The sequence below is a fragment of the Miniopterus natalensis genome, chromosome 6 (assembly GCF_054644295.1).
Source record: "Miniopterus natalensis isolate mMinNat1 chromosome 6, mMinNat1.hap1, whole genome shotgun sequence".
Lineage (NCBI taxonomy): Eukaryota > Metazoa > Chordata > Mammalia > Chiroptera > Miniopteridae > Miniopterus > Miniopterus natalensis.
Window position 1 is genome coordinate 85473546 of NC_142086.1, and position 141872 is coordinate 85615417.

Sequence of the window (141872 nt, forward strand, 5' to 3'; positions counted from 1 at the left end):
TACGGAGGGGAAAATCCACCAGGAACCCAGTTGTTGGAGGCTCTGAAAATCACTGGGGAGTTGCATCAGGCATTTATTGGGCAGTGTGTGCCAGGCACTGCATTAGCTTCTCAGGCCCTCTGAGAGAAGAAATGTCATTTCAGTGAAGCCCATTACCCATCTTTTGCCCCTTCCATTGCCGGGTCACATTTGTCTACAACCAAGGTCTGCTGTACCTGCCCCTAACTGGGTCTGCACTGGCACCACCCTGAGAGTACCTCTTGCATCTCTGAGCTGTGGCTTCCCTTCTCCCGATGCCTTTCTGTCATTTAATCACATCACTTTACATTTCCATGCCCTCAGAAAATTTCAAAACACCTGCTTACTTGGTTTTAATCAATGTCGAATCAGCATCTAAGAAAGTCGTATGTTGATTCTAAAGATGAAACTAGCCATACTGGATTTAAAAAAATTAGCTTCTTGTTAAATTGAATCTGCAACCAATCCTGACAAAATGTGTACAACTTCAAAGATAAACAGTTTTTACTACTAATATAAATATTTGCTTTATGTGCATTTTGTTCCCTTTTAACTTCATATATATGTATATATATAAAATTTAAAATATCCACCTTTATCTGCTTCAAAATAACATGGGCAATGGTTTGGTGGCTGGTGGGAGTGGTTGGTACATGGGGGTCAGTATGCTGTACTGCCTGACTCTGGGTAAAATTATTCCTAATTCCAAAAACAAATTCCTAACTGTAATAACCAAATTATGGCATAGTCACATGATTAACTATTAAGCAAGTATTAACACCTTTTACAAATAAAAACCCAAATATATATGAAGGAAATTCAACATGTTTAATTACTTTTAGCTTCTGGGGTTAAATGATTCTACCTTGTTTTTCAGGCCTTGCTTTTTAAATGAAATCTTACATATTACTGCTATAATGTGAACCAACTTGTTACTGAGCTGCTTCCCATCGTCTAAGACTCTTCCTCATCTACTCAAAGCTTAGGCTTTGAAACTTTCAGCTGTCTTGCAATTAAGTGTATTTACTACAGACTCATGGAACAACTGTGGACTGTGATAGGCAGATATATCTTTAGAATCTATCTGTAAAGATTAATAGAAATTATCCATATTTTCATTTCACCATGCTTGTTTTAATGGAGATGTCTAAATCTGACAAATTATGTTCTCAAAATACTATGTAGCATTTACAAAGACTAAAGAATATTCATTAACATAGAAGTATGAGAAAGGTTACAAAATACAATGTATAACACCAAATTTGTAAATTCACCTAAGCATAGAAAAAGACCTGAGAAAAATGTTTTAGTTGTCCAGCAAGTGAATTAAGGGTATTCTTGTCTGCATTACCTGATTCTTCCCAGGGAGTTGCTTGTGTACTTAAATTACGCTCACACACATATCTCCTCCCTGCACCTGCCAACCCCCTAACCCCTGTCCCCACCTCCGCAAACACTTTTACACACTTCTGAGCACTGACCGCTACAACTGAACCTTTTCCCTTGGGCCTCCACGAGGCCCAGGAATCTCAGTCCTGGGCACCAGGTCCCCTGCCTAAGACCTCTGATCAACCCTCAAGGAAAAGGACAAATTCAGCTTCTAACAAGCGAAGAGAAGGCAGGGTGCTTGGTAACTGGTTTTTCTAGTTAACAAATTACAGACTGACTTCTTTGCATCATTTTAAAAAGCTATCTTCTTTGTCCTTTAGGATACCTGAAATGATGTGAAGTCAACAACTGATGTCAGCCGACCTTTCTTATCACTCAGTGCTTTGTTCAGAACCAGTTGCTGAGCCCTGGCCAGGCAGCTCAGTTGGTTAGAGCGGCATCGCGATACACCAAGGCTGCAGGTTGCAGGTTTGATACCTGGTCAGGGCACATACGATCCTCAATCAATCAATGCATAACCAAGTGGAAGAAGTCCACGTCTCTCTCAAAACCACCACACACACACACACACACACACACAGAAAAAAACAAAACTGGCCCAGCTGGCGTGGCTCAGTGGTTGAGCATCGACCTAGGATCCAGGAGATCGCGGTTCGATTCCTGGTCAGGGCACATGCCCGGGTTGTGGGCTCGATCCCCAGCAGGGGGTGCACAGAAGGCAGCTGATCAATGACCCCCTCATCATTGATTTTTTCTCTCTCTCCCTCCCTCTCTGAAATCAATAGATATATTTAAAAAAACAAAACTGAAAGGGCAAGAGATTTTTAAGTACTGAGATCAGACCTCAAAATGGATCATTAAAAAAAAAACAACCTGCCCAACTGGCATGGGCCAGTGGTTGAGCATCGACCTAGGATCCAGATCGAGGTTCGATTCCCGGTCAGGGCACATGCCCGGGTTGCGGGCTCCATCCCCGGTGTGGGGCGTGCAGGAGGCAGCCGATCAATGATTCATTGTTGATGTTTCTCTCTCTCCTCCTTTCCTCTCTGAAATAAAAACAAAACAAAACACACAAAACTCTTTTTCCTTTGACAGCCGAGAACATCCAGTTGAGGGTGCATTTTCTTACAACAGAAGAATGCTCAGGGCAAGAAGGATCTGGAATTACTTTCATTCCAAGTTTCTATAGAGAAGACAATTTCTTTTGGTATCAATCTATATGAAATGTAAAAACCCTATTATACTTTTAAGGAAAAAATATATTAGCAATGAGTTCCAAACAACTGAGAAAATTTTCCTGATGGTACAATTTATCATCGTTCCTAGGGGTGAGGAAGGTTGGGTGGTACAAATGAACACTGCTGGATGGGTTAAAATTAGTTCGTTTTTAGGTGTCCTTTTAACTGGTACAAATAGGAGCTAGAGAAATTCTGGTACCAAAAAAATTGCATCAAGTGTGGGAGAAAATGTTTCAGTTTATTTAATTTACATATTGAGGAGCCTGGTCGAGTCCTCTCCCGTTCCCCAGGGGTTGCCAAAACTCTTCTTTGGGTGTTAGTTCTTCCTGTCAGTGTCCTTTTTGCATTTTTCTTCTGTGGTCTCACACTTTTTAAGATGCCACACCTCACCACTCCCCATGGGCTTCTCAAAATGGTCATTTGGGCATATAGTCCTTGCAGAGCTGACCACCCAGGAACCCTATTTTTGAGGCACGCTTGCCTCCTCCTCATCAGTCCACAGGCAGAGTAACATGTCAAGTGTACAGAACCTCTAAACTTTGTTCCAAGGTCTCCTTTAGTGGTAACCATGGCAAGGTGCTTTCCCTGGCCCAGCTGTTTTCGTATTTGCCAAATAGGTGCAAGTGTCCAACACCAACCACCTCTAAAGACTGTTTCCATGGCAGAACACCAAGTCCAATACACAAGAAAGCAAATCTCAAAAATATGCAAATACAAACCACACTAGGTCTAGTTATGGCTTAGTCAGTACTTACAAGCTTACTTCCTGCAGAGTGACAACTTATTTTGCTTCAAAGGACATTGGACTATTTCTCCATTATTAAACCAAGTTAGTCACACAAACATCTTCAAAGTAAAATGTAGATGTGTTCAAGTAATTTACAGAAAAATTAAATATTTCACACTTTAAATTTTAAGAAAACTTTTTAAAAAAAATATATCTTTACTGATTTCAGAGAGAGGAAGGGAGAGGGAGAGATAGAAACATCAATGATGAGAGAGTCATTGATCGGCTGCAGCCCGCAACCCAGGCATGTGCCGACCGGGAACCGAACCCCGATCTCCTGGATCCTAGGTCAACGCTCAACCGCTAAGCCATGCCCGGCTGGGCTAAATTTTAAGAAAACTTTGGAAGTGTATGTAAATTGTTAAATAAAATTTAAGCCAGAACTTCATTTGTGTGCTTCAAAGAATTCTTTCATAATTGAGATTTTATTGTTTGTTTTGAGAATAAGTACACAGACATTTCAATTTGTACACAATTCTTAACATAACGTACCAAAAATGCAAAGTCATGTAGTTGTAAGTCTTTTCTAAAGTTATTCCAGTGACTTTCCAGCTTAAAACTTGGAGGCTAATTTCCCTTAATAGAGTATCAAGTACCAGTATCTTCAAATGTTGATACGCTGTTACATCAAAGTCCCACTAATTCACAATTTAATATATATATACTACATAATCAAATTTTCAATCTTTCACAGCACATTAACAAAGTTACTAGGAAAACTGGACTACCACATCAAAGATGTTACAGAGTGCACGAAATTCTGACAGGGAGAGCCAAGACCAAGGAGTGGTTTTCTTTAGGAAACACTTCTACCAAAAACATGGGAATAGAAGTAATTTAAAATGTTCAAGACATATTAAATGCACGACTGACTCCAAGTTGTCATTTAGTATTTGTATTATAGGATATAAAAACGACCCCCATCTATGGAATGTTAAGCTGACACCCAGGACAATCATAGCCTCCTGTATCAATATCCCACGATTTTTCTGGTTGTACCAAAAAATAAACAACCAGCAAATGATTTCACCTCTTAAAAAAAAGCATTTACACTTAAAAAAATGGGATGAGGTGGAATTCCCTCCTTCTTAAAAATGTTTCTAGAGCTACTAAAAAACTTGCATTTACAAAATAGTTGATAAAAATATTCCTCTGGATTGTACAAGAAGGGAGACAGGGACACTCATCAGACAGGGTATGTGGTATCAGTCAGACTTGGCTTCCTTCTCTCCCGCTTCATCCGAGGCTGGGCTCTGCAGATCAAAGGAAAAATTACGATGAGACATTTGGTTTCTGTGTCATTGCTGAGCTTTGAGAGCTTTAGCATTTAACACAATATAAGTTTTACTTATATACATAGAACTAGTAGGTCTCAGAAACAGTCGGCCCTAGTCCTGGCCAGTGTCAGTTGGAGTCCTGACCTGTGGACCAAAGGCACTGGGTGGGATCCTTGGCCGGGGAGCATACAGGAGGCAACCAAATGATGTTTCTCTCCCCCCGCCCCCTCTAGAATCAATGAAAAACCTATCCTCAGCTGAGGATTAAGAAAAACACAGTCAATCCGCATCAGTAATTCACCCACTCACTAAAATTTATTTGTAATCCTAAAACCAATACTCATGGTGATTCCACAGTCGCGTGCAGACAAATAACACAAATACCTGAGTCGTTCAACACGCACACTCCCAGCTGAGGTGGTGCTGCCTTTTTGTTTCCTCTCTAATACTGTTCACAAGCATCTTTTTTATGCTCTAGTTAGTGCCAAATGTTGTTTTCTAGTATTGACAAGTGCAAGGATGTTGTGATGTGTCCTCTGGAGAAAACACACACGTGGAGGATAGCTTCACTTAGGCATGAGTTACGTTTCTATTGGCCCCGAGTTCAATGCTAATATACTGACAACACATATTACACAGAAACACACATAAAATAAGGTTTGCACTGATCAGTTAATGGAAGTGTGATCAGTATCGCAATCTAACCCTGTATTTCCCCTATTTACAACTTTTCAGTATTCACAGCAACCTTATAAAAACATAACCACCATGACTAACAATCAATTATGCTTTGCTAACATATAGTAGGTCAAATTCTCTCATAACTAGATTAGTAATGTCTTCTTATATTACATAATATTTCACATATGGTTAGAACTAAGAACTGAAAGTAAACTGTGATTACCTATTTCACAATTTAGAAATAAGCAGATTACATTAAAATTTGATCTATAAATAGAAAAGTTTGAAAGTAAATAACTAAATTATCTTTTCTAGTTTAGCCAATATAACATAAAAAAAGACGCTTGTGGTTGGCTTAAGAAGTTATTTATCAAAACCTTGCAGCCCACTTATTTTTTTAGAAACCTTCTCTTCATGCCCTGGCAGGGTGCCTCACTGACTGGAGCCCTGTCCTGTACACCAAGCAGGTTGTGGGTTCAATTTCTGGTCAGTGGACATACCTAGGTTATGGGCGTGATCCCTGGCTGGGGTGCCTAAGGGCAGCCACTAGCCAATGTTTCTCTGTCACATTATCATTTCATCCCTTCTCTCCCCCACCCCTTCATCTCTTCTAAAATCAATAAAAACATATCCTTGGGTGAGGATTAAAAAAAAGGCCTCTTTTCCTCAGAGCTTAAAAAATAAAGATTAAGGACATCGACTTAACATCACATACACTGTGCATTTGTTTATCTTAGTTACTTTTTATTTGCTTGATTAAGTTGTTACTCAGTCCTAGTCAGACAAATTTAAGAAAAATAAACAACCTTCATTAGAAATAAGTGGTAAAAATATGCCAAATGAAGGGAATGGATTAAAAAATTTATTTTTATTTTTAATGTATCTTTATTGATTTCAGAGAGAGGAAGGGGGAGGGGGAGAGAAAGAGAAACATCAATGATGAGGGAGTCGTCATTGATCGGCTGCCTCCTGCATGGATCCTAGATGGATGCTCAACTGCTGAGCCACGCCCGCCCAGGCAAAAAGAAAATTATAGACAGCAATTTGAAAAGGGATTATTTATTTAAATAAATTCCTGAGGTCATGTAAAAGAAAGAAAAATGAGTGCCATACCAGTTAGTAAATTAAATCTTTTTTATATTAACGAACCCCATATACAACATAGATAGTGCACATTACTGGTGAAATTCTGAGTGTATTAAAATTTCTCGTTTACTTGCTTGAAAAGAAACCATTTACATATATATTTACAAGTATGATCTAATTCATAAAAATAATCTGTCCATTCACATGGGGTTACCGTACAAAACTTTCAATATTATAAAAAATAGACTGTCTTATGGGCTACATAAAAGTATACAATTTATTATCTACTGTCAGTGTCAAAACCCAACCACACACACGCACACTCCCACCTCTTCATTTTTAGTTTCCCCATTTTCTGCAGGTAGGTCTTCTTTGGGCTCCTGGTCAGCCACTTCAGCCTGCTTCCCCTTTGCTCCCCTTTTCCCTTTCGTCTGCACTTTTTTGTCTGCAGATTTATCCTATGATAGAAACAGTAGCCACAATAGTTGAAATGTTAATGCTTTGTCACACGTCAGCCTGAGTTACATGACATACTTTTTTTTAAATTTATTTTTTATTTTTATTTATTTTTATTTTTCCATGACACACTTTCTATACAAGCCACCTTAGGGTCCACCCCCAGTCATCAGGACAACCAAATCTGCTAAGGAGAACTGTTCAGGACTTGCCCAGCAAGCCTCTTGTGTTGATTAAACCTAAAGCCTGAACTACACAACTTTCTCCAGTGCCTTCTCCGTCACCCAGTGTTCTCTAAATTTCCACGACAGAATAAATGAGGCGAAGAACAGTTGGAGGAACCTCTACCCCGGTAACTGTCAAACTTCTGGGAAACATGAACAATAGTCAAACAGTCACAAGTCCACTGTCCTGACAGACACTTACCCTCACAGTAAGCCCATTCACCTGAAAAAAGCACCATGCTGTATGGTCAGGTTGACTATCATATAATGAGTAGCTAAAAGGATCAATTTTGAGTTTATCGTTATCATTTAGGTGTTTGAAGAATCTGAAAGCACACATATTAATTAGTATGACGATAAAATAGGTTCAAAATTTAAGCCACCTTTAAAGCAATATAGAACAATATTTTTGGATACCATCCATCAATGGGGAAGAGTAACAAATACCTTAACATTTCCTGTAAATAAAGAATGTAGCAACATGGAAATTAAATTAAGCCAGGTCACCAGTAAGTTGTATAAAGACCCCTATCAATACTGACCAATACTTGAGTTAAATGGCAACAAAGACAGGCAGGTGGATCTCACAAACGTCAATGCTAAGAGGAGGAAAAAAATCAGTGCCATGTATCCTGTACCAGTTGTGGCATTCCATAAAGACAGCACGACAAACGCTAATAATTTCGTACCTTACGGATAAATAATAAATTATGTAAACAAACATACTTGGGATAACACTGCTATATATGTTGTTACCATGAAAGGTCACAATCACTCCTGTACTTAAAAACTATTCATTTGCGCCCAGCTGGTGTGGCTCAGTGGTTTAGCATTGGACGTATGATCCAGGAGATTTCGGTTCAATTCCTGATCAGGGCATGTGCCGGGATTGAGGATTCAATCCCCAGTGGGGGGCATGCAGAAGGAGGCCAACTGATGACTCTCTCTCATCATTGATGTTGCTATATCTCCCTCTCTCTGATATCAATAAAGACATTTAAAAAATAATAATAAAACAAAACAACTATTCGTTTGCAATCTGATTTCTTTAGCTTTCCCATTCATTTCACAACCACTACAATAACATAAAAATGTAAAACCTTAAAAGTGAAAATACAATACGCAGTAATAGCCTGGATTGAATTAATACCACTTTTAACTATTAATAGCTAGAAAGCTAGAGGAAACAAAATCAATCAACATGCTTTTTAAATGTACACTTCCAGTTTCAAAATGCTTCTAAAGAAATTCTCCGAGTCAGGAGCACACATTGGGATGCACATGCTTTGAAAACAGCATGTCTAACCGGCAGTATGGTGATCAACACATCAAAAGCTTTACAGGAAAAAAAGCCACTGCCCCCTTTCCTTTGGGCAAATTGAACTGACAGGTTTACTCCTTAAGGAACACTGACATGAAGACTTACCTGTTGACCTCTGAGAGGAAGAAAAATGTTTATTACATTTGATGTCCCAAACTGGAATTAAAATTTGAACTGTTTTCATTAAAATAACTTTAAGGCAGATAAAAATAGAGACAGAGGTAAATAAGGAAAGGAAGAATAACTTAAGAGGGAAATAGGCATAGTACTTCAGCCTATTAGTTTATTAGAAAAGCAAAGAATAAAAGATGGGTAATAACAGTATACTGTTCCTACTAACATTTTGGAGCAAAATCTGCTCCCCCATCCCCCCATCCTTCAAGAAAACTTCCTGGGGTCCTCTAACTTTGTATACAGAGAATTTCTGCATTATCTTCTGGTGTGAGAAATTCTAAACTAATGTACTATGTTTATACCTCCCTTGAACCCCTTTTTAAAAACATCAATCATCATCAAACAGAACTACCTACTGAAGAAAAGTTAAGATTTTTACACTCAACTCTGTACAATATTTAAATAAAGAAACAGGGTGGGGGGAGAGAATCTTTGTGCAGTGCTAAGATTCCACCTACGATTTTAGGACAGGATTTTCTTGGGGGGCAGGGAGAGATTGCAAATACCAAACTCTCACTTAAGTTCTGAGTGAACAGAAATTAATCACACCATAAGTTTCCCTTGAAGAACACAGAGCGCTTAGCAGCAGGCGGTTTCACTGCTATCTACCAAAGCAAAGCTACAAATGATTTGCATATATTCTGCTTTTCCAACTTAAGTTTTCAAATGTACATATCCCCAGGAACTTCACTCCAAAGACCTGCAATGTGAATAATGCAGCCATAAATCTATTCAGAGCAACAAGTGTCACGGAGAACTTGAGCATGTCAGGAAAAAAAGATTTCCTGAACTCCTTTACACATCACTGCGAATAAAACACTTTTAGAATTGTTACGTTCTCAGAGAACACAACTCTCGATGTACCCACACAGGTAAGATATGATCCCCTACCTTGGCCTGTGAGCTTGACATGCAAAAACTTACACATTCCCTTCCTCCTGGCCTCAGTCCCAGCTTGGCTATAATTGTCAAAAGAAACACAAGCATACAGCCATGGACAAGCACTGACTATACGTACACACGTACACAACACAAAGAATGGGTTTCCTTTATAAGCTCAAGTTAATATTTAATACTTTCAGTCATCAAGTTTCCTAAATTCTGCAGCAGCATTAATGAGACACATTATACCCCTGTCAGCCAGGACAATTATATCCATATTTTACCCAGACCAAAAAAAAAAATATTTATTAAAATACAAAACTTAAGAAAATGAGATAAAATTTCGACATTTCAGGAGACTGACATCCAACAACTACTCTGCGATATTCACAGTCACGGGGTTGGTCGCCGGCAACAGCGTTTTCTTAAGGGACAGTCCCGCGGGCAGGGGCACAGCGGCCCTTCGGAGACACGCGGGTCCACTAGGGCAAGTTTGACGCCTACCTTTCCCGCCGCCTTTTTGGGCTTCGTTTCCACTTTTGCGGGAGCAGGTTTCTGAAAGGCAAAGGTGGCACTGAGTACCTTCGCTGGGCACGATCCCACGAGAAAGAAACGGGTACGGGGCTCGCTGTACTTACGGCTGACAACCGCGCCGACCTCCTCTTGGGCTTCGGGAGAGGAAAGAGACACGAGTGAGGGCTGAAGGGTGCCGCGCGACCCGCCCCCTCCCCCAGGGCGAGGGCCAGGGCGCTCACCTCCTCCTTCGCCGCCCCCTCGGCGGAGCTCACCTGGGGAAGGAAGCGCACGGGCGAGTGGGAGCAGCCCGCGCGCAGAAGTGCCCGAGCCCCGCGCGCCCCCGCGCGCCCGCCCGCCCGCCAGAACAATGCCCGGCTGACGTCAGGGGCTTCCCGCCGCCGCGTTCGAATCTCCCACCCGGCTCTCCGGGCCACCGCACGCTCCCGGGCGCCGCTCACGACGCCGCCGCGCGCCCGCCGCCCGCCCGCCGCGGGTCCCGGGGCGCCTCCAGGGGCCCAGCACCGCCGCGGACGCGCCAGGCCTGGGCCGCGCGGGGCGCCGCAGCAGGCCCGGGCGGCGGAGGGGGCGTGTGCGGGCTGCGGTCCCCGCTCACCTTCCTCTTGGGCATCGTGGCGGCGGGGCGGGCGCGAGCTGGGTGCCAGAGGGCCGCGGCGCGCCTCGGGGCTTCGCGAACCTGGGCTGCCTGGCCGCTGCCGCGTCTCCCGCCGCCCAAGCTGCTCGGACCCGCGATGGGGGCAGTGGGAGAACCGGATGAAACCGGATTGGGAGCCCGCCTCCTCCTCCCCCCGCATCCCCCGGCCACTCGCTCCCCCTCCTCGCCCGCCGGGCCGCCCCCCGCCCCTTCCCATTGGCTGCGGGGCCCACCCCCCTGCGGTCCGCGCCCTGAATAGGTGAGGCGGGCCGTCACTCGACCACTGCGCCCCGCCCCCGCTCTGGGCGCCCCCACTCCCGCCTGCCATCTCGCGGGGCCCCAGACCCAGGCGAGCGGGGCGGGGCCTCAGAGGCCGCTCTCGCCTCACGGTAGTTTGAAGCGGAGCCGCAAAGTGCGGTCTGCATGCCGATTGGCGGACGCCCACCACGTGATCGGCGGGTGAGCCCGCCCACAGCTCTCCTGGATACCTGGGCGCGCGCCAGATCTCTGCAGGCCACGAGTGTCCAGTCCCTTCCATCCAGGGGGACTTGCGACGGAAACTTAAAGTTCGTCTCGTAGGCTGGGGAAGGGAGAGACAATGGAGTCGAGTACGAGCCCATTTCTCCCACGTCAGTCGGCAAGGAAGGGTATCTAGGGTCGCAAGCTTCGCAGCCTGCGGGAAGCGGGTTGTAATGCGCAGGCGCTGGAAGGGAGGTCGTGGGAAGGGAAGCGGGAGCTGGCGACTCCGGAGGCGCCGCGGCGCGCAGGCGCGGGTCTTTGCGACCTCCCGGGACTCAGTGCTGGCGCACCGCGATGTTCCCTTGCGTTGTTTGGAGTCGGCTGTTTCTGGGTAGCGTCCTTTTTTTTTTTTTTTTTTTTTTAAATATATTTTTATTGGTTTCAGAGAGAGGGAGAGGGAAAAACATCAATGATGAGAGTCATTGATCGGCTGCCTCCTGCACGCCCCCTGCTGGTGATGGAGGCAGAAACCAGGGTGTGTGCCCTGCCCGCAGCCGGATGGGAGGCCTGTCGGTACTGGACGGTGCTCAGCCAGCTGAGCCACACCAGCTCGGGCAGTACTTAAATATTTGCTTAGTCAAGTCTACCGGAGAATAAGGATTGTGGATGTTTTGTTCACCATCGTTTTACACCCTGGAGTTAGTAAAGTGTCTGATACACAGAAGGCTTTATTTAATACCTTAACAATTAAAAAAAATTAAAGTTGTAGTAGAAAACATTGCATAAAACTCGCTTTAAGCGTAAAATTCAGTGATTCCTAGTAAATCTACAGAATTGTGCAATCGTCACAACAATCTATTTACAGAACATATAAAACACCTATCAATCAATTCTGGTCACACCCTCAGGTCTCTAGGAAGTCACTGATATGGATAGGATTTTCAATCAATTCTGGCCACACCCCCAGGTCTCTAGGAAGTCACTGATATGCTTTCTGTCACTATAGTTTAAAATCTTCTTAAAGAACATTTTTTTTTTACAAGAATTACCCTCTCTCTTTTAAAAAATATGTCTTTATTGATTTCAGAGAGAGGAAGGGAGAGGGTGAGACAGAGAGAAACATCAATGATGAGTCATTGATGGGCTGCCTCCTGCATGCCCCTAACTGGGGATTGAGCCTGCAACCCAGGCATGTGCCCTGACTGGGAATCGAACTCCATCTTCTGAATCATAGGTTGATGCTCAACTGCTGAGCCATGAAGGCCGGGCTCAAAGAACATTTTTAGGAGAATGATAAGACAAGCCACAGACTGGGAGCAAATATTTGCAAAGCCTATACAGATAAAGGACTTGTATCGAGAATGAATTCAAAACTATCCAGTTCTAAGAAAATAAACAACTGAGTAAAAAGGGGGCAAGAGGTTTGAACAGATAATTCATCCAGAAAGATATAAGAATGACAAGCACATGAAAACCTGCTCAATATCAGTAGTCATCAGGGAACTACAAATACAGCAAAAGAGTCTAATGAGCTACCGCTACACACCTATTAGAAAGACTAAAATGTAAAAGACTGACATTGGATAGGATGTGGAGGAACTGGATTCAAACCTTGTTGGTCACAATGTAAAATGGTAAACCACTTTGTAAAACAGGTCAGCACTTTCTCAAAAAGTTTTGTTTTTTTTATTGCCCTAGCTGGTTTGCTCAGTGGTTAGAGCGCTGGACTGTGAACTGAAGGGTCCTGGTTCAATTCCCGCCAAGGGCACAAACCTCCGTTGCAGGCTCGATCCCTGGCCCTGGTAGGGGTGTCTGCGGGAGGCTACCAATCGATGCCTCTCTCTCACATCAATGCTTTTCTCTCCTTTCCACTCTCTCTGAAAAGCAATGGAAAAAGTATCCTCGAGTGAGGATTAAAAAAAAAAAAGTTATTTTTTTTTATTAGGGGAACTACATCTTAAAAAATGTCAATGTTATAAAAGACAAAAACTATGGAAATGTTCCAAATTAAAGGAGGCCAAAGAGACATGTCAATTAAATGCAGTACCTGACCCTGGACTGGATCTTGTAGTGGAGGGGAAAATGCTACAAAGGACAAAACTGAAACACAAATGGCAGTTAGATAAAAGCGTGATATCAATGTTAACTATACTGAAGTTAACACAGGTACTGTGATTATATAAGAGAAGGTTCTTAGTGATGTACTGAAAGATAGGGTGAGGAAACATGATAAAGCAAATGGGTAAAATGTTAAAGTAGGCGAATCTAAGGGTATTGGGTTCTTCACATCATTTTTATTTTTTGCAATTTCTCTGTATGTTTGAAATTATTTTTTTATTTTTTAAAACTAATGAAAGGTTTATTTAGAGATAAATTTCTGGACATAGCACACAGCTTTTGAAAATTTGAGGTTTAAATGAAGTCAACTGTACTCATATCAATAAGATTAATTTTTTAACCTGAATTTTGCATATTCAGAAGGCTTAGCATAACAGACTAAAATAAAAAACATTTTTAAAATCAATCCTCACCTGAGGACATACTTAGAGAAAGGAAGGGAGAGAGAGATCAATTGGTTGCCTTCCATAGGCTCCCCCACTGGGGATCAAATCTGCAACCCAGGTACATGCTCTGACCAGGAATCCAACCTGCAACCAAACTGGCAACCGAACCAGCAACCCTTCGGTGCACTGGAGGACACTCAGCCAACTGAGCCACTCCAGCCAGGATAAAATAAAATAAAATAAAATAAAATAAAATAAAATAAAATAAAATAAAATAAAGTTATTTAATTCTAGCATTTTTATTTATTTTTAATTGATTTTAGAGAGAGGAAGAATCATTGGTTGATTCTTATATGTGCCCTGACAGGGAATTGAACCTACAACTTTGGCATATGGGGACGATGCTCTAACCAACTGAGCTACACGGCCAGGACTGTTCTAGCAATTTTTAAACGTTGAGGTGAGCCCTAGCTGTTTTGCTCAGTGGTTAGAAAGTCGGCCTCCGAACTGAAGAGTCCTGGGTTCGATTTTGGCCAGTTGCAGGCTCAATCCCTGGCCCCAGTTGGGGCACATTCAGGAGGCAACCAATCGATGGGACTGTCTCATACTGATGTTTCTCTCTCTCTGTTTCTCCCCCTTCTACTCTCTCTGAAAAGCAATGGGAAAAATATCCTCAGGTGAGGATTAAAAAAAAAATTGAGGTTAAATTTACGTAACATGTGATTAACCATTTTAGGGGTACAGTCCTGGGGCATTTAGTATATTCACAATGTTGCTCAACAACTATCTAACAATATATATATATATTTTAAATATATCTTTATTGATTACAGAGAGAGGAAAGGAGAGGGAGAGAGAGAGGTAGAAACATCAATGATGAGAGAGTCACTGATCAAGCCCACAACCCTGGGCATGTGCCCTGACTGGGAATCGAACACCCGATCGCCTGGATCCTAGGTCAACGCTCAACCACTGAGCCATGCCTGGCCGGGCTATCTAGCAATATTAACAGTGCTGTCTTTACGTATACTTAAACATTTGCATTTAAAAATTTTGCATAAATTTAACAACTTAAAAAACACAGCAAAATAGCCCAAATTACAACACTTCATTTTTCTAATTAGCTCCTCACACACACATATACATATACAATGCACATATTTGTGAGCACACAGGGAACGCTTGAATATTCAGCTATGCTAGAAGGCAATTTTCCAAGAGATCCTCATACTTCATTTATCGTTAGCTATCCTGGATCCTAAAACATGTTGCCAACATATGGGACATGTCCAGGACGCTGACAGCTAATGAGCAATATAATGGTTGTAAAATGTGCATTCAAGATAACTTCCTGAGCTTATTTTGTGCCATCACCGAAATAAACACTGCAGATTTTACTTAATTTATTGTGGAAAGGTGGTCAGTCTGCTCTTTGACTCAACACTATGTCATCATCATCATCGTTTTCATTTAGTAAAACCAAGTGGGCAAAGCAAAGAATAGGTATATTCAGTTCCTACTAAATTGTTTCTTCTCTTTGTCCCGTTTTCACTCTTTTGGGAATAGTTGAAGCCATCTTGTTTCTTGTATTTCAGTGCCGCCTCTGGGCTTGGATCTCTCGAGAAGAATCCACTTTGTGTTGGCTGTCCTCAGTAACTGACTCGAGTCACTCAGCTCTGAGCACCTCTCTGGTTACGAGATCCAGACTGACTCCTATTGAGTTGTCTTGGCTTTCATGTTTTCTTTCCACATGTTAGTAGGAAAATTCAGCCTTCCGTTGTGAGTGCTCTTTTTGAGAGCTGTGCAAATGAAGCAGTGCGAGAGAGCTGAGTTATTTAAATTGGGTTGCTCCTGAAAGCCAGATCCTCTCCCATGCTGCTGCAGTCAAAGACATTTCTCTGGAGTTGTTTTTGGTCACATTGTCGCCTTACCAGGAATTGGTGGCCCTCTTCCTGGGTGTATGCACTAGTGGGGTGGGGTGTGTAGGGTGGGGAACAGCTGAAACGCTCATCTTCAGCTTGAAAGGCACAGGCGAAGGAGGGGCTGCCATCACTTTCCAGGGGTGGCTTCTCCCTGTGAATCCTTCTAAATCTCTAGTCTGTAGAGGAGCCAGGAGCCCGCCGCAGCTGGGGCTGGTCCAGCTGGAGGGGACGGCTGCGGAGGAGAGGCAGACTCCAGGCCTTTCTTTTGTTCTTGTCAGCTCCACATCGCTTACCCCCCCCCCCCAGCTGTGTTTCCAAGGAAAGAATTCACTCTACTGATATTAAATAGCTTTGCTCCATGTGTTTTCTTGAAACAGAAATTTGTAGGACCACAGCTCTGTGATCCATTTTAATTAGGTTTTAGTTTTCAGACTCCAGCCATGGCAGAAGAGGCAGCTAGACATCATTTACTGTACATAAAGGTGAACTGGGATTCTTTTGCTGTAATACCCCATTTTCACCTAAACGTAGGTTAACTAGTTTCTTACACGCTGATTGTAAAGTGTATTTTGTTTTGTTTTTTTAAAATCCTCACCCAAGGATACTTTTTCCATTGCATTTCAGGGAGAGTGGAGGGTGTAGAGAGAAACACCATGTGAGAGACGCATCAATCGGTTGCCTCCCCCTCGCCGGGCCAGGCCGGGGATCCACCCGCAGCCCAGGCGCGGCCCTCACGGGGACCCTCACGGGGCCCTCACCAGGACCCCCCGGTGGGCGGGGCAGCGCCCCAACCACGGAGCGCCGGCCAGGCCAAACCCTGCTTTCTAACTGGGGGTGCAGTTTGGGAAATCCTGTACATTTATTACAGTGTTTAGTTTAGACATGTAAAAATACATTTGACATATAACTGCTTACAAACATTTTTTTCTACAGATACCTGCTGCTATAATCAGGGCAGTTTTCTGTTTCTGGAAAGGTTTATTCTAAATAGAATAAAATAAAAGTGAGCCAACTTATAGAAAATATTACACGATCACACAAATGGCTTGTAGACACACCTAAACTGGAGACCGTGGTCGCCCAACCACCCGAAGTTGGGAAACCCGTCTCCCGGGAGTCGCGGCGGCGGCCCGAAGGCCAGGGGGCGCCGTCCGCCCGGACCGGGCGGAAAAGGCGGCCCAGCCTCCCGGCTGCGCGGCGCAGTGCGCAGGCGCGGCGGACCTGGCCGCACTGCGCAGGCGCGGGCGCGGGCGCCGGCGCGGTCCCGGGGCCTCGGCTTTAGCAGCGCGCAAGCCGCTGGGAGCGTCCGGGATGAGCGCGCTGGAGGCCGACCACTGGGCGTGGCTGCTGGTGCTCTGCTTCGTGTTTGGGTGCAATGTCCTCAGGATCCTCCTCCCGTCCTTCTCCTCCTTCGTAAGTGGCGTCCCGGCCTTCCAGGGGCCGGTGGGTCGCGACCTCCGTCCCCGCCGAGCCTGGCGTAGGCACAGGGGTCTCACGCCTGGCCGCCTGAGGGCCGCGCTCGGCCTGCAGAAGCGTCTTGGTTGGGCCCTTCTGCGTTTTAAGAAAGAAATACTCAAATAAATAAATAAAAGAAATACCTGGCAACTTTTGGCCACGCTGTCACGTGGCGGCGAGGTTCAGGCTGGGAATTGTTCGTGCCCGCTGGCATCCGCCCGCCTCTCCGTTGTTTCCTCGAGTCTGGAGGCTGCCGGCAGCCCTGGGCCGAGGGGACAGTGCCTGGCGCGCGCGGCGTCCGGGGTTTGCCGGAGGCCTCGGCCTTCCTCGCAGGTAGTGCCAGCTGTGCCAGGTCCCGGAGAGACGGAGCTCAGGGTGCAGGAGCACCCATTCTGGGGGGTGGGGTGGGGTGGTTGACAGCGTCGACTGAGAACCTCAGTACTGTGCGCTGCTTCCTTTGTTGGGGGAGCGCTGGGCGCCTGTCCCAGCCGGCGGCTTTGCCCAGGCGTGAGCGCATCACCTCGCGTCCCGCTGTCAGGACGTCTGGGACAGGACTGTCACCCCACCTTCCTTTACCTCCCAGAGGAGTCTGACCCAGAAAGTCGCCCAGCTAGTGACTCTCGGGTTGGCAGTTTGATCCTTGGTTTGTGATTCTCTGCCTACTGGAGCACGAATGGGGGGTTCCGCCGCGCATTTGGTGGGGCGAAGTGTGGGGGAAACACAGGGAGCTGTTCCCCGGGGAAGGGCGCCCTCTATTTGCACACAACGGGAGTGAGGGGCTGTCTGATCTAGACGGAGACCTCAAAGATCAGATGCTCGGGTTACGGCATTATTCTGGGACACTCAGCTCTCCCTGCTTTTCTCTCCTCATGTAAATTGCTGGTGGTGGTGGGGGGGGCGTTAAGACTAGGCAGGATTTCTACTTTACGTTTTGTTCTACAAGTATTTATTGAGTGCCTGTTTTGTGTAAAGCACTATTCTAGAGCCTTACTACACCTATTGTTCTCACGCTTAGAGACATCTCTCTTAGCCCCTGTCCACCCCCTTGAGAATCTTCCCTGATGCTGTTTAGTCTTTAAGATGATGTCCCAAGTTCTTAGAATTGCATGAAGGACTCTTGTAGAGCTGACCCCTGCCCATCTTTCTTCTTTGTAAAAAAATGTTGTATGATATATATGCATAAAATTTACCATTTTAACCCTTTTTAGGTGTACAGTTCAGTGGCATTAAGTACATTCACATTGTTGTGCAGCTAGCACCACCATCCATCTCCAGAAGTTTTTCATCTTCCTAAACTAAAACTGTACCCATTAAACACTAGCTCCCCATTTGCCCTCTCCCTGGCAGCTACCATTCTACTTTCTGTCTTTATGAATTTGACTACTCTAAGTACCTCATATAAGCAGAATCATACAGTATTTGTCATTTTGTGACTGGCTTATTTCACCTAGCGTAATGTGTTTAGGGTTCATCCTTGTAGTATGTGTTAGAATTGCATTCCTTTTTAAGGCTGAATATTAGTCCATTGTGTATATACGTACTACGTTTTGTTTATCTGTTCATCTTTTTTTTTTTTTTAAATATGTCTTTATTGATTTTAGAGAGAGGAAGGGAGAGGGAGAGAGAAAGAAACATCAATGATGAGAGAGTCATTGATTGGCTGCCTTCTGCACGCCCCCTGCTGGGAATCCAGCCTGCAACCTGGGCATGTGCCCTGACTGGGGATGGAACTGCAATCCCCTGGATCCTAGGTCGATGCTAAACTGCTGAGCCTTGCAGGCTGGGCTGTTCATCTTTCAATGGACATATGGATTGTTTCCACCTTTTGGCTGTTATGAGTAATGCTGGTGTTCAAACATCTGTGCAAGTCTCCGTTTTCAGTTATTTTGGGTAAATACCCAGAAGTGGAATTGCTGGATCATATGGTAATTCCATATTTAATTTTTTTGAGAAACTACCATTCTGTTTTTCACAGCAGCTGCACCATTTACATTCTCACCAGCATTGCACAAGAGATGCAATTTCTCCAGATTCTCCAATGCTTGTCATATTAGGTTGTTGCTTTGATAATAGCCATCCTAATAGGTGCAAGGTGGTACTATCATTATGGTTTTGATTTAAATTTTTCCTAATGATTCGTGGTGTTAAACATCATTTCATGTGCTTATTGGTCATTTGTATCTCATCTTTAGAAAAATGTCTCTTCAGGTCCTTTGGCCATTTTTAAATTGGGCACCAGGAGCTGTCCCCAGGGAAAAGGTACCCTCTGTAGGCCCATAGCAGGAGTGAGGGGCTGTTTGTTTTGTTGTTGTTGAGTTAGGAGTACTTTATATATTCTGGATACTAACTCCTTACTCGATATATGGTTTTCAGATGTTGTCTTCCATTTTGTGGGATTCTTGTCTATTTTTCTTGCAGATTCACTTCCATTCTTCCTTTGTACCCCATCCCATTTCACCTCATGTTGGAGCAACATGCAACTAATCTCAGTTGCTCAGAGGCTGTGTTTTATATTCCTCTATGAATTGTTTGTAATTTCTCCTTAGCTGAGGGGGAAGTTGAAATGTGTCTTTGGGGCATGCCAGCAGCTATAAATAAGACCTGTTATCTCAGGTTCCTTCACCAAGCCTACACCAAACACTGTCACAAGAAGTTATTGCTGCAGTCTAGACATGGGTGAACTTCTGCCCCATAAGGGTGGCTGTTCATTCAGGGGTGGGGAACCTTTTTTTGCCAAGCGCCATTTGGATATTTATAACATAATCTGTGGGCCATACAAAATTATCAACTTAAAAATTAGCCTGCTGTATTTGGTCAAACATTTAATGGGATGGCTGAAACTGCTTCTCTTTGGTGAGGCCTTGGCATGGCCAGACCAAATGATTTCACTGGCCATATGAGTCCTGTGGGCCTGACGTTCCCCGTCCCTGCTTATTGTAGATGAAAGAGGATTGGGTTTGACCTTGGACTTGTGACATATCCTGTGCTGCTGCTTACAGGCTGTATAATCTTTCTAAACGCAAGCCAGTTAGCTTTCTTAAACCTCTTTCCCCTTGGTTGTGGGGATTGTTAGCCAGGTTCAAATTATCTTAGCCGAGCACAGCCCCCGGCTCCGCCTGGTGTCTGGGCTTGTGCTGAAGGTAAGGAAGTGCTGGAAGGAAGTCCTGGTCTGTGTAGGCAAGGTGCTGCCACGACCGTTAGAGGCTGTGCCATCGGAAGCCCTGATTTGAGGACCTGAGTGGAGACTCCCGAGGAGAAAAGGAGTTTGATTAGGAGTGGGTCGCGCCACTGTACTTCAGATGATAACCATCTTGCAATGTTTCGGACGTTTCCGTCCAGCCAGAAGCAAGGGAGGGGTACACCATCCCACTAGCTGAGCAGCTGGCTGGTCCCCTGGGCACCTTGGCCTGAGGCCCTTGAGAAACCCTAATGTCAGGAATCCTCTAGCCAGCAAAGCCTTGGAAGGTCCTGGGAGGGGATCTCAGTCTAATACTAGGGTGGGGTGTGTGCTTGGGTAAGGACACCCCAGTCCCTGGTGTTGACTTACAATTTTCCTGAGAGTTCTTGCTTTTTTTCCCTTTAAGCTGGTCACAGGACACATGGAGGAGAGAATCTTGTTCATTTAGCATACAATCTAGGACTTTCTTTAGCCAAAGGTATCTGAGGAGGGGGGGCGCAAAGGCTCTCCGCCCCAGCACCCGCTCTGCGTGGGGTGCAGGAGGCGCACTGCGCAGGCGCCCCAGTACTGGCGCCGCCGAGGGCGCAGCCGGGTCTCCGCGGGCGGTGTGCACTGCGCAGGCGCCCCAGGACTGTCCGGGCGGAGGGCGGGGTGAGCGCCCCAGCGGGCCACGCTCTCTGCGCAGGCGCCTGAGGCCTGCCGCTGCGAAAACGGGCTCCGTTATCCTCAATAGGTTTACTTTATTTGATGAATACTTTGTAACTACTCTCCCACCGGCACCCCCTCTCCAGGGTTGATGCCCCTTGGGCGCTGATACCGTGTTTGGCTCTGTACCTTCCTTTTATAACATATGCACCCCTCTCCCTGCTCTGTCTCCTACTCCAAAGGCAGGCTGCCCTTTCTTGGGGACCCCCATATCACTAGGCTTGACTCTGACCCCCGTCCCCCGCCCCTTCCCTCCTTGCCAGGGTGTCCCTTTGCAGGAATGCCCTCCTCGCTGTGCTTGGGCTCGGAGTCCTCTGCGCTGGCACTCTGCCCCCCCATCCTGCTCTGCCTACCCAGTTTAGGACTGAATTCTCCAGGGAGGGAAGAGAACGGGTCCTTGTACCTGAATGACAGCTCTGGGGACAGGAATAGTTTTTATTTTATAATTACAATTTTACAGTTATAGTGCAAGATACATGTGTTTGTATCATAACAATTCATTGGCATGCCTTCAAAAGGAAAAATATAATGTGAATGGCGATTTAAACCGGAGAGAGGTTTTATTTTTGTGGTTGTGGGGAGCAGGACCAGGACAAGGCAGCAGAAGCTGGCTATCTAGGTAAAGGGCAGCCTGCCCAGGCGAGAGAGACAGCAGGTAGGATGGTGGAGGAGGTGAGGGAGAATTGTACCCCAGGTGGAAAGGCACTGACCCCAACTGTCCACTTTACCAGATGTCCAGGGTGCTGCAGAAGGATGCAGAGCAGGAGTCTCAGATGAGAGCAGAGATCCAGGACATGAAGCAAGAGCTCTCCACTGTCAACATGATGGACGAGTTCGCCAGATACGCCAGGCTGGAAAGAAAGATCAACAAGATGACAGATAAGCTCAAAACTCATGGTGCAGTTTTGTTTTTTTAATTTTTATAAGAGTTTATTTGAGCCAAACTGATGACATTGCTGGGAAGCAAGACCTCATATGCTTCCTTCATGGTACTGTTTTCATTTGTAGCTTGGAAAGCTTCATAAGAGCTGCTCATAGAGAAATCTTTATATAAAGATTATGGAATATATGTACTGATTCTTGGATGTTCTAAATGTTGATATAAACTTAAGTTGTCTAGAAGAAACCCAATAATAATTATTACTTTCTCATTATTTGCTGGTGAACCTTTGCTTTCTAAACACAGAAACATCCAGGCTACTCTTAGAGTTTCTTCAAAGCTAACTTGTTAGGTTGTCATTTTCAAATTCAACACTTTTCTGAGAGAAAGCCTAGAAAAAAATCTCAAAGTGGATTCTCAGGGGCTTTTTTAATTCCGCTCTTCAGAAAGTGCCCGGCAGTGTCTTTATCCGAGTGCAGACTCAGGCTAGGGCTCAGGTCTTACTCATCTTTGTGTTTGCCACTGTGCTAACAGCCTGCTGTGCAGAAGATGATTTGCACAGGGCAGCCTGTGTGCTGAGAGCATGCACAGTGAGAGAGCTGTCTCCATGGCTCATGAAACAGGCAGAGGGGCCTGCCCAGGCCAGGCACAGGGCAAACTAGACTCCCTTGTGGATCAGTGCGTAGTGTAGACTGAGAAACAGGGAAGAACATTTAGTCCTGTTGGTAAGTGTATGGTGAAAAGAATCTCTGATTTTGATGAATAGCTTTAGGGTTTTTCAAAATTAAAGCTTCACATCTCACAATCTGTGTGTGATCCTATTTGAAATAATAGCACAGTGGGTGACTTAAGACATTCTATTTTATATGTACATGCATCCTTAGAAAATATTTTGTGAGAGGAAATAGCATTTCTGTGTACTTGAATATTTTCTTCCCTTTCTAGGACTGATATAATCATTTCATCCTGGTTTTCCTTTCAGTGAAAGCACGGACGGCTCAGTTGGCCAAGATAAAATGGGTTATAAGTGTTGCTTTCTACATATTGCAAGTAAGTGTCCTATTTTGTCACTGGGGTCATTAAAGTTGGTAAGTGTCTAGAACCATCCGGCCCCTGGAATCCAGGTGTGGAGATTCAGGTTTTTCCACCTTCAGCTGCTGTGCTGTGTGGTCCTGCCAGCGTGTAACTCTGAACACTCTGAATTTATAAGTTAGACTTAAAGAAAGCCTTTCTCTTGATTAGAATTGTTAAATGTTGGGATTTTTAAGCAAATGAACACTGAAACAACTTCTCTGGAGTTCTTTATGTGGCCTTCACTCGAGTGCAGTTTTGGGAGGCTGGGGGAAGAAGTGAGAGCAGCTTACTTACTAGTTGTGTTTTCTGAGATGGTCAGTGATTTTGGCCATTGCTTCTTACATGGTATGAGGACGTGTGACCATCTGCTCTCCAGGTAGGGAACCTGTTATTCTCATTAAAGTCCAATATCACTGACGCACAGCTTTCTTATGGGGGGATTTTTAACTTTTTTTATTGTGTTTTTTTAATGCTTAAAATGTGTGCATTTTCTTGTATTGTTTTACCAGTTTACTGCTGCTTTACCCTGAGGTTGTGGGTCTGCCGTGGCTCCTTTAAGTCATCTCTGAGTTTCAGTGCTATTAGTGATTTTTACTGGGGTAAAGGACTCAAGCCCCCCAAAACCCAGGCTGTTTGAGTATAGTAAGTACATTGATCCTGAGGCACTGTCACTTTGATATGAGATAGGATTTTCCAGGGACTGAAATTAGGCCAGAGACCCTCTTTAAATTTTTTTAAAAAAATTCATTGATTTTGGAGAGAGAGAGATTTGTTGTTCCACTTATTTATGCTCTCATTGGTAGCTTCTTGTATGTGCCATGACCAGAGATCAAACCCACAACCTTGGCGTATAGGGATGATGCTCTATCCAACAGAGCCCCTGGCCAGGGCCGGAGGCCCTCTTTTAGGTCTCCTCATTTGAGCAGCATATTCAGGGCCACAGAGGGGACAGAAGACAACTTGAGGGAGTGCTATTAAGGAAAGGAGGGAAGAGAAAGCATCATCCCTCTGCCCACCATTTAAACTTACAGTCCAGTGGACATGGCTCATTGGTTGAGCATTGACCTATGAACCAGGAAGTCATGGTTCAATTCCCAGTCAGAGCACATGCCCAGGCTGTGGGCTTGATCCCCAGTAGGGGGCGTGCAGGAGGTAGCCAATCAATGATTGTCTCATCATTGATGTTTATCTCTCTCTCCCTCTCTCTGAAATCCATAAAAATGTATTTAAATAAAATAAAATGAAATAAAATGAAATAAAATGAAATAAAATAAAATAAAATGTCCGTAGGAGGCTTAAAAAAAAAGTAATCTTACAGAAGTCCCACTTCCGCACATGGCTGCCAGTACTTGAGTGTGGATGGGAGAATTAACTAGTTTTTCAAGGATCTTAGAGATGTATGATCGCTTCTGTCCCTAATAAGGTGTATTTAGTAGCATAGTCTGGCTGCTTATAGGAGATATTCAATGAGAAAAGAACACTTGTGTTACAGGAGATCTTGGTTAATTTATCAGCTAATTTAATAGTTTTATACAGTTGACTCTTGAACAACATGGGTTCGAATTGTGCAGGCCCACATATATGTGGATTTTTTTCAATAAATATGTTGGAAAATGTTTTGGAGATTTGTGACAATTTGACAAAACTCGAAGATGAACCATGTAGCCTAGAAATATCAAAAATATTAAGAAAAAGGTATGTCATGAATGCATAAAATATATGTATTTTCTCTTATGATTTTCTTAACATTTTTTTCTCTAGCTTCCTTTATTTAAGAATACAGTATATGATACATAGAACATAAAATATGTGTTAATTGACTGTTGATGTTAGCTATAAGGCTTCCAGTCATTAGTAGTTATGTTTTGGGGGAGTCAAAAGCTACACTGGGATTTTTGACTGTGTGTGGGGTTGGTGCCCCTAACCTGTGTTGTTCAAGGGTCAACTTTATATCTTATCAGTGGCTGTCAGCTGCAGGGACTGGATTGATAGGGCTTAAGGTCACCGATGTGGAGTGTTCTTAGTCTGTTTTCAGATTTCCCCCTGTTCCTGTGGTGATTGGCTGCATGACTGGTGGGTTGGGGCACTCACCAGCGGTGTCTCTGCAGGCTGCCCTGATGGTCTCCCTCATTTGGAAGTACTATTCTGTTCCTGTGGCTGTGGTGCCGAGTAAATGGATAACCCCGCTAGACCGCCTGGTAGCATTTCCCACTAGAGTGGCAGGTAGGAGTTTCTGGGAAACACAGTGGGAGAATATGACGACACTTAGGAGGAGGTGTGCGGTAGAAGGTTAAGTCAGCCTGACATCGTCTGCCTCGTCCATTTCACCGGGGAGCCAGGCTTTGTGTCTCAGCCTCGTGAGGCTGACAGTGAGGAGCCGGAGACCCAGGGAAGTTAGTTAACTCGTCTGCTGTCACCAAAATACTATGTAGCAGAGCTGGACTTCAACCAGGTCTGCTTCTGGACTCTAGGCCCGATACCTGCAGTCCGATAGCCTGCTTGTTCAAACACCACTTCTAGTTCCCAAACTCTGCGACCTCTGTTCAGTTCTATGCATAGCGAGAGCATTTATGGCTCTTTGCCATTCTTTTATTTTTGAAACATAATTTATTTTGGATGTTAAAAGTAGTACATCATTGTAGAACGACTACAAAAATAAGAAAAGGACAAAAAAAACCTCATTAGCTGTGGATAATCCCTCTTAAATTGTGGCATGTTTTTCCCAGTCATTTTTTTCTATTTCTTTTTATACAGGGGTGGGCAAAAGTAGGTTTACAGTTGTGAGTATGCAAAACACAGAGTTTATTCTTGTATTACATATTTTTCCATACAAACAACTGTAGATCTATTTTGCCCACCTTTGTATAGTTAAGGTTGCCCAATTTTTGTTCCTTTTTACTTTATATTGTAAGCCTTCTCCCATACCAATAAACTTTTTTTAAAAAAAATGTCTTTATTGACTTCAGAGAGAGTAAGGAAGAGGGAGAGAGAGAGACAGAAACATCAGTGATGGAGAGAGAGTCATTGATTGTCTGCCTCCTACATGTCCCCCACCGAGGGTTGAGCCCCAAACCCGGGCATGTGCCCTGACCGGGAATTGAACCACATTCTCCTGGATCATAGGTCGATGCTCAACTGCTGAGCCATGCTGGCCGGACTAAACTTTTCTTTATTAAGGAATTTTGAATAGCTGTTCTTCATTTGGCTGTGTCATAATTTACTAATTTTTCTGTTAAAAGATATTTATTTAGGTCCAAATATTTTCCTATCAAGAATAACGTTATAACACATGTCCTTGTCAGTCAGTCTTCGGTTGTGATTTGTAATAATGCTAGAAGTGAATTACTAAATTAAAAGTAATGACTGTTTCAACTTAGCCGTGCCCCCTCCCCTTCCCCCACCCTCTATGGGGGACTCAGCCATGAGGGCAGTGCTGGTGCAAGAGGCCATCCTCCTAGGCAGCCAGCAGGCCACTGGTCACTCTTGCTGCCTGTCTTCCTATTTCTCATTTACCAGTGGACAAGAAAGGTGTGGGTAAACATTCCTTCACTTACAAAGCTTTGTTGAGAAGGGAAAACCAAATAGTTTCACAGAATGGTCTTACAGTCTGTTAGGATCATAAATAATACAGCCTGTTTCTCTGGCAGGGAAGAGGGATTCAAACCAGAGCTCCCTGCCCTGTGTAATTCCTGCTTAGTAAAGAAGGCAGCCCTGCGAATGACTAGAAAGCCTGATGAATTCCAACCTAGGAAATGCAAACCTTATCTTAGCCCAGCGCTGCTCAGAAAGAGTGGAACTACTCTTGTTTCCTCTAGGATAAAGGTAGTGGAGGCAGGGAACGTGGGCAGGACTCTTAGCGTGCTCCCTGATGTTGAGTGTCTTTATTTTTAGGTGGCGTTGGAATCACCTGTTGGATTTTAGTCTGTAACAAAGTTGTGGCCATTGTGCTTCACCCTTTCAGCTGAAGAAGATGAACACATCACTGATATTTTTCAACATGAATTTTCACTCAGGTTCACAGCCTGACTTACACTGTTTTATTGTTTTTTGTTTGTTTGTTTGTTTTAAGAAACAAAAGAGCACAGGTTAGTTCTTTTGTTGAACCTGCTTGTTCTTGGACTTTACGTGAGATTCTTATAAGAATTACGATTTGTACACTTGTCATTGAGCCAGAGAGGCCTGTGCCTGTGTACTGGGCAGCATAGTAGCAGGTTTGTGGTGATAAATATGTGACATTATGGCATCTTCATGTTGTTACTCATGATTTGCACTCGGCATATTTTAAAGGTCATGTTGCCAATTGGAAAGTGAAAATTTTTTCAAATAACTTAAGTACTTAAAGACTTCATACTATTTTTAACCCAGATTAGAAAGCAGTTTAATATCACTACTAGAATTTGAACACTTGTTTTTAATCTCATGCAGTACTACTGAAAGAACAACACTAACTGACATTGCCTGTATTTTCTTCTGTTTAAAGTGTCACTTGTTGAGCAGGTCTTTGTGGAGTATTATCTACTTATTTGAAGCTGTTAATTTTTAATTTCCAGGTTTTGTAAATGTATTCATGATACCATAATGCATTGTTTTGTGCTTGAATTGTGTTTTGTACTTTAAGCATTTAAAATGATGTGTATTTTATAAGGATTTAATATTTATGCTCCATAGAATGGAACACAGTTAAAAAACAAAGTAGGAAGCCTGATTAAATTAATTTAAATGGATACATGTTTGGCCCATAAAGTATAATTTTCCTAAATATTTTTTAAAACATGTTTTTCCTAATTAGAATCTTTGCAAGTGCCTGTATGACTTCCTTCATTACAGCCACTTATTTGCTATGACCAACCTGTAACTGACAAGTGGCAGAGGGCTGTAGTCATTAGCTAAGTGGGCCACAGCACCGAAGAGCTAGATTCCACCACTAGTTTTGAAAAGACCTTGTGTTCCTTAATGATCCAGTAAGGAGCTCATTATGATTTCTGCTAATTGTACCATGAAAGGGCGAAGTGCTGTGTTACTTTAGTTTATCGTGACCAGAGTGGGTTTCAGGTTCCCCTGATCATTCACTTACCCAGCATCAAGTTGATGTGGCCTTAAGAAAGGACACAGAACAAGGAACACAGCTGTATTTCTAGCAGACAGCACCGTGAGGACTCCGACACCAGCTTCCACTGTGTCAGTCACCACACAGGGTACGTTCTGGCCACCAGGATGAGAAGCCAACCTGAGGGGGAGATGGTAGCAGCACAGGAAGCTGCAGGGTCTAGGGTCCCTTAAGAGGCCCCAGTCTGGTGTCCATTTGTAGGGAGCTGCAAGCGTCAAGGACGGTTTACACAGTCAACAGCGAGGCGGCCAGGCGCACATGCCCAGGGCCGTCCTTGGAACACTAATCCGTATATAGTCCCCCTGACAGTATTTCAAATGAAATATTTATCTCCTAAGGATATATTCTTTCAGTTAATACTGCAATTTTGACAAGTCTCACTGAGGCTAGAGGAAAAGATTTACAGTTCACAGCTGTTAATGCTTTCCACATAATAGTTAATGAAGATTAAATAGGGGAAATTTAAATGTTTGTCATTTCACATCATTGTGGTTTTTCAAAAACTATTTGTTTTTAAATAGATAAATATGGTACTGCCCTGGCTGGTGTTGCTCAGTGGTTAGAGCGTCGGCCTGTGGACCTAAGGTCATGGGTTCACTTCCCTTCCACTCTCTCTAAAAATCAATGGAAAAATATCCTCGGGTGAGGGTTAATGATAAACAAATATGGTACTGAATTTAAAAGACACAGGAACAGATACATTGAGAAGTGTGTCGTGGGGACGGGAGGTGGAAGGGGTCAATGGGGAAAAGGGGACATTTGTGATACTTTCAACAATAAATAAAAAAATATATACAAAAAATAACCTTTTTTTCACCTAATTGCGTCACCTAATTTTCTGGTTTTCCACTATTACCAGTTTCTTATGATTCTTCCAATGATTCCATACATTTATGAATATTGATGTGTGCTTTTAAAATAAAATTTTAAAATTATTAAAGTAGTACCTAAAAAAGAACTGTTCGCTGCTTTTAAAAAAAATCCCACTTGGAAAGTACAGAAAAGGAGAGAGGAAACAAAATCTCCTGATTCCACAGAATGGGGATTACTGGCATTAACATTTGTGTATTTATGGATAGCTATAGGTTTGTGTTTCTATTAAAAAATGCTGGGTATTGTTTCTAGCTTTAGATGAAAAGACACACCTGTTTGATTTAAAATATCTAAAGCTCTCTTCATGCCAATTGTATTTGCTGTATACTTATGGTAAATCAAGCAGGGAAATCTTTCTATATACAAATCATTTTCGTTTAGAGTTAATATAACACTTCAGTTGCCGGCATAAGTGGGTGAAATGCTAGTCAAACTAGTGTTCTCTCTCTGACCTGACCAGGCTCCTGGCGTCTCATGATTTTTCTTACCAGAACATCAGACCGGAATGTATTAGAATATCGATTTTATTTAAATAATTATGTTTGGTTTTTCTTCTGTAGGTGAAGGTGACTGAACAGAATTCACCACAGTTGCTTTAGAATCTCCAAAAGCATTGCTGGCGGAGGCCTGGCCAGGGGGTGGCTGATGCATCTTACTTTTCCAAGTCTCCTCAGACCCTTCAGTAGCAGTACTTGCTTGGTCATTTTTAAAGACACAGCCCGATCCAAAGAGTTCCTCCATCAGACTGCTTTTCTTATCTCTGAAAGTTGCATCTTTTGCTCTCGTTTTGGAAGACTTACCAAAAGAGGGCTCATAGCCGCCCACAGGGTGCCGGGGCTTCAGGTCTGGCCGTTTGCCTGTGCTGTGGTTGCATCTCCAGGGCCCGGGGTTGGCTGGCCCGCCCGAAGCGGGAAGCCCATTATGCAGATTTTTAGTCGCTTCTGTGAACGAGTAATGCTTTCTTTGTCTGAGGGGTGTTTTGGTATTTAGAGCGGCAGTTTTATTCAGGACCTCGTTCGTGTCATTTATTTGTAGACTTTTTTTAAGCTTTTCTTTTGCTGCGCCATCTTCCCGCTGACCTTCCTGTTCAGGGCGAGTGACTTGGATTCTTTTTGGCGGCAGTTCCTGTTCTTTTTCTACAGTGGGTTTCTTCTCTTGATCTGCCTTTTTGTCTCTCTGTCGTCCAGTGTTCTCCAGAGTTGCTCGTACTTTCAAATGTTCCTCTTCCTTTGATAAATCTGTATCAGAAAAAGAGTCAATTTGGCAACCTTCAAAATGAATGGTCTTTTATTTCAAGAAGGCATGCATGTTTGCCACACTTGCACCTCCTGGCAAGCACATTAAAGAACTAAAAGCTGCCAATAAGTTACTACTAGTTCAAACACCAATAGCTGGAGGTGGTGCCAGTTAAAACAAGGATATTTTTACCCACCCAACTGGGAAGTAATTTCCAGACCCAGAGAGAATATGGGGAAATGGGAACTTTTGTTCCCAGTTGGGGTGTGTAAATTGGTATAGCTTTATTTGGGTAGAATTGAGCAGTATCGATCCACAATTTTAAGTGAACATATTAGCCTCGACAACTTTACTTCTAGGACCAAACCCTACAAAAATACACAACGATACGTCATATAAGGATGTCACTGAGCATGGGTAAGTAACAGCGAAACGTCCTAAATGCCTGTTGAGGTCATGGTTAAATAAACAGTGGCACGTGCAGCCTGCGGAGCTCGGGCATTTGTGATGAGGTGGGTGAACGTGCCCTGACAGAAGCTCTCTCAGCATGGCGTCAGTGCCACAGCCAGGCGAAGAGGGGCTGTCCATTCCTTGCCCTCGCCCAGGCAGCCAGAAGCCCTGAGCTCAGCCTTCCCCCTCTTCAGAGGAAAGACCTGTTGCAGGCATAGTCACGCAGGATCCCGCAGCAATGGCAGACGTACTGATCAGACGAGGCCATCGTTTAAAAGTCAGAATAGCCCGTCGTTGAGGGGGAGAGGGGACAGTGCTGGACATGAAAGAGCTGGAAAATTTTCTCACATATTTCACACCTTCTGAAATAAAATCATTTATACTCCAAAATAATAAGAGAGGAATTCTAGCAAGAGAAGAAATATGTTTCAAGAGTTAGTGGTGAGTCCTAGCCGGTTTGGCTCAGTGGTTAGAGCGTCGGCCCCAGGACTGAAGGGTCCCAGGTCCGATTCTGGCCAAGGGCACATACCTCGGTTGCAAGCTCCCTGGTAGGGGCGCTAGCTGGAGGTAGCCAATCGATGTGTCTCTCTCACATCGATGTTTCTCTCTTTCTCCCACTCTCTCTGAAAAGCAATAGAAAAAATATCCTTGGATGACGATTTAAAAAAAAGAATTAGTGGTGATCAAAGAAGCCAGCAAGATGTATAGTTAATTCTAAATAATATTACACCCAAGAATACTTAATGCAAATATTAAAATTTGTTAACAGCTGAAATTGCTTATTTCCCACCTCCACTCCCCCCAACCCCACTCTGAGCCACCTTTGTCTCTTGCCTGGGGCATGGCACTGGGCTCCCGCCTGGCCTGCTTGCCCCTGCCCTTCCTGCACAGCAGTCAGTAGAGGCATTGATCAGCTGCCTCCTGCATGCCCCGCATAGGGGATCGAGCCCGAGACCCCCGGCACGTGCCCTGACCCGGAGTTGAACTGCCATCTCTTGGATCATAGGTCAATGCTCAACTGCTAAGCCATGCTGGCCAGGCATATATGTCTTTTATACACAGACATACAGTAATTCACAACTTAAAAAAATTAAATAAAAGTTGAAAAAGCTTAAAAGTTGTTAAATTACCTTCATATTTTCTCTTGGAATCCTCTTGGCTTGGGAGTTTACTGACATAGTGGGGAGTTACAGGGACTACTTCAGGTGATTTTTCTTTATGACCAGTGTTTCCTGTTGTATTTTTATCCTGTAACTCAGAAAAGCAGCAAAAACTTATCTTTTGGGTACAGATAATTTTAAATTGTATTTAATTCAATGAAAACAATACTTTTTGGATCAATCAAGTGACTATAGCCTATTTTTGTAAAGGTATGTTAATTAGATGTTGCAAGATTTCAAATTTGCTGTACCTTAGTCGCTTCCGGTTTTTGTGTTCCCTGGTGTCTGATGCTTGTTAATGAAACACTTTTCCTGTCTGTTTGTACTGCTTTTGTTGAAGAAACTACAGAACAAGTACATTATATATAAGAAACGTATCTCACATTTGGAAGCAATATTGATTTTAAGTATAAAAATGACATTTTGCAACTTAAGTACAGTATTTTCTAAAACTTTTCAATATGTATATAACATATTCCGCTATCACCTTTCCCCTGCCATTTCACTTGTTTAGTATTATTTTGGGCCACGAAGGTTCTGGGTGTCCCAGTGGTCGAGTCCAAAGCCAGCGGGCATTCGCGTGGGTCTGCGCTGCTCTTGGGGGACCGGCTGTCCCTGCTTGCAGACGAGCCTCAGAGCTTAGACACGCAGCTGTGAGCGCGAGCCCTGCCACCCCGTGGCGCCCTGCTGACCAGCGGTTAGAAGGCCCAGGCTAGGGGGCGAACCCGAAACCCAGACGCCCCTTCCCTGGAGAGGCATCCGTTTCAGTGACGCCACGGCTGATTTCGTCATTACTCTGCTGCCTGGTGTTCTGGGTTGTAAACCAGGGGCAAACCAAGGAAGGCAGGGACATTTGCGGTGGTTGCCTTTAAAAGTAAACACACCGTTCCTGCCACCGAACAGGCGAGCGTTCCTGTTGTGCCTCTTCTGAGCAGAGTGCCACGCTGGGGGTCTTGGGGGCGGGAAGCGAGTACATCTTGCCCCGGAGGAGGAAACAGGTCAGGAGCGGGCAGCACAGACTAACGAAGGCGGCAGCGTGGTGGCCCGCAAAACCACGCTGGGCAAAAGCCCGGGCGCACGGAGCAGCACTCGGGATCCACCTGCGGGAGGTCCCGGGACACGCAAACTGCGCCGCTCTGACGGGCTCGGCCGTCGCCTCAGGCCAGGGACGGGGCACTGCTGGGCGCCCAGTGGGCACAGGGGCTTCCCCGGGAGGGGGCGGGTTCCACGTCCTGACTCGGCGGCGGTTACGTGTGAATAGATATGCATTTGTCAAAACCCACTGCGCTGCGCTCTTAGGACGGATGCACTTTAGTGAGGTAAACTGTACCTAAATAAAGTTGATTTTTACTTATTTAATTTTATGTATTTATTTAAACAATTTCTTATTGATTTTTAGAGAGAAAGGAAGGGAGAGAGAGAGAAACATCGATGTGTCAGCGGAACGTGGATTGGCTGCCTCCTGCACACCTCCTACCAGGAATGGAGCCCACCACCAGGGCACGTGTCCTGATCGGGAGTGGAGCCAGCACCCTTTGGGGGCCTGGGAAGATGCCCAACCAACAGAGCCACACCAGCCAGGGTTAAAGTTGATTTAAAAAAAAAAATTTTTTTTTAATGAGAGAGAGAGAGAGAGAGAAACATGGATTTGTTGCTCCACTTATCTATGCATCATTGGTTGATTCTTGTATGTGCCCTGACCAGGGATCGAACCCATAACCTTGGCATATTCGGAAGATGCTCTGATCAACTGAGCTGCCTGGTCAGGGCTACAGTTGATTTTTAAATCCACACTAGATATTCTTAGAAAGTTTAGCATTTGGCGGCCGCTTTGCCTTGAGCTGAGAAGTCCCCCTTTCCTTCGACCCAAAGCAACGCGCAGGACTGAGTGACGTGGGAAGACGGGAACATGTTTCTACTCGTTTATAGCATTTCAGCCATAGTGAGGTCCGTTATTCTTCCAGAGTTACAAGTGTGTTTCATTTGGTGACATAAGTTAGGAAAACCTCACTAGATACTTAAGAACAGATTTTGAGAAAAAAAATAGTTAAAACATACCTTGTGGATCCTCTTCTTTGTCATGTAGAGTTTTTAGTAGCCGGTTACTATAGATGTTTTTAATGTCGAGCTCCCGGTCCTTCTCCTAGAGAGAGCCAAAAACCAGCTTTTCTGTAAGTATTTGCTGTTAGCAACCTCGATTTCTTCTAAAAAACAAATTGAGTTCAATATTCTTTGGGTTTTTTTGTTTTTTTAGGGCAGTGTCTCTCTTTTATTTTTAATTTTAAAATTTTTATTGATTTTAGAGAGGGAGAAAAGGGGAGAGAAACATTGATGTGAGACAGATACATCAATTGGCTGCCTCTGTGTGCGCCCTGACCAGGGATTGAACCCGCAACCTAGATATGTGCCCTGACCAGGAACTGAACCGGCGACTTTTAGGTGTACTAGACAATGCTCCAACCAACCGAGCCACACCTGTGAGGGCAAGTTCAGTATTCTTTGAATAAAATCTGTAATTCTAGCAGAAATAGAAATAGGCCATATCATTAATACCATTCCTGACATAAAAAAGTATTTTTAACAGAGTGACAAACTATTGTAATGGGGACAATGTTTTTGAAAACTTCCAGGCCAGCTTCTTTCCCTTTTTCCTGTCCCCTGACATTTCTTATTCTTTTGCATAGTACAATATAGCGGCCACTAAAATTACTCTAAATATTTTAATGTTATAAGTTTTAAATTTAAAAACTTGCCCAGCCGGGCGTGGCTCAGCGGTTGAGCATTGACCTAGGATCCAGGAGATCGAGGTTCAATTCCTGGTCAGGGCACATGCCCAGGTTGTGGGCTTGATCCCCAGTCGGGGGCATACAGGAGGCAGCCGATCAATGACTCTCTCATCACTGATGTTTCTCTCTCTCTCTCTCCCTTCCTCTCTCTGAAATCAATAAAGATATATATAAAAAAAAAATTTAAAAAACTTTGGGTTCCATTAAAATGTTAACAGAATACAATAATACTATCTTATGTGATGAAATAAAAATAGTAAGAAGTCCTACCAATGAACAGAATAGAGTTTTACTTTTTCCAATTAAGTACACATTCACCAGGCTGCTAACACATCGTAATTTCAGGTCCTCCATCTGTTCATATGGTTGCAGGGGAAAAAGTTAATTTGAGAAACCTATTCCTGAAGTTAAATAATTTAAAGATATAATAGGCATAAATAGCTCAGACAATTTGGGAAGCAGAATTTCACACATTTTGTTACATTCTGCTTTAAAAGAAGTACCTTAAGTTTTTGTTGAAGGTGTCTGACTTCTGTTTGCAGAGTCTTCCTAGCTGTTTGGGCAGCTAAAGTCTTCTGGTTCTCGACGGCCAACTGCCGGTTGAAGGCTTTATTGTTCAACCTGAGTTGCTTCTCCAGGTTCTAAAAACAGTATATGTTCCAACTATTCTGTAACCAGTGTAGTTTTATTAAAATTTCTACTTTAACGGAACTAATTACATTTATGAGAAGTGCAAATTTAAAAAATATTTTTAAAAATTATTTTTAAAATTGACTTTTTAGAGAGAGAAGAAGGGAGAGGGAGAAGGAAAGAGAGAAACATCGATGTGTGTGAAGATCAATCGGCTGCCTCTTGCATGCCTCCTACCAGGGATTGAGCCCAAAACCTCAGCATGTGCCCTGACCAGGAACTGAACCAGCAACCCTTCAACCCGTTGGTGCATGGGACAATGCCCAGCCAAATGAGCTACACCAGTGAGGGCAAGAGGTGCAAATTTTATTTTTTTTAATCCTTACCCGAGGATATTTTTTCCCATTGCTTTTCAGAGAGAGTGCAAGGGAGAGAGAGAGATACATCGATGTGAAAGAGACACATCGGTTGGTCGCCTCCTGCACACATGCCCTGACTGAGGCCAGGGATAGAGCCTGCAACCGAGGTATGTGCTCTTGGCCCGAATCGGACCCAGGACCCTTCAATCTACAGGCCAATGCTCTAGCCACTGAGCCAAACTGGCCAGGGCAAGAAGTACCATTTTTTTTTTAATATATCTTTATTGATTTTAGGGAGAGAGATAGAGACATGAATGATGAGAGAGTCATTGATCGGCTGCCCCCTGCCCACCCCCTATGGGGGATGGAGCCTGCAACCTGGGCATGTGCCCTGACTGGGAATTGAACCCATCTCCTGGTTCATAGGTCGATGCTCAACCACTGAACCATGCCAGCTGGGCAGAAGTATACATTTTTAATATAATTTTAGTGATGGCTTTTATAGGGGACATACAGTAGAATTAAAATAAGACCACAAATATCAAAATCCCAGGTCACGACTCTAGAGAATAAATATCATGTTTTGAACCTGTTTTTTATATTCTAGAATTTGATAAAAAAGTTTTTTGAACAGGTCCTGAAAATCAATAATTGTAATGACTGTCACACTTTAAACCTAAGCAGTTCTGCTGATCCGAAGTATTCTTCTAACTTGGCATCGTGTACAGTAAGTGCTCACCTACCGGGTCAATAGGTTCTTGGAAACTGACTTTCAGTGAACAATGTAGAACAAAACCAATGGATATAAGTTAGAGTTAAGGTCCTATGGCCTATTTCTGTCATAAAAACCTCACCAAACCTCTAAACAAAGACCTAAAACATTCTAATATTAAACACTGAAATAAAGGTGACTCTACAGACATTTAAGAAAGGTGACTAAAAACAAGCTAATTCTTTTCCAGCTGCTGATTCCAGTTCAGGGTCATGGGTGGTGGAGCCTCTCCCGGCAGCTTGGGGTGCCAGGCAGGACCCACCCTGGACAGGCCACCCCTTCCGCACAGGGCACACTCCCACTCCCACTCCCACTGATTCCCCTCGTGTGCACATCTTTGGGATGCGGGATGAAACCAGAGTCCCCAGAGAAAACCCACGCAGCCATGGGGAGAAAATGACCTCCTCAGAGAGTGGCCCCGGCCAGGAATCGGTGTTTTCTTCCTAATGTTATAACGAAACGACATTGAACGAAATAACGTTATTGGAGGACTTGCTGTATTCCTTAAAAATCTTCCCAGCCTCTTTCTAAAGGGTTGTCCAGCATCAGTGCAGACCATCGTGGACTGCGGTCCTGGTAACGGGGACTCAGGGCCCCTCGCACACACTGGTCAGCACAATCGCCATCTACACACAGGGCTCGCTGCGGCACGGTCACCTTCTCTCTGGAATGAACTGTTTCACTGGAGGACTGTTTGGTCTGGACTTTGACGGAGGCTTTCTTCCGCCCCTCCCTGTAAAGTATGGTTTCCCCCATTAAAATATTAATACCTTCTCATTAAAGGAAAGTGGGAAATACGGTAAGTTATAAGGATGAAACAATCACTAAAACCCCACTCCCTAAAATAGTAACATTAAAAAATACATACATGTTTTGGCCCACAAACATTTTCCCCCAACAAAATGCCCTACAACTAGATGGAATTTCCCTCATAACCAGTGCTTCTGATGAGAAAATACTCAATTCTTGAATTCTTGTTTTGTTCATCGATATAAAAATATGTATATGTAAAGGTATGTAGATGAGATAGAGATACATTTACTTTTGCATGACAGACACATGCTAAGATGGGCCCAGTGCTACCTAAAAGGCCACATCAGAGAACTCTGGTGTCCTGCTTGCAGGAGTGGAGCCAGGGTGCCCATTATTTTCTGGAGCTCGCATATCCATTTTTGGTGAGAAAATTCTCTTTGAAAATAGTGGAGGATTTTACCAAAGAAGAAATATCTGAGATTTAAAAAGTGGGTTGAAATGAATTGATATTTTCTAATTATTTCAAGATCATAGGAGATACTTGTCTCTCACCCACACACATTAAGGAATTAAACAGTAAATTAATTCCAATTATACGTTTATGTCTAAAGAGACCAAAAACTATCTGACATAAAATAGAATTCTCAATATAATCAAGGTGTTCTCCCAAATCATCCCTTAACTGGACTCCCCAGGCCTTGGACAACCATGCATCGTTAAGGAAAAGCAATCCATTCATTGCTTCAAGTAGTTTCACTCCTTTTCCCTCTCTGTTCCCAGGAGTACTATCTGGGAAATTTTTCTATTTCTAAAATACCAAAAATGTACGTTGCAGTGACTGGGCAAACTGATGAGGGAGAGTGCAGGGCAAGGGACCGAAGAGACACGCTGTGAGGTTTTTAGGGAAGTAGCCTTTTAATAAAGGGTTTGAAGCAGAGGGTTGGTTTCTAAGACAGGCTGCACACAACACAACACAACACAACACAACACAACACAACACAGCACAGCACAGCACAGCACAGCACAGCACAGCACAACCCAACCCAACCCAACCCAACCCAACCCAACCCAACCTTTTCAGCACGTAAAAAATCCCCCCTAACAAGGGAATGGCCATTTTCATATAAAGAGCCTAGTGCTCACTCACTGTAACAGAAGGGACATTTCAGTCTTTCCTTCGAGCCTCCCCTCCCCTCCCCTGCCCTGCCCCCTGCCCAGCAGTGTGCCGCCCGCCCCGCCCGCAGAGCCAGGCACTTGGCTGTGCTTCCTCACGCAGGGGCAGAGGCGCCTGTGTGCCCTCGTATTAACCTGGAACCTTAACTCTTCTAGGCCTCTGACATACAGACCTGTATTTGTTTGTCATTTGCCTCCATTTTTGTCGTCAGAGTAGCCAGTCTCTGGGTAAGTTCCTCCCTCTCTGCGAGACTTCTGTCTTCAGAAAGTGTCTGCAGAGCCTGCAAGGCATCTTTGGTCTTCAGCAATTCACTGTCGGTTTCTCTAAGCTTCCTAGATACAGTTCTTTCCTTTTCTTTGGATTTCCTAAGTAGCTGCCTTAAATTTTTAACTTCATTCTGATGCTTAGCCACAATCTGAGGAACATTATTTTGAGAAATCTCATATCTTCCTATAGCTTTCAAGTGCCTAATCTGAAGTTGTTTCAAAAACTGGTTTTCCATGACCGTGGCCTCCAATTTACGATGTATATCAGTTAGCTCATTTTTTAGTTCTTTAATCTTATGAAACCTTGCTGAGAGTACGCGCTGAGTCAGGGCATCTCTCCTCTGGGTAATCATATTGATTTTAGGATTTAAAAATGATGTGTTCCACTTGTGCTTTTTTTCAGCTGAGATTTCCTTCTGGCCTGTTAAGCAGATAATCCAATTTGTTACTAGTTATATATAGCTATAGATATGCAGATACACAGATATGAATGCATGTAGTATCCCCCCTCTCCTGCACAGATGTACATACTCGTGAAAGCTGGAAGTGGAAAGAACCAACACTGAATGAATAGCCATGCTTGGCCAGGCACTTCATACAGAGATCTCTCATTTAATTCAATTCTTTAGGGTCAGTAGTAGTCTGTTTTATAGCTAGATGTTTTAAGTCATTTCTCCAAGGTTACATAACCATGAAGTGACATAGTGGCTTGAAAGCCAGGTTTTCTTTGACTCTGAAACCTGTACTTATTTTATAAAGCGAAACTAAAATTCATGATACAGGGTAACATTTATTAAGTGCATATCATATGTTAGATATTGAACTGAATGCTTTATATAGATGATCTAAGGCAGACCTTCTAATAATATGTTATGAGGTAATTAGAGTGTAACATTAGAGCCCAATGTTAAATATGAAGATCTCATATATTCAAAAAGATCCTTTAAAAACCATTTTACTGCTTAGAGTATATGTAGAGATACACCATTTCTCAATAAATCCAACAAAGAGCATTTTCCCTCCATTTCTTTGGCTGGGCATTAAATGAGGTAGTTAAGGGCTTGTGTTCATTCAGGGGTTTGTTTTAAACAAAGTGTTTCTAATAATGTTATCCCATTTTAAAGATGAGCAGACGGGTGCTCAGCAGCGTCAGTTACCAGTGAGCACACAGCTAGTAAATGGGGAGACGGAGCCCAGGTCTGTGTGCCTGCACCACTGTCCCCATCCGTATATATGCCTTTGTATGATACATATGTGTGCATCTGTGTGCACCTCTGTATGTAAATGTGTGTGCGTGAGTACATATCAGTGCATCTATATTCAGACAGAGAGATTGAACCTGGACCCTAGAACCTACAATCTCCGGTTCTCATCCTTGAGAGAGAAGGGAACGCCACGGCCCAGGTCACTGGAGTTGTGCCCTTAGGCTCCTGACCAAGTGTGGACACATCCTCCGAGATGTGGCTTAGTATGCTTGTCATGGGAAAGGCGATTCTGCCTGCGACGGAAACAATGAGCCAAAAGAAACAGAGGGCGATGCTTTCTGGGGCTGCAGCATTTGAGCCTTGGCTGGGAAAGACCACGTGGATGTGACCACCATCACAGTATCTGTAGCACATCAATAATTGATGAACTGTCTTTACAACTGTGCCTCCCATGGGATTTATTTTCCTGCTGGTAGCAACTGAGTAGAGGCTATGGTTGAGTATTGAGTGTTTTGGAATCAGCTTTGGAGTACATTGGAAACTGGGGAGCAGAGCAGGCCAGACTCTGTGACACCTATGAGGCCAGTGAATAGGTGCCTGTGGTTGTGTCGAGGCCACTTGAACAGCCTGGGAACTGGCTAGGGGAGCCCTAGACCCAGGTTGCGTGGATCAGGCTGGGTTAAAACATGGGTAGGCAGCGGCTGTCACATTCTACGCCATGCCCAGCATGACTGAACTTGACCTCCAACTTGTAATGTCTTCCAGCTCTTGGGTGACATTACCCTGGACAAGACAGGGAGTTCCCTGAGACTAGAAGAGTGAAGGGCGGTGGGTCGTGTAGGCAGTGAGGCTTGTGTCCTGTCTGAAGTGACTGGAGCGTGGGCTGTCAGAATGAGTGGGTGCCTGGAGACTAACCCCACAGCCCTGGGAGCACTGGCCAGGCCGCAGGTGGGATGCGCTCAGATGGCACGGGTGCTTTGCAAAGAGGAGGTGTCAGCCTTTTAAAGATCACATGGGCTTGGACAAGGAACACATAAGTGATGAAAATGAAGGAGCAGAGGCCCTTCCCCAAGTGTTCTTGTCTGTGTAAGGCCCTCCATTTGCCCTCCATTCCCCAAACACACCTGAGATTAAATTTCTAGTTTACCCTACTGGGTGGGTCCAAGAAGACAAGCCAGTTTGCTTCAGAAAGGTAAATGTACCACCTGGCATTTGAGTGGTCGGGAACAAACTCATATTACATACATCAGGCACACTTATGTAACTATAAGGCTTACAGAAAATTAAAGTGGGTTTAGTCCTTAATGGTTTTATGTCTCATTACCCTAACCTACACACAATAAGGGCAAAACTTACCATTTCTATCCCATTTCCACACAATTAAGACAGATTTAGCTCAATGATTAAACTACTCTTATGATACTTAATTTTAAACCACTGAGCTAAAAACACTCAAATTAAGTTCACTCACCAAAAACACGTTCCGTTAAATTCACAGTTAACCGAAAGGCACTCCTCACGTAGGGCAGCGTGCTCTCCGGAGCAGCTCCAAGGATGTGCACCGCGCTCACACTTGGCCGCACCAGCCTCCTCCTTCCCAGGGTCACCCTCGGCCCCAGCCCCCCGTTTACAGAGCTGTTGTCCCCCTAGCCATGCTGTTTCCTTCCGCTGTCCTCCTGGCCTCACCTAGTCCCCTCTCCTGGTCTTTTCCTCTGGGGCTTCAGAGTCTTCTCAAGGCCTCCCGCGCCCTCGGCCTGGTTCTGCTGCTTATCCAGAGCCAACGCCCACTCCTGCGGGCCAGCCCTGCAGCAGGCTCGCTCCCTCTTCCAGGCGACACTGGTTTCACCTCCACAGGCATGCCCTCTTCCGCCAAGGACCAGGGTAGGAAGAGGGTCCGGGGGCGGGCCTTTCCCTTTCTGTTCTCCACAGTTCCTGGTGTCCGTCTGTCAGAAAGGGGTCTTCAGCGTGACCCTAGGTCTTCCATCTACACCCGACTACAGACAACGCCCGACTGCAGACACCAGGGCAAAGGCGTCCCGGAGATGGGATGCAGTAAAATAACTTCCTTTTCGGTACACCAACTTTTTGAATGACTATCACACATTTTGGCGTTGTATTAATGAAACACATCGAAGAAGGGTATACAGGTTGGGCAAAAGTGGCTACATTTGTGAATGTGTGAAACAGTTTATTCCTGTATTATTATTTATTAATTACTGTGTTATTTTCCATATGAACAACCTAAACCTACTTTTGCCCCGCCCTGTATAATTGAAAGAGCACTGGAAGTATTTTCTACAAAAGGAGATATAACCATAAATTAATTTGTAGAGAGATATTGCTTGCTATTATTTACACTGACTTAGGTAAATCTCCCAAACTTGACCGAAGCAAGCATCCTGTCAGACTGGAGTCCTCCTTTCATCCACATGATCTTTCTCTGTGAAGGATTTTCCTGCCGTAGCATTTGCTTTTCTAAGCTGGGACCTGAACATGATCTCAGCTGTCGCTGCGCTTTAGAGAATTCCAGGTCCCCTCTGGCAGTCCCTAACCCAGGGTCCCGGCCCCCGGGTCAGTCAGCTACCGCCAGCATGGGGGCAGTGAGCGGGCACTGACTCCCCCTGGGAAGGGGCCGCGCCGGCTTTGGATTCGAATTATATTCATTACTCGCTGCTTAAATTTCTTTGGCAAACTCTCGCAAAACATGAGCTGGAGGGAACAAGAGACTAAGAGGAGAAACTGAGGAACCCCGTCCACACTCCGTGACGAGGCCCGCTGCTCCGGCTCGGGTTCAAGCTCGCGGTGCAGCGTGCAAGGTCCGTGGGGCGGGTAACTTGTTCCAGATGCGGCGACGTTCAACTCATTCCGGAGCGTTCGCAGGGCCAGAGCGCCCGCAGAGCTCGGGGGCAGTCGGGTGACCGCGCGGACTTGGCTTGCTCTCAATTTATGAACAGGTGTCTTGCATAAGACACACAATAAACATCTGTGGAACAAATAAATGAGGGTTCAGTTTTAAAAAGTTAATTTACAATATGGTGCTCAGGCCTCAAAATACAGCTTGTCTCTTGCAGAAAGTTCTACAAGTGCCGCAGCCTCCTCACGGTCCCACGAGAGCACGGGCTCCGTGTAAAACGCAGCGATCCCTTGTCATAAGGCCTTAGGGCCACGCCGTTTCTGAATTTGGGGGTTTTAGTTTTTACGGTGCATGTGTGATATTTTCCACGGTGCTTCCATCCCAGTAGGGTTGGGGACAGCACAGTTTAATCAAAAAATATTCTTATAGTGAAATAGATATGATTATTCACACTAAGTGAAATAAAGATGAGTTCAAATCAGGTTTTTGTTGCCAAGTCAGTTTTGGTGCCAAAGGTATGAAAAATGTTTGGTGTTCGGAGCTTCGCAGGTTTGATGCAGCCGAGGGGGTGGGACTGTAGAAGCCAAGCGCGATGCATGTTCTGCTGTGACAACCTTGTCCCGATGCCAGAGCCCCACTGTGAGAGAGGGCGCCGGGCTTTTGTCTTCTGCCCTGGGCCTTGCCAGGGGTGTGGGACTCCCACCTTCTAGAAAAGGGGCTTCGAACCTTCTGAGAATCTGCAGAAAGCTATGGTCCCTTTTCGCTAGAAGAGCTCACAAACACAAACAGAAACAATGCATAGAGTTTCATGGGGTTCACAGCATGGGTGTCAGATTAAGAATCCCTGCTGTCTAGCCAGGAAGAGGGGAACCGAAGAGTCTGGGTGACCCAGAAGTGGCACAGAGGGTCCTATTCAGGCTGGGGGTGACTGACACTGGGTAGATGAGACAGTTAGATGTGCCCCACACATACAGGCTGTTACTTTCTAGCTGTTGACTGATGGCAGTTCTCACAGTCACAGTAGAGAAGACTCCTGGCTATTTCTCACACAAGGAATATTTACAAGCCCAGAACTGCCTAAAGTGGGAGGACCCAATCACAGTCTGGGCAGGGAGGCAGGGAATGGGGAGACCAAGGCTATCGCAGGGCCAACTCCAGTCTGGGCAGTGAGGAGGTGAAGGTGTTGGTACTTCCAAAATCCACAAGGAAATGACATTATCAATGACCTTTCACCATCTCTGTTTCAAAAGATTATCTTTGCCAACATGCCTCACCGGACTTGGAGACCATCTTCTTGGGCTGTTGAGACAGGAATTTATATGTCATTGGTGATTCAAACCATAGTTCTTCAGCTGAGATGTAAGGCAAGAAGCCACTGAAATCCAGGTACTGTGGTGCTCTGTAACAAGGCCACCTGTTAACTAGAAACGAAACCAGCCTCACCGGGGGCTCACAGGGCAAGCTGTGCGAGAGGGCTGGGTGTTGCATGTTACACCTAACTTTCATTTTTAGCAAGCACCTTTTCCTGAATACAAAAGTAAATTTAAATTAAGTCATCGGGCCCTAGGCGGTTTTGCTCACTGATTAGAGCATCAGTCTGGGGACTGAAAGGTCCCGGGTTCGATTCTGACCAAGGGCATGTACCTCGGTTGCAGGCTTGGCCCAGGTTGGGGCGCATACAGGAGGCAACCAATCGGTTTGTCTCTCTCACATCGATGTCTCTCTCTCTCTCTCCCTTCCACTCTCTCTGAAAAGCAATGGAAAAATATCCTCGGGTGGAGAGTAAGAAAAATACTAATAAAAATAAGTCATCAGTGAAAGCAGACTAAATTCCAGGTCTTCAAGCTCTGCCCACAGCACAGCCCTGGGCTGCTGTACAAAGTCCATCCTGCTCCAGAGAATGGTAACCAGGCACAGCCCTTCGCATTTATTTTTTTTTTCCATCGCTTTTCAGAGAGTGTGGAAGGGGGAGAGAGAGAGAGAGAAACATTGATGTCAGAGAAACACATCGATTGGTTGCCTCCCGGATCGAGCCTTGGCCGGGATTGAACCCGGGACCCTTCAGTCCACTGGCCGATGCTCTAACCACTGAGTAAACCGGCCAGGGCTGCATTTATTCTTAATTTCTCTACTTCCTAACTCCTTCCATAAAACTTCACTTATAACACGTTTACAGCATGGAAAAGTGATAAAACTGAGAGTGGGCCACTTCCAGGTGGGTGCATTAGTTAGTGGCGTTGCTGTGACCGGTGCGTGGTCTTGGCTGGGACAGTCTGCTCCTTACCTTTGGGCTGGGAGCGCTTAGAAGCGTAGTTCCTCTTCTCCTTCCTGTCCTTCACCACAGGCTTCTCCAAACCATTTCCCTCGCGGGCTGCTGCTGAACACTCAGAGAGAAAGCCTTCCGAGTAATCGTAGTAAGAAATCAAGCTCGTGCAGGAGCACTGGGACCTGCAGTAGGCGACGCTCCCCGCGGAGGGGCTGCTCCTGCGGAGCTGGGCCACGTCGGGGCCCGGGCCTGGGCCCCCGCAGCTCCCGGGCTCTGCCGACGGCCCGCTGCTTCCCAAGGCCGCGCTGGGGAAACGCTCATCGCCACGGCCTCCTGCGGTACCGGCCAGAGACATGGCGCACCTGCCCCAAGGAAGGGGTTTTAGATGACAGCGACTGACATTAAAAGGGCCTGCGCTTTATAGCACTGAACTATAATGGGTAACTGAGAATTCTGAAGTGTTTTCTGGACACATTTCAGTTCGATTTTTATATTTTTCTACATAAACTATAAGACCCCTGAGAGCAGACTTTGGTGAAATTATGTTCACAGGTAATATAAGATAAAGTTCGTATCAGGTAAAAGCAATGGCAACAGCTTATGAATGAGGGAGTTATACTCTCCCTCTCAGCCTGGCTGTCCAGTGGGATTTTTTTGGCCTTGATCAGAACTGAAGAGAGTGACAGGACTTGCTCAGTCTGGGTGGCTGACGTGAAATACAGATACAGCGCCTGCAAAACCCAGATCTGCTTGTCCAGATGTCACACTTTTCTTTACTAATGACGAAGCACATACTTTTGATATTAAAAATATAGATTAGAATGAATCTACTTGACCTGTGATTATGAGGTTTTTTATATTTTAGTTCAGGAGATTTGCCTTCCTTTTCATGTTTTACTTAGACTATCATGACATGAATATAACTTCCCTGATTATATTCTACATGGTGACAGAAGCAGCGATTCAGAGAAACATGCTGATTTACGTAAGAAAATCATCCAGGGTTCAGGGACCCTTTGGAAGAAAATATACCAAGTGGAAAATTTACATTTGTTTAGCAAATAACTAACCATATTTTCAGCTATACAAACCCCAAACTTTTATAAATAATGGATCTGGAAAAAAATTTAACTAAGTTTGTCTAGTTATTATATATTTAACTCTTGAATTTGAAAATAGAAATCTTACTTGGAAACTAAACGATAGTACAGTAGACTTCAAAGAAATATACTTAAAAGATAAAAACAAAAATGAAATTTGATGGTGTGATCCTAATATCTAATCAGGGGCATATGGTGCCACACGGTCAAAAGTCTTGGTAACCTAAGGTCATGACTGAGAAACTAATTTAAAACCTACAAAGAGCCACACTTCTTTTATGTAGGGCGGATTCGATTCATATTAAGTACACTTTAAAGGAACTTAAACACAAAAGTTCTCCATTTACAGACCAGGAATGCTTTAGAGAGAACAGAAATCAGACACAAGAAGGGCCCAAAGGCATGCCCTGAACAGAGCTAACCGCTTGGAAGCCCGGGGCCCCGCGTCTCTCCATAAGGCGGCCGCATTAAGGCACAATACCCACAGCCAGAATCGCTTTTACATCTGCCTACGGACAGCACTCTGAAATAAAGGAATCCACCTCATGGAGCCTCTAAAAGGAATATTTTTTTCATTTAATACTCTCAATTCTCCTGTTTTATTAAGAAAGCAAGAGAGAAGTTAGCTACCATCAGGTCCTTCCCGACAGGAATCTAACCGCCACTCTCTCTACTCAGGTTTTTTTGCCTCTAAATCTGTTTCTCTCTGCATCTGCCTGACTCTCCAGCTGTGCCTCTTCTGATGAAATCCATCAGGCAGTTCGTAATCTCCCCACTACAGGAATCGTAGCCCAAGTCATTGTCTCAGTGATATTAGCATTATACTTAATATTTAGCTAGAGCTTTTACTTCCTACAGACCACGTTCACATCACGTAATCCCAGCCACATGAAGGGAACAGGCTCAGGCAGGTTATGATGGTCCATAAACATGACTCTCCATGTTTTCCAGCCTCAAGGTCAGGTCTTTTTTCATTACGTATCATAATGATAAACTACACACTGGTGGCGACATTACACAATCCTAAATAAAGAACTAATCTTTCCAGAGACTGCTGCCATGTGACCGTGGCAGAAGCACAGGCAAAGCCCCAGATGCTTTATAAGAGGCCCTGATGGCCGCAATGTTCTGCAGCAGCCCTCGGAGCCTCGCCTGTCCGTGTCCCTGGGCGGCACCGCCCCACCTCCTCTGGCCCATGACCTTAGCCTCCAATTTCCTCCCCACGCATCTTGACAAATCCTGATTGCCTGAACAATGGTTGCTAACCCACAAGAATAATTTGTTTTCGACCAGTTGTTCCTGCCACAAGCTAAACTTTGGCTGACCTCTCCTCCTCCCCCGTCTGAACGCTCCTTGCAGAAATCGCCTCTTATGGCATTGTGTGATAAAGCCCTCACTCAAGAGTGATTTTCATATTGCAGTCACAAACTGTCCCACTGCCACAATACCGGGAGACTCACAGAGTAGGTGACAGACAACTTGAAGGCTGACCACTTAGGTTTGAATGTGGGTCAGTCACTTAGTTAAGTGGTCTTGGCCATTTGTAAATGTGAATGAGAACAGCGATTTCAGAGGGTTATTACAGGGGGAAATGAGACTGTAAAACACCTAGCCCAGTACTTGTCACACAGTAAGCAATCAACACACAGTAGTCCCCCTTCTTGGAAGAGGAATTCTGGGATAACACCAGGACTGTCAAGGACGCTGCTGGTGTCTGCCTGTGAGGGATGCCACCAAGAGTCAGTCAGTTTCCCCATCAGCTATTTTACCTGGAACAGCTCCCTGAGTAATCTCATTAGACTGAAGCTCCCTGCAAATAGAGACTGTCTTGTTCCAGTTGTAGCTTCAGGCCTAGCGTGGTGCTGCCACCTAACCACTACTTATAAATGCTTGAATGATGACCACACCACCACCACCTGCTGTGTGCCAAGCACAGAGGTAGGAGCTGACATATATTAGCTTGCTTAATCACTATGACAGTGCCGAGAAATAGGCATCATTAAGCCTATTTTACAGATGGGCAAACTAAGGCTCAGAACAGTAAGTTACTTATCCAAAGTCACAGGGCTGGTGAGCGGGAGCACTGAGTTTTGAATCCAGGTCTGTCTGCCTTTCAAGTTCTTTTCACTATACCATATGCTTGACCCAAAATGGACATAATTTGACCCAACTCATTTATTACTGCAACCTTATAATGTCAAACTCTGTGAAAACCTGCAATAAGCCTATGGGAACTACATGCCATTCAGCTTTCATTCTTTTACATCTATTCTAGAGTTCAAAAGCTTAGACTATATGGAACATAACCTCTTATCCCTTGATCTTTTAGATTAATCAGTATAACTCACTCTGAATTTGATGAGATAGGAACAGTGAGACTATCAACATCAGCAGGTTAGGGTGGAGTGGTGGTCTCTCCATTCCTAAATCAGAATACTGAAGTTCCAGGATGTGCCTAAATACAGCTCCTTTTTTTTTTTTTTTTTTTAAAGATTCCCTCTGAATCACAGGCCTACAAAGGGCTAAGATGAGCTTTGAGTGCCCTATATGTGATACAGTACAGAATGGCATCCTGGTCTCTCAGTTTACTAAACATTGATATAACATGGGGAAAAAGCAGCTCTCCAGAATACAATGCCTGTTAAATACCAGTTTTCTCACTGATCTGATAAAAACTGATTGATGAGTAATACTAGACCTACAACTACACTTTTAAGTTGATTCCATTGTTTTAGATGGTCTTTGTATTAATATAAACAGACTATACCTCACCATTGTTATCAGTAAAAACATACGAATTTCTGATTATGTGGTGAGTTACTGAAAAATCCAGGTTTTAGGCCAACTACCTTATTTTCTTCTTGATTAGCTGACTAATTAATTAAAAGTTCAGTCAAAGAACATTTATTTAGTGCTTGCTGGGCACAAACTTCTGCCTTCAAGGATTTGAAAATAAGCAAAGTTAGTAACCATGTAATTAACGCTTACTATAGTTAGCACACTCTTTTTGATATATGAAATTTAGGGTAGGATATAGTTCAGGTTTTGACAGCATTTATATTTTGAACCATCAGTGTTTACAGTATAACACTGTTTAACTGCCCTTGAAGCATAATTTCACCATGTCTCTATCATTATAGGGTTTATAGCAGTTTCTTCACCTCGGAAATACAACCCAAAGAGAAAAGGGGTCCAAATACGTGGTGACGGAAGACGATTTGACTGAGGGTGGTGGGCACGCAATGCAATATACAGATCGTGTGTCACAGAAATGTACACTTGAAACCTATATAATCTTATTAACCAATGTCACCCCAATAAATTTAATAAAACCCCACAACAAAAATACTGTTCTAAAAAACAAGCGACCCAGTTGATCATGCTTTTCTGGAACACACCAAGGAATAACTACCTGCGACAATAATAAATTTGTACAGCCTGTTCACTTAACTACAGAATTGGAAATGAGAACGTTCACGGTTGAGAAACACACCTGGGTCAATCTGAATACTACATTCAGTTGTCTTCAGTTCCGCTTTTGCAACAAGGCAGACGAAAACTGCACACATGCTAAGAGTCCGCAGTGAAGGGCGGCATCCCCGCGCTCCTTACCCGCCTCGCCCGCGGCGTGGGCTCCGGCTGTGTGTCCAAGCCGAGGTCTTCACACTGCTGTGATTATGACGTTCCCAAGGTAGTATTTTTGGACATGTTTTGGCTTCTTTTTAAGCAAAGAACATATTTCAGAAAACCTAGAATGACATTACAGAAAGCAAATGTTAAGACCTCACCAGTAAATCTGGAAACCTGGTGTAAGACAGAGGGGGAGAAAGCGGGCGTTTAGTAAGTGACGGGGAACTGCGGGCCAGGCATCTGCCTGGGACGTGGAACAAACGTGAATCCTTGTTTCATTCCTCACAGTAAAATAAATAGAAGGGAATTAAAAAGGTAAATGTTAAAAACAAGTCTTAAAAGAAGACATGGAATGTAGTAAGAAATAAAGCCCAGAAACCACAAAGGAAACAATTAGTAAAAATGGCTGCATAAAAATGCAAAATTTCTGTATGACAAAAAGAAATCAAGTAAAAAGACACATCAGAAATGGGTAAACTATTTTCAATACATATGAAAAGAGCTTATTTCCTTGGTTTACAAAGGACTCTTATAATAACCCAATAGCACAGCGGCACAGGATATGAACACACTACCGAACACGCACGTCACAGAAACAGACAACCAAGGCACATGTAAGATGTTCAGACTTGCTCTACGTCAGTTAAATGCAAATTAAGACAATTAGATTCCAGTTTCATCTATCAGAATGGAAAAGTTAAGGAGCTGGGTGAAACCCTGTCGCTGCGACGGACGCACAGTGGCGCTGCTGCTGCAGCTGTTAAGAATCAGTGAGGTGCGTCTCCAGGCGCGGCCGCTCGAGGGCTCCCAGGCGCTCGCCTTCTAATCAGCGTCTGCACGCAGCTCATTGTTCGCCCTAATAAAAGGACTTAAAATCCCATTTTTAAGACTTGAGACTTGCTTGGCCCTAAGAAAGAATGAAGTTTTACCATTTGTGACAGCATGGATGGACATGCTGAGTGAAATAAGTCATACAGAGAAAGACAAATGCCGTATGATTTCACTTATATGTGGAACCTAAAGAACAAAGTAAACAAACAAAACCGAAGCAGGCTGACAGAGACAGGGAGCAGACTGCTGGCTGCCAGAGGGCAGGGGGACTGCGACGGGGAAGGGAGTGAGAGCACAGGTTGGCAGTTACAGAACAGTCACAGGATGCACAGTACAGTGCGGGGAACAGTCAGCAATACTGTAATAACTGTGTACGGTGCCAGGTGGGTGCTGGAAATATCGGGGAGACACTTTGTAAAGTATGTGATTGTCTAACCAGTATGCCCTACACCTGAAACTAATACAAAATAGTATTAAATGTAAACTGTAATTGAAACATAAAATTTAAGGCCCATCTGGCGTCTCAGAGGCTGAGTGTTGACCTAGGATCCAGGAGATCGCAGTTCGATTCCTGGTCAGGGCACATGCCCGGGCTGCGGGCTCCATCCCCAGTAGGGGCCATGCAGGAGGCAGCCGATCAATGACTCTCTCTCATCATTGATGTTTCTATCTCTCTCTCTCCCCCTCTCTCTTCCTCTCTCTGAAATCAATAAAGATATATTTAAAAAAAAAGAAACAAAGTTAAAAAAAAGAAAAAAAAGATTTAGGACTTGCATTTGGTAGTGTAATAGGCTGATTAATTACTACCCTACAGGATGTAACAACTTAATTTCCAGAATCTGTGAATCCCCAGACCCTGGGAACAGAACCTGTCACTTTATGTAGCAAAAGGGTCTTCGCAGAATGACTGATGGATGGATCGCAAGGTGAGATTATCCTGGATTATCCACCTGGCCCTGATGTAATCACAAACACCTTTATAAGGGGGACACAGGAGGAGTCAGAAGATGGCACTGTGATTAGGGACCCAGGTCAGAACAAGACGCTTCCCTGCTGGCTGTGCAGATGGAGGAAGGGGTCACAGGCCAGGTGCAGGCTTTTCTGTAAATTAGAGAAGGCACGGAAATGTGTTTTCCCCTGGGGCTTTCAGAAGGAACCAGACCTGCTGATATCTTAATCTTAAACTCCCAGACACTCATTCAGATGTCTGACCTCCAGAACAGTAAGAGAATACATTTGGGCTGTTTTAAGACAGAGTTTGTGGTAATTTTTTTATAGCAGCAATAGGAGACTAATGCAGGTTACCTCGAAAAACATCAAGAATCAAAATGAGACCAAAAGCAGGCTATTAAAATGTAAATGAAATGCACTATTATAAAGAGTCAAAGAAGAGGGCGAATCCAAAGGCTTTGGGGAAGTAACTTCAAGCTTCTAGAAACTGTCACCCGGACCACATCCAGGAAGAAGACCATCAACCCCGGGAGCTGCTGGGATGTCTGTGTCAGGGAAAAATTAGCAGGACCAAAGAGCAGACTCTCCGGATGGCATCCTGGATGGAGACTTAGAACAAAGCAAGAAGGCCGGCCCCTGTGCAGAGGCGTGGTGGCGGCAACGCCAGGAAGTGGAGGAAGCAGGGTAAGGAGGGGCAGGCTTGGGGAGGGCAAGGGAGTGACAAAAGGTGACAGGGAGCTGACAAGGTCAGGATATTAATTACACAGAGCAAGTAAGTTAATTAAGGAGATAATATACTTAGACTCATGGAGGCCAAGCTTCTTGGTGCCTGAAAGAGTTTTATTTACGTAGAAACAGGGGAGGGTAGAAAGAGCCCTGAGGTGTCGGAGTGGAACAGGAAATATTGGGTTGGTATAGATATCTATATATCTATATAGGTATATAGATACAGAAGTCATTCTAGATTTATGTGTGTGTGCATGTATATGGAGGTATCTCTGTGTGTGTTTTTCCTGCCTCTGCTCTCTGAGAAGGCCTAGAAGAAATGACACCCCAGTAACAATGAGCACACTGAGCACCACTCCCCGCTAAAAGGAACCAGGGTTCCTCGCAGAAATGGATGATTCAGGCCTGGGGCAGGTGGAGTACAAGGTAAGGCTGGTGTGTGTGAAAGGACACAGATGCCAACTTGAAGAAGTTTGCACTGGTCCAATCTAGGACATTTGACAGAATAAATAAGGGGGCTGTGAGAGGACTACCTCTTAAATCAAATAGGAATTCAGGAGTCCATGCTGCTACGAATGAGTGAGAAAGCAAGAGGAAGCTGGTCCTTACAGAAGAGTAACAACTAATAAATGTACAAGGAACAGTAGAAATAGACACTGGCTACTCGGCAACTATCAGGAGGTAGCTGAAACAGGCAGTTGTCGTCAATGGGTGCTGAAGACCAGTGAACATAAGTTGGATAAGGGACAGGATTTGGCACAATACTAACCAAATACAAAGAGGAAGAAGGTGACCTTGTGGAGAAACCTGGCAGACACCACCACCTCAACCAGGTCATCAAGGCTCATCACCAGTGATGGGACCGGTGGACCTCATGTGCCTCTCTGTGATCAAGAAGGGCCCAGGGTCACTTCTGCGGCTTTCCTGGCAGGAACTCAGTGGAGTTGGGTCAGGAAACGGCAGCCGGACCCAGGTTGAGGGTCTTCCCACAGAAAGAAAGGCCTCAACTCAAAGTTGAGCAGGATGGTAAACAGATAGAAAAGCCCTTCCCTCAGCTTATAAAAATAGTATTACACAGGTAAGATGATCACAGGTCTTAGGGCGTTCAGGAGCCCCATTTCAGTCATGCATCCGCTTTTGAGATTATATGTCCCAATTTTTTGCTTCATAAACTTGGTCACTCTAATATTGAAGTTTAAGAATTAATACTGATGGAGAAGAGAGGAAGTATGGTATACAAGGAAAAATGCTGGTGAGGCAAGACATCTGAGTTCTGCACAGTTCCAGCTCTGCCAGGACAGCTAGCTGTTTGTCCTTAGCTGTTTAATGCATGATATTAGCTGAACGGACTTCTAAAGTCCCATCCAGCATGAAAATCCATAAATTAAACATACCTATATCTATCAGAAATCTCAAACTTTATCTGATAACATGGAAATGTGCTATATTCAGTTTGGATGATTATAGACAACTTATGTAGGTTTTAGTTATTTAACAATTTTATGTATTTTATTTATTTTTGACAAAAAGCTGGACTTTGTTACTAGAGTGAGCATCCCAAACAAGCACCCTCAGGATTAGAAACTGTGCCTCTACTGCCACCAAGTGGTGGCAAATGCAACAGACTGTGGGCACTGAAGGAAAATGAAATGCGTTACATTTATACACGTGCACAATTTAGCTCCTACTCCCGGCCACCGCCACATTTCTTGTTCATTTTCAGTATTGGCCTAATTATTTTTACTAGAATTTCCATCCTATTTTAATAAAACTCTGCTAAAGCATTGCACATTTTATACAGGCTACACATTAGATATTCATTTCATTCACTTTCAACACATCTTTGGGTGCTTACCACGTGCCAGGATCTGTGTGAGGTGTGGGAGTGTAACGCACACAGATAGAAATGTTTTAGTTTTTGTGGCGTTCATATGTTGGTGATACTCACAGCAGTGACTGTTCTAAGTGTTTTCAAGGAAAGAGATACAACTCTGTGAGGACATATGACAGACATCTGACCTAGACAGTGACTTGGGAAGTCCTCTGACAGAAGCTTATCTAAGCTGAGATGTAAGGGTCTGTGGGAACTGAGCGAGCAGAGAAACGGAGGGGAGGGTGAAGAGCCCTGCAGACACGGAGAGAAGACAGGGCCAAGGCCTGCTGGGTGGAGGAGGCCCGCGTGGCTGGGCCCAGTGAGCAGGGCCAGCGGCTCCAGGCGGGCGTCCGGAGGTAGGTGGGGTGAGCAACTGCAGCGTCCAGGAGGGCACGTTTATGATTCGAATCATTAACCCAAGAGCAATGGGAAGCTGCAGTGAGCGAAAGAGGGAGGCAGGGGAAGGGATGAGGGAATCAGCGCTGCGCGTAGAGAGCAGCCTGGAGAAAAGCCAGTGTAGGGGACCGCAGGAGGCTGGGTGAAGGGAGGCGGCAGCTCAGACTAAAGAGCCGGTGACGATGCACAGATATGGAAGATGAACGGGAGGCGACACCACCAGGGCTGGGTGACACACTGGATGCTGGGGTGACAGGAAGGTCAAGGAGGAATCCCAGTTACCCATGGTAGAGGTCCCAGTGGGTGGGCTGGTGGGAGATTGTTCCGACTTGGATTGTTCTGGTGCTGGGTTGGAGGTGCCTGAGAGGCCTTAAGAGGCAATGCCATTCAGCCAGCTGGACGCGGGGGCCAGCTCAGGGAGGAAGGCCAAGCTGGAAGGACAACGTTGGGGGTTGGGAGCATATAGATGGTGGGCATGGGTTTGTGCCCACCATCAGAATGTAGGGGACATGGGGGAAACACAGGAAGAGACACTGAGCTTTGAGGAACTGCACTGTTAATGACCCCAGGAGAGGGGAGGGAGCCGGGGTGGTGGCAGGAGGAGCAGGAGGGTCAGAGAGGGCCAAGGGAAGACAGTTTCAAATCTCAAGGCTGCTGACAATGAGCAAGATGAGGCCTGGGAGTGTCTGATGAATGGCTTTTGTTTTAGTATAGAGACAAGGGCGGAAGGCGAGAGGCAGGAACGGATGCCCTGAACAGGGCAAGTCTTTTTTTTTTTTTTTTAATCCTCACATGAGGATATTTTTTCCATTGCTTTTCAGAGAGAGTGGAAGGGAGGGGGAGAGAGCAACATCGATGTGAGAGAGACACATCATTTGGTTGCCTCTCAGATCAAGCCTGCAACTGAGGTATGTGCCCTTGGCTGGAATCGAACCCAGGACCCTTCCGTCCGGGGGCCGGTGCTCTAACCACTGAGCAAACTGCTAGGGCTGCACAGGGCAATTCTTTAAGTTTGCCTTTCAAAGGGCATGAGAGATTAGGTAACAACTGGAATGTGAAGGGGAATGTGGGGTCGGGGAGATTTCTTCCCCCCTTTGTGATGGGAACCTTGAGCACGTTTAAAAGCAACAGGAAAGAGCCAGCTGAGATGAACAGGTGACAGGATAGGCTTTTTGACAAGTGGGAGGAGATGACAGCTGAATTGCAGGGAGGGGTGCTTAGGACAGGACGAAGGAAGGTGGGTACAAGCTGGTAAGGCTTGCAGACCTGGTGGCTGGAGCGCAAGGAGATTCCTGCCAGGGCTCCTCTGTGAAGTGGCAGCCTGAGGGCAGGTGGGAGATCCAGTTGGAGTGAAGTAGAGGTTGACAACCTGCTACATCCCTTAGGCCCTCTGCAAGTTGCAGCAAACTACCATGTTACGTTGGTCCTTTGGGGTTACACTCGATGGAAAAAGAGAAAGAATGGGGGTTTGATATTGGCAAGGGTACAGGTGTGGGGGGGTCATTAGCTCCGTAAGGCAGGGACCTGTCATATCCATCACCGCATCGCTCTGTGCCTGACAGACCAGAGTACGAGCGCCCGGGTACTTACTCTCAAAATGATCAGCACAGGGATGAACATTTGTCTCCATTTCAACCTGCCTCTTTTGGTACTTCTCTAAAAAACCCCCAAAAGCCTAAAAAGAAAGAGTAGCGAACAAACAGCCTAATTTCCTACGTGACTTCTTTTTCTCACTGGGAAGTCCATGGGTTATCTTATCCTTCCGTACAGCCAATTTTAAAGCCCTTGCCATAGTTCTATATCCAGGGACACTGTCATATACCTAAGAAAGCTAAGGGACATCTTTCAATTTTTAGCTTGTTAATAGTCAGGTGCTCATGTAGCTTTGTCTACCTGGCTTAAAAGTTGGAATTCTCAAAATATGTACTAAAATATTGTATTTTTTAACTATAAAATTCATATCCATTTTTTCCTAAACTGACTTACTTGAAGTAACAAAGAGGAAATAGCGTAAGACTGTTAATACTTGAGTTGGGGGTGGGGCACAAGCAAGGAGACCAATTAGAAAGCTGCTGAGATAATCAGGCACCGATGGTGGTGGCCTGGACCAGGGTGGTGATAGTGGGGGTTGGTGGAAATGGTAGGATTGTACATCTGTTCTGGTACATTCTGAAGGATGTGTTGACAGACTGGATGTGGGGAGGAAGAAAAACAGTAGTCATGGGGGACCAAGGCCGGGACAGCTGGGAGGATGGTTTCCAGGATCTGGGGTGGGTGGAGCTGTGGCAGGAGCAGGCTTGGGGGAATGTCAGGAGCTGCTCTGGGCGGCTGTGTTGGAGATGCCTTGGATGTCTAAGTAGAAGTGTGGGCAGACATCTAAGCAAAGGGTCTGAAGTTCAGGGAAGGGTCAGGGCTGGAGATATACTCTTGGGGCTCCCTGGCATTTAGATGGGGTTTGGGCCTGTGAGACTGGATGAATTCACCTAGTGAGTGGAGACAGAAAAAAATGTTCAAGGCCACGGTCAGCAGTAAAAAAACTGGTCTGAAACAAGTTACCTGTTGGCACGAGTGTGGCACCTAAGGGGACACTGTGGACACAGCGCTCCGGGCGAACACAGAGCAGGCACTTCAGAGGCTCCAGAGTCTCCCGGGCTGGGGTCAGCGAGATGCCAGCGCTAAGGTCAGAAGGAAACAAAACCCAAAAAGTACAACCAAGTAGGCAAGTGCAAAATGGGAGATAGAAGAATATGCGCGAGACTCGGCGAGTCGGGGGCAGGGCAGGGGTGGCGGTGGTGAGGTCGCCCCCGTGTGACCCAGGTGACCCGAGGCGGCCCGAGGGCCCGGCCCCTCCCCAGGCCGCACCTGGGCCCGCTCCGGGCAGCCCGTCTGCAGCCCCGGCGGCCGGTCCGCGTGCAGCGCGGTCCCGAGTGGGTGCGTGGGGGCGGCCCTCCGTGGGCGGGGCGGGGCGGGGCGCGGTGAGGGCGCGGCGGGGGCACGGTGAGGGCGCGGTGAGGGAGGGGCGAGGCGCGGTGAGGGCACGGTGAGGGCGCGGTGAGGGCGGGGCGGGGGCACGGTGAGGGCGCGGCGGGGGCACGGTGAGGGCGCGGTGAGGGAGGGGCGAGGCGCGGTGAGGGCGCGGTGAGGGCGCGGTGAGGGAGGGGCGAGGCGCGGTGAGGGTGCGGTGAGGGCGCGGTGAGGGAAGGGCGAGGCGCGGTGAGGGTGCCCTCCACCGGCCGAGCCTGGCAGGACCACCTGGCTACGCTACCAACTCAGCGCCGAGGCCGGAGCCGGGCAGGGGCGGGGGCAGGGCAGGGGCGGGGCGGGGGCAGGGCAGGGGCGGGGCGGGGGCAGGGCCGAGTGGCCGGGCGACCCCCGAAGGCCCGGAGACTTTGGCGGGAGTTACGCTTGGGCAGGGTCGGCGCCTGGGGCCTGGGGCTTCAGGTGGCGGTGGCGGCGGCGGCGGCGGCGACAGCGCGGCCGTTACCTGCTCCGCGTGGCTCCGGCGGCCTCGGGGCGCAGACTCGTCGCCCTGGAAACCAGCCCGCGGGGCCTTCTGGGAAGGGAGGGCGCGGAAGAGCCGGGGGCGGGGCCGCGGGGCGTCTGCGCGGCTGGCGCGGGGGGTCCTGGGCCGCGTCGAGGTCAGGCCGGTGCTCGGCGCGCAGGTGTGGGCGCCGGTGCCCCAGGAAAGGGGGGCCCGCGGGCGGGTGTGGGCGCCCCTCTGCCTGTTAACCGCGCTCTCTCAAGTTGGATTTCTGATGACAAAGTAATTCATGTCTGGTGTAGAGAACTTACAGTGAACAGGAAAGTGCCAGGAAAAGGTAAAAATCACCTGCACGGTGGAATGCGTAATTAACAAGCATTTATATTATTATTTCCTTCTTTCCTACACCCCCCCCCCCCGTATCACTGCCTTGTATCCTTGTGGGTCTCCCGTTTCCGTAGGATAAATTGCTCCCCGAGAAGTGGAAGGATCCAAGGATGCGCCCACTTGGAGGTTTTCTGAAGGTAGATGAAAGTTTGCCTTCCAGGCAAATGTCTCCAGGCCTTAAACCACCTTGGGGATAATCGTACTTCTTTTTAAAATGCCCATTTTATTGTTGAAAATGGGCATCTTTGGTTTTATTCACTTCTCTGATCACCGGAAGGGTGGGCGTTTTTCCCATATTGCTAGTGACCGTTTGTACTTACTTTGCGATTTGCCTTTTCTGGCCTTTTGCCCATTTTTTCACTTGGTGTTTGTTCATCTTTGTAAAAAAAGGTGTCTTAGAATTTTCGATGTTTTCCATGAAACTCGGGTCTGTGATATATGCTGCAAATATTTCCTCCAGCCAATTACCTTTTAATTTTGTTTACAATGTATTCTGATATTTGCGTAGAGTCAAATTTATCAGATTTTCCCTTTATGGTTTTTGCGTTGGCTTTTCTGTAATAGGGACAGTGCGTGTTTCCAAGCAGACGGTTTAGTTCCTGCGTTGTAGGGGTGGGTGGGGCAAGGCTGTCCCTTCAGGTCACCACCCCTTCCTCCACGTGCCCTTAGAGTGCCCACCAGAGTTTCGTGGGGGCCGTGGTCCTACCACCTTAGTTATGAGTGACCCTTATCGGATGGCAGGTGGTACATAGTTGTTGTGGGAGCATCTCCAGGCAGACATACAGTAGACAGGTGTCACCCTAGACTTGACATTTATGGAAAGACGGCTGGTTCATGGCTAATAGTCTGCCCAGGAAGTAACAAAATCAGCAGTTTATTGTGAAGGGATCATCCCCACACTGGTTCTCAGGACTGGAGGAACCTGAGAGATGGCGGTTTCTCCTTTCCCATCGGAATGGTTTCTCCCTCTCTTTTTTACTAGCTTTTCCCAGTCGATAGCCTTTGGTTCTGCCTTTGAAAGGGGCGCTTTCTTCTTATTTGGAAGGGAGAGAGGCCTGTGAGGTACAAAGTTGAAGAACTGCCTTTTAGTTATGGTACATACCAAACGTACGCACCTATTTCTCTGTATTAGTTTCCTAAGGTGGTTGTAACAAATTGCCACAGATCTGGGTGGCTTAAAACAACAGAAATTTATTCTCTCACAGTCCTGGAGGCTAGAATTCTGAAATCAAGGGCCACGCTCCCTTGGGGAGGATCCTTCCTGCCTGGTCCAGCTTCTGTTGGCTCCTGGGGTTCCTTGGCTGTGGCAGTGTCACTCCAGTCTCTGTCTCTGTGTTCACATGGCGTTTTTCTCTGTGTCTTCTCTTCATACAAGGACATCAGTTCCTGGATTTAGGGCTTAACCTGAAATCCAGGATGATTTCACCTCAAGATCCTCGACTAGTTTCATCTGCAAAGACCCTGTTTACAAATAAGGCCACATTCTGAGGTTTGGGTAAACATGAGTTCTGGGGGGACACTGTTCAACTCACTGCAGTTACTGTGGTGGCCACCACTGTTATTCTACATAATAAAAATACACCTTTATTTCTTGTTTTATGTTATTTTTAAATATGTTTTTATTGACTTTTAGAGAGGGAGGGGGAGGGAGAGAGAGATGGAAAGAAATATCGATGAGAGAGAAACATCAATCAGCTGCCTCCTGCACGGTCCCTACTGGCGATCGAGCCCACAACCTAGACATGTGCCCTGACCAGGAATCAAACCTGCAACCTCTTGGTGCATGGTTAGATGCTTAACCACTGAGACACACTGGCCAGGCTATTTCTCATTTCATGTTTTCTCAAAACATAGCATCTGGTTTCGTTGTTCATGAGATCATCTGAGGATCTCTGTGAACCTTGGAGCCAATACCGCATACTTTTATTGTTCAAATGAGGTCAAGTCCTCTTTTCACAATGTATACCTGTATCAGATCCTCCTGGTGTGCACTTTAAATATCTTAGAGTTTTGTCAGTTATACCTCAATAAAGCTGGAAAAAGAAAATTCTGTCAAAAAATTGGGTCAAATCTGAAAGGATTCTTTGACTTGATATGATTAGCCTCCTGCATCCCCACTGGATTAGGCTGTTTATTTCTGAAGTGCATTTTCTATGTCAGAGAATCATTGAGCTTTATTTTAGGACTTATTTAGAATGTTTGGCATTCCTATTAATTATCTTGAAGCTCACTCGTGTCCCTAGAATACATTAAAAGATCTTTGAGCTAGAGTTTTCAGATTTCTAATTTGTACACTTTCATGGCATTATTAAAAGGATAAACTTCTGAAAGAAATTCATAGTGCAAAAAGGGAGCCCTAGGAATCCGAGGTTAGCACGTCAGGAATTTTTTAGGTGTGGCGTAGAGATAAATGGGTTTAGCTCAGGTCTTGGATGCACCACTCACTTCCCATCATCTCCAGTTCTAAGACCTCACCTGGGGTAGGGATAATCACAGAGCCCAGTTTTAAGGCATTTGTGAAGAAGAAGGGAGTGGTTTATGCAAAGCACTTAGAGCAAGTCTGGCTCCGGGCAAACACCTACAAATTATTAGCTAGTGTTTCAAATAGGAAATTTATTTCTCTCCAGGGCGTGAAGATGGAAGGGGTGTCATTAAAAAAAAAAATTTTGGTGAAGATTTTAAAAATTTATCTTTATTGTTGAAAGTATTACAGATGTCCCCCTTTTTCCCCCCGGGGTGTCATTATGAAGGCAGTTTTGTCTTATATGATCAGGGGATGTATACTCCCTAGGGCACCTGTGAATCCAGCTATAGTTCATGTTACTAACTTACAAAGTCAAGAATGAACAGCTTATTACTTCCTTAAGTAATATCTGGAGAAAATAACATGCTCACCTGACATTTTAAGACCGAGGTGTTAAAATATATATATATATTTTATATGATAAAAATCATATATACTCAGTGCAGAAGTTTTGAAAATACAGAAAAGAAGAAAAGCAACAATGACCTATGATCTATGTTGGGCTTTAAAATAAAAATTACAATGCTAGTGGCTTAAACTTGGGGCACCATTAATCGTCTTTGCCAAGGGCCTACCATTAGGAGCGGTTAAGCTGGCCTGTTCAGGCTCCAGGTTACATTGTGGTGGAGTCATCTCAAGCACTTGGCCTGATGTAAGTGGATTTGAGCTGCATTCCAGGGACCGGTGATCCTTTCTCATCAAAGGCACCGGCCTGGGCGGGCAGGGCGCAGGCCTCCAGGCCTCCAGACTTTGGTGAAGGGGGCTCGCATAAGCCTAACACCCGTCCCTGTTCCAGGACGCCAGTGCCACCTCCTCCACAAGGAGCAGGGGACTTCAAAAATAAGAGACTCAGCTATCTAAGCAGACTGGATATCCCCCAGGGGCCTTTGCCTCTAATGCCCTTGATCTTGATGTTTAAACCCATCAGGAGAGTTGGCGGCTAGCATTTGGGTTTTACTAGATTTTGAACTCCTCCAACTTTGAACATAATTCAAGTTCTCTCTGTGAATAAGACAGAGCCCGTTACAAACAGATCATTTAACCCCTCGTCCCCCTCCCCCTTCGCCCCAGCATAGCGAGGACAATTTGCTTGTCCAGTTCTTGGACAGCTGTCTCCCAGCCTTGTTGGGGACTTCCGTGAAACCTTACCCGTCCAGACCTGTCATCCTGTTCTTTAAGAGGAACAGGTGGTAAGGGGAGAAAGTGGGAACAGGCCGCTCCTAAGGTATCTGCTGTAGGCCAGTTCGCCGATTTTCCTTTTAACCTGCCAGAAACCTTTAAAGGAAGGCAGCCCTTCGCTCTTTACTCAAAGGCCTTAGCGGCTATTCTGAGGCTTCCCGCTTGTTGGCCAGAAGGCCTGTAAACGGGGCCCCTTCGGAGCCCAGAGCTGCAGTGTTCTGGGCCTTTCCAGCCCCCGAGAGCGCGCCTCCCCCTGCCCCTGTCCCCGCGGCCCCGCGCGCCGCCCGCCTCCATCCCCGGCAGCTGTGCGCAGGGCTCTGATTGGTGCGCAGCGCAGCCTCGCCTTTTAGGGACTGTTGTCGGGCGTTCAAAGTGATGAGGGAAAGGGTCCAGGGACTGCTTTTATCAACCAATCAAACATTCTCCTGACAGGTCCCCAAATATTCCCGGGCCAATGGAAGGGACGGCCCGGGATGCCTGCGCGCTCCCGGGAGAGCGGGAGCTTAAGGGGCAGCAGGCGGGGCGGGAGCGCAGAGGAGCGCAGGGCCCCGCCCGCCGCGCGCCGTGTCCCGTCACAGGGGTGTGTTGGGGGGAGTCCTCTTTCCGACTGTCAAAATGGTTATCAAAGTGTTTGTTGCCACATCTTCTGGGTCCATAGCGGTAGGTGTCCGATGGAACTCGCGGGCTTCCCTCCTGTCCGCGCTCCGAGCAGCGCAGGCTTGGGGAGGAGGGGGTGGCCCAGGCCGCCTCCCCGCGCCGGCCTGAGGATGTGTAAGTGAACCGAGGCTCTGCGGGGCGCCCCTGCCCCGGCCTCCTCCTGCGTTGGTTTTCACCAGTGTTGAAGACGCGTGTAAGTGTGTCAAGCTGGGCGTGAAGGGCCTGAGGAAGGGGGCGTGTTGGATTCTAGAATTTTTAACAAGCCATTTGCGCCCTGTCGTGTCGCATATAGTGTTACAATCAAAGGCTTTTGCTCTGTGTGTGTGTGTGTGTGGGGGGGGGAGTGTTTTTTTTGCCATCCATTCTGCAAAGATTTCGGTCAAAGTTGCAAATAGACGACAGGTTGTGTAACAGGATTTGGAGCTGGAAGGACCAGATTACTAAGTGAGTCCTGGGTGTAATCACTTGTGTGCGCAGTGGAGCCAAACTGAAAGTGTGCAGTTAGCAATGTGTAACACTATTATTTGAGGAACATGATGTCACAGTGACAAGAACAAACACCGCCAAGGCCACAGTTTTAAATGCTCTAGAAATCCAAACAGAACAAAAATAGGTACCAAAAGCTCACCCCATAACGTTGCTTTGTCTGATTTCCTCCGGACCAGGCCTGGAATCGCCCACCTGCCTGTCCAACTCCAGCCTTCATGCTGGGCAGGAGAGACCTGCCTCCAGACACGGGGGTCGTGGAGGGGCGATTCAGGCTTTGACACTGGCATTTCCACCAGCATTTTAGCAGAAGTCTTGAGAGCCTGTGGAGAGAAAACCATTGTATTAATCCTGAGAGTTGGAGACCAGCGACGGGGGTGTTTCCTTTTATATCCATGACCTGGACTGTCTTTGATGGCAGCTAGGATTTCAGCGGTCACTCAACCAGGGATGATACGCTAGGTGAGCCGCTGGCAGGGAACAGTCCAGCAGCAGCTGTTGACTGCCACCACTCCTAGACCATACTTTCCAGAGGGGGCGAGTGGAAAGCAAGAGAAAGGAGCCTGGGCATCCACTCTGAGCCCCACTGATCAGCGAGTGTCCAGTGATTTCTAGAACGTCTTTCAACAGAAAAAGATGAGGGAAAATTCCAAATGTAAAAAGTGCAAAATCTTTCATGGCTATTGATGACCTCAGAAACTCTTAGTTGACCTGCAATGAGCACACGTTTTTGGGTTATTTAGATAAAAATAATTTTTGAGGAAAAAGGTTTTAGTGGGCTTTGTTTTTTAAAATTTATTTTTATTTTTTAAAAATATGTCTTTATTGATTTCAGAGAGAGGAAGGGAGAGGGAGAGAGAGAGAAATAGAAACATCAATGATGAGAGAGTCATTGATCGGCTGCCTCCTGCACGCCCCCGATTGGGGATCGAGCCCACAACCCGGGCATATGCCCCGACCGGGAATTGAACCGTGATCTCCTGGATCCTAGGCTGATGCTCAACCGCTGAGCCACACTGGCCGGGCTAGTGGCCTTTAAATATGCCATTGATGCTCATTGCTGGAAACTTGACCACTGACCTGCTGATTTTCTGCTTGTTCTGTAGACCAGCTCAGCATGGCCCATGCATTCTTCTGGAGACTATGAATACATCTATGGATTTTTTAGGGTTACTTGATGTCCTGCATTCCTGAAGCTTGGGCTTGATTTGGTTAGCCTCGGAGAGTCTGGAGGGGTACCGTTCATTCCAGGATCTTAGAAGAGCCAAGTTAATTCTTGTTCCCTGAGCAAATGTTTTAGTGCTGCTTGGAACTGTGTCACCTTGGGAATGTTATTTCACCTTGCTAAGCCTCAGTGTCCTCATCTGTAAAATGAGAACATGAATAGTGCTCATCTGATAGGTTGTCAGGAGGACTTAGGAGATAACATGCCTGGGGGCCTGGCATGGTGTCAGGTCCTAATCAGTGCTTAATAAATGTTATAGTTGTTAGTTAATGTCATAATTAGCTCTGGTTAGTTAATACTATAACTGTTATAACTTTTAGCTATTAAAATTGTTAGTTAATATCAATCAATATTATTGTTATAATTATTAGTTAATATTAGTAGATCTGAGTCTATGATGATTATTTTTCAGAAGAATTGTCACAAGCCACATAAATGGAAGAATTTCTGTCTTATCCTAAGGAATGAGAACTGATCATTTCCGTGGTCTCAGTGCTAATGGTTTTGCCTGGTTTCACTCGAGGTGTCTTTGTAGCAGAACCTCAGGGCAGGTGCCAGGACTTAGGCTGTGTGTGGCGTTGGTCTGTAAAACCTTTGCTCCTTACTGCTTTAGCCTGTACACTTCGAATAGGAATTCCTGCCTGTGACCTCGGCAACAAGGGCAGCAAGGCTTCTGATGGGTGACCGAAATAAATGAAAAAAGAAAAAACCAAACCGTCATCTCCTTGTGAGGGTCACACATGGACTCTGGGCATTACAGCTCTGTTTTAACAGTTGATGTTAAAGTGAAGTTACAGGTTTTTATGGTGGGGTTTGGGGGAAGAGACCCTGGGAGCAGGAGAAGTCCTGTGCCTCTCGTGTGACCGTCCTCTCTCCCTGAAGGCCACTGCCACCGCGGGCGGGGGGACAAAGGGAGAGAGGGTAGTCCTCACCGTTTCAATATGCACAGCCCTGGAACCACAATCTTTGGGACAGATCCTCATGGTGGCTCTTGGGTCCTCAGTCCTCCCTCCAGCCTCGAGGAGTGTAAAAACAGTGGGAAACATGGCTCTCGAATTAGATGGATCTGGGTGTAGGCCTTGGGCACTTCTTTAACTCACTGGCGCCTCCGCTTTGTCATTTTAAAATGGTGATGGGAGTACTTACCTGGCACACTGATCAAGGCAGGCAAACGGGGAAAGTGTGCTGCCGGGTGTTTGCAGAGCAGGCTCTTGGCTTGTGCACAAATGCTTTCCCACGCATCTTCCTGGGTTCTCACCAGAACCGCGGGAGGCCGCGCGCATCCAGTTTGCGAGCGAGCTGGTTGACCAGCAGAGTCCCCTCAGCACCCTTCAGGGCCAGAACGGCAGCGCAGGTCACGCTCACTCAAGGGCAGCATGCTTTTTACTGCAGTAGAGTGACCTCGGTTGGAAAGGCTCCTAACTGTACCAGATAATAAATAGGCGAGTGACCGCAAGATTACTCCGACCCATTAGTGTGACCGACAGGGACTTCGTGGCTTCAGGACAGAGAGCAACACTTTTGCCTGAGTAAATGTAACAGGCTAGGAGAACAGAGCTCTCTGGGCCAACTCTGAGGTCCCAAAGGCTCCAAATGACACGGGCTCCAAGGACCCCCAGATCCCCTAGAGGGTCTGCACCTTTATGGGCCCACCATTGGCCATGGCACCTTGGAGAGGAAAAAGGGGCGAAAGGTGGAAGGGGAGCATGTCTGGTGGGAACTTTTGGGTGCTGTGCATGCCCCACCCCCTGAAGCCGTGAAGGGAAGGTGTTTTCTGGGACTGATGCTTTGTCCCTGGAGGTCAGCTCAGGAGGACACAAGGAGAAGAGCCTCACTTTCACCAAGGGCCCAGGGAATGGAGACCCATCAAGGGGGAGGGCCTCAGGATGGGCATCAGGGTGTGGGCAAAGGCAACCATGCCAGCCAGGTGAGCTCACATGCTCCCTACTCCCCTCTCCCCTCCTTTGGCCTATTCCTAAAACCCTTCTCCAGCCCTGGCAGCACTCAAGGTCAAGGGCTCTGATGGTCAGATGCTATGCCTTTGGCCCAGTTTAAGTTACTGGTGTTTGGGAAATACAGAGGGGCACCTTTAATTTCTCTTCTCTTTCTTTGGATGGGGGCTGGGGAGTGGCTGAGAAATAGCATTTATTTATTTATTTAAATCCTCACCTGAGGATATTTTTTTCCATTGCTTTTCAGAGAGAATGGAAGGGAGAGAGAAAGAGAGAAAGATCTATGTGAGAGAGACAAAGATTGGTTGCCTTCCTCAAACACCCTGACTGGGGCCAGGCATGGAACTTGCAACCGAGGTACTTGTCCTTGGCTGGAATTGAACCCAGGACCCTTCAGTCCATGGGACAATGCTCTAACCACTGAGAAAAACCAGCTAGGGTGAGAAATAGCATTTAACACAGTGTCAGGCACCCAACAATCAGTTAACTTCCTGAAGATGCAATTGCTTGTCTTTCGAGAAATGACAGCAAACAGGTCTTCCCATCCATTTCCTCCACCTCTCTGACTTTCTTGCAGAAGAAACATGTCAGGGTGTTGGGAAATGTCTCTCATCTGTTCGAAATCATGGAATAAAGTGAGATCCCTTTTCATCCCACTTCAGTCGTGAGGGATGATTTAGTAGAGATGCCAATAATGTTGGAGAGGTGGCCATGGACCTCGGCCGGGCTGATTCCACTCCCAGCGGGTATTTGAGAAGGAAGGAAGATGGGTTTGGACAGAATAATGGATGCCGTCTTCTGAATATTTAGTGAAAGGTAAACCTTCCTAAAATGAAGACACCTCTACTCTTCAAAACCACAGAGTCATCTCTGAAAATATCTAAAGGAATAAGTAATTTATAAAGTGGCACAAATAATTATGGACAGGCTGGAAGTTTGTAGAGAAAACACAATTAATTAAGGTAATAATTTAGTCCAACAAGCTGTCATCAGGTCTGATGGGACTTTGTAGTATTCACTGCCTCAGGCATGCAGCTGTGGGATATGGAGTTTCCTGGAGCAGGAGCAGCATAGCCAGGGGAGGGCACATGGTGGAGAAAACGCAGGTCCTCTGGTTCTGACAGGGGTGACACTCAGGAACGTGCCAGAGTGCTTACTCCAGAAACTCAAGGAAAAGTCCATCACTCCACACCTTTCTGTATGACTTTTATTTTTATCTTTCGTCCACAATTGCCCCAAACTGAAATAGATATCTGGGCACAAATCTTATTAAGTGTTGTATTTTGGCTAACAGCCACCTTTAATTTATTGATCGAGTGCTTTTATTAGCAATGTCTTTGTTATATTGATGGTACAAATGTTGATTAAAAAGTAAATGTGTGATTACCATTTACATATACGTGTATATGTAATCTATATATAATTCACTTTATGTTAAAAATTAAAAAAGTATTGCCTTGGCTGGGTGCTCAGTTGGTTGGAGCATTGTCCTGTGCACCAAAAGGTTGCAGGTTTGATCCCTAGTAAGGGAGGCGACCATTGATGTTTCTCCCCCTCTCTCTCCCCTCCTTCCTTTCTCTCAGATCAATAAAAAACATATCCTCCGGCGAGGATTTAAAAAATTAAAAAATTATTTAATATTAATGTATCTTATGTTTATAATTAATATAACATATACAATCAAGTCACCACCCAAACCAAATTATACGGAATTTGTTCTTGGTGGCGATTTGATTCCAGGCTTAAGCATCCATACGCGCCTTACTTTCCTTTAATTAAGAAACACTCTACTCAAGTCTTTGATAGAATCATTCACTTTGGCAAAAATGAATAAAATAATTTTTTGGCGTACTCATCTTTGTGAAAGCAGTTGGGCTTGGCCAAACGAGGGTTTGAATCTAGACTCCCTGTTTGGGAGGACATGTCCCTTTCGCAGCACTTCCTTGGAATCCTCAAAACCTAGTCCCTCTGCTGATAAACAAGTTGCGTGAAACAGCGAGGCCTCTCGTGCCCCATAGACCGCTCTTCACGACTTGATTTCGTCATTAGGCAGTATTCAGAGGACTGAAAAAATTAAGATATTGGGTATTTTCAGGTCAAAATTACTTATTTAAAATTTTAATCTTAGTTTTAAAAAATGACCAGATTTTGCCCCTTTATTATCTTTAGCTTGTTCTATATCTAGTTTGTGCACATGGGGTCTTTCCCTTTTTCTCACCCAAATAAACAGCTTGTGAATCTGTTCAGATGAAGAGCTTGGCACAGTCTTGTGCAGAGCGGAGAGTCAGTAAGTGAGTGTTGACCAGTCCTCCAGCTGATCACTCTGGAGGTTTCCCCCAGAGCTTGTTAGAGTCCAGAGTCTGCTGTGACTTGTTTCTCAGTGTTTCTGCAAGAGGTGTCGGGCATTTCTGGGAGTGAGCCTTCAGCAGAGAAGCGACAGTTGCTGTAGTTGCTTCTGGAAGGGAGCTCTGGGCTCTGAAGGTGGCCAGCCGCACGGGGAGCCCGGAGCTGAGCACGGTGGCGCTGGAGCCGGCTCCCTCAGGTGTGGCTCCAGAGCTGGGTGGGGCAGGAAGGGACAGTCCTGGGGCAGCGGGTCCTGTCACTTTGTCACCTCGAGTACGTGCCGGGAGAAACGTCCACCAGCTTCTCCCCTGTCCTTCCCCACCCAACGATCTCCACGCGGGCTCTTTGGTTTCCTGTATGAGTAAAGCTACTTTTGTTCAGTGTGACTCATGTTCTTATTTCCATAACCGTGACCGAGTGCATTTATTTCAGTGGGTATGCTTGGTATTTGAGTTTCATAGTAAATTGACTTTTTCCTTCTTTCTCTTACCCCAATCATCATTTTTCTTCGTAACCAATTCTGATTTACTTTTTGGCATGAAAGCTTAGCAAAGGAAAGAACTTTGAAGATCTCACACAGAAGCTGTGATGAGAACATGCCTCTCCTTATTGGGTTGGTCACACCATGGTTTAAACATTGAGATTAACGTTTCAGACTTTACATGATCACTCTGTTCATCCTTTATAATGAAGACGTGTGATTTTATCGTTTTCTTTGTTTAAATACTTTGCGAAATTATTTGTGTTGTATAGTATAGTTGCAGAAAGGATTTAATTTATGCAAATATTAGCAAAATATTTTATTTTATTATTATTATTTTTAGCAAAACATTTTAAAAAGAGAGCCTAATGGTTATCTTTCTCTCCTTTTGGCCAGATTAGGAAAAAACAGCAAGAAGTAGTGGGCTTTTTGGAAGCTAATAAAATCGACTTTAAGGAATTGGACATAGCTGGAGATGAAGACAACAGGAAATGGATGAGAGACAATGTTCCCGGAGAGAAAAAACCTCAAAATGGGATTCCTTTGCCTCCCCAGATCTTCAACGAAGAGCAGTATTGTGGAGTGAGTTTTTGTTTCTTGGAAAATTCTTCTGCGTGTGTGTTTCTCAGAAATTATTTAAAGCAGATTAATTTCGAGGCAGCATTTGAGGTTGCTCACAGTTTTCAGGTCATGACCTATTTCTACCATCCAATATCTGGATGGTAGGCCCATTGTGAACTAGCAGCATTTAAGATTTACAAAGTGATGGAAACAATAAAACGATGATTCAGAAGTTCTTGGGATTAGGTTCTGTATTTTATTTTGAAGTAATGAGGTCAGTTGTTCAAACAAAGTATGCCTTTAGTGGGAAAGGAATTCTGATCCACCCTGCAGTGGGCACAGAGGCGCACCCACAAAGACAGGGTAAGTTCCCACTTTCATAAACGGTGATTTGCCGAAGTCAGGTCTTATGAAGGGTGCAAGATACGTTTGTGTAAATGTTATCTAAGTAGTTTAAAAACATTCTGGACATTCTGATTACAACAGCAGATTTATTTTATACATTTCATGGTTCGTTTTGCCATAAAAATCACTTTTTCTTCAGAGTTTACAGATTCTATTTAGTAAATCAAATTGTTGAAAAGAAACATTTAAAAACTCAAAGGACTTCAGAACCTGAGAATTGGAAGTTATCTTAGAAGTCGCCTGAGCCTTCTAGGTCACTTTTCTTTTTCTTTTTAAATTTTTTAAAGTTTAATTTTTAATTTATCTTTATTATTGAAGGTATTACAGATGTCTCCCTTTCCCCCCCATTGACCCCCTCCACCCCAAATCCGCCCCCCCCTTGTATTTTTAATCCTAACCCCAGGACATGCTTTACTGATTTGAGAGAGAGAGAAACATCAATCAGTGTATGGTCCCCAGTCAAACCCGCAGCCTAGGCATGTGCCCTGATTGGGAATCAGCCTTTCGGTGTCTGGGAAGATGCTCCAACCACTGAGCCCCTCCCGCCAGGGCCTTCCAGGGCCCGTTTCAGACGCGGCGATCGGGGCTCTGGAAACGAGAGGAGCTGATCTAGGCCAGAGCCGGATAGAGGCATCTTAGGTCACCCTTTCTCTTCTTCCTACACAAAACTGCTGGTGGCAGCAGGTAGAGGAAGCCCAGGGACAAGCAGTGGGTTTCTCTGCGCCGGGGCCACGAGAGGCCTGGATGGCAGGGGCAGCTGTGAGCTCCCGCTGCCCTGTGCGGCGCCGGCGAAGGGGCTGTCCTGCGGGCAGGGCAGCTGTCAGCTAGAGCGAGGACGCAGGAGCTGGGGAGGCGGGCGCGGGGGAGGCCGGGGGAGGAGAGGCAGGGCTGTCGCCGCCCCACTGGAGCCTGTGCCCCTGAGCCCAGGTAAGAGCCGAGGCGCCTGTCGGCCTGAGCACCAGCGAAGGGCCCCTGGACCGGTCAGCAGAGAGGCAGGCATGCACAGGTTCCTCACCTCTGGGCATTAGCCGTCTTTGGCAGAGCAAACTGGCGTAACCTTTTGTGTTAGCTCCTAAATTAATGACAAATTAAAAGAAAAAGAGATCAGCTGCGGTAAGCGTCCTGGCTCACAGTGTGCGGTGGGTTTAAACATTCTTTTTCTTTGCTTCAAGGACTTTGATTCTTTCTTTTCTGCAAAAGAAGAGAATATTATTTATTCATTCCTTGGTTTGGCTCCCCCTCCGGGCTCCAAGGTAAGCTTGAACACCCCATGGGGGCCCAATACAAGTCATAGTAAGTGAAGCTAGAAGTCAGCATCCAAGACTGTTTAATAAATGAGAGTATTTAAATTAACACGATGTCAGTACACCCCTTATTCTGGTGAAATCTTATGCATAGAGACAATGCAAGGTTTTACTAACACATGTTCCAAAGCTATGCTTTTCATATTTTGTTTCATTCCACTTTGTTACATAAGAAAAAGAAATAATAAAATAAAATAAAGTTTTACAATACTTTAAAAAAATATCATTGCATTCAATAGTCTTAACTGTGCTAAATTAAATATGTAAAAATATGAATTCTCAAGTTGTGTTCATAAAATTTTGTTATGAAATGACTTCTCATAGCTTATGTTAGTTAATTTTATTATACATCCCCTATTTTAATTCTTTCTATTTAAAATAAATTAAACTCTGCTTTTTAAGTCTGACAAAGAGGGAAAGAGTAAGATCTAGATTCAAGAGCAAGATAAATTTCATTAGTTTTCCCCCCTCTGCTGCTGTTTCATCTTTGATTATGTATAATTATGTCTATTAAATAAAGAATTATGCTACGATCTCATTTATATGTGGAATCTACATAACTTAATAAACTGACGAACAGAATAGATTCAGTGACATGGAAGCATGGATCAGACTGACGAATCTCAGAGGGAAGGAGGGGGTGGTGGAGTGGAGGGGGAGAGATTAACCAAAGAATTTATATGTATATATGCACAACTCAAGGACACAGACAATGGTGTGGCGAGGGGCTGGGGAGGAGGGTGGGGTGGGGTGGAAGGGGTCAATGGGGAGAGAAAGGGACATCTGTAATATTTTGAACAATAAAAAAAAGAATTATGCTACTAAAGCTAATATCATGAATTCCTCTAATGACATCACCTGGCTTCACTATATGCAATGGCCACTGCATTCCTTACCCCTTCCAAGAATCTCATACAGGACTCCCTATAGATACAAGACATTTATTTCTTAATTCATTTATTTGTTTGTACCCAGCTTCATTTCTAAAGATATTTGTGATGACTGAGCACAAATTAATTCTCACTATAGGAGAAACCACTCAAAATCCTACCTTGTAGACATGGGCTTGCCTCAGAGGCATGTGCCTTTCATATGTCAGCAGTCTTCAGGTAGTGACATTGAGGTGACTTTTTGTCAAGAGTCCTGGACTGTGGGATTTTTCTGTTGGTTTAGGTGAGCTTCTCCAGAGAGGAATCCTCCGCCTCTGGGGTGGTGGTGGTGATGGCGATGGTGGTGATGGCGGTGGTGGTAGTGGTGATGGTGGTGGTGGTGATGGCGATGGTGGTGATGGCGGTGGTGGTGGTGAAGATAGTGATGGTGGTGGTGGTGGTGATGGTGGTGGTGATGGTGGTGATGGTGGTGGTGGTGAAGGTAGTGATGGTGGTGGTGTTGAAGATGGTGGTGATGGTGATGGTGATGATGGTGATGGCGGTGGTGATGGTGATGGTGATGGTTATAAGGGTGGTGGTAAATGGAGAGTAAATCTGGCTGCCAGTGTTCTGGAGCAGGTGGGGAAGGGGAAAGGAGAGTCTTTCCTTCTAACATGTGAAATTCTCATTTATTCCCCTTGTCCTGGGTATGTTCCCCCACTTCAGCTGCCTCATGACCGGGAAGTCAGATCCCCTCTGGTTTAACTTCTGTAGAGAATAAACCCGCTAATTTAGGAGGGGCGGTCATTACAGAGAAACTATAAGGTCACATTTTTCTCTCCCCAACCCTGTTTCCCTCCCTCCTTGGGAGCCACCAACATCATGGATTAAAAAAACCCAACTATTTATAAAACTATATAATTTTCTCCACCAGCACTACATATGTTGTTTGTATTTTTGATGCCAAATTGGTATCATACTTTTTGGAATGTTCTATAACTTGCTTTTTAAAAAAACAACATTGTTTTGAGATGTATCCATACTAATATATGTAAATCTATTTCAGCTTCTGCTGTTTCATCTTTTCCCATTTAAAAATATTGAACCTCAGGTTTTAGATCCCGCCCTGACTTGTAACTAGGTGCTGTCATCTTGCACGAAGTTCTCCTTAACTCAGGGGGAGAAAGGGATGGCCATGGAAGGATAGGTAAACCCGGCCTCCGGAGACCCAGGAGGCCGCCCAGTCCCGGCTCTTCTCTTCCCAGAGGAGGGGCTGGAAGCCCGAGGAGCTGAGCTGGTTTGCACAAAGTTACTCCGACAATTAGCAGCACAGTCTGTGCTAGAGCCTTTGGTGTTTGTTGTCAGTGTTGTTTGGGTTTATAGGTGTTTATGTGAGCACATGGGAAAGTCCTTCAAGTTTCCTTTGGGAAGACAGACACGATGATTTATGGAGATGATAAAGTATCATCTCCATAAATCATCAATTGTCATGGTGTCTTTTTGTAGTAAACAACATTGTGGAGAAGTCAGCAAGGAAATTAATCTTGTGCTAAGGCTAAAAATAGACACTCCCGACAATTATATAGAAATGCATGCTTATACAAGGATAGTAAGCTCCATAAGCAGCGTTCTTGCTTTTAGGAAGCTTCTCTTGTCTTGGGCAGGCTGTGACAGAACAAGTGCCAGGCCAGTTTCCCCAGGAGGGCTTGGTAAGTGCGCTTTGTCTCCGTGAAGCCCGCCTTCGTTCTTTACAAGAATCTGGTCACATCTCATTACCTGAGCATCGTTCTTAATCCTACGCTCCAGCCAAAGCCGTGGTTGCGTAACCAGTTTCCAGTTATGCCCTGGTAATAAGGAACACGGATTCTCACTGAGCCAGGCAAATAACCATACTTCCATAAAAAGTAAAAGGATTGAGTAAGAATTTTTAAATTCTGGAGGGGTCAGGCAGAGGGAATATTATTTACAAACATTTCATTTCAACTTATAAAAGCAGATTCTACTACATTGTTATGATTTATTAAGAAGATATTTGATACGATTCATCAGATATTCCTAGTTAAAATAAAATAGGTTAAAATATAAATAGAAGGAAACAGATTACATTTTATAAACCAATTATCAAAAGAAGCATCATAATGAACCATGAAATATTGACGCATTTCTATTAAAATTAGAAGCAAGATAGGTATGTCTGTTATTGTCACAATATTAAACATTGTTTTAGAAGCTGTAGTTATTGCAATAATGTAAGAAAATAAATATATTTTCAACAATAAAGATAAATTTAAAAAATAAAAATAAAATAAATATGTTTCATGTATATATAATATATATAAAATTTAAAAATTATCTTTATTTGTATATGATGTAATTGTATGCATAGAAATCTCAAGAAACTCCAATAAAATCTGTTAGAATTAATAAGATAGCTTATTAAGTTTCTGGATAAAAGAAAAATATACAAAAATTATTAGCTTTTATTTATATCATCAACAACAAGTAGGAAGTTCAAATGTAAAAACAAACATCTCATTTACAATAGTGATAAAAGTCTCTAAAATGTTTAGAAATAAATTTTTCAAGAAGCATATAAGGCCTATATGATGCATATAATTTAACTTTATTCTAAAGGACACCAGCAAATATTAAAGCAATAGAGAAACCTATGATTTTCCTAGGTAGGATGACAACACTAAGAAGTGAAAATTTCTAAACTAATATACTTAGTGCTGTTTCAGTCAAAAGTCTATTTAAAACATTTTCACACTTGAAAAAAATGATCTTAACATTTATTGGAATAATAAATGTCTGAGAAGAGCCAAGAAAATGTTGAAAAAGACTTGTAGCAAATTGCCTTTCTGAGTAATAAAATTCATGTTAAAAACTACAGTGATAAAAGTAGTATATTGGCATAGGAACTAATAAATATGCCCATTTTTATAAATAGAATAGCATATTAAGAGAAAAAATGATGGCTTATAAATAGTTCAGGCATAATTTGCCACCTATCTGGAAGAAAACATTACATTATATGCTAAATTAAATTCCAGATGGATTAAAGCTGTAGATGTTAATAACTAATATAAAATAATAGAACTACATTTTAGAGAATGAAAGTTAGATAAATTTGTGTATATAAAATGCTAAAAACTTAAAAAATATATATGCAACAGCATTTGTAAAAAATTGTAGACTGGAAAAAAATTCATAACCTGAAAAAGGGCTAGAGCTTCTATTATATAAAGAACCTCTAAAACTGATTATAAAAGACAACTCAGTAAAAATGGGCAAAGCATATGAAGGCAGTTATCTGAACAGGAAATATAAGTGGCTTAACCTCATGAAGAATACGCCCTTTCTTTCCAGTAATTAGGAAAATAGAAATGAAAATGAAATGGAAATGCCACCTTCTCCCGAGTGGGTTGGCAGAGATGAAGGAGAACAGTTCTCTTTTCTGGTCGGAGGAGGAAGGGAAAGGACACACACAGGTTACTGTGGGGATGTGAATGCCGGCGATTTCCTTTTTTAGAAAGAAATCTAATTAAAAACGCCTCCATTTTATTCAGTTTAGTATAGTTTTGTTTATAGAGACATAAACATGTAAACTTTCTGAAAACCAGCAATTGGGAAACATTTGAATAAATTATTATATATTTAGTATTAAGCAGGTTATAAAAAGAATGTATTAGAACCACATTAATTCATCTGAACAAATGCCCATGATAGAGTAAGTAAAAATAGATAAATCAAGTTATGCATAATATGTTCCCATTTCTGCTTTAAAAAGCACAAACATAAAACAAAAATAACTGACAAAAAAAAATTAGCTCTATGTATGTATTAGGATTGAGTTAGGTACATGTCAAATTTTCAATATTGATTATCACAGGAGGGTGAGGCTGGAGGGTGTGTATATGGCTGAGCTTGAAGTGCCTTTATAATAAAAATAACCTAATATTTGTTCCGATTTTACTGAGATCTGATCGACATGTAACACTGGATTAGTCTAAAGTGTGCAACGTGATGATTTAATGTGTGTGTGTGTTGTGAACTGAGTGCCACAGCAAGTTCACCTCATGTAGTTACACATAACGTCGTATTTTAGACTGGGAGCTGCTGGTTAGTCAAAAGAGCGCCCAGTGGGAGGCACAGGCCTGGCCCTGCTGCTCACTTGCAGTGTGATACCTTCTACCTTATTGTCTTGTCCCTAAGGCGTCAGTGGTGTGACTGCCCTGCCTACTGAGGCCACGGTGCTGTCGTGAAGACAGGATGGGGAACGAAGACAAAATGGCTTCAGTAGCTACATGGTGGTGCAATGCTAAATGGTTGTCCTCAAAAAGATTCTCTAACATTTCCATTTATACGATGCAGGTGACAAAGTCGCCAGAAGAAGAACCTTCCCTTCCCAATGGCGAGGCTGTGGGAGAGGCGCCGAGCACCTCAGAGGTGAGAGTTGGTATCTCGAACCACCTTTCCACAGACCGGTTTCCTCAGCGTGTCACTTGACACTATCATCTGTCCTTCCTTCCTTCCTTCCTTCCTTCCTTCCTTCCTTCCTTCCTTCCTTCCTTCCTTCCTTCCTTCCTTCCTTCCTTCCTTCCTTCCTTCCATCCATTCTATGTATCTATCTATCTATCTATCTATCTATCTATCTATCTATCTATCTATCTATCTATCATCTATCTATCTATCTATCTATCTATCTATCTATCTATCTATCATCTATCTATCTATCTAATCTATCATCTATCTATCTATCTATCTATCTATCTATCTATCTATCTATCTATCTATCATCTTCTAATCTTTTTAAATCTCTAAAATTATAAAGCCTCCCTTCCACACGAACAACAGAAAACAAACCCCGCCTAAATATTGGCTGCTTTGTCGCTCTCCTCATAAGCCTTAAACGGGTGCATCAAAACCCTCGTTTAGGGGTGTTGCTCTCCCAGGCCGCTGAAGCAGATCTGTTGAATTTCACCAAGAGCTCCAGTGAGCAGTTTCGGCGGGTGGCAACCTGTGCTCTGCTCCAGCGATGTCCAACCATGTGCTGCAAGAGTTTTAAAACCTGCCATGCCTGACTGTTTAGGCCGGGGCACTGACCCCTTTTCCCTTAGATTGTCAAATAAGAAAATGACAACAGCTGTCTGTCATGAATGAATCAAAATTATTCCTATTTTTTATCAGATCGGCAAAAAAATACAACCTATTTTTGGGGTGCTGCAGAAGTGTAGTACTTAGCTTGTGTGCCGTGAGATGAGAAAGGCTGCACGTCGCTGCGCTAGGAGCTAAGTGGCCTAACAAGCAGGAGGCCTGCGGCCTGGTGTTTCCTCGGAAGCTTCCCTCAGGCTAGTGGTGCGTTTCTTTATGACCAGGGAACAGAGAAGGCTGAAGACAGTGGGGAAAATGAGGCCCAGAGAGAGGACACGGGAGATGCGGGCAGCCTCGCTGAGTCCCAGGAGAAGGTGAGTGTCTGTTTGCTTCCCCCCGGAGATTCATTGGACTCTGTTCTGCTCCCCAGACACCTCTGGAGCTCCTACCAGGTGCTGGGGACCTTCCTGGGCACCAGAGTGAGGGTGACTGTGGGGGGGGGGGCAGCCAGGCGGGAAGCAGGCTGTTTGCAGCTAACGTGTTGACTGCTGTGGTTGAGGAGGGTACAGGGCCAAGAGGGATCAGAGGCAGGACCTGAACCCAGGTCTGCGGGCAGTCCAGACAGGGCGTGAATAATCTGTAGCCTTGCTGTTAGGATTAGGTTGGGTTCTTGTTCTTTCTAAAACAAGGGACCTTATTCCTTGGTCATGGTGCCGAGCTGTGTGCCAGCTGCTTGCTGACAGCCTGGGGCAGTGTCTAGCAGGCGGGCCGGGGGCGCTGAGGGACTGCGGGGAGAGGGGGCTTGTGAATGGCGCCCGAGGAGTGAAGGAGGACAGCGGAGGCCCCAGCTTCTGGGCGCTCCCGCAGGAAGGAGCTGCAGACAGGGCATCCCGGGAACTTTGCGAGACCTTGGGAGCACTGAGCCTGGTCCATGTTCGTGTCTGGTTCTCGTCGAGGTAACAGGATTTTAAGTGTGCTCTCTGCCGAATCAAGTCCTCTCCAGGCTCTCTTAAGCCTTTGGCCTGATTATGGTCTGTAAATCACCCCACTTGGCTTCCCCCAAAACCAGTCAGGAGGAAAGGTGCCTCAGGAGGCAGGCGTGGTCCAGGCCCGGGAGGAGCCCTGCGCCTGGGTCCCTGCGGTGCCTGAGGACCCAGGGAACACAGGTCTGCCCTGCTCCCAGCCGCTGCGAGGCCAGCTGCCCTCCTCAGGTCACTCCTGGCAGCCCTCGGCTTCCCTCCACACCAGCCACCTGTCCTAACTGGGCCAGCCTGACACCACAGCTGACACCTGTCCTCACTCCTGGCCACGTGCCACCTCAGCAGCCTGCCTCCCTGGCCATGTTCCCACCACAGATACACTTCCCACTTCTGAGGCTCCCCCGACAAGCTTGCTTAGAACAACACGGTGAAGTGATGGAAAGTTGTAGCACCGCCAAGGGAATGGTTTTTACCCCGCCTAAGATTTTGCAAGAGCTTGACCATGTGATTATAATTATCTTTAAAAACCCTTTTTGTCAATATAATGATCTGCCAACCATAAAAGTCAACTCAAACATTGAATGTAGGTAAGGATCTGCCCAATTCTGATATTTTACAATGCCGTGAGCTAAGGATGGACATTTACCTTTTTATTTAGTCGATATATCCCACCTCCTCCCAAGAGGGATGTGAGACAAGAGAGGCTACATAAATGCATTCATTCAACATTGTATGGACAGGTTGAGAGTTGGCACATCTGGGCAGAATTCCAGCGACTGGGGACGGAGCATGAAAATGACACCGTCCCTGCTCCCACAGAGCCCGTGTCTGATGGAGCTGGTGATGGTCATAGCTAAGGTTCTTCAAGGTGTACTTGACCTTTGAGCCTAGGTATTTTTATAAATTCTCTGAGCAATTACTTTCTCTGTTTAATGTCTCATTCAAGAAATTAAGGTCAATTCAGGCATCGACGAAGACTGCCAGTCCCGTGGTGATAACTGCTAGCTAGGCTGTAAGAGTTGAGACTAACACTTATTCCTCCAAGGCCCCTGCTGCCCTCCAGGCTCGCTCTAAGGAGAACCCATTTTTAATAGCGTGTCTCTTCTTAATTCATTTGTTCCAGCTGAGTACAGTTAACACAAATAATTGGACTTAGAAAAATATAAAACTCACGTAGTTGGTAATTCTTTGTTGTACATTGTGAATTTTCATTTGCTCTTATGTGGATAAAAAGAAAATCATGTTCTTTGAGATTCAAAGTGTTAATGGCCGACTTTCTATGTTTATTTACCCAGTCACCCAACACATTTATTGAGCTTATACCTTGGTTCCAGACAGGGGCTGGGTCCTGGAGATCCAAAGATGAGTGAGACACAAGTCACGGCCCAAGGAGTGCTCAGACTAGTCAGGGAGGCAGATAAGTCAATGTTGATTATGGGAGCAGGTACGGGGGGTCCCCTAATCAGCCTTCTGGGTCAGGAAAGTGTCCCTTGAAAATGTCATTTTAAGCAATGTCCTGAAAGCTATGGCTGACGTGATAAAATTGCATGTGGACCGTAGGGCTGAGAAAAAGAGGTGGAAGGCCCAGCTGGTGTGGCTCAGTGGTTGAGTGTCAACCCATGAACCAGGAGATCATAGTTCGATTCCCCGTCAGGGCGCATGCCCGGGTTGTAGGCTCGATCCCCAGTAGGGGGCGTGTAGGAGGCAGCTGATCAGTGACTCTTTCTCATCATTGACGTTTCTCTCTTTCTCCCGCTCTCTGAAATCAATAAAAACATATAAAAATGCCTTTCTCTATTAATAAAGAGGAATAGAAGGTAGAATTTAAGAAAAAAAAAAAATAGGGGTGAGGGCCAAGGCTAGAGGGGCGAGTGGGGCGGGGGGAGTGAGTACGGGGCTGATGGTGGTAGCCTTCCAGCCATTCTGAGGATGACGGGTTTATCCTGAGAAGACAGAAGTGTTGTCCTTTGTTGTCAGGGTGAGGTTTATTGTCTCGGAGAACAGGTTGGAGATGAGGAGGACTGGAGACAGCATAACCCCAGGGAGAGAAGAGGGGGGGCATGGCCGAGGAGGGATGGGCCTGGGCAGAATTAGATGATCTTAACGAGCTTTAGTCAGCACATCGCTGAGAAACCAATATCTGAATTTCACAAGTGCAGGAGTCTCTTTTCCTGGATGTCATTTTAGCAGTAAAATGTGGTACGTCATCATGGTGGTTGACGTAAGGCCATTCCCAGTGCTGGGAAAACCTCTTGGGCTGCCTGGGCCTTGGCCAGCTGGGCCAGGCTTTCCTGGTCTGCATTATCCATGCCAGTCTCGGACATTGGAGAGCATTGTCCGGGAACTGGCCAGGAACATAGGCTGGGGTGGGGAACGCGACAGTGAGGCCGGTCCTCTGTGACTTGCCTTTTCCGGTCTGATCTCCAGAGGCAGCGTTGTGGCGTAGGAAGGGCTCCGAATTAGCAGCCAGGAACCTGAAAGTGAGTCCTGATTGTGTTGCTTACCGGCTCTGTGACCTTTGGCAGATTATCAAAATCTATGGCCTCGTGTCCCTATCTGTCCAAAGAAGGAAGGGGTGAGAGGATACATGTGACTGCAAGATTGTTTTCCCTTCCTAGTCTGAGATTCCGTGAGCCGTGCCCCAGCTGCAAGGCGCTGGCGATCTTTAGCGACCGCTCTTTGGAACCACACCCGCTCACTTACTGAAAGTGACTGTACTGCTCTGGCCCCAGAGAGGGCTGTCAGAGGGCGTTGTGGGAAGGGACCAGAAGGTTCTTATTTCCTTGCATTTTTAGCAGATATATCTTGGTTCTATTACTTTGAGCTGAGAAAAAAATAGAAATTGCAGCGGGTTAGCAGAGTGGAGCCCTGTTTGAGCTGTGATGGCCTCGCCCTCTCTTACCTTGCAGGTTTCTCTCCTTAACAGGAAGTCAGTGTTTGAACATTGCATGGCTCAGAAATGTTATTGTGCCATTGTGTTCTGATGGAGGAACAGTTTTTACTTTTATTAATTGGTTCAAAGCTGCAGTGAAGTCATACTTATAAGGACATAAGTGCAGAAAAGACATAGACTTGTTCAAATTTTCTAACTGCTTACATATATGGTCTGAGTTTTACTAGATAGCTCTATAGATCTGCAGTATGTGCTGGACGTACAGATAGAATTAAACATATAATTAAGCAGTATTACTAATTATAGTTTTTGAGGCATATGAGTGATAGAAGAATGTCTTAATCTCATATTTCAAGGGCTTGAAATATAATGCATGAAATAAGTAGGTATCGCTCAGTTATCATATCTTTGCTATTTATATAGTTTATCAATAAATGAATGCCTTGTATTTTGATGAACATGTATTTTATTATAGTTTGCCTAATTTTTAGATTTAATTTCAAGCTTATGCTAATTTATATTTTTTCTTTTAATTTCTGTTTATGGACCTAAGGAGGAAGAGGGAGAGACAGCAGCGGAAGAGGTACAGCAGCATATATAATAATTGTGCCTATGAAAGGCACTGGCTCTCACAGTGACAGCATTGTAGTTTGACCATGTTCTCTTTTTTAAGTCTTCACCCGAGGACATGCTTAGAGAGAGGAAGGGAGAGAGAGAAACATCAATGTGAGAGAAGCATCCCTCGGTTGCCTTCCATATGTGTCCCGACCGGGGACTGAACCTGCAGCCCAGGTATGTGCCCTGACCGGGAGTCGCACCTGCCACCTTGTTGTGTCCGGGACGATGCTCCGACCAGGAGCCCCCCAGCCAGGGCCCACCGAGCTTCCAGTGCCCTGATGTGCTGCCAGGTGGAGGTCAATTCCAAGAACTCCTGCTGTTTCCATGCTCCCAGTAAAAAGCCCGTCTCATTTAGAAGACAGTAACATTTATTTTGTATTAAAAACTAGCCTTGGTAACTCCCCCCTTCCTGTTTTTGGTGATGGCCGTGAGTGATGGGTGATGGGAAGCGCTGTCCTTTCAGGTCCCCATGGAAGCGCTGTCCTTTCAGGCCCCCTCCTCCATTCTTTCCCCCACGGGGTGCTGGGTGCTTAAGAGAGGTCACAAAACTAATGAGAATCCACGCGTGCCCGCGCCACTCCCAGCGGGGGGTCTGCCTCTAGAAAGGCGGCGTTCGTGCGCTTTTTGTATGTGTGTGTGGCGTGTCTGTTGCATGTATTGTATGTGTTCTATGTTTGTGCTGTGCGTGTCATGAGTATTGCATATGTGTGAATCCTGTGTTGTGTGCTGCATAAGTGTGTGTGGTGTGTTTATGTGTGTGCTGTGTACTGTGTGTTGTGTGTATTGTGTGTTGTGTGTGTGTGTGGTGTGGTGGGTCTGTGTGTATGTGTGGTGTGTGGTGTGTATGTGCAGTGTGCGTGTGGTGCGTGGTGCGTGTGGTGCGTGGCGTGTGCGGTGTGTGCGGTGTATTGCATGGCATGTGCATGTGGTGCATGGCATGTGCAGTGTGTGCGGGGGGTGGGCCCCGCTCCGTCCTGCGCGCTCACCGGGGCTCCCAGTCTCACTGCGGTTTCCCCGCAGGCAGCCGAAGTAACCCCGGCGGAGGCGGAGGCGGAGGCGGAGGCGGAGGCGGAGGCGGAGGCGGAGGCGGAGGCGGAGGCGGAGGCGGAGGCGGAGGCGGAGGCGGAGGCGGAGGCGGAGGCGGCAGACGCCTAGGCCGGCTGTCCCAGGTAGCAGCTGGTGGGGCTGGGAACTGGTGCCTCGCGTGGCTCCTGCCCTGCACGGGGACAGGGCGCGGGCCCTGGTCCCGACCGTCCCGCACTCGGGGGGCCCCTTCTGGCCGGGGCGCAGGCCCGCGGGAGGGCGCGCGGAGGGAAGCGCGCCTTGGAGGGGCAGCTGTGCCGCACTTACTGTCCCCTCCTGACCTTGGTGCACGTGGAGGTACCGGGGTGCCGGGCGCCCGCCTCCGTGACTCAGGCCCCGCTGCCCCGCACTCGTGGGTGGGGAGCGAGAGGCCGCGCCCATAGCGATGGCCGTGCGCTGATCGGGACCGCGGAGCCCGTGCTGCGCGGAAGGCGCCGGAGCCGCTGGTTAACTAGTAACCGGGCGCTCTCGTTAGGGACGCGGGAGGCGGCGCCCCCGGGACCCTGGGCACCGCGCCGGCTGCCTGCGGGTTTCAAACTCCCGCTGACCGCGGGCGGCTCAGCGCTGAGCCGGGACCCGGGACCCGGGCGCTCCGGGTTCGAGTCCCGGTCGGGGCGCAGGCCCGGTCCGGGCTCCATCCCCAGCAGGGGGCGCGCAGGAGGCGGCGGACCAGTGACTGTCACCGTTGATGTTTCTCTCCCTCTCCCTCCCTCTCTCTGAAATCAATGAAGACATATTAAAAAACCCACAAAACTTCTACTGACCATAAAAAAGAATTACGTAACCCTTAGCAGTGTGGTAAGGGCCACATAAATATATTAACGGGATTATGACAGTACCTGATGGTAGTGCTATAGGAACACCGGGGAAATGGTCCAATATTGTGGGCCACCCAGGTGAGAGAACAGAATATTTGGAAATACCTAAGGATCATTAGTGCTATAAAAATACCAGGTTTTGCAAGTCATATCTATGTAAATGTATTATTATTATTTCACCCTGCAACCAAATTTGAGGCAGGAGTTTGCTCTGGTGCTATAAGGGTTCTTTTTAAAAGTTACATTAAAATTAAGAATTTTTAAAGGTCTCCTTACTGTCCGTATTATGCCTCCACTGACAGATGTAAGACATTTTTGGGCTGTTGGAGTCGGGGCACCGGGGAAGAGAGAGTGAGGGAGCCAGGCCCCAACCACACGGCAGGTCCCCTAAGGCTGGGATCAGGCTCAGAGCCTGCCTGGTGAGGGTGGAGGGAGGGTCCAGTGGCAGGAGGGAAGAACACTCGTGCTTTGTAAATGTCCACTGACAACACCGCTCTGGGCACCAGAGGCCAATTCGAAGAGCACAGACCTCCCCTCACACCATACTTACGCTTAGACGTGGAAAGCTAGTGTAAAACCTGGGAGCTTCATACGTTTCGAGGAAAGATCTCTAAGATTAGGGCTGGTGAGAGCAGCCATCACACTACTGGACCGTGAGTGTTTCATCACTCGTTTATATAAATTGCGCAGCAAATCTAGCCCATCATTGGATGTTTCCCCAGGTGGTTTCTTTCATCTTCTGGGTGCATAGATTTCTACTTTAAGGCCTAATGTTACCATTTTGGGCATGAACCCTTTTATTTCGTTTGTTTATTTTTCCATCTGTTGTTACTATTGGAAAGTCATATTGTCAATCTTCTTAGTGTCCCTAATCCCATTTCTAAGGAATGGGCTGGGACCCATTTTTGTTAAAAAGAACATCAGCAAGGTTATTCTTCAGAAGTTCATCTGAAGACTATTTGAAAAGGAAAATATGCTGATATTTGTCCTTATACCAAAAAACCCAGAAAAACACAACCACCGAAAAATAACAAAAAACACAGCCCCCAGTGAAAGACTCATCTGTGCTGTTTAAATCCATTTCTATTTGCTCTGATTGTAAAGTTCTTTAGGAATCATGCAATTTTAATGTGGTAATTATGGAAGAAATATTGAATGTGAAATGGCACAGCTGAGAGAGAATCCTTCATGGAACCAGATGGCTTTATAGGCTGATTTAAAAAAAAGGCAACTGCAGCTGTGGCCAGCACATTTTGCCAGTTTCTCTGATGGCTTCTAGTCTGGAAACCAGTCCACAATAGTTTGTTGTGAGGTCAGAATGCCTGACAGTGAAGGAGAGAATCAGACAGCTCCCTAGCTCCCGCCCCTAACCCCTGGAGGGATTCAATATCCTTCTTTAAAATGCAACCTGGCAACCCAGTCAGCTTCCAAAGACAAGCCCATGTCATAGCTCATGGATATTTCAGGCATTTTATTTGAAAAGGCAGTTTTTAGGGAGTTTTTAGGGAGAACATGGCAGTGCGTGGAACTATGAACGAAGTCTCATTTCCTGTGTTTGAAACAGATGCTCATTTGATGCCCCAGGAGAAATGACATGTAGCATGAGACTGAATTGTCCCTCCCGAAAGGCTGCTACCTACTGCTGGCTCCAGTCTCTCCAGGACGAGGCTGTCAACTGAGCCTTCCATGCATCAGCCATGAGAATGCGGTGGGGGCTTCTCATGGAGAATGATATAAACCTGGCCTGGCTTCCCATGAGAAACATTTAATTTCCTTTCTTGCCCTGGGAACAAAGGATGATTAGTGGTTTATGGAGTAAGAGGCAGTACTTCCCTTCCTTGCATGATAATTAATGAAAATTGTGCCAAACATTTTCTGTCTCCCTTTAACAGCCGTCTCCCTAATATTTTCCCTTTCTTTTAGAAAACCCAAGTCATGAAGCAACATTTCAATGGTCTCCCCAACGCTTTGGCCTGAAGCTGGCCCACCTCTCAGCACGTCGGGGCCTCTCGGAGGAATTGTTCTCTCTGACGCCGTTAGGTGTCCGTGGAACTCTCTCCTTGTCACATCAACACGGAATTCAGTGTCAGGACAACACATGTGTACCTTCACCGGCCTGACATTTTTGGCCTTTGCTTAATTTTCTCTGTTCTTTGTGCTCTGCGTGAATAGACCTTTTTACTAATGCCTTAAAAAAACGATTTCAAAAGATAGAATTTCTCTTTGTGCTATGACAAAAGTAATTCTTTGTAAGTGCCTTATGCTACTTGTCTCAGAATTAGCTTTCGAAATAAAGAGCTTTCCAGAGAGCAAGCATCGAATAAAGATTCATAGCAAAGACCTTGTCTGAAGAAGCATCAGATTTTTCAGCTTTGGTCTCTGCTCGTATGTGCCTGCCCTCATTTACCTCCTGCCGCATCCGAATCCTCAGCGGGACTTTGCTGTCCTCGCTGGGATGGGTGTTTTTTCTTTCACTGATTATTTGGTCAGTGTTTTCAAATGACGCTGATGGTCTAGTTACATCGTGTTTTGTTCCCCCCCCCCCCCGTGTGCATCATCTTTGAAACCACATCCAAATGTAACGCTGTCACACACGCGTGGGGATAACAGCAAGGACAAATAAATGTGCACCCCAGTGCCCTTTCTACGCCGAAGGGTGTGGCTGCTGCTTTTGCTCCTGCCTGTGATTGATTTGCAGCCACAGCTGCTGTGCGCCGAGCGCGGTCCTGTCATTTTGCTTCCTGATGCCAGAGTGTCTGCTCCCCGAGAGCTGGGCCAGCCCCGAAGACTTGTCCACCAGGTAGGACTGACGGTGTTTCTCTGCGCACCTGCCCCACCTCAGTTTATCTCAGATATTTTTCTTTCCTGGAAGATTTTATTGCCATCCCTCCCCTCTTGGCGAATGTGCTAGTCCTTGTATTTTTCTTGCCTCAAACGTTACATCTGTATTGTTGCAATAGCTTGTCTCCTCGATTTAAGGACGATTTAAGAACATTTATGGCAATTCTGCCTTGAGTCGCTGTAAACGCCTCCTCCTCCTGAGTCTGGGGATCGATTTTGCAGCTGAGCTTGTCTGTTCGTTTGGGAATGTTTTCTATGGTGGCAGAGCCGTGTGGAGCCCAGGAACTCTGGGAAACAGCTCTTTTCTGGTTGCCTTAGTAACAGAAAGAGGCATTTCTAAGTGAATCAAGATTATTTTGTTCCAAATACTTGATGTAGGCGACTTTAAAAACATTTCTCCCTTTGCTAAATAATAAGGTGAGAGACTACAGTGAAATGGAAATTCATATAATTAAAAATTAATATCTATTTGTACTTGACTGCACTAAATTATGTGCCACTAAAGCATGTGTAATTTTATAACAACTGCACTCACAAATAGCCTTACACTCCTGCTGTCTTTAGGCTGACTTTCCATCCTTTGTGGTAGGGTGGGATGAAGATAGATTTATTTACCTACGTGCCAATTTTCCCCCTATTTCTCACATTTGTAAGTGAAAATAAATATTTGTGCTAATAACAAGCAAAGATTAAACCAGACCACTTATTTAAATCGGGTTATTTTTTTTCTTATATTGTCTTTCTGTTGTCGTAAAAGGAACATTCTAGGAGAGTATTTTTATTTATTCACATTTCATTTTCTTTAAAGGGTTATTGAAATGCAGACTCCACTTAGCTAACAATACCCTATACATAGAATAAGTTCTCTTGCAGATTTGGTTTAACCTTCAACAGCTTAGTGGACCCAGTGGCCCAGTGAGGAAAGTCCCCAAATATGGACTGGGCGGAATTGAAATATAATTAAAAAAATCCACATGCTTTATCAATATAGGATGCTTCTGGAAACTGAACAGCGTTATGAATATGTAAAAAAGAACAAAAAAGACAATATAAGAAAAAATAAAAGGACCCAAGTGAAGCCAAATCATTCTGCAAAAAAGAGACAAGGCCAGAAAGTAGAATAATTATATGATTTACATGTAATTATGTGACGACCTGAAGCTAACAGAAGTTCAGAGTTTAGTTTATTAGCCCTACACATTCAAAGTAACTGTTTCTTTTGTATTTTTCAATTAGAAAAGGAAGTAGACAAAAATTTGAAGGCTTTGTTTTCTAACCACTGAACAATAAGTGCCCCCTTCTCCACTCTGCCTTTTCTCCCTCGTTTCCTTGCATTTCTTTGGGTTGAAATCATTTGGTACAAAGACCCAGGACACGCCACGGGGATGCTCTGTGGTTGACCTTGGGTTCCTGGTTTTCCGGATTAAATGCGAGGGGTATAGAGAGAATGCACTGTGTGCCTGCGAAAGTCCCTGAGGACTACAGGGGTCCCTCGGGTTTTGAATGTGACCCGTGCCAGAGCCCGTTCCAGCTCTGAAACGTTCGCAAACCGAGGGATCCACAGCCCACAGCCGGGCCTCGGGATCTGGCCCCCCAAGCCCGCGGCCTGTTCGCCCTCCGAAGGCGTGTTCGGAAACCGAAGCGTTGACTCCCGGGTTTGCGGCGTTCGGAGCCTGAATGTTCGTCAGTGGAGATTGTGGAAAACCCCGGCGGCGCCTCTGTATTTAAAACAGTTTTCCTTCCAAAGCAGTAACCGTTAGCACCTGTGAGAGCAGGTCACCGGCAACCGAGTGAATTGTAATGATAGGGACCGACCATCAGGTGGAGGCAAAACACAAGCTTCTTGACAGTGTCCCTGCCCCTGGCCTGGGCCCAGTACAGTTAGTGAACTGCTGAAACCAGAGGCGGGCTTAAGGTCCTGGTCACCCGGACAGAGGGGAACCTAGCACCCAAAAACCTCCACGCCAGCTGGTCAGTTAACGCGTCTATTGTTTATAAGGCTTTCAGCCAACATAGTTTATTTTGCGCAGAATGTTATGTCTTCAAAGCCATTAAAACCAGTGCTTGGTTGTTTGAATCTCTCAGCTTTGCGTTACACACAGGAGTGTAAGTGCAGCGGGCAACTGGCCACCTCCTGGCAGTGTAGATAGCGGTGCAGGGTCCTCCTTTGGCCTATAGGTGGGTCTGTGGCTCCTTGGAGAAGTATAAACAGAGCCCTGGTTAGCCAAGCGGCTGATTGTCCTTCTGTTTCAAGCCTTTTAGTCCTAATAGAACATATTTCCAAGTATTTGGAAATAGACTTGTGATCCTCACAAAAGCACTAATTTTATGGTTATCTAAGATACTCAGCTTTACTATTATTATTACTGCTAGTCCTTTGGGAAGGACTTTCTTGTAAGTGGAAAAATGAGTGGTGCGATCTCGAAAACATCGTAGTTGGTCTGGCCGTTTTCCAGAACTAGAAATCCGGAGCGTGTTCAGGGACGTAGCGATGCCCTGGAGCGTGTTCAGGGATGTAGCGATGCTCCTGGAGCGTGTTCAGGGACGTAGCGATGCTCCCGGGTGGGAGGTTCAGATTGTAAAGGGCCCCGCCAGGCGGCGCGAGTGGCGTGGAGGGGCTGTGGGCGTCGGGATAACTTCCCAGGAGCCCACTCAAGTCTGGCAGATGGCCCCTGTGAGCGCAGGAGTGTGACGCCTTTTCTCACTGGCTCCCGTGAATCAAACTCAGTTTAGACTGCCGGTTATTGTGTTTCGCAGTATTTTTTTTTAAATTTATCGTTGAAAATATTATAGGTTTCCCCCCTTTTCCCCTCTCCACCCTGGACCTGCCCCCGCCCCCAGGCCCACTGCACTGTTACCTGTGTCATGGGTCATGCATATTTGCATATATGTTCTTTGGTTAGTTCCCCCCCACACACACACTTTCCTCTGAGTTTCATCAGTCTGTTCCATGCTTCCATGGTATTTCACCGTATTTTTATTTGCTAACATTGATCAGGAACCTGCAATGCGTCAGGCTCTGTATTGAGGGCTTCACAAAATCCCTATGTTAACCCGAAGAGGTGGACACTATCCTCATTTATAGATAGGGAAACTGAGGCAGGGGTGCGTTCAGTATGCATGTAAGGTCACAGCCTGGAAATGGCCAAGCCCGGACTCAGATCTACCTGTGTTCCATTCTGAAGCCTTGACCCGCCTTCCCATACAAACCTTTCCTCCCTGTATTGATCATGGCCTTGCCCCTGGACAGTGCTCACTTGGGCAGTGGGCAGTGTGCACCCTACCCTCAGAATGCCTCCTTCTCGGGCCTCCTCTGGTCCACCTATTCTGTCTTTGGCCTGATGCAAATGTCAAGACAGTCAGGCCCTGGAGTAAGGTGACTTGTGCTTATTGGCTGGGCTGGTTTCTTAGTTGCACCACCAGGAGGCAGTCCTGTTTCCTTCTTTCTCAAGTTCTCGGGCATTTCCTGAGACCACCACCATTTATAGAGGGAATTGACTAACAATTCTACTGACAATTCACTAAAATGACTCACAGGACTCAGGGATGCATAATACTTAGGATTCTAATCTATTTTGTAAGATAGGAGTGAACAGCTAGATGGAACAGGTACTTAGAGCAAGGCCCAGAAGGGTCCTGAGTGCGGGGACCTTTGTCCCTGTGGAGTTGGGGTGTACCACCCTCACAGAGCATTGTGTGTTCAGCAACCAGAAAACTCCCCCAAACTCATCTTCCTGGGGTTTTTGTCAAGGTTCCAAGATGCAGGCAGGATTGATTAAATCGTTGGCCATTGGTGCTTGAGCTCAATCTCCAGGTCCTCCGCCTTCCCAGGAGGTGGGGGCTGGATGAGTCTGGAAGTTCTAACCTAATCACGTGCTTGGCTTTTCTGGCAACCAGCTCCCATCTGGAGCTATCTAGATCCCCCCACTCCTTACCAGTCATCTCATGATCCAAAGGGGCTGTTGTAAATAACAAAAAATGGCTCCATCACTCCAGACGTTCCCAGGTCTTTAAGAGCTTTGTGCGGGAACTGGAGACCAAGATCAGATATGTTTCTTACTATATCATGGCACCCATTTCAAGGGTACAGTTTAATGAGTTCTGGCAAGTGTGTACATCCATGTGACCAACACCCCACAAGCCAGAACATTCTGTCACCCCCAAAGTTCCCTCGTCCACCTCTGCCGCTAATCTCTCCCCTCTCCCCACCTCCAGGCAACCTCTACTCGGCTTTCTGACACTGTAGAGTTCCCTTTCTAGAACTCCTATTCAGTCCTTCCTATCTGACTTCTCTCCCTTCTCAAAATGTTCCAAAGGTTCCTCCACGCTGGTACCAGCGGTTTGCCCCTTTCCATTGCTGAGTAGGGGATGGTCAGATGTTCATTCATTCATCTGTTGACGGACATTGGAGTCTTTCCCAGTTTGGGGCTATTTGGAATAAAGGTCATGAACACTTGTGGACAAATCTTTTTGTAGACAAATGTGTTTATTTCTGTTGAGTAAACACCAAGCAGCAGAACTTAGAGTGTAGGTTTTGAGGACAGAGTGCGCGTGTCATTCAGCCTTGTGACCCAGAGCACAGCGCCTTGAGCCCAAGTGTTAAATGAATTTCTTGGTCAGAAAAGGGAACTAAACTTACTGTTTACTATGTGCCAGATACTGTGTAAAAGACTTTTCATTTATTGCCTTACTTCATCCTTCCAACGACCGTGAGACCTTAGTGTTATTTTTACAGAATTGTATTTCTAGCCGGGGAAACAGAGGCTGAGGGAACTTAGGGAGCCTGCCTAGGAGCACGGGGCTGGTGAGTTGTGGGTCGAAGATGCAAACCCTGCGTTTGGCCCCAGAGGCCGGGTTTATTTGTTACTGCTGTTTTTGGCTCTCGCCCCAAACAGCTAAGGCAATTTCATTTGCGGGAGTGTCCTCAAATTCTCCAGAGCCTCTGCGGGGCCGGAGGAGCCTTTCTGCCACAGGACTAGGTCACGTCCTGCTCCAGTGACGTCTGAGTCAGCCCAGAATACCGGGGCTCTGACCATTGTGTGACATCATTTAATGTTAAAAATAAGAGATTCGCCTTGGCCCATGTGGCTCAGTTAGTTGGGTGTTGTCCCATGGGCCAAAAGGTCATCTGTTCAATTCCCGGTCAGGGCACATGCCCGGGTTGCGGGTTCGGTCTCAGTAGGGGGCATGCAGGAGGCAGCCGATCAATGACTCTGTCTGGCACGGGATGTTTCCCTCTCTCTAAAATCAATAAAGACATATTTTAAAAAAATAATAAGAGACTCATTAGCTGGACTTTAAAAATTTACCTGCATTTTCCATGTTACCTACTTTTTGCTATGAGGCTAATTACTAATTGTGGCCTTGTGGGAATTTAGACGAATTATCTGGCCTTGTGCTGATGCTCAGTAAACCACACTTCCACAGGGTAGGGAGGCTGTTTTGAGCCCTTTTGTTGAGCCACAGGAAGCTTCTGGAGAAAAAGAGAACTTTGTGGGGAGTCAGTGTTCTTTTAAGTTCTATGTCCATTCATCTGCTCCAAGCGGGTGTGAAAAGCAGGGAGCACTTGCTCCCACAGTTCAGTGTGGCCCACACACCGCAGTGAGGCCAGAGCTGGCTGGACTGGGCGGCCTGTGCTGGGAGCATGGGCTCGGCCATGAGGATCTACAAAGCGTTGCGATAATACTCCTGTGGCACTAGGCAAAGGGCCGGCTGCCCTGGCTGCTCTCGGGCCACTCTCCTCTCCACTGCTCCTCAATCCAGCCTCTAAAGGGTTAGCCCTCATCTCTACATGGGGCTGCCGGAGCCCTGTTCCAATGCCTTGCCCACGTCTATTCCCACTGATGGTACCCACGACACAAAATTGTTAAATCTTTTGAATGTAACTCCCGGCAAAAATTATTTTCAAAGAAGAAATTTGCAGGTATGAGGTCAATCATATTCTTACTCCACTTTTCTGTGTTAAAATCCCAGCAAACCATTGCTTTCTCCCTTTGCAATTCGTACACGTACTTTAAGTACAACAATCCAGTTAAAGTTTGTTTCTGCCTTACGCTGGCTGTGCCCAAGCAGAGGCAGACATCGTAGTCCAACGGTTGTGGGAAGGAAGTTTGGGGTCAGACAGCTTCACTTTTAATTTGGGTTCTGCTACTTCCTGGCACTGGTGATCCTTGGTGAATTCTGGCAAGCCACACAACTTCTCTAGGCCTCAGTTTTCTCATCTGTGAAATGGGTAAGGCAACGTCCACTTCACAGCGTTGCTGGGAATGGATGAGTGAATGGGTGCAGAGGCTCGCCCCCGGCTCCCGGCCTGCCGGCCAGTGTTTCCATCAGGCCCCTGGGGGCCCTTCGGCGCTGATGCTGCGCTGAGACTCCTCAGGCTGCGGCTGTTGATTCCAAACCGGCTGCTTCTGTTGCTCCTGACTGACTTTGTAGACGTGGATTTCAGCTCCAAGCCTGTTTCCATTTTTCAGCCAGATTCTTTCCCTACGGTTATTTGATTCTAAAGAGTAGGAAGTAAAGGAAAAACCGAGGTTTAAAAATGAAAAACAAACAGGGCTAGGGTTTTGCATTGATGGTCTTTCCTCCTTTTGCCTGTACGGCTGGAGCAGAGTTGACCACCCTGTGTGCCCTGCATGTGAAGTCAGCTGGATGCAGGGACCGATGGTTTTTCTGCACATTTCTTGGGGTTTGAATCTCTGGTTTAAATCATTAATGACAAATGAAGAGATTCCTGTTCGCCCAGCCGTTCTTTTTCTTGATAACATAGAATCTTTGAATCAAAATAACACACACAGCTTAAGGCAAAAGCAATAGCAGCCTTTATTCTAAAAATGCCAGGAAGTGAAGATGGAAAGATGTGTTTGTGTGTGTGTGTGTGTGTGTGAAGAAAATAATACCAGAGAGGTGGAAACACTGAGCAGGAAACGGGGAGCAGGGAGCTTCGGGCTCAGGTGCCAGTCCTCGCGATGGCAGTGCCTGAGCTACCTGGTCTCCTGTCAGTCAGTCACTCAGAGAGCAGGGCAGGTGGTTGGAGATGGTGGCTGTGGTTCCAAATGATCGTGGTCATTTCCATGTAGGAGTGCCTCCTCTGTGGACATCTATTCTTGTTTTAAAGGCCATTTGACTTATCTTGGGGAAATCAAAGGAAAAAATTATACCTAAGAAGTAGAAATATATATATATTTGTAAGCGATGATGATGGAAGATTTTATTCAAAGATGCAATTGCAAATACACTTTTATTTTTTTATGAAAAATAATAAAGTAATAGAGGTCTTGGAGCCCCCTTTCCTTTTACCAATATAATCTCAATGTCAGCTGAGCTTAGCTGCCCTTTAAGATTTATTTAAATTTGGCTCAAACGGCTATTTCATTCATAACAGGAAACCTGTTCCCCACTGGAAATTTTCCAAGGGAAAAATATTATCCTGGTGAAATGTCTCAGCAAAAGATAAAATCAGGGCAGCATTGTTTCCTAAGCCTGATTCTTATTTTTATAAGAATTTTTATTCCGCGCCTCTCAGGTCCAGTTCTGAAGCCAACACACGTTGCCAAAGGCAGCAGATGACTTCATAAGTTTCTTGAGCCTTGAAGTCCAGCCAATATCCACTTTTACTGGCCCTCGTTGCTTGGTGGCACTTGGAGGAGCCAGCTTTATGGGGTCGGTGGTTAAGCGGTCCCAGGAGGCTCAGAGGCCTCCTTGTTGGCCACACTCCAGAGAGGAGATTGGAACAGAACGACTGTTCTGCGGAGACAAGAGGAGAAAGTAGGCAGGGCCCCTGAGCTCCCAAAGCCACCTCAGGAGGAGCCTCGCTTTGTCTCCTACCTAGCGTTCCTGTTTAAGTGGATGGTGGTTCGGGTGGGCTCTTTCCTTCAGTCGAACTACAAGCAAAATGTGACCCTAACAGGCATGAGGTCGTGTCGCATTATGGCTTTAATCGGCATCTCTCTGAAGATTAGTGATGTCGAGCATCTTTTCACGCGTCTATTGGCCATCTGGAAGTTCTCTTTGGAGAAGTGTCTTTTCAGGCTCTCTGCCCAGTTTTTATCTGGGTCGTTTGTTTTTTTGGTGTTGAATTGTCTGAGTTCTTTATAAATTTTGGCAACCCGTAATAAAAAACTAAAATTAAAAAAGTGGCTAAATATAATATAAATTCTATAATCGGTATAAGCATCTTAAAGAAAAAATGAACCTATGCGGTCGGAAGCGAAGGCCAAATGGTAGACTCTGGAGCTACTAGAGCTCCTTCAGGGGCCATGAACATGTACACGCCGGGGTCAGGATCTGAACCCAGCTCGCTGCATACCTGGGGCCACGACTCACCTTCTCTGTCCCTGTTTGCAGGGATGTGACCTTGTTACCATTGCAAATACTCCCCCTCCCCCTCCCTTCTGCCCCTTCCCCCCTTTCTATATCCCCTCCCCTCATCTCCCCCCTCCCTCCCCTTCCTCCTGTCATCCTTCCTTTCCTTTCTTCACTTCCCCCCCGCTCCACCTTCGTTCTTCTGGTTGTTAAACACTTGCCACTTATGGGTGTTTCCTATGCCCAGCTGGCGTGTCGAGCACTGAGCCTGCAGCATCCCATGGAGTCACACCACTGGGACTAGCCTCCCCACTTTGCCACGAGGAGGTGGACACCCGGAGACCTCCTGAGGCTCCTCAAGTTCTCACGACAGCAAGGGCCTGGAATCGGCCCCAGATCTGCCTGGCTTCGGACCTGGTGCTCTTCACGGCTCCAGGCGAGGGTCCTCGGTACCACTCTGTGTCTCAGTCTTAATCAGGCAGAAAACAGCACGCCCTTCTCCTTCCTGGCGCGGATCAGTTGTCCTCATGGTCGGTGCCCCGGGCTGGCCTTGTGGACTGTCTCTGAGAGAGCCTCCTGGAGCTACTTCAGGGCTCATGACCCCCCACCCAAGACCTGTGCTCTTCTCTAGGACCCAAGATACATCTGTGCCTCACCCTGAGTAGCTCTGATTCCTCGAAAAGAATCTGTGCCTACAAACAATAAACTATGATTTTAGCTGGTCACAGCGGTTTTTACTTTAGTGTATCAGTAACGCACGTTTGAAAAGGAGAGGTTTCGATGCTGACTGAGGTAACCGGTCATGGGATTCCCTGCGGGGAAGCCCACCCAGGCCTGACAAGGCCCAACGTAAAGACGTGTGCGCGGCGTAGATGCCGTTTGCCAGGCCCTGCGCTCCACTGGGCGCAGCGACAGCCGGCTCCCAGCGCTCTCGAGCACCAGAGCTGAGGGGGCGGTTGCCCGCGTCAGAGGGTCACGGTAGTTTTTAATCCGAGGACAAAACCAATGGAAACTGCGTGAATAAAACCCAAGAAACCAGCCTGTTCTCCAGCAATCTCTGCAACCTGGGAGCATCCTGAGAGGGCCTGGTAACCACGGCAGCAGTGCAGCAGGCGCTGGCTCCTGCCCGAGGCTAATCCTCCACAAAGCGCCTCTGTGCCGGGTGGCCCGGGAAGCCACCGGCCTGGACAGCGGCCGCGAACCCTCGGCCCCAGCCCGAGAGGGACGCATGTGTCTTAATCTTCGCGCCATGGGTTATTCGTGAGAAGACGAATAAAAAATGCTGGCAGACCTGGTGGATGCCCTCACGTGAAGCGGGCGCCTCTCCTAATCGGTGTCTGCTTCATTCCACATGTTCCCACAGACGCGCACTAGGTGCCCATCGTCCTCATAGTCGGGACGTGTTCTTGAAATAGGTCTCATTTCAAGTGCAAAGTGCACAGTCACCAGTGTCTAAGAGGGATGGTGCCAGCCATCGTCTCTAAGAGCTGGCTTTAACGGAAGCCCCCCACGGCTCGCGTATTCCCTACGCTCCCATCCGCGGCCGCATTAGCTGGCCTTGCCGCCAGCTCCCTCCTCAGAAATGAAGTGGGACTAAAAGTAGCAGCATTTTCGATATTGAGGGCAGATGGTACGTATCTTAGTTTCTTTTCATCTGTGAATTTATTTTTCTTCCTGCGATTTGTTGGTCTAAGGAGAAGGCAGATTCATCTTGCAGAGCTTCCCACTGTCTGGCAGCTCCTGTCCTCCTGCATTGGCCTTAGATCTGGACCAGGTGCTAGAAAAGTTTAATTACATTTCTTTTACAGTTACGCAGTTTTGTGAATTCTGAATAATAAATTTTGGATTTTAAGTTTTTGTTTCAGTCAATATTGCCCTTTGTAATCAGAGGTATATATCTCTCTCAATGAGATGTCAATGAGTCATATATATAAGACTTCATCTCAATATGCAGGAATTGTACAGTTAGGGTTCATGCACTTTGCTGTTTGTATGTTATACCTCAATAAATGACAATAAAAAAATGATTGCCACCCATAAAGCCTTTCGAAACTGCCCATATAAAATACAATTTTCTAACCAATGAAAAGAGAAAGTATCCCCTTTTCAAGGTTGTCCACTTTAGTTACAAGATTTAGGGAGTTTATTGTCTATGAAGATCATCCGTGTGTTATAAATTGAAGAGAAAGCAGATCCTAAGTTAATAAAATGTTTGGGATGGGAAGTACTGAGCCTGAGCAGAGTTGTAATTTTGCACTTGAAGGAAAGAGAAGTGCTCAGTTTGGCAATTTTGGTGACAATAAATGCATCTGAATTCCAGTTCACTTTGATGTAGGACAATGGCCATGTTGGATAAAATCCTAGACTTTGTGGCTGGATCTTGGTTTTCTTATTTCCCAGGTGTGAGATTTTGGGTGAATTGTTTAACCTCTTTTTGGGCGATTCTTGAGTTCTAGAGTTCTAAATGGGAATCAAAACAACCCCTACCCTCTGCAAGCTGTGAGCATTGGCTGAGATAATCCACGTGCCATGCTTTGTCCTGTGACAGTGGGGTTTCACGCTATTCACGACACGGGTGCATGCTTAATGCCTCATTTACAGCCAAGGTCGTCAGATCATGTGTGCATGTTTTTGGAAGCTGTTACTGTTTAAGGGTTTAGCCTATAACAATAAAAGTATAGAATGTGGGGACAGAAGGGGGCAGTTAAAGTTAGCCTAGTTCTTGACTTGTGTTTGAACTTATTCAAGATGTTGGCTTCAACTTTTGGACATCACAGATCACCGTTGCATCTACTATGGGATGGGGAAACCCATGTGTTCCAAACACAGCACCCTGCCTTGGTGATAGGAAGGACACTTTCCAACAGAGGAGAGTTAGAAATGCAAGTCTCATGGTGAATGGTGCTCCTCGGGCAATGCCAGCCTGGGGTCTAGACCTGGGAAAGGGGACACTAAGGGAATGCCAAGGAGAGGGACTTGCAGACCAGGGTCTAAGCCCATCCCCTCCTCTGGAGCCTTGACCTGCAGCTATGAAAATCTGACAGCAGAGTATCCTATGTACCTTAAGGTCAGGGATAAAAGGAATTGAAGGTCTGACTGTGTCTTCCAGTGGGTGACTTGGGTTTAGGTTCCTGAAGTCACAAGGGTGGGATCTGCCAGAGGCTGTGTGTGAGGTCATGAGTCTGGTCCAAGTGGTCCCTTCATTGTCTGTAGTGGACTGATCACACCTAGAGTTTTGTAGCCATTTGTATGTGTGACATATTTTCAGAAGGAATGTCCAGATTGGACCAGAAATGGGCAATTGGAAGCCATCGTTCTACGGAACTGGTTAAGAGAATGAGGAACATTTAACTGAGGAGCAATTAACTGAGGGGAAGAGGAATTCGGAGGTGAGCTCGTTGCCGGGAGAGCATACCGGATTAGTGCTGGTCCACGACCAAGCATGCAAATCCGCTGAGTGCATTCGAAAAACTGGGGACTCCCAGGACCCAACCCGAGATCCCGTCCTGCTCTATGGGTCTGTTACAAGAAAGGGAGAGGGGTTTTTACAGGTCACCATGCAGGACCAGGCACAATCCTCAGGGCATTACTGCAGAAGAACCCAGTGGGGCCCAGGTGGAACAGGCGAAGGAAGCACAGTGACTCAGATGGAAAACCCAACCAAACGGACAACCGGGACCAGTGGTGACAGGAGCGAAGCGTGGAGTGGACCTTCCGCATGCCGTGGACAGCCTCTGCCCTGGAGGTGCTGAGGCGGAGTGTGGATTCCTGAGATGCAATGAAAACAATTCCAGATTAGGGAGGGCCGTTCACTTGGAAAAGGTCGAAGCTTCTTTCATTCATTCCACAAATATTTGAAGAGCACATACTACAAGCCTAAGGACAGAGGGCTGAATACGGACAGGTCGTGCCCTCTCGGAGCTCTCATTCTATGATCTAGTGATTTCAGCAAAGTCGGGACTTGAAGAATGCCAAGGTCTGATGGCAACTACATGGAGAAAAGTTAGACATGAATGCATTCCCGTTTTCCCAGCAAAGAGTTAAGTTAAAAGAAACAAGGAAAATTGTATTTGAGTGTTAATTTAGGCCAAAAATGTTGGCAAGTCTATTAATGTTGGTGCACATTTAATGAAATAAAATCATGATGCTTAATTAGCTCACAGATGGCAGATGGGCAGGCTGGTGGTCCTAGAAGTTGAAAATTCGAGTTTAACTTTTGATGTCCCCCAAGCTTAACTACTAATAATCTACCTACTGTTGACCAGAAGCCTTACTGATAGCATAAACAGTCAACACATATTAGTATGTTACATATATTACATACTGTATTCTTGCAATAAAGTAAGCTAAAGAGAAGAAAGTGTTATTAAGAAAGCCATAAGGAAGAGAAACTACATTTGTTGTATTTATTGAAAATAAAATCCATCTATAAGCGGACCCATGGAATTTAAACCAATGTTGTTCAAGGGTCAAATGTATAGAGAAAAAGGGAAACAAAGAACACTCAATTTGTCTTGATATAAAATATTCAGTCATATTGATCCTTTTGTCTTGGGTTTTTGTTATTGGATATGGGACTTAAATGGGACTCCAAGATTGGCAGGATGGACACTAACTAATCTACATTGAGTTCCTACTGTGTGCTGGGTGTCTTGCTTACGTTGTCTGAGTTGATCTTCACAGTAAACCTCTAAAGGAATAAGTATTGCCCCCAATACTTATAGACACAGAAGCCAAGGCTCAGAAAGTTTATGTAATCGGCTCACCGTCACACAGCTCTTACGAGGCAGGATTTGACTTCAAACATGACATCGACTTAGAGGCCAGGGTATTTCCACTTCCCTGGGGTTTCCACACTCCCAAGGAATGGAGAGCTCCGTGAGGGACTGTCAAACCCGTGCGCGCCCCCTGCGCCCTGCGTATCCCGGATAAAGAGTCTTGTTCCCTGCGTCCTCTGTTGTTCAAATGTGCGGAGAGGCAAAGTCATTTAAAACAAAGTCATTTAAAATTTGGGAGGCTTTTTATCATTGTTTATCTTCTCAAGCAACAGATGTCATCATGTGGAGGAGAATCCAGATGATTATTTTTTAGAAAAACCCTCACCCAAGGATATGCTTATTGATTTGAGAGAGAGAGAGAGAGAGGTAAGAGAGAAACATTGGCTCTGGATGGTGTTGTTCAGTGGTTAGAGCACCAGCTTGTGCACCAAAGGGTCACAGGTTGGATTCCCGGTCAAGGGCATGTACCTGGGTTGCAGATTCAATCCTCAGTCCTGGTCGGGGCTCCGGAGGCAACCAATTGGTGTGTCTCTCTCACATCAATGTTTCTCTCTTTCCCTCTCTCTTTCTCTCTGTCTGTCCTCTCTTTCCTCCACTCTCTCTAAAAATCAATGGGAAAAATACCCTCGAACAAACAAACAAAAGAGAGAAACATCGATTGGGTGCATCCTATTTGTACCCCAACCGGGGATTGAACCTGCAAACTTTTGGTAGATGGGGTGACGCTCCATCCAGCCAGGACACATCTTTTTTATACACACACACACAAAAAGGAAGCAAGCAAGGGAATTGCCTGCTGCTCTGGATCTCAGCCCATCCCTGGCTCGCTCGCTCGGTCACCGGGCACTCCCGCAGGGCCGCCGTGTGCCCGCTGTCCCGTTGAACCTGCCGCAGCCCTGAGCTCTGAGGGTGCCGAGCGGCCTGCCCGAGGTGATGAGCTTGTGCACTGAAGGCCTTGGCTTTAGGTTCATTTTATATGGCGCCCCCATTCTGTTGGCCCACATTCCTATTCAATCTCCTTCCTCTACGTGGCAAATCTTGACCTAAATCGATGCCTGATCAGTCCTTGCGGCACTTCCCGAAGGAGGGAAGGAGGGGTGCGACTGGGCCTCGGCAGTTCCTCTGGGCCTGGAGGCAACTCCCTCCCCGCTTCCCACCGCGGTTCTGGCCGTGCCTGCTGTGGGGCAAGTCAGCCCAGGGACACGCAGGGCGGCCCCAGGCCACGTCGGGGAAGGAGCTCTCAGCCTGGGCCCAGCCCAGCTCTCGTGCCCCAGCCTCTGTCACCTGCAGAGGGGAAAGGCCAGGGGCCTTCAAATGCCGAGGAGGAGTCCGAGTGGTTATAATTAAGCGCTGGAAGCCGACAGGATGGGATGAGCTGCTAAGTGTACCCAGTTGGTCCCTGGTTAGGAAACAACAGTGGGTTTTGATAGTTTCCAGAGAAGTGATGCCGTGAGTGGGGATTCCTGCCTTGCAGCCCCTCCTCCTGGTCCCCCTGTCTCCTGAGTGGCAAGACGACCACACAGAGGAAAGGGGTTGTCACCTGCAAGGTCTGCGCTACTGGGCTTCAGCTTGTCAGAGAATTAGGATGGTCGGGAAAGTCAGAAATGGAGGTTTCAGGACTAAAGAAGGGTGGGCAAATTAAATGTAAATTTTGTCTATTTGCATTTATTCTAGTATTGATAATATCAGAACGAAAGAAAATATTCTTCTTACAGGCATAATATATATAAATTTATAAGGATATCATCAAGAATTGCTTTAAAGTAGGAACATATTATAGACAGATCTCCAGCGCTTCAACCTTTTTTTTTAAAAAAAACACCAATAGCTTATTGATTTTTAGAGAGAGAGGAAAGGAGAGGGAGAGAGAGAAACTTCGATCGGCTGCCTCCTGCATGCCCCCCACCGGGGATCGAGCCCACAACCTGGGCATGTGCCATGACCTGGCATCAAACCAGTAACCTTTCGGTGCATAGGGCGACAGCCAACCAATTGAGCCACACTGGCCAGGGCTCCAGCACTTCATTTTAAAACATAAAATGTATTATGATTATCCTCAATTGAGAAGGGTACTTAAATGTAGAAACAAAATCTTTCTTCAAACAAATCAACCGGTAGATAGTTAACGTATCAGTTTCTGTATGTGAACATGAGACTCATTCGTCTCAACCTGAACAGTAAGTAATCATTAACACGTAGCTACTTCAACAACAAGTTACTTCCATAAAATTAATCTAGGAAGACTAAATTCCTCTTTTAATTTGTTATATTTTTCTTATATTCTGGGTTTGATAAACAAAAGAGCTTTTGTGATAGTTTTGACTTAATTAAAATCTGGAGAGCGCCAAACAAACTCAATTATTTTTGTTCTGTCTCCTTTCAGAAAGCGAAGGAGCCAGCATTTGTGTTTACCTAGCAGCTGCCCAGGAAATCCGAACGATATTTTAGGTGCCAAAGATGTCTTAACAGCTTCATGATTCTAAATTTGGGGCCTGAATTTGGGAAAACAATATTAAAATAACTTCTCAGAAAAGGCTCGACACAAAACAAAACAAAAAAGTTGTTGACATCCTCATGGATAAGAGTGAAAATATAGCATTTAAAATGACCTAAGACGCCCACTTCTGGAGCTGGTCAGCCTGGAGTCAGCGTTTCTCTCCCACAGGTTGTAGCTAAAAATTCTGGACGAAGCACAGCCAGCAATTACCTGATGCCTCTGGAAAGCAAAGCAGCGGGCAGGTTCAGGGAGGGGTCAAAGCCTAAGGCAGCGGCCCATTCGGGGCGAGTTTGCTGTTTTTTCTTTCATCCTTTTACGCTTCAGCTTTGACCCGTGGGCTGTCCTAGTTGTGAAACGACGCAGCGAGCGTGGGCAGCAAGAATCCGAAGAGGAGCCGAGTTTTTCTCAGTGTCTAGCGCGGGGAACCCGAGGCTCCCCGTGGATCGGTGCCGAGTGAGGGAACCGAGAAGGGAGCACAGTTTGCTGCAACCACCTTCGGGTTCACGATTTTTATTTAAAAGGCACCATCGGTTTAGGGGAACGGCTGGCCGAGATGGCAAAGCCAGGAGGCATTTGGGGTTGGGATCTTAACACTCAGTTTGGGTTCCACGGGGGCAGGTAACCTGGGGTGGCAGCTGAGGGTGGCCGCGGAGGATGCCCAGTAAAGGAAAGTAAATGAAAGGCCCGGTAAACGGTGTTGCCAGGAGCTCTCGGGCCGGTCGGGTGCGAGGCTGTGGGGAACGGGGTCCTGTCCTTGCTTGTTCTGTAGAAACCTACCAGGAAATCACTGAACAGGAACATTTCTTTTGCCGATGGGGAGCTTTTACCAACTTCAGAACAGCTATCGTGTTCACTAAAAATACAGAAGTCAACCGGCCTGGTGCTCAGCTGGTTGGAGCAGCGTCCCACGCACCGAAGGGTTTCGGGCCCAACCCCGGGCGGGGCATGTACGGGGGCAACTGATTGATGTTTCTCTCCCTCCCTCTCCCAAATCAATAAAAACATCCTCGGGGGAAGATTAAAAGAAAAAATAATACAAAAGTGAAACTCACAGTACTTCCTTTAGAAACTAGGCATTAAGCACAAACCACTTTCTTATGCTGGAAAATAAGATTAATAATGTGTCTTTTTATGATCCCCTTTCTAAGATTAAAGCCTCTGATGTGGAAAATACCTGTTAAGGCCCCTATTTTGAGACCTGGGTGAATTCTGTGACCTTTCTGCCACAGGCGGAAGCCTGAGCCGCCGCAAAGTTCTACCCTCCCTTTAGTTAAATAAAACTACTCATTCAGTCTCTCCAGTGTCCTAAACTTATTACCGCCAGTGGTTCAATTCATTCCAGAATCATTTCACCAACGGCACAACACTGCCCTTCCTTACGTGGGGGTGTCCTTTTGTGGGTGACAGTGATTCTATCCAGAGGAACACATGAGAATGTCCTGCTTGCTCTGTGGGTGGAGTTGGTATGTGGCTCCCTACAGATGCGAAGCTGAAATGTTGATCGTACGGCGTTCCTGCTCTTCAGCAGATGCTAACTCCTGGTTCATCTGCTCAAATGATTTCCAAAAGTCCTTTCTTTGTGCCTAGGGCTTGAGGTAGGCGGCAGAATGAACAAAAGCGCTGTCCCCCAAATATGGACCATGACCAGAGTAAAAAAGATGAAGAGAGACAGAAGTGTTGCTGTCCCTCCAAGGCCCGTCACTTGCACCCTCTCCCCTCCCCATGTTCCCAGCCCTGTGGCCGAGGCTGTCCTTGGGAAGGCTGCTGCCCTCGGCAGAGCTGGCACAACCTGGGCCACCGCCTCCCACTGAACTGCACCTGTCTCGTGTCCCAGTCCGCAGCCCGGGTGCTACCCCTTTTGCAAGTAACGCTCTAGTGTCAACAAAGCTCTTCCACGTTTTAGTCCGAATGACTGACAACTGGCTGAACCCAGCGACAGGGGCGAGAAACCAACAACTGAAAGAGCTGTCACCTCTTCCTCCTTAGTCTACAGGATGCAGAGAGTGGGGTTCTGGGGTCAGCAAGGCAAGCAGGGCTTTCCTCAGCGTCCCCCATTTCACACTTGCATGCTAGCACTATGTGAGATTCGGTGGCATAAAAACAAATGACATGAAGTCTCTGTCTCCAATGGAAGTGACAGAAACATGAGCCAATAGGTGGCAGCCCCAGTGGTGCAGTGTGGCGAGGGCTGCGGGAGGTGAAGCCACTAACTGAGTAGGGGAGAGAAGAGGGCATTTGATGTGGGTTTTGATGGATGAATAGGAGTTTTCTAGGGACCTGGGGAAGGTAAAAATAGACAGGAGAGGAATAAATAATGGTAGAGTGGTGTGTCACAAGTGGCAGGCTGGTTGGTGAGGGAGCTGAGCACGGCCTGGCCAGTATTGAGGCCGGTTGAGCAGCTGGGACCAGTTTATGGGTGGTCCTTCAGTGTGTCCATGCATCTGGCCAGGAGCGACCATGGCTTTCAGCAAGGGTCCAATTTAATTAGGTCAGGTTTCTCCAGCAATGGAGCTGAGGAGGGGCCGATCCTGGGATGCTTGCAAAGTGGCAGCCAGAGACGGCAAGGCCTGGGCTGGGTTGGAGGAGCGGGACTTGAGAGACGGGCTCAGGGAGAATTTATCAGACTCTGTGACGGAGACAGAGGAGGGACCTCGGGCTTCTGTCCTGGGTGTCAGGCTGGACAGTGACACTGCAGATCCTGAAGGGTGATTGGAAGGGGTCTGGCCGGTTGGTGGGGAAGCCTGAGAGTCGGTGATGACGACCACTCTGCTCGGGCCCCCTTCTCAGACAGAAGGGGTCTGTCTGCGGCCTCTGCACATCGCCTCCGGCCCGCGCACCCGACAGGCTTGCGAGCCATGGCGACTGTTAGAGAACAGCCGGGCGGTGGAACTTTACAGGGGGGCAGAGCCGCGGTCCCAGCCGCCCCTGTCCCCACCGGGTTTGGGCTCTAGGGGATGCAGCCTGGAGGAGGGATGTGGCTGGTGGAAGGCCTGCCCACACGTTTCTGTCCATGGCTGGAATTTGGGGTGCTGGAATTTGGGGTGCTGTTGCCATGTCCGTGCCTGGGCCTCTGTAGCGAGAGTCAGCCCACTGACCAGGGCCTGGGTCTCATCCAGAGGAGGGGGTTTGGAGCTTCCTGCTCTTCCACGCCCTGCTCCTTGACAAGGCACACGGGGACTCTGGCCCTCCCTGGCCGCGGGGGGGAAGGCGGCCCGCCCCCTCCTCCGGGCTGCATCTCCCAGAGCTCAGACCTGTGGGGCACGGACGGCTAGGGCCGTGGCATGTTCTCCTGGTTCTGGGGAGAGAGTGACTCTACTTGAAAAACATTCCATAAACACTTGGCTTTTCTTAAAACATTCAAATTTGTTTCCAAGCATAGCAGTTATTTTGTGCCCTGTGGACTTAGGGGACAGTGTGGTCTGGCTCCCCAAATATCAAAAATTCAAGTTCACTTCTCAAAGTGCCTCAGCAAGCTTCCTTTCATCGGTGTTCACGAACTTAGATGTCATGTTACCAAATGGGTATCAGATAATAGCTGAAGTGATAGATGTATCACACCATTATTTATTTCCCTTCGATCTTTTTTGCTTTAGTGGGGATCTTGGGACATTAGTCCCACAACACACACTTTGAAAAATGGGTTGCATTATTAGATGCGCTTAGAAAAGCCTGCATTCCGTATGCCCCTCTTGAACCTTCTCAATTCACAGCAAAGGCTCTGAGAAGTCCTGCACTAAAAAACTGTATAGTAATGTACAATGTGATGACTGTTCTACATATTTGAAAGTTGCTAAGAGAATAGATCTTAAAAGTTCTCATCCCAAGGAAAAATTGTCACTATGTGAGGTGATGGATATTAACTAAACCAGTAAGCATTCCACAATATATACACATATCACATCAGTACGTTGTACCCTTTAAACTTATACAATGTTATATGACAATTATAGCTCAGGGAAGCTGGAAGAAACTGTACAGATAGGATCTCCCAAGGTTGTTTGTACATCAGATCCTGGACTCTGCTTTTTGTTTTTTAAATAACTGTTTAACATCCAGGGGACAGACTTTTGCAAATGCCACCCTAGCACACACAAGCCATGAGAACCTTTAAAAGGCATGTTCTTGAGTCCACAGAAGAGGCAGGAAAGCTGAGAACCACGGGGCAGGGTGGGGATGACTGCAGGGCAGTTCCTGGAGAGCATCTTACCCTTTTTGCATTGATCTTTCTTCTCCCATGTTTCTAATTAATTTTTCTTACTGCTCTCCACCCTATTCCTGGATGTTTTGCCTCAGCTAAAAGTAGGGTAATTGGCTCTGTATCTCCTTTTTAAAGAAATCTCATTCAGCTTCCAGCCTAGGGGCTAATTATGACTTTATGGGTTTCCACCTTTGAAACAAATCTCGGCTCACTTCTGCCAGCTCCCGATTTGCTTCAGGCTAAAGTGAGAGGCACTGTACCCTTAATTCTTTCCCCCCCATTTTAGATTCATAACATCTATGATAAAAAGCAGGGGGAGGAATTAGGTGGGCTAACAAAGTAATGCACATTATTACAACATTAGGTTATTTCTAGTTGGCAAGAAATTGCTTTGTGTGGACCAATTACTTGACCTCTCTGTGGCTCAGTGTTGTCACCTGTAAAATGGGCACAGAACAGTACCCACCTCGAAGAACTGTAGTGAGAAAGAAATGAGTTAATGCTCATGGAAACATTTAGAATAGTGATTGTCACAGAGCCTTAATAACAACAATAATTTTACTTCTAAGAAAGATACTGCCGTGAGTTTTCCTAAAGTGATTATGATCAGGTGTTTTCCTCAATAGGTTTTATTCAATACAACCCATCGTGAAAATAGAGCCTTCACAACACTGTGTTACTTACTTATTCACCAAGCATTGCTCGCCCTTTTTACTTTATTTTGGACATCAGAGCGCTTCTGTGGGCCCTCAAACAACCACACAGGGACCATGGAATAGTGGAGCTTGGGATGGCTCCACGGGAGGCACCGGAGCCTGGGTCCTGGTCCTCGGCCCCCCACTTCCTAGAGACGTGCTCCTGGGTCACTTCCTGAACCATCGGAGCTGGCATGTACCCAGGGCTCTCTGTGTGCCAGGCCCAGTTCTCAGCATCTCTCTAGTTCTAATTCTCCCATCCTCGGTCTAGAGAAGTCGAGCAGCGCTGGGCATAGTCCTAGGGGTGCAAGATGGTATCTCCGGGGGGATGGAAGGAAGAGGGTGTTGAGTGGGTTGGAGGCTCCTTCCCACGCCCCCAGCTCCTTGTGTGGGAAGGTGTGGTCCCATCTACTCAGAGGGCTGGGGCCAGCCTCGCTTGCCCCACCCTGTAGGGCATGACTGGCCACAGACTTGTCTTGGCATAACCCCAAGGGCCACCCTGGCTCTGGCCAACAGCTCCTCGGCCCCTCGAGGCGTGGGTGCAATTCTGTTCGGCAGCCCCACCCAGTTGGGGAAAAGCGGTCCTTTTCGAGGGGGGTGTTGTCAGCCAGGCAGGGCAGGCTTTTCTGGGCCCTGTGGGCAGGGTGTCCCCCGATGCGCCTCGCTGGGGCCCCAGGACGCTCGGCCACGCAGCCTGGCCTGCGAGCCCGCCAGGCTCTGCGCAGCAGCCTCCTCTGAGCTCAGCTGCGGCTCCCGCAGCCCTCACCTTGCTCCACGCCAGCTTTGTTTAACGTTTTGAAAGCTGCTGTGGGCCTGAAAAGCTTCCCGGCACACTCATTCTAATTAGGGCAGCTCTTCCCAGGGACCTTTCGGGCCTCAGAGAACCTCTGATCAGCTCTCTAAATTTGCACAGGGGTCCCTGGGACTGTCTCAGCCACAGAGGCGGGGTCTACCCAGGTTCTTCTATCAGAAGGCGGGTGACCAGCCTGGGTGCGGGGGTGTGTGTGTCTTTCTCTGCCTCCCGCAGCTCCCCTGAGACCCCCCCCACAAGCACAGAAGAGCCACCTGCCTTCTCCGTTCCCTCCGGCCACTGCGCACGTCCTCACCGCTTGCTCGTTCATTCCCTCACTTATTCATTCAGAAAACATTGCAGAGCGAAACTCTGCCTGGCCGAGCCCTCTGCAGGGGACGCGGTGGTGGGTGGTGGGTGAGTCCTGAGGTCCTGCCCTGTGAGGGGCCACGGGACGCACAGTGGAGCAAAGGGATGTCAAGGCAGCAAAGCAGGACCCAGGCAGGTAAGGGGATGGGGCGCGGTGAGGGTGAGAGGCTGTGCGCCTCAGACCGTGTGCAGCGAAGGCCTGAGCGGGGAGCCGGGTGCAGCCAGGGAGAGTCCTGTGAATACCTGGGATGGAACATTCCAGAAGAGGAAAGAGGAGGTGCACAGGCCCTGCGATGGGCTACTCTTGCAGCTTTGGACCCCCGTGTCCCTAGGTCCTGAGACCCCTGTGTCCCTAGGTCCTGAGTCTCTCTGGGTCAGAGCCGCAGACAGGGCTCTGGTCCAGGAAATGGGCTTTCATTTACGTGACAGGTGGGTCCAAGGCTATGCGACTGGTGCACATGCCCTACCTGGTCTGCTCTGTTCTACGAGCCCATTTTCCACATGCTAACACTGAGCCCTAGGCAGGCAAATTCCTGTCTCAGGGTCTCCCCTCTGCCTGGAAGGCTCTAGACTCACCTTCTTGAGGCTTTTCCATTGTTCGGTCTCAGCTGGACCAGCTCTATGCAGACGCCCTGCTGGGACACGGTCCCCCACTTCTCAGTTCTGTTTTTCCCAGGCACCTTTCTCTGGGTCCTGCACCTTCTTTGCTCCCTTCACCTTGATTTAAAAACACTGCCCTGTGTCCCAGTCCCTCAGGATGCCCAGAGCTAGTCCAGTGAGCCATCTGAGCTAAGGTGTTATGGCTGACAGGGGTGTGACACATGGAGACAAGAGGGTAGGCAGGTGGGGAGGGAGAGGGCACAGGCGTGGAGGGAGGGCAAGCTTTACCCAATCATTCTCTGGGCTGGCGCCAGCTCCCTCCGATGGCTGGGAGGCTGCATCGTGCCTGGACGTGCTGGCTAACAGTGCTCAGCCCCGAGCGCCAGGCCATTTGGCTACCCCAGGGGTCCTGCCGCATGTGAGCCAGTGCAGAGCGCTGGGGAGTCATAACCATCTGGGCTGCTGATGGCACTACCCTGCTGCTCTGTTGTCGCTCATCAGCCTCTTCCCTGGAGCCCTCCCTCGGACCCACAGCTTCTCCTGCCAGTTCTGAGGACTCTTCCTTACTCTGGAACTCTCAGCTGATTCAGCGTCTCTCTTTGTGTGTGTGTGTGTGCGCGTGTGTGTGGTAAAATCGTTTTCGATTGTTGTCACCCACTAAGGTCTGCATATGTCCACTGGTGCAGGTTGTCAGAGACGCCCATGAGCAAATAAAACAATTGTAGATATAAAAAAATCCAAGATAGATATGTAGTGCTTAGAAAAGATTAACAATTAAATTATTAGTTGTGTGGTTAACAGAAATGAACAACCTTTGATAAAATAGTCCTGATGGGGACTCAATAGGGAAGGGCACATAATAGGACTACAGCCACAGTTATTTAATAATTATTCACCTTACTAACTATAGGTAAGAGGTTTCTTATAGACCCTAAGAAAGAGTCGTAAAGATAAGCAGTCTCAGAGCCCAAATGGGGCCATTACTCAGAAAGAAGATAAGTCTTGAGAGATCAAGGACAGGACCTGTGTGAAAGGAGACAGCACTTCCCTCAGGGCTAATCTTTACAGCATCTTGGTGCTAATTTTTATGAGGACAATGATAGAAGGCAGATTCTGGGAACTAGTTGCAACAAGTAGTGTTTAGACTTTTCTTTTTCCCCTCACCCTCTAACCCTATTGAAATTGCTAGCTTGAGAGGAGACCTTAGGGTGGTTTTTTCCAAGGTACTGGGCCTGCCGCCCTCTCTGATCACCGGCCATCAGAATAATAAAACGCGCCGCAAAGATTCAACCTTGTCTCTATTTTTTGACTCTTGGCAGCGGGCAGCGGACCCCTTGCTCTGGTTTCAGAAGAGGAAGAGCTTTTGTTTGTTTCCAAATGGCCGCCCTGGTGAAACTTGGCCTCGTGTAGAGATTTACCTCCGGTCGCCTTCAACTCGCTTTTTACGAACGAGGTAAATCACGTTATTCTTTGTGATGGCAGCTGCCACCTTGCTCGTGGCCCTTGCTTTGTAAACTGATATCCAAATTCGAGGATCCTTGAACTCTCCTCGAGCATCTGGGTGATTTTCATTCCTACGGCTGCTCCCAACTGCTATCTTTGGTTGTCGATCTTGGTTTGGGTCAAGGTGTCATTTTCTCTTAGTGCCTCTACCAGGTCCAGGATCCCAGCTGCAGCTACAGAACTGGATTCTATGTTTAGACTTTTCAGGGTCTTGCTTACTTTCAGCATATGTGCAGAAGCGATTACCACAGGGTCATCGCTGGGGGTGGCAGCTGGGCTGAGCTTCCTTTCACGAGTGTTGGTCTCCAAAGTGTTGGAAATTTCTTCAGGGTTGGGATTGGACTGTTCTTAATATTGTTGACATTGACTTCTTGAGGCTGGGATCTGTGGCTTCTGCGTTCGTGGGGTTGGGTGGTTGCTCAAAGAGAGGCCTGACCTTCTTGCCTTTGACCACACTTCTCACAGGCCCTTAGTGTGGGGTGTTTCTTCACCGGCTCTGGATTATTTAGAGCAAAATGTGTGCTCCAAGAACAGCTGCGCGGTCACGGAATTCAGCGTTCCTGGCACCGGCCAGGGCTTCTTCCAGCTCGGCCAAGTGTCACTGTTTCTTCTTTATGAGTTTCTGCGGGTTCTTTGGAGATAAAAGCTCTTCCTCTTTTCCAGAGTAAAGGGCACAAAGTCTTCCTGCCTTTGTATCCCAAAGTCTCCCTCCAGGTGCATGACAAAGGAGGTGCTAGGGGTTGAAGGGCAGGTGGCTGCTTTCTGTGTTCGGCCTTCCCGTTGGAATGGTCGGAACCCAGCCACGGGCAGGGCACTCTCAGGATCTAGGTCATTGGGAACACTGTCCAAGGCTTTCAGTTCCTCTTTTAGAGTTTGCCAAGAAGCTCATCTTCAACAATGTTCTTGTATTTCTCCAACTCTTCTTGAAAAGGGAGTGCCGTGGTTTCTTACACGTCTTTCTCATGGGCCATGCACATTTAAATGGTCCAGTTTCCCGAGACTTCAGAGTACCGCTGGTGCGCCCATCCCAGAGCCGGCAGTGGGAGCCGTCAGTCTGTCCGTCCCTGGATAGCAGGGCCAGGAGGCAGAGGGGGCCATGAGCAGGGGCAGTGCCCTGGCAGGGCGACTGCCCAGATTCTGCATCTTTTAAGCTTTGGCACTTCACTGCCCTAAATAATCGAGGGGTTTTCTTCACCTCTCCCCCACATTAGCTTCATCTTTGCCCAGGAGGGACCACCAGCTGGCCACAGGAGCTAAGGCTTGGCATTGCTCTGAAGCTATTGGAGATTATCGAGATTAAGGAAAAATCGGATTCATTTGGCCTGGGGTAGGGCCTGAGCACCGAGGATTTTCAAAATTTTCCAGGCAGGGTTGACATCCGCTAAATCAGATGATCAATCATATGTTCCCGACTTAAAAAATACACATGTGTATTTTTGTATATAAGTATACGTATATTTTTCCTGCCAGAGAAAGCTGGGCTCCTGCTGGCACCATCTCATCTATCTCACTACTCATCATGGCTCTTTTTTTTGTCTATAAGAATTTTTATGACAAAATAATAAGGAAATGCAAGAAAAACAAGTTTTATGCCCATGCTCGATGAAAGTAAAACAGCGCCCTAAGTAAAATATTAACTAAGTGAATATGTCGCTATAGGACTCATGCCTCTAAAATTCTCCGTGCCTCAGTTTCACGCGCGAAACGGGAACTGGAAGACTAGTACCTACTTGGTTCTGCCGTCCTCTGGATGAAACAGCCCCCACGACTAATTCCCTCACCTGACCTGACCCACTGCTCCTAACCCAACCGTTTGCTACGAAAAAGCATCTCGTTTCCGAAAGGGGGTAGGGCGTTCTCTCTGGAGGCCTCTGGGGTTTGGGGAGCACAGGCCTGTGCTGCCTTCGGATTCCAGAGTTTGAAAGTTAACTCTGCACCCTTCCCCCGGGGGGGCCGGAGGTGAGCTCCAAGAATCGGCCTCGGGGCCGTGCGCAAATGCCCCCGCGGAGCCTCGGGTGCTGGGGGAAGACGCTCATCCGTGGAGGCCGCGGAGGCGGCGCATTGCGGGCGGTTCCCGCCGCCCCCGGGGCGCGCAGAGCCCCAGACCTGCGGCTTCTCGGGGCCCCGCGCCCGGGGTGGGAGGGGACACGGAGCACCCCTCCCGCACTGCGCAGGGCCCGGCGCGTCGCCTCCGCGTCCCCGCCCCCGCGCCGCAGCCTCTGGCCCGTGCGATCCCCTGCGCGCGTCGCTGCGCGCTCCTCCCACCCGAGTGCTGCGCGCGGGTGTAAGCGGCGCCCCACCGACCCAGCTCCGCCGGGGACCGCCCGGCGCTGGGGGTCCCCGTGGGGCTCTGAGCTCAGGGCGGCTGCAGCCCGGCTGGACCGCGGACAGACTGCGGGGCGCACGGTGAGGGCCGGGGATGGGGGCGCGCGGGCGCGGGGCCAAAGGAGGTGCGGGCGCCGGGGGACGCGGGAGGTGGGGGCGAGAAGGGCGCGGGGCCTCGGGGGTCGGGCAGGAGTGGGGGGCGGGGAGCGCCGGGGTCCCGGGGAGGTGCGGGCGCGGGGATTCGGGCGCGGATGGGGGGCCCGCGGTGGCCTGGCCCTGTGCGCTCGACCGCCCAGCGCTTCCGAGGACCCTGCACTGCGGGCTTGTGGCCCGTTTCTCTTTCTTTCGTTTTAAAAAAATATGTCTGTATTGATTTCGGAGAGAGGAAAGGAGAGGGAGAGAGAAACATCAAGGATGAGAGAGTCACTGATCCGCTGCGTCCTGCGCGCTGCCCACTGGGGATGAGCCGCCACCGGGCCTGCGCCCTGATCCTGTGCCCCGACCAGGAATCCTCCTGTGACCTCCTGGATCCCAGGTCGGTGCTCACCCGCTGCGCCCCGCCCCGCCGGGCCTTTCATTTTTCTTTTTATATGAAGGAAAATAAGACGGTTGCAGACCAAATTTCATCAAACTTGGTTTACCAGTGTATTAATATTTTTCATTTACTTTTTTATTCTCTGTGTGTTTGAGAACATTCTGGCTGTACTCAGCAAATTTCAGTTAAACACCAAAGTGTTGTCAAGTGTGCACCTGAGGTCCTCAGAACCTTTGGGCATTTTCCCAGCCCCAGCGCTGTCTCCTCCCCCCCCCCCCACTTTTCTATGAGTTTGGCCTTTTTTTTTTTTGAATCCACGTGTAAGTGATATCATGGTACTTGTCTTTGTATGCATGGCTCATTTCACTTGGCGTGACGCCCTCCTCATCCATGCTGTGGCAATCGTCAAGGTTTCCTTCTTTAAGGCTGCGTAATATTCCATTGTAGATACACACATTTTCTTCATCTGTCTATTCATCCATTCACGGACACTTACGTGGTTTCTATACCTTGGCTGTTGTGAATAATGCTTCAGTGAACATCTCTTAGAGATGTTTTCATTTTCTTTGAATTACATACCCAGAAGTGGGGTTGCCAGATCGTACGGTAGTTCTGTTTTTAATTTTTTGAGGAGTCTCTATACTGTTTTCTGTAATGGCTGCACCAGTTTACATTCCCATCAGCAGCGCACAAGGGCTCCCTTTTCTCCACCTCTTCTCCAGCAGGCTCTCTTGTCTTTTTGATAGTAAACATCCTAGCAGGTGGGCAGCGATATATCCTTGTGGATTTATTTGTATTTCCCTGATGATTAGTGCTATTGAGCGGCTGTTGGCAGTTTGCCTATGTTCTTTGGCAAAATGTCTATTCAAGTCCTCCCATTTTTAATTGGATTATTTATATATCTTTTTCATTGATACCGATGCATTCACTCATGAAGTGTTACCCCATCACACCGCACAGGAGGAAGTTGTGTTGCTCTGTGGGCACAGTGCAAACATGAGATTAGGAAATTAACATCTCACAGTTAGAATGAATTACCCAACCTGAAAAAAACAACCAGCTCCTCAGCACTCTGCACTGACAGTTCCCTGCGGAGTGTGGGAGTTGTGTGTATGTGGGGGGTGACAGGCAATCTGGTGAAGTGACATCTCTTCACTAATGTGTGGCAGTAAGTAGGGTTTGACTTGGTGGAGAGGACCGGAAGGGAGCCTCTTTGGGTCACTCCTGGATGCAGTGAGGTGCCTTCAGATTTTGTAATCAACATTTTTGGCAACATCTGTACAAATTGCGTGCGTGTGTATTCCCGGTCAATGTTGCATCTAATTTTTTTTTTAAAATCCTGTTTCTGTTTCACTTGTTTTGTTTAGGTGTCTGACCCTTGGGGATAAATACAGCTTCCAGTGACAGAAAACCCTTTTCAAACCTGCGGTAATCAGATGCTGTGAAGTTATTTCTCACTCTTTGTATTGGCATGACAAACTTAAAAAATTGCCTTTTGTATACATGTGACCGTCACCTCCCATTCTGCATCTCCCTCATCTGCTATTTCTGCCCTTGTTTCATGGGACAGAGGAGAAGTTAATGAAGAGAGATCGGGGAAGGGCCATGTGCCAGTGCGTGCTGCGGGTGGGGAAGGGCTGCTCGCACAGGGTTTCGCAGGTGGGAAATCCCGACTCGCTTTGGTGGGAAAATGCGTGTTGATTCTGCCCATCCTTACAAGTAATAAAACACTTCAGTTAAGGCATATAATCTTGCATCTGCCCACCTTCCATGGCTTTTCTTCTTAAACAGGTACATGTAATATGCAGATTGTTTCAAAGGGAGAACACTTGATACCTCCCCTTTGGCGAAATAAGTCAGAGAAAGACAAACACTGGATAATCTCCCTTATTTGTGGACTCTTAACGAGACAAAAACAAAACTGAACTCACAGATACAGAGAATAGGTTGGTGGTTGCCAGAGGCAGGGGTTGGGGGGCGGGGTGGGCAACATGGGTGAAGGGGGTCAAAAGATACAAACTTCCAGCTATAAGATAAATTACTCCTGGCATGTAGCGCAGTGTGGTGAAAAAATATATCTGTCTTCCTTCTAAGGAATGGCTGCGTATCTGTTAAGGCCTGTTTTCTGTCTCATTTTTTCCTTCTTGTTTTTTCAAAATTAAAAATTTTTTTCAATTACAGTTTACATTCAGTATTTTGCAATGGTTTCAGGTGTACAGTATAGTGGTTAGATAATCATAAACTTCTGTTTTCAAGGCAGTTTATCTTATATAAGCCCTTTGTTAGGTAAGTTAAAAAATAATTAAGCTCTGATAGTGCAGCAAGGATCTCAATGTGAGGTCCACCGACGTTTTATCTCCTGGAAATGCAACTCAGAGTATAAAAGACCTTTGACTGAGCTGCCACCTCAGCAAATTCGCAAGGACAGTGTTTCCTTTGCAAAGGTCTTTCCAGACATGGGGCACCTGTTCTTGTGTAGAGTTTCTAAGTAGGTGCTTTGGCTAAACCAGGCCCACCATTCACGTCTGATTTTATGAGATTTGCATCTGGCCCAGCTTCCTTGTACGGGTGACAACCTCCGTCCTTTCATCAGAGGACAGGGGCTCGCAGCCCTCCTTCCTCAGTCAGCCGCTAGATGACTGCAGACTCGGGCCAGCTCGGCCCAATCCTGGGCGGGTTCGAGGCTTCCATACCTCCTTCCTGGGCATGGAGTTGCCCTTGGGCTCCGAGCCAGGCACCCGTGTCCCCGGGGAACCCTTTGCCTCCCCAGGATGCTTGTCCTTTTGACCGGGCTTCTGATCAAATTTCTACTTGGTTTTCTGCCAGGACTGCATCCTGGTTCCAATGGCCATGAAACCTGCTTGGTCTTTGTCAGCCCCTCTCCCCAGCTGCCTGGGGAGAAATGTGTGTTCATGTCCTTTGCCCATTTTTAAAAATCAGGTGGTTGGTTTTCTGTCGTTGATGAACCCCTGCTTGCTAACAGATAAGATACTGTCATGAACGTTAGTTCTGGGAAAGATGCTGGCTGGCATGGATTTCTTTTCGGCTTTCTTCTTTCGGTCATAGTACTCCATTAGTCATCACTTATTGATGTCCTGGTTTGTCCTGTTCTCAGGCTTGACCAAACCCTCCATTTCTTCCCACCCCTTCCCACATCCCTTTTTTTATGCAACAAATATTTACTGAGTACCTGCCCACTTGCTCCAAGTGGGACGCTGGGCTAGACCCTGAGGATACATAAATGAACACCAGTCCATTGACCACAAGGAGCTCATAGTCTAGTTGGGGAGCCAGCTTCAAGAAAGTAAAATGCAAAGTCAGCACTCCAGTAGATGTTACAATGTGCTTGGGAGTCTAGGGAAGAGGGGAGCAGTCAATTCTGGGGAAGACAATTCAGAAGCCTACATAGTAGTAGTGATGTCTGAGCAGGGTTCTAAGGGATACATAGGAGTTCTCCAGCAGCCATAGCCCATGTTTCGGATCCTGTCTCTTTAGCTGTTGTTCCTTGTATAGAAAGTTTTATTTAAGCCAGTCACCCCCTTTAAGATTACTGTCTTTATCTTCCTAAAGGACTGTCATTTGCTCTCTGATTTTAGCCACAATCACCCCATTGAAGCTACCCTTTGGAAGCCTGACTGCTGCTGGCTCCACAGTTTTCTGTAGGATTCACACTGATGAAGGCCCTTCCTTCTTTAGGTTCTTCTGGTTCCTGGGACACTCCTCTGTGACACTGAGGGACGGGGGTGGTGAGCAGTGGGGTTTAGGACTGTGGACCCCAGAGTGCCTTTCCCAGGCTGTAGATGCTGGCGTTGATTACTCACTCACTCTAGGACCCCGGCTAGTGATTTCACTCCGAGGGGTCTACTCAATAAAAGAGAACATTAGCATCCAGCTCACGGACACGTGGTGAAAACACAGGTGTAATCAAATGAAAAGTGCTTAGCGCAGTAGCTGGAACACAGGAAGCGTTAGTCTTAGCTACTATTGGGATGTTAATCTGGTTTTTCTCTTAAGTATCCAGTTAATCCCTTTTTGCCCCCATTTCCCACCCCTCCTGACTCATGTTTTCTAAATTCCGTTCCTTGCTCTTCTTCATTGTTCTGTTTCTAGGTGTTGTCTCGCTGTGGTAGTTGAAATGTCTCTGTTTATGCAGGCAGATTCTAACCAGTTTAGCAGGAAGCTTTTTTTTTTTTTTTTAGCATGCAACTATATGTTGTAAGGACATATTTTTTGGAGGACATTTTGACCCTTGTCAAGTCACTCCACGTCACCTGCCCTCTCACGAGGTCCTGGCATGTCAGTTCCACTTAAAATTTGGAAGAATTTGACCTTTCAGCAATTTCTAGAAATTGCATTATTTTGAAGATCGAATCACAGGTGTCACCTGCACAGCGGACCTAATGGGACCAAGTCAAGTGATTGTATCCTGAGCATATGTCAGAGGGGATTGTAGGGCCTTACGAATAAAACAGACTATCATCACGGAAGTCTTAGGAAAGATTGACTATTGCCTGAGAGCTTACTAGTTCCTGGGTACCATGAAGTACTTATTTGACTCACAAAAACTTTAGGAGGTAGTTACCATTATTTTCTCATTTAAAAAGTTTTACACTCTTCTTATATAGAGGAAACTGTCTTTAGACCGTAAGTCTGCCCACAGTCTCATAACTAACAAGTGTCAGACTTAAACTCTGACCCAGTTCCCTTGGGTTCCAAACAGAACTCTTAACATCTTGATGATCTTCTATTTGTAGCATTTCCCATGTCCAGTTCTCATTTTATTGTTTTCTGCTCACTTTCTGTATTTATGTTAGAGCTTAGTCCATTTTTAAGAAAGGGCATGTGCTTTTACCAGTAATATTTTGTTTTAATGTTTAAATAAATTTAATCCTGCATTTAGTTTTATTACTCCTACTTTCTATAATTTTTGTTTGTTTCCAAAATTCTTTGAGGGCTTAGTTTTTTTCCTTTTCTTTAACAATGAAAATACTGAAGACTATGCATTTGCCTCTAAAAGCAGCTTTGAACACATCCTGAAAAGTTATATCTAGTGTTCTCACCTGTTTTGTTTTATAGGTTCTCCGTTATTGCATATTTAACTTCTCCTTTGACCTTATAGTTAATTTTCTTTATTTCTAAGTGGTTGAGATTTTTGATGGTCTTTATCAAAGTTAGTGTTAATTCCTAGTTTTATTGCTGTACAGCCAGGATGATGGCTTACTGTTTTCCCCTTAAGTCTGTAGACAGTTACCCTGCTATTCAGAAGTACCTGCAGTTAGAATAATGGAAATGCTGGTTTAAAATGAAAATGATGAGCATTTGAAAATGGTGCTTAGAAGTCACTTACTTTAGTCTAACTTTGTGTCCTTATTTCTCCAATTGACATGTTTTGCTCTTTTTATTGTTAAAATATGATATTCTCAGTAAAATTCCTAGGGCACGTTGACAGCTTTGGTTTTTATAGGAAAATGGTCCCAGCTTGCTGTGTAACAACCGGCACTCAAAGCCAGATACCAGTGGAAAAATGAAGAGGTGTCATTAAGTGAGATAGTGGGACTTTCTAACAAACCCACCTGTGTTTAACAATGTTAATGAGCTTTTAAGAAGTGTCATATTTTCACTGTGAATCACTTCATATTAAAATCTGTGGTTTTCCTGCCAACGTTATCTTTAGTGAAAGCTGTGTACTTTTAAGTCAGATTTGGAGTGAAGTGAATGTGAGCGAGCTGGAAGCAGATTCCACAGTAAACCCGAATGTTGGACAGGAAATTTTCTGAGCATCTGTTTCTTAGTTCTGTTAATACTCCCTGTGGCAGTCTTAGCCACACTCTCCGACGTTCCATGACAGTGTCTCATTCAGCGACTACTTGGACATTGGTGACCTAGGTCAGTGAAATTTCTCTCTCACATGTTTCTGGCTTGCTCCATGGACTCATGGTGACTGTGCTGGGTTTTCAAGTGAGAAACAGTGAAAGACACAGGAGGTGACTGGCCTTTGACTAGGAGGAGATGATGTTTGCATGCTAGCATTTTCTTTTTCTGTTCCAGGGAAGGTGGTTTCCGCAGATTCACTGGAAAGCTGTGATTGCCTAGAGGTGGCCAGAGGAGAGAACTCAGTCCCCGGGAGGTATGATGGGCAGAAATATCCAAGGAAGGATGGGACACAGCTGAATGGAAATAGCCCCCCCCCAGCTGTTTTCGGATCTTTAATGTAACTGTTTGTCTGCTCTTTGATAACTGTTCCTGCTTGTAGAGTTTTCTCCAAACAGAAAAAGAAATCTAGTGTGAAAAAATTATGTGGGAAAAAAGTTTCTCTTTCCAACTGTTCATAGTGAGAGGAGGAAGCGTGATAGAGCTACGTGCAACGTCCCTGCGAGCAGGGTTCCCTCTAATACGGCTCTGTGCTTGTCACTGAACAAAGCACACAGAAGTTACATTGCAGATACTCAGGTAAAACATGCTCTGAGTGATTTCACTCATTGATTCGCTAGTAAGTGTGTAAGTGCCCTGGGGCTGCCATAACAAAGTAGCACAGACCGAATGGCTTAATTGCCCCTCACGTGCACCTCGGTCGGGGCCAGGGATTGAACCTGCAACACAGGTACGTTCCCTTGACCAGGAATCGAACCTGCTACCCTTTGGTGCTCAGGCTGACACTCTTTTATCACTGAGCAACACTGGCCAGGGCCATAAATTGCTTTTAGTTAAAAAGTTTTCATTTCAGACCATCCTTTGTGGTTACTTTAGGTGTCTGAGTTTGGAAGGCCTCCATGCAGTCCTCTCCTGAGCTTGTCAGGTTTAGGATGTAGCCCCTTTCCATCCACAATGCCATTTTTGCCACCCACACCCATGGAGGGATGCAATCAGGGGAAGAAATCTCATTTTGACACATCAGCGTAAAGCTGATGAATACTCTATTGAGATCCTTTCTTAAGACCTCCCCTAAAATTCCTGCCTTTAGAGAGACCAAGGGCCAGCATGGGCTCTCTCTGGAGCATGCCCACCCTCTCCCCCCATTTCTTTCTTAGGCGTGCTTTTTCTAAGTCCTAAGGGTCCCCATGAGACTTGCAACTAGGGGAGCAATGGACAGTGGTGGCTTGTCCTGGGATAACTGCCTGAACCTGTCTCCAAGACCTCTTTTTTCTGAGTTTTCAGTGAGTCAGCAGCATCCCCGTCGTGGCTCACCCCCCGCCACTGTGACTTTTACTTCCCATTGAGCCAAAGCAGCCCCCTTGTAGGCTCTCCTGTTGCTTTTTCTGTGCTAAGCCCTTCCTTGTTTCACTGTCCCCAGCTTTAATAAACGCGCTCTCAAAATCACCTGGACTTGTGAAATCTTTCCTGCGTGAAGTCAAGAACCCACACGCTACAGGCTGGCCTGAGGAAGAGCCGCTTGGCGCCCGGTTCCTGCCTGGTAACAATCTGGGTAAGAATGTTCACAGCCAGCACAATATTTATGCACAGATGGCTTTTTGAAATTTATTTCTAGGGTGTCATATAGAAATTTTCTTAAGAAGACTGCAAAGATTTTTACTCAGCTCCTTCCTTCTAGTTGCTAATTCCCCTCTGTACCGTTTTACTCTGCCTCATATTTGTGAATGAAGATCTAAGTTGAGCAGTCTTGGAAGCTGGAGTGAAGCCTCTTGACAACTGTAGGTCAGTGTTTAAGAAAAAGGGTGCCTTAACCCTCCCGCATCAGCGGGTTTCTTGGCCGAGTGTCACGGCCTCCACATTTTGTTCAGGGACTGCTTCAGGCCAGGCCAAGTGGTCTTGAACTCGGAGGGCAGAAGTCATGAGGTTTTGCTCTACTTCTTCTGTTAGAAAACCAACTCAGAGTGCATTCTCTAGCCACGTGTCGTCAGCAGAATCTCCCACTTCCTGGCAGACAACAGCAAGTAATGACAGGCCGGAGGCTGCTATGTGTAGGAAAAAATGACAGGCCTAAGGAAGCAGCTCATCCCCTCGAGGGAGAAAGCAACACCTGTCACAGGAGCCCCCACTGTGCACTCAGAACGTTCTACCCGGCGTCCTGCAGTAAAATAGCCCACAGTCCAAAAGACATTCTAGCAGAAGATAAACGGTGATAATTGCAATTAACAACGGCAGTCTCAAGAGTGGCCTGCCTGCGGGAACCACACACACGATGTGTGGATTCAGCTTTTTGCTAGTTTGTAGGTTTTTGTGGTCGCCTCCTGCGGGGCTGGGAGAGAGCTGCGGGTGATGAAACCCGCGGAGAGGGAGCTTTCCCACGATTAGGAGGAGCATGTGGGGCGCAATCTCTGTGCCATGGAGAGCGAAGGGTGTGTGAGTCGGGAGGGTCTGCGAGGTTTGGCTGCTCCTGAGAGTCACTTCTGCTGTGTTGACAAGCCTGTGCATTTGAAGTTTGTGCCTGGCCAGCTGTGCTTTGTCCTTGCGAATGCCCTGCTTTCTGCACGAAGGTGGTCTCCGGTCCTCTTGGCGTGCCTGTGTCCTGGGGCCAGCAGGCAGATGCTGGCAGGAGCGCGACGCGTGAACCCTAGTTCCCCGTCTTTCTCTGCACAGCTGCTTGTCCCCTTTCCGCCGGGCAGCCTGCCTTGTGCTTCCAAACGCCGCCAACAACGCCCACGCGTGGCCGCTGAAAACCCGCCGGCCTCCGCGGGAGCAGCGGGTGGAACCAGACATTGCGATATTGCTCCCTCTTCCATTGACATAAACCAGGCTGCTGCTTCTGAGAAATAAGGGAAGTCTTAGGAAATGTACATAAAGCAGAAATCCCAAATGCACCGAAAAATCTCTCCGGAGAGCTTCATCCCGAGGCGCTGCCCTGCGAAGCAAGCCTTTGGCTCCCCGCGGGGGGAGCGCGCAGTTGTGCGGAACCGCCTTTCAGCTTCTGGAGACGGGGGCCTCTCCTGGTCCACTCAGGACTTTCCCGTGGGTGGCTGTGTGCCGAATACTGCGCCGGCAGACACTGCAGTGTCGAAAAGGCAGAAAATGCTCTGTCCTTCGGGCGTTAGTGACCGGGGGAAAGGTGGACAGTAGTCCAAGGTTCATACACAGAAATGATAAAATCCGATCCCACTAATGAAACTGAGAAAATGCCACATGGTGGGCGTCCTGAGTGATAAATAGGGGACGTGACGGAGGGGTAAGCTGGAGGCACGAGCTCAGGCGGGCAGGAAGGAAAGACCGGGTATTTCGGGGGGCAGAGAGGGAACCAGTGTGGCCTGAGGGTGGAGGCGCGGGCCGGCCAGCAGCACAGGGACGGCAGGGCAGGGCCTGATTGTAAGGGGCGTGGAGGATCGTGGATCGGTCAGTTGTCATCTTGAAGACTGACTGGACCCGTTTGTCAGGCAGTGACGTTTAAGCCTTAGCGTTGACACGCATGAACTTCCCACGGCCTCTGGTTCAGGGAGCTTCGTGTAAATCTCAGCTGAGCAGATCGTTTCCGGGGTGACCGCGCCGCCTTGTCGGGCGCTTCTCTCCCCCGCGGCGTGTCCCGGGCTTTGCGCCCCGAATCCCCTCCACTCCCGTGCTCTTCACTGAGGCCAGTTGCTGCAAAGCTGGATCCGCGTTCGTCCTGACGTCTGCTGACGCCTGCGTGGAAGTCGCCGTCGGGCGTGGTGCTATCTGCTGTCCTCTCTGTGCCACCTGTCTTCGATGATCCAGGTCTGCTTCGGCACCAGTTCCAGTCACTGGAAACGCATCATGGCCCTTGCCTCTGAGAATCTATCTTTGAAACTGACACATTTCTTCCCAACTGCCTCCATCTGGGACTGAAAAGACGGACAGGAAACCCTTGCCAGCTCCCATCGACTGTTCTCCCATAGCTCTAATCTCGCCCTGTCCTGCTCTGTCTAGAGTATCTAGCTGGGCTGCTCTGTCACCTATCATCACTGCTTTCCGTAGGAATCCTTGATGGTTGGATCATAATCCATCACAAAATAGGACTGGGTGAACCGGATGGTGAGCTCTGTCTTGCCCACACTGACCACCATGAGCTGGCCATGGCATGGGGACACTTTGGAGCCCAGCCAGGCCACACCGAGCTGTCTGCCCTAGGCCAGACCCCGGACACGTGTGCAGCCTGCAGGCTGCGGGCAAGCGTCTGGGCAGGGGTCTCAGGTGCTTGTGACAGTGCAGTGCCCAGGCTGGCAGAGTCCTGCACCAGGATCCAAGAAGCGGGGTGACCGCAGGGGCCAGGGGCGCAGTGGCCGAAGGGCGCGCTAGTCCACACGTCTTGGCAGTCTCTCATTCTTTTATGGCGTGTTTTTGTGTCCTGTTTAAAAATAATTGCCTAGTCCAAGACCAGAAAGCTCTTCTTCCCAGAGCTTTAGTGATGTGCCTTTCACTGTCGGATCTGAAATGCACCTGAATTTGTGTAGGCCTACTTCCGGCCTCTCAGTTCCGCTCCATTGGTCTATTTTTCTATCGTCGTGCCAGTTTTCTGACATAGTTAGAAGGCACATCAGCTTATTTCTCTAGCATTCGTAGAAGACTTGTGTTTGTCCAGGACACCAGCCTGCTTGGGGAGTCGTCTGGGTTCAAACCGAGTTGTGTGGCGTGGTTGTTCTGTGCCCTCACCCATTCCTTTTCCTGTAGAGAAACCCTGGATGGGATGCGCTCTGCAGGTTCTCACTCCCGCTGTCTTCCTTAGGTGGGTGGCTCTTCATGATCCGGCACCTCTCCTCTGTGCTTTGTGAAGAATCCCTGTGTCCCCTCAACAACCTAAGTACCGAGACAGGCAGCTCAGAAGCGGGAGGGGCTCCCAGCAGGCATAGGGAGGATTCTCCAGACTGACGGACCCAGGAGAGAGGTCCTCCTCATCGGCCCCCTTAAACTTAACTTTCCAGACCACCGTCTTTGGCTTTCTAGCCCCTGGGCATGTGGACTCTGAACCCTTTGTCTCCAGGGCCTGTAACCTTAGGTCAGAGGTCCCGCCCACCTGGCCTGGGGAGGGACCCTCCACAGGACTGCAAGGCAGTTAGGACACTGACTTTCAGGTTCCCTTGAAGGCTCTTGCTTTGTGCTATTGCTTGTTTCACTGTAATTAGATGTGCCCGGTGTCTAACCAGTGCACAGGCCTCTGGGGTGTAAGGAGGGGCATAGCCATGCCCCCCCCCCCCCCCCCCCCCCGGCACTCCAGCCCCGAAGGGGCACAGTGACCCCAGCCTGGAGCTGTGATGCCTGCAGAGGAGCCTGTGGAGGGTGGGAGGCAGGGGAGAAGGGGAAAGGTGCCTGCCACCTTCTGGCTTGCCTTGATCTATAATTCATGCGCAGTGCTTATCTACTCCAGTTCCGAGGCTCTGTGTCTGTGTCTATAAGGCTCACAGGTTAGAAGAGCAAAGCCTAGAATGGGGCATTTGCTAAGGAAACTGCTGATCCCTTACTGGCTGGCTGGCAGGGCCTCACAGCCTGGTACGGGTGTGTTTGGAGGGTGGGACCTCCACAGCAGAGATAGTGTGTGTTTGTGGCTCTGGCCCAGGTAAGGCTGAGCTGCGTTATGCTCAGGGCTCCTGCCTCCCAGCTGGCCTGTGGGGGGCGGAACCAGGGCACACACTTCCCTTCCTAGTTACCTGCTCCTCAGGCTTTGTCAGTGCCAGGTGCCCTCCCCAAATTCACCTCCAGTGGAAGGTTGGGGCTGGGTCCTTGTAGCTCACAATATAGACTCAATCAAAGATGCAAATGCTTTGTAAGTGGGTTTGTGAGGTGTAACTTCTGGAGAGTCACTGTTGCCAGGAAGAATGTTCCAACCACACATGAAAAAACGATGCCAGGGAGCTTTGGCTGGTTGGGCCCCTGCCACTTGCTCTGCCTCCTGGGTGCTGTTTGGCGTCCAGCGAGAGACTGGTGCAGACAGTGAGCTGAGCATCCACCCCTGGGGACAGACCCTTGGGAAGGATCCTGAGAAAAGGTGCTCTGGGGGCACAGGAACTTCAGGTTTGCTATTGAGGCAGCCCATTGCTGACGAGCAGATGTGCCTGAGACAGGAAGCAGAACAGAGAAATATCTTTCTCTTGCATTGGGTTTTCATGTTTCTCTCTAAAGTATATTGTGGAGGGAAATGCATCCCTCCCCTGGCAAAATAAGCTACATATCCTAGACCTGCAAATAAATAATCTCACAAAGGAAGAAAGAAGGAAATAGAATTCTCACCATCCTGCAAGCACCAGCTGAGACTCACCCTCACCTCTGGCAGTGATTTCCCCGAAGGTGGTGGGGGCCCCAGCTGGAGGGGAGCTCCTCGGGGGGCTGAGAAGAACAGGAACTGGACCACGTCGGCCTCCAGAGAGTCAGCTACTGCTGAAAAGCTCCATCATTGTTCCATTTCTTTTCTGAATGTACTTGAGTATATTTGGAACATAGTTTTGACTGAACAAGATTTTGAGATCCTCTTTTGACATCAAAATCACCAGCCCTTTCTCCATTTCACGCAGTAAGTTTCTTTTCTTTCTGGCACCTCTGTCCTCTGACCTAGGATGACATTTTGAAGACACGGACACTGAGTTGAGAATTGATGGGTTTCTTCCCTGTGTTAAGCTCTTTGAGCATCAGCCACACTGTCGAGAAGGTCGATACCAACATGAGAAATTGGACTGTAACCGACTGACATCTCTTTGCAGAGCTCTGGGTGCCGTTCTAATCCCTCAGTCCAGAAAAGATGCTCGGATACTTGTGTGATGTTACTATTGCCCACGGGTGAACAATGTGGTGAAATGTGTCTCCATTGTACCCATTTTACAGATGGGGAAAGTGAGGCTGGGGTTCCTCCAAGGTTACGTAGGCAGGTGGTGGGGCAACACTGTAGCAAACACTGGGCACAGCAGATGGTGAAGAGCTGCCCATGAGGCACGAGCGATTTGAATGATGCTGCTCTTTGTGTTTTTTCCTTATGTGATTCCTGAGAAAGAGGGTCATCATTTTCAGTAAACTAACCAAGCCAGAACGTGAGAGTGCAGAAGGGCCTATGCTGACAACGGTTTGGAACGCATTTCCTCTTGGAATCTACCCTGTGGCTTAGCTTTCAAACCAGAGGCTCGTCTTACCCAGGAAAACGTGAGTTTATTTTTTTTTCTTAATGTTCTGATGTTAACATGGATCATCCTGGATTTGTCGAGAACAAACAGATGGATGGGCAGAAGATGACAGAATCACACAGGTGACTTTAAAAAGTAACCTAAAACGGTAAAATAACAACTACCACTCGTAGGGGTGGAATTTCAAGGTAGCTGTACAAATCAGCTAACCCGTCCTTTTCTTTCTGAGAGAGAAAATGGTGCTGAATTCCACCAGAGAAGAAGGCAGAGGTCCACGCGTGTAGATCGGGGGCAGGTGGTCTGCAGGCTCGCAGGCTCTGGCTGGACTCTCGGCGGAGTCGGAGAAGGCAGAGCTGGCAGGAGCCAGTGAGAGATGGGGCTGCACAGCCCTCTAGACAGGAAACCCGAGACTCCCACGGCGCGGTGCCGGCCTTGGCGCCGGGCCCAGTGTCCTCTCCCTGGGGTCCTGATCACCCAGCGCCGAGCCACCCACCCAGGCAGTCGCCTGCGCCGCGCTGTGGAACCGCGGCCTCTGTTCTGTGCAGCGGGCTCCAGAGCTTCCGAGACACGGCGCGGTCCCCGCCCAGCCTCCCGGGTAGGGCTAACTGCCCCCTTCCTTTTGAGGTCTGAACGTTTGGTTTTGTTGCTTTCAGATGGCCCCCGTGAAGACGAGATGGATATATTTTTCCCTCGTGGTTCTGGGAGCCCTTTGCTTGTATTTCAGCATGCACGACCTGTCTATTTTTAAAGGAGAGCCATTTATCTTCAAGAAAGAATACGGGAGGTTCCTCCAGCTCCCAGACGTAGACTGCGGGCACAGCCCCCCGTTCCTTGTCCTGCTGGTGACCTCCTCGCACGAGCAGCTGTTCGCTCGCACCGCCATCCGGAAGACGTGGGGCAAAGAGAAGGTCGTGAGAGGAAAACGGATAAAAACGTTCTTCCTCCTGGGAACCACCCCCAGCGAGGGCGCGTCGCGAGCGGTGGCCCAGGAAAGCCAGCGACACCGCGACATCATCCAGAAGGACTTCGTGGACGTGTACTTGAACCTGACTCTGAAGACCATGATGGGGTTCGAGTGGGTCCACCACTTCTGTCCCCAGGCGGCTTTCGTGATGAAAACGGACTCCGACATGTTCGTCAACGTCTACTACCTGGTGGAGCTGCTGCTGAAGAAAAACCGGACAAGCCGCTTCTTCACCGGCTTCTTGAAAATGAACGAGCTTCCCATCCGGGAGAAGCGCAACAAGTGGTTCGTGAGCAGGTACGAGTACCCGTGGGACAAGTACCCGCCCTTCTGCTCGGGCACCGCCTACGTGTTCTCGGGCGACGTGGCGAGCCAGGTGTACAACGTGTCCGAGGCCGTCCCCTTCATCAAGCTGGAGGACGTCTTCGTGGGGCTCTGCCTGGCGCGGCTGAGGATCGGCCTGGAGGAGCTGCACTCCGAGCAGACCTTCTTCCCCGCCGGCCTGAGCTTCTCCACCTGCCGCTTTAAGAAGATCGTCGCCTGCCACTTCATCCAGCCCCAGAAGATGCTGAGCTACTGGAAGGCCCTGGAAAGTTCGCTGGGAGAGGAGTGTCCGGCGGAGTGAGGGGAGCCCAGCGGGCGGTGGTGTTGTTGAAGGATCTTCCAATGGCATCGCTGAGAACCGTCGAGGGGGAGGGAGGGAGGGAGGGGAGGAAGGAGAGGGAGGGGAGGAAGGAGAGGGAAGGGGAGGAAGGTGGGGACGGTGACATCCGGTAGCTTTCCAGATCTTAAGCAGAACCCAGGCTCCAGTGAAACCGCTGATGAATTCCGTGCCAGTGCCCCGAGCAGTGATAGACCCGGCCTCCTGCCATCCCCACCATTGCGCTGGGTGTTGCACGCACGCCTTTGTCCCATTTCAGCGGCCAGCATCCATGTGAGGTGGGGGTGCCGTCATTTCCATTTACACGGGGAACCAGCAGCTTCGGGAGGTACAGGAACTAGCCTCAGGCTCACAGCCAACAAACGTGGGAGCAGGGAGGGACGTTGAGGGCTGTCGGGATCCAGTCGGTGCCCCCTGCAGTCCACCCTGCCCTTGGGAGAGGATGGTGTGAGGAGGCCCAGAGCGCGGCCTTGCTGCTGGCCCCCTTCTGTCCGTGTCGGGCGTCCCCTCCTCCTCAACTCCCAGTCCTTGTGCTCTTTAGTGCTAACACTTTAGTGAACACACGCCCCCAGCTGCCGCCTTTCCTGTGGTGGACCTGGGTGGACACCGAGTCCCTGTTGACAGCGTGGCACTCGGCTCATCCAGACGGTGGCCTGCAGGGGCTGTGGCTCAGTCCCTGAGAAATGGCCGGCTCCAGGAAGATCAGCTTTTATACATTCTTCTCAGAAATCACTGCAAAGCCTGGCTCGTGTACAGACCTCTTGGCTACATTGCTGACCTCCCCAAGAGCATGTCACCTGTCCGAGCCACCCGTGGCGTCCTATCTGTGTGTGCCAGATGCCCTGGATTTGCACGTTAGGTCCCTTAGTTCAAACTGGAGGGCAATCGGGCGTAAGGCTTGGTCAGTGAAGCATTCTGGGAGCTTTTCTGGGAATTCAGGTGGATTTAGGTTAAGACAGTTTCAAGGACCGCCTCGGACACTAATCGCTGGACTGAGCCCTGGTCAAGGGGGGAGATCTCCTCATGACTATTTCCCAAACTTAACCCAAGCTCATCTTTTTCAAATTTCTCATGTGGCCAAGAAACAACTGAGTTTTGTGGTATGAAGTTCAGCCTTCAACGTTCTCCCTGGAGAATTGTATGAGCCTGTTCTGCAGGGTTGTGTGGAAACGAGGCACTTCTTTGCAAGGGTCTCTGTCCATGCAGTCACTGTCACGTCACTTGCAAGGTCGTGGAAATGAATGGTTCTTACTGTTTATTGGACTTGACTTTACCAGCACTCAAAGCAAAGACCTCACGTGGCTGCGTAACTTACACATGTTGGACTAAGCTCTGACCTGAACTCAGGCAGAGATGTTTGCTGCGGAATGACCATGGCCGTGTTAAACTGGCATCCTATTTTGCACAGCGTTGTTTTGGTGTGTGTGTGTCTGGATGGAGCTGCTGCTTTGCAGATGTGTTTCCCTGTCCTGGCTGCTCTGAACGTCTGGGTCATGTTCAGAAAAGCCGCCGCCTCAGGTGGGAAAACCAGGGACTGAGTGTGTTTTTTGAAACCTGGATTTTGTCATGGCCACATCTCTCAGTCCCCTAGATGGGCTGCCTCTGGCCCTGAAGACAGTGGTGGGGCCTGAGGGCGAAGGGGTTGGTTTGGCAGTAGGGCTGGGTCTGTGCTTAGATGTCCACTGTGTCTGGTGTGTGTTCTGTGTGGCCACTGGGCTCTGGGGGCTCAGTGTGGCTGTGGCCAGTCCAGCCGGCTGCCTCCGCACCATGGCTCGGGCTCTGCCCTTCTCAGCATCAGCCATGAGCACAGCATGTGCTCTGTGTCTTCTGTGTCTTCCCAAAGGGTTTTCTGCAAACGCATCCCCCCTCCACCATTTCTTTATACAATGAAGAATTCTTTTTCTCTAGGGAAAATTTATTGTGTGGCTACAGAACCTGAAGGGACTTAGAGCTCTTTCAGCCCTCGTGTAGGATGAAAGTAAAGCTCCCAGAGACCCAGATGCTTGCCGAGGACCTCTCAGCTTGTGGGATGCAGGTTCTGGCTCAGGTGGTTCCATCGTGCCATGAGAGTGAGACACTCGGTGACGGTGTGAGTTAGCACGCAAAGCCCTGCTTCTCCATCAATACCCAACCCTGGTTTCAAATGTTTCTGGAGAAGTGGCAGGCAGGTGGGGTGGTGACCTCACTCGCAGGTGTCCAGAGGCAGGGTTCTGATAACGAGTGCTGTTTGCCAGGTCCTGAGGTCCGGGCTGGAAGCCTGGTCTTGCTTAGGAGGCATTTCCCTGCTGAGCAAGCCTGTGCATAGATTCCAAGGACTGCGGTTAACAGCAGAAGCCTGAGGTTTCATCGACTGCGTCTTACTGGAGCAGAGAAACGATAGGTACACCATGGTATGGAGTGAACTACTCCATGTGACAGCAGAGACACTACAGAGCATTGAAATGTCACCAACTGCAATTCTTGTCTTTTACTTAATTACTGAAAGCCATTCCCTGCTGCCCACCCTCACAGACACCTCAGGTGAACCGCATCAGTCATTTGGGTGGGAATCCTAAGATCACAGCTACTATTCGTAGACGGCACTCTAGTTTGCATGTTTAATGGAGCTCGCCCAGCCCTGGTTCCCCTTTCCTGCCTCTGTCTTTATTCTTTCTTACAACCTTCACCTGCCCTTTAGTGTCTTCCACAGGGTCCGTTTCCATTCATATAGGACGCACACTTGGGCGGGTCTTACTTCCTGTGGGCTCTGAGGTTACCCTCCTGGCCCTCACGTCCAGGGTTCTCAGCCTGAACACGCGGTTATCTTGCCTTTCTTTGCTGCGTCAAAGTGTGGGCAGCCCAGGGGGTCACGGTCCTCATTTCTGCACATGGTGACGCTGGAGGAAAACTTGAGAAAGCGGTTTCCGGGGACAGTAGGATTGCTGTGCTTTTGACCTTGAGAGCTTGCAGAGATCTGTTCCTGTCCTCTCAGGTGTGAAAATTGGGATTTCCAGTGTGTGCTTCGGCCCAGCTCTCAGAGGGGCCTCCTGACCGGCAGCCTGACACTACACCCACTCTGCCATGCTGCTTTTAGATTTTTTAAAAAAATGAAATGTGCTTAACTCTTCCCTGTCTTAAAGGACACCAAGCAGTCACACAGCACTCTGTAGAAAGAGAGGCAAGAAAAACCCAAACCAACAAAAACTTGCAGGCCTGCGCTCTGAGCTCTGCATCTCAGTTCAATGGCCTGGTTAGCATCTGGTCCCGACCCCCAAAGGTGCATGGGGCGCAGCAAACTTGATCTGCACTCCACACCATCCTGCCCCCAAGCCCGTCTTCCCCCAGGGCTCCTGGTCTTAGGAAATGTCATCACTGCCCGTCTGCCCATCTAGTTCTGCACACGAGAGTCACCGCGACCTTCCCCTCTCACAGCCCTGCCAGGTCTCAGGGTTGCGGGTTCCTGTGGATTGGGCCTCTTCTCTCCACATCCCCCATTGTTCCCTCAGTCCAGGCCACCACCTTGGTTCAACTGGACCCAGGCCACACCCTCCTAATTGGTCTCCTGGATCCAGTCACACCACCTTCCAACCTGTCCTCCACTTTACATGCAGTCACTTTTTTAAAAAAAGCAGATCGATTAGAAAACTTAGAGACAGGGACGCTGAGTAGTTGCCCTTGGGCACCCTGTTCTCTTGTCCCTGAGCTATGGGTCATTCTGGGGGTCAGACTGCTGACCCCAACTCCTACTGGGGACCCGGCACTGCTCCTCTTGTTCCCAGATGCTGGCATGAGGCGCTGAAATGCACTTTTATTATATTTTTTTATTTTTAATTTTTAAAAATTTATCTTTATTGTTGAAAGTATTACAAATGACCCCCTTTCCCCCGCCATTCACCCCTCCCACCCTACACCACTCCTCCAGGCCTTCACCACACTATGGTCTGTGTCTGTGGGTTATGCATATATGCATGTAAATTCTTAGGTTAATCTCTCCCCGCCCACCCACCCCGCCTTCCCTCTGAGATTCATCAGTCTGTTCCATGCTTCCATGTCTCTGGATCTATTTTGTTCATTGGTTTATTTTGTTCATTAGATTCCACATATGAGCAAGATCATGTGATACTTGTCTTTCTCTGACTGGCTTATTTTGCTTAGTGTAACATTCTCCAGGTCCCACCATGCTGTCTCAAAGGGTTAGGGATCCTGTTTTTATTTTTTATTTTATTTTTAAATATGTCTTTATTAATTTCAGAGAGAGGGAAGGAGAGGGAGAGAGAGAGAAACAGCAGTGATGAGAGAGTCATTGATTGGCTGCCTCCTGCATGCCCCCAACTGGGGATTGAGCGCACAACCCGGGCATGTGCCCTGACTGGGAATCGAACCCCAATCGCCTGGATCCTAGGTCGATGCTCAACCGCTGAGCCAGGCCCGGCCGGGCGGGATCCTCTGTTTTTATAGCTGCATAGTATTCCATGGTGTAAATGTCTGAGAAGATGCTTGATATGATTTTAATCTTCTTGAACTTGTAGAGACTTGTTTTGTGCCCTAACATGTGGTCTATCTTTGAGAATGTCCCGTGTGCACTTGAGGAGAATGTATATTCTGAAGCTCTGGGGTGAAATGTTCTATAAATGTTGATTAAATCCATCTGATCTAGTGTGTCATTTAGAGTCACTGTTTCCTTGTTGATTTTTTTGTCTGGAAGATCTATTCAATAAAGTCAGTGGAGTGTTAAAGTCCCCTACTGTGACTGTATTGCTGTCAATCTCTCCTTTAAGGTTCTCCAGAAGTTGTTTTTTTTTCAGCCTGTGTCTTTTTCTGAGGTGGGTCTCTTGTAGACAGCATATATTTGGGTCATGTTTTCTTATCCATTCAGCTACCCTATGTTTTGATTGGAGTATTTAATCCATTTATATTTAAGGTTATTACTGATAGGTACTTATCTGTTGCCATTTTATTTCTTTATGCCTATGTTTCTCTTTCTTTTTCAACTTCTTATTACAGCATCCCTTTAACATTTCTTGCAATGCTGGTTTACTGGTGATAAACTCCTTTGGCCTTTTTTGGTCTGGGAAGCTCCTTATTTCACCATCTATTTTGAATGACAGCCTTGCTGGATGAGTAGTCTTGGTTTCAGATCCTTGTTTTGCATTACCTTGAATACTTCATGCCATTCCCTTCAGGCCTGTAGAGTTTCTGATGAGAAGTCAGCTGACAGCCTTATGGGAGCTCCTTTGTAGGTAACAGATTGCTTTTCTCTTGTTGCCTTTAAGATTCTCTCTTTGTCTTGAATTTTTGTCATTTTAATTATGATGTATCTGGGCGTGGACCTCTTTGGGTTCTTCTTGTTTGGGACCCTCTATGCCTCCTGAACTTGTGTGACTTTTTCCTTGACCAGGTTAGGGAAGTTTTCTGCCATTATTTCTTCAAACAGATTCTCTAACTCTTGCTTACTCTCTAGAACTTCTAGCACTCCTAGGATGAGAACATTATTTCATTTCATGTTGTCCCACAGCTCCTTTAAACTGTCCTCCTGTTTTTTAATTGTTTTTTCTTTTCTTTTCTCTGATTGAGTGATTTTTTTCTACCCTGTCTTCTAATTCGCTGATCTGATCCTCAGCTTCCTTTAATCTGCTGTTTATTCCTTCCAATTTTTAAATTTTATTTCTATGTCATAATTTTCTTCATAGTTTCCATTTCTTTTCTCATGCTGTTGAGCATCCTTATGATCAGTATTCTATATCTGATAGATTGCTGAACTCTATAGTTGATAGATTGCTTATCTCCATTTCATTTAGCTCTTCTTCTAGATAATTCTTTTTTTCTTTCACTTGAGGCTTGTGTTTTTTTGTGTGTTTTTTGTGTGTCTCCCTATTTTGGTTGCCTGTTTGGGTTTGTTTCTATGTATTAGGTAGTTCTGCTAGGACTCAGTCTTTTGGATGGTCTCTGATATAGGCCAGTGTCAGATGCTGTTTGTGACTGGCCTTGAATACCCTGTTTGAAGCTTTCCTCACTTCGCACCTTATGATTCCCTCTGCTGGGTCTGGGTGCATTTGAAAAGCACACCAAGGTCTGCTTTTCCAAGCCCTGGTTCCAGAAGCAAATCAGGCAAAGACTCAAAGCACCCAGAAGCTGATTGTTATTGTCTCTTAATGAGCCTCAGGCTGTAGAAACTCCACAGGGTGGGGTGGCTGATTGTTATTCAGTCTCTTAATGAGCCTCAGGCTGTAGAAACTCAACAGGGTGGGGTGAGAGGTTTTTCAACAGGATGAGGCAATTGGTTCTCCTTCAAGCAAAAACTGCTTGGACCGTAAATGTCTGCCTGAGAAAGATGTCCTCTGTGGTGTGGGGGAATGACTCAGCACAGGAATCCAGACAGCTGCCCTCTGAGCTCTATCCAGCAAGCCAGCATCCATGGATTCTCCTCACACAGCTCTAGTCCACTCTGCCCAAGGTGAGTGGCTGCACACAAAAGTTTGTGCATTGACCCTTTAAGAGGGTGCCTGCATTTCCAGCCATCTCTCCCTGGCAGACAGAAACCCATTGCTTTTCACGGCCAGATGTTATGTGGGCACCTTTCTCAGTTCTGGTGCTCTGGGCTGGGAAACCCAACTTGGGGTTTAGGCCCCAGAGTTCTTAGTGGGAACCCTACAGTTGAGATATCCCACTGGAACTTCAGCTGCTGCCTGTGGGAGCCTGGCCAGCCCTCTTGTGCCTCCGTACTTTCTGCCAGTCTCTATATGGTGTCAGAGTTAACATCCTTTGTTATGAGGGTTCTCTCCAGCTAGTCTTCAGTTAATTATTCAGGATGGCTTTTCTATATTTTAGTTGTACTGTAATTCCAGTTTGGTCCTGGGGGAGTGTCAGTGTAGCTTCCACTCGACCTGCCACCATCTTGGAATCTCCCTGAAATACACTTTTAAAACAAAATGAGTTAATTTTTATGCCTTTTATTTAATTACCTTTGAATGTGGTTACTGCAGGGTCAGGCTGCCTGGGTTTGAATTTTACTTTCCTCCCTCATTCCTGTAAGCAAGTTACTTATCTTCTCTTTATCTCAGTTTTCTAATCTGAAAAACGGGATAGTAGAGGTCCCCACCTCACAGGCTTATTGTTGGTTGAGACAGGGCATGTAGATTACTTTATATCTTGGGTGCTGTGGTGATGGTTAGTGTGCAGGCTGTGAGTTTTGGTCCACAGGCCGAGAGGAGGAATGCCAGGCCTTGGTGGTTCTCGTGGACTTCCCATGCCAACACATACAACTCTGCGATAGATTGAATACTTCACATTGTGGTCTATTATAACAGCTGCTGTGTCTCCTGGTTTGAAAAATGACTGAGAAGATACTTACCTTTTCTCCATGTCTCCCACTTGGAAATATTTGTTTCCTCATGATTTCTTTAAAGAATTAATTTTTAGCTCTTGTCACGTAAGGACTGGCATTTTAGCTCTTTTTCCAGGAGATTGTAAACGTCTGTCAGGCTCCCTCTCTTCCCAGTCCAGGTCCCTGGTGTGGTGCCTGGAGGGGGAAGATATGAGATACTTACCTTTTGGGTTTAAAGGTGATTTCACCAAGGAGGTGTTTTGGCAGAAGGGTGGACTGGCGCTGAGGATTAAGTGAACTGTAAGATCCCCTCAAACACCAGTGCCTGAGCCTCTCTTACAGATTGTTATTGCCACTTATTTTTATTTCTGTTTTGGTTGCACATGATTAAAAATTTTGTGAACATAAGGAAAGTTTTTAATGGGGTGTGGTGTATTTGAAACAAACTCTCAATTGTGTCTCTGGGAGAGAACACGTGCTTTCATTCTGTGTTTGAATAGCATGGAAGGGTTTGTGGCTCGTGGGCACTTAGAAGCATGAGTTCCTCTCTGTTTCCCTGCTTTTCAGGTATGACTACCAGGAAAGGACCCCTGCTCTCAGACTGGCCCTGAATCTGAGCCATGAGCCACCCACCCCCAGTGTGGGGCAAAGGGCTGTGAAGGCCTGGGTGGGCACACACTGATTGGAATACCGACAAACAGAAAATTAGTTTTTAATTAATTTTAAAAACAATGCTTTCCTTATCAATCTTAAATATGAGTGCAAAAATTAATTTTACAGCCAAATATAATTTTTGGTGTCACATTGCTTTTGGAGGACTGGTAAAAATTTAAATTTTGTCTGGAGTAAGTATAACAGTAGTAAGGAAGCACGCAGCCTTTTTGGCCAACTGATTGTGGGTGGAGGGAGGAAGAAGAGAGCAGAAGTGAGGTCAGCTCGGAGAGCTCTAACCTGGCTGGAGATGAGGTTGAAGGCACCTGCAGCACAGGAGAGAGGTGGAGATGAAATGTGGAAGGTAGTAGTCAGGGTTCTTCAGAGAAATAGAACCAATAGGAGATGAAGAGAGAGCGTCATTGATTTTAAGGAATTGGCTCCAACGAGAGTTGATGTTGCATTTTTGAGTCTGAAGGCTAGAGATTCAGGCAGAGTTTCTGTGTTGTAGTCTTGAGAAAAATTTCTTCGAGAAAACTCACTGTGCTCTGAAGGCCTTTAGCTGGTTAGATAAGGCCCACCATGTTATGAAGGGTAATCTGCTTGACTCAAAGTCTACTGATTTAAATGTTAGTCTTTACTAAAGCCTGTTGATTTAAATGTTCATCACATTGTTTAGAACGCCTTCACAACAACATCTAGGCTGGTACGGACCAAACAACTGGGCCCCATAGCCTTGTCCAGCTGACACACAGCATGGACCATCACAGTGAGCTTGTCCTCTATGTGCTGAGTGTGCAGAGCTGGCCAGAGACCCAGGTGGCTGTCTGGTACTTTCAGGAGGCCGTTTATCTCCAGTACAGAGCTGGGCCATTCACTTTTTTGCAAGATGTTCGCAAAGGTCAGAGTGTCCCTCTTGGTTTCCCCTTGTCTTCTTATTTCTTTGCCAGGTCCCTGCAAGGCCAGGTCCAGGCCTTGTAGAAGCTTTTTTTCTTTCTGCTATTATGGCTGTTGTTACCCTTCTTAATCTTGGCAGGAGGATGCCCTGGCTGGCTTCCAAGAAGGGGAATTACATTCTGTCTTCCCCACACACTCCTGTTGCTTTTAATTGGATGCAGAGTCTCTTGTCTTCTCTCCACAGACAGACACTGGAGTGTGGCCTGGGACGGTTTAAGTGGCCACCTTACCCTGGCTCAGAGATGAATGAGCCCTCGAATGAGGTAATGCTGGGTCATTCTGGCTGCTGTATGAGGACATTTGCTTCTAAGAAGATTCCTGAGGCTCTTGTATCTATCACTTATCAGAAGGGGGGTTGTCTGATAATCACAATGGTTCTAGTCCTGCCTCTGCCACTGATGTGCCAGGTGACCATAGACCAGTCTTTCCTGACCTCCAGCTTTGAGTTTCCCTGCAGACCTGGCTCATCATCAAGTTCTGATGTTTCCACCCACCGAGCCATCATGGTGGGTCATTTCTGCCATGCTCACATACACAGAAAGGGGCCTGGCCTGAGTCAGGGTATGTGAACATGTGTTCAAGGATTCCCAGGGCACAGCTGACAGGCTGTCAGACATAATCAAACTTAGACCCAAGTGGAAAAATTAATTTCATAGCCAAGTGTATTTTTGGTGTCACACTGTTTTGCATTTTCTGTTTGTTCTTCCACCTCCATTCTCTGGTTGAGGAATTAGTGCCCGTTGCATGTGGAATTTAGATGGCCAGTGTGGTTGCTCAGAGGTTCTGCCAAGCACATGCTGAGAGAAAGTCGGTGCAATAGCAGTGGTCTCAAGAGTCCTGTCCTTTAGTTCCCAAACAGAGATAAACCAAAGAAATGATGATACCTTTAATTAAATTCTGCTTTGGAAAATATCAGATTGGGGAGAATTAACTTAATTTATATCTGGTCAAATAAGAAAGCAAGAAAAACCCAACATGACTGGAAACTACTTAATGCCAACCCAGGGGACTTCGTGGTCAGATTTTGTTTTTCCTAAGAGACAGGAAATAAAAATAAATCTATATGTTACTGAATGATACTTGAAAATACTGTGTCCCTATATATTCGAGGGATCCACTAGACTCTTACATCGTATTTTAGGAGTGGGCATAAGTATTTATGACTTATTAATAATGGTGCACATATTTAATGAAAATTAAATTACTAAAAGCATAATGTTCGTAATTGGTCAATTCTGAGTTACGGATAGATGTGATAAACTCATGCTCTTCCTGAAAATTTAGCAATGTATGGTCTAGACTGGACAAATTTTTACATGATGTTTTCTATATTTATTTTGTTTTGGGGAAAATATTGTTAAAATTTGACTTTGATATGTTTAGAAAACTATGTTGAACAACCCTGACATATTTCCTTCATAAGAGAGAGAGATTTCTCGTTTCCTTTGGACTTTCAATGCAAAGAAATAGGGCTCTGACTCTTGGGGGGTCTTTCAGGGGAAGGGTCAGGGGAGTGGGAAGGGGGAAGGTGTCCTGCGGGAATTACATGTCCAGGGTGTTAGGAGGCAGGAGTCCTTCAGCATTTTCTTTCTTTCAGGTATATTGATATTTTTGAAAAGATTTTATTTAAATTTAAGAAATCAAGCCTTATGGATGGGTATGATTGTACCTTTAGAACCTTCTAGGTCACTAATCTCTGAGGTGTAGATTGGATCCTTGATCTTTCAAAGTGTTACTTAAATGAAAATAAAACGACTGAAACAGATGTGTTTTCTTTGACTTCAGCACATATTAACCACAATTCCTGTGATACTATGGACCTAGAGATCACCGTTCACCCATGCTCCATGCAGGTTGAGTCCCCAGATTGTCTCAAACACAGCGGAGGTTGGAGGGCAGGGAGGGGGTGCATGGCTTTGTGTTGGGGGACATGAGATGCTTGGAGGTGGGCAGAGAAGGGAACGTCTTCTGAGGACAAATGACCTGCTCTTCCCTACCCTGCAGCCAGGTCTTGCCCACCAGTGTGGGGCTGTCCATGGTCCCCTCAAAGGTCCATCTTGCCCAACCTGTCCTTTTCACTTCCCCTCACAGACTCCCCTCCAACCACTCTCTCCCCCACCCCATCTGCAGCTCCAGTCTAGAACATTCTAGAACATTCTTATAGCACACATACTCTCACTTCCCAGTCAGAGACAACTTTCTAGATGCCCCTCCTTTGCCAGTACTGCCACCTTTGTCTTTTATCTCCTTGATTACTAAAACTTCCCTGCAGAACAGCCTTCCCACCAGCACCTGTCCTCGGCTCCTGTTTTCTTGTCTGTTTCCTCCTGCTCTCCAACTGGCTAGTGAGTGGATTTTCCTGGAGCCCTCAATGCCATGGGCTCTAGGGACAGCCTGCAGAAGGAGAGAGAATCTTTACCAGCTTGTATGGATTGATTCTGACCAAGCTCTCTGATTGGGTGGCTTCTGTCACAGAACCCCAAATGATTTGCTGTTTTAACCTTTCTTAATTGCCTGTGATCGTCATTTCGTGTCACACCCTTAGCAACATCAGATCTCTTGATGGCCCTTTTATGTTTTAAAATTGTGCTAATCCTCGATTTTTCCACGCCATGCTCAGTAGCCAGATCAGACACACGAACACCTCTATCACACTTTGTAGTTATTTTTTAAGCTCTATCGTTGTTCTTACAACTCTCCTTTTCACTTTGCTGCTATCACTAACCTACTTAGGACCCATGGAGACTTACAGTATGTATTTAATAATAATAAGCAGCAGCAGAAACAAAACACAAAACTATTCACAGCACAATTTCCTGAGTTGTTAACAACACAAGGTTTAGCAGTAAACTGACTCACACGTGCTTGAGAGACATGTGACTGATCAGACAGGTATCAGAATGAAAGGGCTGTCAGGTTGAGAACCAAAATTTTGTTTGACAACCAAGACATTTTTCCACGAACAACTTGGAACCAAATTGTACGAGATGGAAGACGTTTGAGAACTGAGGCTTGACTATAGTAACAATACAGAAAGCCAGGCCTCCCAATGAACCATGCAAAGCAGGAAAGATGACATTGGTTAAAGGCTCCAGAGCGACACCTACACCATGTTAGACAAACCTGAATTAAATGAGAATTCGAGGGGGAAGAGGGTGATGCTAACGAGGGTGCTTCCACTAGGTGGGTCCTCACCTTCCCCAGTCCCACCCATTCGCTTGGACTGGAGGAGCTTACCCATCCTCAGGGCTGAGCTGGTGAGACCCTGACTGTGTTCACCTAAAGTCACAACTTTAATTGGGTCTCGTTAGCTAGGGATTTGTTGTACCTCTGTTTTTTTCCTACTCCAAAGATGTTTTCTAAGCAAACTGACAGAGTCATCAAGGTCCTGGGGAGACTGTGGGTGCGAATAAGAGTCCAAGGTAAATTCCAATACAGTGTAATTGATTACTTAATAAATACCAGAGGGTCTTTCCCTAGAAACATCTTGCTAGGCAAATCTCAATTGCGTTATACACCTCAAATCGCAGAGCTGGGCTTCCTTTTTCACTATTCTACAATGCAGGTTGATGCGACTTGGCTCTACATTGTGCAAATGAGAGCTTGGACTGTACTTGAAGAATGTTTACTGGGACACTAATTACATTCTGTAAGGGTTACATTATTTTTTAGCCCCAAACAAGGTGTGTAATCTTTCCATGTGAATCCAACTTAAGTGTGGGCAACTTGCTAATAAGTTTACTTCTGTTGTTCATTTTCCCCAAATTTAAAAAGAGCATCTGTCTGCTCACACAGAGACTTGGAGATGAATGTTTATAGCAGTTTTTATTTATACTAGCCCAAACTAGAAAGAAATATGGCATATTCTAGTCATATACACTTTGACGTATACATACAATGCAACACTACTCAGCAATGAAAACGGAATGGACTACAGATACAGCGTTGTGGATGCATCTCAGACACAACGCTGAGCCAAAGAAACCAGACACAGAAGTGTTAATACTGTTTGATTGCGTTGATACGAGTTCTGGAAAAGACTAACCTCACCTACAGTAACCAAGAGTAGAGTAGTGGTCGCCTTGGGTGGCCAGGGGTCTGGAGTATGGACATCTTTGGAGGGGGGTGGCTACTATTCAGCTTATCACAGTCTGCCCTCAGGCTCCCAAAGATTCGTGTGCATTCCACACGCGAAAAAATGCATATTGTTGAGCACCTGCCTTGGGACTTATGCTCAGGGTGCAGCAATGGCTGACGCGTGGCTCAGGGCTGGCTGACTTCCTTCGCTGTCTCTTTCAAGCACACAGGCTGTGGGGAGGAACTCCCTTCACCAATGAGAAATTTGAAACTAGAACCTTAAAAAGCATGGGCAAAAGTTCCCAGTTAGTAAACAGCAGCGCTCAGACGCACATGCAGGCCCAGCTTGAAAGGCTTGTCTCTTACCCAGTGACGCTGCCTTGGAGAAGCGCACAGTCCAAACCATCAGAGATCAGAGGAATGCGACCACTTCAGGGTGACGCTGGCCCAGAACCAGGTAGGCATCGTGTGTCTTAGCAGATGGCAGCCCTGGCGGGTGACACTTGAGTAACAGTGTCATCCTACTTACTCAAGATGCTAAGACCCATGGAAATCGAATGCCACCCTGGGATGCGGGAGGAGGGAATTCACCCCTGGTGGACGTAGTTTACCCAGCCATCACTGAGTTGACCCTAAATTATCAATGGTTATTCTGTAAGGAGTGGGTAGGGGAGAGCTTGAGATAGAAATTAAATCCAGACATAACATACAAATAATAATATGGAACGTTACATCTGCAGCTCACCTGAGTTTTGTGGATTGAGACACTGGCACTTCGAGAGCTCTAGCTAAATGTCAGGCACTGTGCTAAATAACTTATACTGATTATACCATTTAAGAAGAACTAAATGGGTCGTAGACAATTATTGTTTTAGTTGAGGTCAGCTAGTAAATGGGGGAATCAGATGTGTTGGGATTTCTAAGCTGTATTTCCCTTTCTTTTGAACGACTAAGAAACAAAAAGTAGAGTCAGATAGACATCAAAGGCTTTCAGTTCATTCACTGGCTAATCTGGTTGAGAAAATGCATTTTGGGCCTGAACCTACACTTTCGTGTTCATGCTGCTTCATCCACTACCTCTCCAAAGTCTAGACTTTCGACCTTGCCATAGGTTAGGATCCCCAGGAGGGACCGGCTCCGAGACAGCAGTTTCTGTGCCGGTGGTGATGGGACGGGGAGAGGCCGTCAGGAGCAACGC

At 46.7% G+C, this 141872-nt stretch overlaps 5 protein-coding genes and 1 pseudogene across 7 annotated transcripts; 3 read left to right on the forward strand and 3 right to left on the reverse strand.

Annotated features, from left to right (window-relative positions):
• Window positions 1–3838: 3838 nt before the first annotated feature.
• On the reverse strand, window positions 3839–10804 carry HMGN1 (high mobility group nucleosome binding domain 1). Of its 2 annotated transcripts, XM_087818426.1 has the most exons (6): window positions 10663–10804; window positions 10289–10321; window positions 10172–10201; window positions 10038–10088; window positions 6806–6934; window positions 3839–4685 (listed from the first exon to the last, which is right to left on the reverse strand). In XM_087818426.1, exons 1-6 carry the CDS (start codon window positions 10675–10677, stop codon window positions 4638–4640), a joined length of 306 nt encoding a protein of 101 aa, XP_087674552.1. In that variant the 5' UTR covers window positions 10678–10804; the 3' UTR covers window positions 3839–4637. The 2 variants fall into 2 exon arrangements, with proteins under 2 accessions (XP_087674552.1, XP_087674554.1); XM_087818428.1 differs by lacking the exon at window positions 10289–10321.
• Window positions 10805–16846: 6042 nt separating this feature from the next.
• Window positions 16847–27427, forward strand: GET1 (guided entry of tail-anchored proteins factor 1). Its single transcript, XM_016220885.2, has 5 exons — window positions 16847–16999; window positions 21656–21821; window positions 22787–22854; window positions 24987–25101; window positions 26770–27427. Exons 1-5 carry the CDS (start codon window positions 16898–16900, stop codon window positions 26841–26843), a joined length of 525 nt encoding a protein of 174 aa, XP_016076371.1. The 5' UTR covers window positions 16847–16897; the 3' UTR covers window positions 26844–27427.
• Window positions 27428–29386: 1959 nt separating this feature from the next.
• LCA5L (lebercilin LCA5 like) lies at window positions 29387–38865 on the reverse strand. Its single transcript, XM_016220899.2, has 6 exons — window positions 38351–38865; window positions 34994–35131; window positions 33763–33847; window positions 31956–32047; window positions 31675–31792; window positions 29387–30096 (listed from the first exon to the last, which is right to left on the reverse strand). Exons 1-6 carry the CDS (start codon window positions 38795–38797, stop codon window positions 29387–29389), a joined length of 1590 nt encoding a protein of 529 aa, XP_016076385.2. The 5' UTR covers window positions 38798–38865.
• Window positions 38866–62450: 23585 nt separating this feature from the next.
• SH3BGR (SH3 domain binding glutamate rich protein) lies at window positions 62451–78184 on the forward strand. The gene is made up of 6 exons (XM_087817829.1): window positions 62451–62507; window positions 69388–69573; window positions 71130–71210; window positions 76505–76579; window positions 77509–77598; window positions 77954–78184. The coding sequence occupies exons 1-6, from the start codon at window positions 62463–62465 to the stop codon at window positions 78182–78184; spliced, it is 708 nt and encodes a 235-aa protein (XP_087673955.1). The 5' UTR covers window positions 62451–62462.
• A 31918-nt stretch (window positions 78185–110102) lies between these two features.
• Window positions 110103–123697, reverse strand: LOC107543557 (tropomodulin-2 pseudogene; annotated as a pseudogene).
• Window positions 120347–127729, forward strand: B3GALT5 (beta-1,3-galactosyltransferase 5). Of its 2 annotated transcripts, XM_016221298.2 has the most exons (3): window positions 120347–120474; window positions 125935–126080; window positions 126715–127729. In XM_016221298.2, the coding sequence occupies exon 3, from the start codon at window positions 126715–126717 to the stop codon at window positions 127648–127650; it is 936 nt and encodes a 311-aa protein (XP_016076784.2). In that variant the 5' UTR covers window positions 120347–120474; window positions 125935–126080; the 3' UTR covers window positions 127651–127729. The 2 variants fall into 2 exon arrangements, with proteins under 2 accessions (XP_016076784.2, XP_087674057.1); XM_087817931.1 differs by lacking the exon at window positions 120347–120474 and having other exon boundaries at window positions 125911–126080.
• The last annotated feature ends 14143 nt before the right edge of the window (window positions 127730–141872 follow it).

Coding starts and splice junctions, on each gene's coding strand:
- SH3BGR (XM_087817829.1), top strand. CDS start 62,463: ATGGTTATCAAAGTGTTTGTTGCCACATCTTCTGGGTCCATAGCG. Junction 62,508..69,387: donor CATCTTCTGGGTCCATAGCG/GTAGGTGTCCGA, acceptor CCTTTTGGCCAG/ATTAGGAAAAAACAGCAAGA. Junction 76,580..77,508: donor AGGCGCCGAGCACCTCAGAG/GTGAGAGTTGGT, acceptor CTTTATGACCAG/GGAACAGAGAAGGCTGAAGA.
- GET1 (XM_016220885.2), top strand. CDS start 16,898: ATGAGCGCGCTGGAGGCCGACCACTGGGCGTGGCTGCTGGTGCTCTGC. Junction 17,000..21,655: donor TCCCGTCCTTCTCCTCCTTC/GTAAGTGGCGTC, acceptor CCACTTTACCAG/ATGTCCAGGGTGCTGCAGAA. Junction 25,102..26,769: donor ATTTCCCACTAGAGTGGCAG/GTAGGAGTTTCT, acceptor CTTTATTTTTAG/GTGGCGTTGGAATCACCTGT.
- LCA5L (XM_016220899.2), bottom strand. CDS start 38,797: ATGATTACCCAGAGGAGAGATGCCCTGACTCAGCGCGTACTCTCAGCA. Junction 33,848..34,993: donor ACCTTCAACAAAAACTTAAG/GTACTTCTTTTA, acceptor GGCTCTCTCTAG/GAGAAGGACCGGGAGCTCGA. Junction 31,793..31,955: donor AAAAACCGGAAGCGACTAAG/GTACAGCAAATT, acceptor TCTGAGTTACAG/GATAAAAATACAACAGGAAA.
- HMGN1 (XM_087818426.1), bottom strand. Junction 10,089..10,171: donor GGTCGGCGCGGTTGTCAGCC/GTAAGTACAGCG, acceptor TTTGCCTTTCAG/AAACCTGCTCCCGCAAAAGT. Junction 4,686..6,805: donor GGGAAACTAAAAATGAAGAG/GTGGGAGTGTGC, acceptor TTTGATCTGCAG/AGCCCAGCCTCGGATGAAGC.
- B3GALT5 (XM_016221298.2), top strand. CDS start 126,715: ATGGCCCCCGTGAAGACGAGATGGATATATTTTTCCCTCGTGGTTCTG.